This window comes from Mandrillus leucophaeus, unplaced genomic scaffold (genome assembly GCF_000951045.1).
Source record: "Mandrillus leucophaeus isolate KB7577 unplaced genomic scaffold, Mleu.le_1.0 Scaffold650, whole genome shotgun sequence".
Lineage (NCBI taxonomy): Eukaryota > Metazoa > Chordata > Mammalia > Primates > Cercopithecidae > Mandrillus > Mandrillus leucophaeus.
The window spans coordinates 49,643-166,859 of NW_012107031.1; the positions used below are offsets into that span (position 1 = coordinate 49,643).

The 117,217-nt window shown below is 40.0% G+C and overlaps 2 protein-coding genes across 3 annotated transcripts in view; one reads left to right on the forward strand and one right to left on the reverse strand.

The window, feature by feature from the left end:
• Nucleotides 1-30,310, reverse strand: part of ANXA13 (annexin A13) — a 58,427-nt gene extending 28,117 nt beyond the window's left edge. The window contains exons 1-3 of one of the 2 annotated variants that reach the window (XM_012001148.1): nt 30,203-30,302; nt 28,663-28,785; nt 5,362-5,437 (exon numbers count right to left, since the gene is read on the reverse strand). In XM_012001148.1, coding sequence (XP_011856538.1) covers nt 5,362-5,437; nt 28,663-28,785; nt 30,203-30,217 — 214 coding nt within the window. In that variant the 5' untranslated portion in view covers nt 30,218-30,302. Of the gene's footprint in view, nt 1-5,361; nt 5,438-28,662; nt 28,786-30,202 lie in introns of both variants that reach the window. The other variant, XM_012001149.1, reaches the window with a different exon arrangement.
• A 30,299-nt stretch (nt 30,311-60,609) lies between these two features.
• Nucleotides 60,610-109,776, forward strand: FAM91A1 (family with sequence similarity 91, member A1). Its single transcript, XM_012001150.1, has 24 exons — nt 60,610-60,946; nt 66,227-66,311; nt 67,300-67,451; nt 69,413-69,470; nt 70,157-70,224; nt 70,794-70,907; nt 72,095-72,185; nt 72,593-72,655; nt 78,190-78,296; nt 78,805-78,843; nt 79,345-79,457; nt 80,504-80,619; nt 81,268-81,380; nt 81,671-81,757; nt 83,631-83,763; nt 92,238-92,386; nt 93,674-93,808; nt 93,926-94,039; nt 99,331-99,403; nt 100,147-100,296; nt 102,303-102,407; nt 102,931-103,054; nt 104,621-104,690; nt 106,840-109,776. Exons 1-24 carry the CDS (start codon nt 60,875-60,877, stop codon nt 107,023-107,025), a joined length of 2,517 nt encoding a protein of 838 aa, XP_011856540.1. The 5' UTR covers nt 60,610-60,874; the 3' UTR covers nt 107,026-109,776.
• Nucleotides 109,777-117,217: the final 7,441 nt, after the last annotated feature.

Below are 117,217 nucleotides of genomic sequence, written 5' to 3' on the forward strand. Positions count from 1 at the left end.
CTTGAACCAGAGAGCTGGAGGCCTGGCAACAGAGTGAGATTCCATCTAAAAAAGGTTTAAAAAAAAAGACAGACCAACCCAAATGCCCATCAATGATAGACTGGATAAAGAAAATGTGGCACATATACACCATGAAATACTATGCAGCCATAAAAAAGAATGAGTTCATGTCCTTTGCAGGGACATAGATGAAGCTGGAAACCATCATTCTCAGAAAACTAACACATGAACAGAAAACCAAACACCGCATGTTCTCACTCATAAGTGGGAGTTGAACAATGAGAACACATGAACACCAGGAGGGGAACATCATACACCAGGGCCTGTCAGGGGGTCGGGGTCTAGGGGAGGGAGAGCATTAGGAGAAATACCTAATATAGATGATGGGTTGGTGGGTGCAGCAAACCACTATGGCACATGTATACCTACATAACAAACCTAAACGTTCTGCACATGTATCCCAGAACTTAAAGTATAATAATAATAAAAAAAACTAATAAAAGCCTATGAAATTTTAAAGTTAAAAAAAAAAAAAGGTGAGAAACCAGATTGCAAAACAGTCCTGAGATGGCCCAGCAACAACCTGGAGGTCGGGGAAGGCCATGAAAACAACACTGGATTTCCCCCAAGTCCTTTGAGTCCAGTCTCAGGTTGATCCGGGGGGTGTTTCTACTACCCAGTCACTGAGCGATGACCTCACTTTACATTTCACAATCTGTGTATCATATAAGCAGTGCTGCTGAATGATTTCCTGTAAATACTTACAATGGTTTGAGGCACCAGGGCCAGTCCCCAGTGGTTCTGGGAAAGGCTTTTTTAAAAATGAGAAAAGAAGGAGCCACACACTGGACACTGTAATTTCACAGCAGAGGTCAAAGCCGGGGCAATAATCAGCCTCAGGAAGTGCCTCCGGGCCTCCTTGGTTTTGCTTTTCCCAGAAATTTTCTGGGAAGATACCGAGTCACATTTCAGCAGGAAGGGGGCTCCAGACAGGGTGGGAAGGCCCCGGGCCCGTGTGGCAGAACAGTGATCAGGGCTGTGGTGGAGGCTCAGCTTTCCCTTTGGCTCCAGTGCCAGCCCAGCCTGCCTCGCTGGGCCCAGGAGGCTGCAGCCCCCACTCTGTTGCTGGAGGGTCACCCTCTTCTGCTAGCTCTGCTGGGCCGCGCCGTCCCTCATTTCTCCTTTGGAAATGGGAGTGCAGGGAAGACAGACGAAGTAATGAATGGGCACAGTCCTGCCTGCCTGAGCAAGTCACTGCTTCCCACTTGTCCACTGTCTCAGTGTCCGGAGGAGAGGCTGCTGATTCAATGACCACAAACTTGGTGGCTTAAAACAACAGCAGCCTATTCCCGCACAGCTCTGGAGGGGGGAAGTCTGAAATTCTGGCAGTGGCAGGCCCACAGTCCCTCCAGCAGCCCTGGGGCAGAGTCTGATTTTGCCCCTCCTGGCTTCTGCCGGGAACCCTTAGCATTCTCGGGTTTGTGGCCGTATCTCTCTAGTCTCTGTCTCCATCTGCCCATGGCCTTCTCTGTGTGTCTCCTCCTCTGTCTCTCCTAAGGACACTTGTCATTAGATTTAGGGCTCACCCAGGTAATTCAGGATAATCTCATCTCAGGATCCTTAACTTAATTCTATCTGCAAAGACCCTTTTTCCAAACAGTCATGTTTACAGGTTCTGGGGGCATATATTTTTGGGGAGCCCCCATTCAACCCAGTTCACCCTCGGTGATGGAGAACAAGGACGTGACTACTCAACGCTCATACTGATCTTACTGGCTTTGTGCAGATTTTGGATCCCAGCATATTGTTCCAAAGGAGGCTATCCACATACAACGAGGGCCAATGAGGTGCTGGGCTCTGCAATGCCTCCTTTATCCGTCTCCATGTGAGGAGACGTTGTTAGCCTCATTTTGTAGATGAGAACACAGGTTGCACGTTCACTCTCCCTCCCTCCCTCTCTTCCTCTCTCTTCTTTCTTCTTTCTCTCTCTTCCTCCTTCTCTTCTTTCTCTCCTTCACTCCCTCCCTCCCTCTCTCTTCTCTCTCTCTCCTCTCTCCCTATCTTCTTTCTTTTTCTCCCTCCTTCTTTCTCTTCCTCCCCCCATTCTCTAGCTCTGATTTATTCAAGAATTCTTAACCTATTTATGCCTGAGGTTGCAGTTTTTTGAATTTTTGCAATCAGACCTCGGCAATGACCTTGAGCAGTAGGATATAAATAACTCCCATATGCTTAGTGTTCCAATAATGGAACACTAGACATAATATGTAGGGTTTTAATAAGTAGCCATCCCTTGTACTACTTTCCTACCAGATCTTCCCAATCCCAACTCCTGCAGACTTCTCAACATTTCTTGGGCAAGGCAACTATTCTATGGCTAGATAAGTTTCATATATGTATGTGTGTGTGTATATACATATATATGTGTGTGTGTGTGTGTGTGTGTGTATATATATATTTGAGATTGTGTCTCACCTTGTCACCCAGGCTAGAGTACAGTGGTGCCATCTCAGCTCATTGCAATCTCCCCCTCCCAGGTTCAAGCGATTCTCCTGCTTCAGCCTCCCAAGTAGCTGGGACTACAGGTGTGCACCACCATACCTTGCCAATTTTTATATTTTTAGTAGAGACAGGGTTTCACCATGTTGGCCAGGCTGGTCTCAAACTCCTGATCTCAGGTGATCCGCCTACCTTGGCCTCCCAAAGTACTGAGATTACAGGTGTATAATTACAGGTGTGAGCCACTGCGCCCAGCCAAGTTTCTTATATTAAAGCAAAATATGTCTCCTTGGAACTTCTACCATAGATCCAAGTTTTATTCCTCTGGAGCCATACAATAAATTTGTGGCCATATTTATTCTACCATGACACCCATTCTAGGAAAGTAAATCTCTACTAATCTACTTCTACGTAAAAAACCTATCACTTGTTTTTGTAAAACATTATGCCAAGTAAAAGAAGCCACATAATGTATGATTCTATTTATGTGAAATGTCTAGAATAGGCAAATCAGTGGAGACAGGAAACCGATTAGTGATTGCCCGGAGCTGAAGAGAGGGAGGGGCTGCTAAGAGGTGTGAGGTTTCTTTCTCAGGGATGAAATGTTCTGGAATTAGTGGGGATGGTCACAAAATCCTGTGAATATACTAAAACTCTGAATTGCATGCTGCAAAAGGGTGCATTTTATGGTATTCAAATTATATCTCAATAAGCAAAAAATTAATTTAATCAAACATTCTGTGGACTGAGATGGTTCCTACCTGTTGTTAATGACACTGAGCAATGTCTTCTCAGTCTGTCCCCACCCCCTCCAGGACTGCAGCCATGTAGCTGAGGTGCCCTAGCCAGGATGTCTCTAAATTGGTGGCATTTGGAGTGAGTGACAAGAACAGGTTCAATCCCCGTGTTCCCCACTTAATGGCTTGGTGACTTTGTCTGTCTTACTTAAAATGTCAGGTCCTCAGTTTCCTCAGCTGGAGAATGGATTTTTGTAAGAATTTGATGAGATTTTGTATATAAAGTGATTAGCCCAATGCCTGAAAGTTTAATAGTTTCTCAATAAATGTAAAAAAGAAAATCTGGGAAATTAATTCACTTTGCCCCTTGACCCCTCTGTCCCCTTCAATGATTTCACTTGCTTGTTGTTCTGGAACTCCTGATCAGCAAACCTGGGGTCAATCAATTTCTCCAGTCCTACCTTCAAGGATACAGGGAAAAATCACACAACCATGTGGGCTGGAGCCATGAGAAACCATGATCTCCCTACTCAGTGCCCTCAGTGCATATCAGCAGTCTTCTCTTGGTTGTCTCCCCCTTCTCTACTACTCAAGGGCTATTCCAAGCCACCATGCAAGCCCCATATTCCATTGTCAAACCCTTCTCTTCAGCAGACAAACTCACCTCCCCCTCACTGAGCAATGTCAGGTTACCAGGCATGGGTGCCTTCAATTTCTGCCCTGACAACACCTATGAAGGCATCTACTCCAGCTGTCAGTCTCTGCGCCTTCCCTTCTTGTCCTGTTTAAGGGAAATCCTTCCATCTGTGCTTTGGATCTCACCCTCTTCCAGGCTTCTGGGACTAGATCTTGTGTCATGAGTGGCTTTCTTGGATCTCAGGGCCTCTCTTCATGGCCCTAGACCTAGATGCTCTCTCCCTCATCCCACTCAGGTCCCTGGTCTACCTTAGTTTTGACTTCTTGTGGAGTCCCCAACTCTGACCCTTAGGATGTAAACAGCTTCTCCATTTTCAACCCTTGATGGTTGATCTTGGCCAGTTACTTGATCTAATTCTTTTTTCTTTTTCTTTTTCTTTTTTTTTTTTTTTGAGGTGGAGTCTCTCTCTGTCTCCCAGGCTGGAGTGCAGTGGCGCAATCTCGGCTCACTGCAACCTCCGACTCCCTGGTTCAAGTGATTCTCCTGCCTCAGCCTCCCGAGTAGCTGGGGATTACCGGCACCTGCCACCACCCCCAGCTAATTTTTGTATTTTTAGTAGAGATGGGGTTTCACCATGTTGGTCAGGATGGTCTTGATCTCCTGACCTCATGATCTGCCCACCTCGGCCTCCCAAAGTACTGGGATTACAGGTGTGAGCCACCGCACCCGACCGATCTACTTTTACTTGTTGCTTCCAGGTCCCTTATCCAGCTCTCATCAGACTCAATTCCCCACCATCTCCTAGGGAAAGGATCAGAGGGGTTTAGATCATACCAGGTAATATGGTTTGGCTGTGTCCTCACCCAAATCTCATCTTGAATCATAGCTCCTATAATTCCCACATGTTGTGAAAGGGACCTGGTGGGAGATAATTGAATCATGGGGGCGGTTTCCCTCATGCTGTTCTCACAGTAGTAAGTCTCACGAGATCAGATGGTTTTATAAGGGGAAACTCCTTTCACTTGGGTCTAATCTTCTCTTTCCTGCTGCCATGTAAGAAGTCCCTCGCTCTTCCTTCATTTTCTGCCATGCTTGTGAGGCCTTCTCAGCCATGTGGAACTGGGAGTCCGTTAAACTCTTTTTCTTTATAAATTACCCCGTCTCAGGTAAGTCTTTATTAGCAGCATGAGAACAGACTAATACACCACGATTGCATGAACTGTGCTTCTCGTGAAGTTTCTCTCACCTCAAGGTCAAATTAAATGTCACAATATCCAACTCCTAGCTGTTATATAGAATCCTGAAAAGTCATAGGATCCCACTATAATTTTGCGAACCTTAATAAAGAGGTCAGTGGAAGTGATTGACTTGCGTTAGCTTGGAATACACAAGATAGTGAGATGTCAGCTTCCTAACATCATGGGAAAGTTGGACATGAGACCAAGTTTAATCAACTTCAGAAGTAAATTAGCAACAAAATGTCTCTCATACCCATTCCTTTGCAGGCTTTGTTCAGCTTTTTGGCATCTCGATCCACATCAAAACCCTGAGGACTGCTCGCTTTAGCCTGGAGAAAATAATTGAAAAGGTGAGATGACAATATAGACATTCCTTAATGATCTCTGGCTAAAATCAGTAGCAAACTGGAGGACCAAACAGTCATCCTAACCGGGGACCAGCTGTCACTTCACACATTGGTACATGCGGACATCAGCTGGGGAGACTCTGGCCCCAGAGAGGTGGCTGGTACTCCTTGGGGCCAGCTGGCCTTGGATGACCAGGAGAATGGGCCCCTCTGTCCTCAAGGACAATCATCCTGGCCAGCTCTGCAATGAGCGATTTTCATATCAACCCCACCTTTGTGTGTCTGCCTCTGAAACAAAGAATAATACTCTGGGCCAGTGTACTGGAGTGCTGGTTCTCCCCCTTTGCCGGGAGACACAGTTATGTCTAAGGAATAGGTCAGAAGCTGAGGGTTCTAGGACCTTATTACAGGTTCATTTGGTGACTTGGATCTTTGCCATCCATACAATGAGAGACATGTATTTGGTTTGTTGGAGACACTTATAGGAACCAGTAAAAGCACAGTTCTGGTTTTAGTCCTCCTTGGAAAGGTAAAGTCCTGTTTATATATTGTACTGAGCTGTTTCCCATACTTCAGTCATTGGCACAATACATGCAGTATTGCATCCACAGTTACCTACGTCTAAATAATAAGCAAATTACTATTTGCTTATAATTATTATTTGCTTATTTTCCTTTCAATTGACATTTGTTTTTACTTAAAGTTATCTTAAAAAGGAAATCTTTGTTAGCACAAAAAATGGAAACCCAGTATTGCTTGCATAAATGGAAGGTAACCACAAATATAAACACATAACTATTAAAAACTGCAATTAACCTGTGAGGTTCATTGTAGTTATGCAGCTGGTAGCTAGGAACACATCGAGTTTCCTGTCTTTGCCTTTTCTTACGGAGCTTCTCCTAAGTGATATGTGTCCATATATTCTCTTTTTTCTCTTTCTTTTTTTTTTGAGACAGAGTCTCACTGTGTCGCCCAGCCTGGAGTGAAGTGGTACGATCTCAGCTCACTGCAACCTTCACCTCCTGGGTTCAAGTGATTCTCATGCCTTAGCCTCCCCAGTAGCTGGGATTATAGGTGCACGCCACCACACTTGGCTAATTTTTTGTATTTTTAGTAGAGACGGGGTTTTGCCATGTTTCCTAGGCTGGTCTCGAACTCCTGAGCTCAGGCAATCTGCCTGCCTTGGCCTCCCAAAGTGCTGGGATTACAGGCGTGAGCCACCACGGCTGGCATGTCCATATATTTTCCATCCTTCAGTGAAGGCTGGTTTAAGTGCTACTGGCAGTACCACCACGGTTCAGTTCTCCCCGCTTTCATTTCCTTTGGCAGCCAGTGGAAGTGAACAGTAAACCACATGCAGTTCACTGGGTATGTTGCCTTTCTCTGCATGGCATCCTTATTTTCCTTATTTCCCCTTCCCCCATTGTGTGGCCTCATTGGGGTTGTTGGTCATGAGGCTCGAGCCCCTTTGTCCTGCCCTTGGTCACCAATGTGGGCACATGCCCTGTGACTCTGGCAATCAGGATTGGTTCAGGAGTGAAGATGTAATCCAAGCAGGATTAGAGTCAATTGGAGTCTTTCCCTTGGTTGCTACATAGATACTGAGAGAGATACACGTCTGCCTCCTACTGGGTCTGGTAGAGTGAAAGTGCGTGAGTCTAGGGCTCTTAGTGGCCATTTTGTCCACTACATAAAGGGAGAGAGAGAAAGAAACACATTGTACAAATCCTCAGACACAGCAGCGCCTGTGTCCTTGGGTTTCCCAGTTTCATTAACTAGCAAACTTCCTTGGTCTAAGTTAATATGAGTTGGGTTTCCATCCTTGCGACCCAAAGTGTCCTGGCTAATATCTGTGGACTGAAGGTGAGATGGCTTGAGGCTTTGATTAATGGAGAATAACAGACTCCTAGAGCTGAAAGGATCGTCGGGGCCACCTATCACCTCCCTGCCATTTGGAACGTGAGGGCATGCCCCAGCTTGCAGCATCTGTTCCTGAAACAAGCCAGGAAGAGGACTGATACTGTTGTACACCTGCTGTGTGCCAGGCAGTTTATAGACCTTTCTTTATTATGCATAGGGAAGAGTGGGCATTACTGCTCTGCCTTCCAGGTAAGGAAACCTGGGTTCAGGCAGGTTAGATCATTTATTTCAGGTCTGGCAGGATGCAGGACTGAACCCAGCTCAATTTGCCTCCTAAAACCTGTGCTCTGTGCAGCACACAATACTGCCTCACATTCTATGACTAGAGCTTCCATGATCCGACAGAGGGATCGGATGACGCTGGAGTTGTAGAATGATACCTCCTGTTTTCCTTATTTAAATATTTTGTGAGATATAAGAAAGCTATTTGGTGCTTTTGAAGGCTTGTTGGCAGGACCAGTTCCATAATTTGCTGGGCTTAGTACAAAATGAAAGTGCAGGGTTCCTTGCTCAAAAATTACCAAGAATTTCAATACGGTAACATCAGAGTATTAAGCCAAGCACAGGGCCCTTCTGAACATGGGGCCCTATGTAGTTGCAGAGGCCATACACTTATAAGGGCCACCCTACTTTTGATCAAGTTCTGAAGGAGTTGGTCCTCTGAGTGTGAAGTAGCAACTTCAAAATAGTAATGGCTTCTTTGCTTTTCATCCAAAGTATTATGGAGTGCCCAGGAAGTGAGGTAGAACTGAATCAGGGCAACAGAAATCTCTTATCACTTGGCTAATTCATAAGCTGTTCTCTATGTCCTGTTAGCCTCATCAGTGCAGAGAATTTTGTGGGACACATGATCTGTCCCACTTCACAACTAATGCGCTGAAACAGAGACGCAGGGCTCTGCGAACAGCTGTGTGTGTTATGCCCTGCCTGAGGCCCTGGTTGAGGGGCTGGGGCAGAACTGAGTTGGGGGCACGCTTGTCAAGCCTGGTGCTGGCAGGACTGCTTCCCCTCAACGGTCACCTTTTTCTCATTTGTACAAACAACCTGTAAGGGCTTGCGGAGACCGTATGGAGACTTGTCTAAGATCACCTGGCCAGGCAGTGGTTGAGTGGCAGCCAAGGCTAGAACCAGATTTTCTGATTCTGGCAGATCTAAATGACATGCCTGCCCCTGATCCCCTTCCTCTTTTAGGGAGGCCGTTCCATGATACAAATATCATAGAGTTGTAGGAGCTGAGGGGTAAGACAAAAGAATGTTCTCAACATGCCCAAGACCAAAAAACCCAAATAACTCTGATATCTGGGAGGTGCAGCAGGAGAGTGTTGAGTCATGTGTTATGACCGACGATAACATTGGGACTTAATTTTTCCTTTTTTCTTAAATTTTTTGAGACAGGGTCTCACTCTGTTGCCCAAGCTGCAGTGTAGTGTTGCAATTTCTGTTCCCTGCAGCTTCTGCCTCCCAGGTTCAGGCGATTCTCCTGCCTCAGCCACCCAAGCAGCTGGGATTACAGGCATGTGCCATCACACCTGGCTAATTTTTTATTTTTGGTAAAGATGGAGTTTCACCATGTTGCCCAGGCTGGTCTCAAACTCCTGAGCTCAAGCGATCCACCCACCTCGGCCTCCTCAGTGTGCTAGGATTACCGGCATGAGCCACTGCAACCAGCCTTCTTTTTTTTTTCTTAACAAATAATGTGGGGTAGGACTCTATGTCAGAGGTACCACCATCAGCAGGGCAGGTTGAGGTCCCAGTGCCCTGAATCCCTGCAGGAACCACTGTTAGCCATGTTGGTTATCTTTCTTAATCTGCTTGAGAAGATAATTCAGGCTCGTTCCTTGTAACAGCAGGATATTTGATGTCGAAGTGAAAGAATCATGTGATGTGATTTTAAAAGAAAGAGAGAGAAAAAGCAAACAGTCTGTTTGGCGTTGTCCCCTCACTGTGGTGGGGGCTGCCTCCACAATGGCTGTATTCATCAGCGAGGCTCAGTGCTGAAGGAACGGGTGTCCTATGGCTTGTTCCCAGGAGCCGGGTACCGAGCTTCTTCTCGGGAATGTATATGGAATGGACATTCCACGTCCATTGTTCATTGTTAATGGGATAGACAGCTGATGATGGGGCCTCAGGCCTGTTTGCTTATCCGTATCCGGAGATTTAGTTTTTGAAACCCGAAGCAACTAAGCAGAACCTCTGCATACAGCGAGAATGCAAGTCAGATCCAGAATGGGCTGCAGGGGACTCCAGGATGGGGTCAGACCTGCTTGTGAGGCTTTAGGAGACCACACGGATATTCCACTTGTTTTCAACGATGAGACATTGTAGAGCCAGGGCAACATTCCTTATTTTGTTTTCTTTCAATTTGTTCCTATTTTGACAGTGCTTGCACTGACACTCAGGAGACAGATAAAAACAGCAAAAGATACTAAACGTCAATAAAAATGATTTCAGAGGTCTGGGCTTTGAGCCCACAGGAAGCCTGGTTTGAATGCAGAGCTGCCTCTTAGCAGCTGTGTGAACTTGGGCCATTAACCTCTAAGCCACCATCTCCTCATCTGTAAAATGGGAGCAGTCTCTGCGTTGCAAGGCTTGAGGCTTATGTGAAATAACTTTTCAAATGCCAGAAAACAGGGAGCTAGAGAAATGTTAGCCCTTTCCCTGCCTCTTTGGGTCATTTCTTGGCTTTCTGCCTTGTGATATTTATAAGATCTCATAAAAGTGATATCCATGCAGATTTCAATTCTACATATTTAGATTGAACAGGTTTGGAAGATATGTATGTGAAGATATATACACACACGTACCATATGTAGATATATAGTTTTCTAATTCACATATGTTGATCTCAGATGGATGGATGTCTCCCAAACTTGTCAAATATTTATCTTATAATGCCCCAGCAACATCATATTTATAATAGGTGGCCATTGAAAATATAATAATAGTAAAGTTGAAGAATGTGGCTTTACTGTCAAGTAAATTTGAGACCCAGCACAACTGCTTATTAGCTGTGTGACTTTGGGCAAGTTATAGAACCTCTCTGTGCCGTACTTTCTTCATGGTTGTAAGGGAGATGGCTGCGCTCTAGTCGGCAGTAGGCCAAGGCGACTTTCCGACGCCGTGTGTCTCCGCGGGTTTGGAGTGCAGACGCACAACTCCGCACATTATGTAACCACGCCACGTGAGGCGCGTTAAGTAACCACCCACATGCGCTCGTGCTTGGCTCGGAGCCATTATTGTCTGTGAAAGGTACAATTACGCTGCTAACGCTGTACCTATGGCTTGGGGCTCACGCCCAGGCTCACACCCAGGCTCGCTTGCACCCAGTGAAAGAAGCCATGTTGAAACTCCCTGCGATTCCTCGAGTGTTTTTCCAGCTAACCGCCACCCCACTGACTTTTTTCGGATCTCAGTTAGAACCTAACAATGGTAAATGGGGATAATAATAGTGCCTACCACGTAAGGCTCCTGGAGGAATTAAAGTTATTCATGCCAAGCATCTAAAACAAGCCTGGCTGACAGCACGGTCTTAGTAAATGCAAACAATTGATATTTGTTGAAGACCAATCAGCAATAAACTTTCCAGAATATTTCAAACCCCTTTCCTGCTTGAGGAGTTTTCACCTTGTAAATGGCACTCTAAAGATCAGTTTCTCATTGGTCACCTGCAGCTTGGATCTGAAGTTCCAGACATATATTTTACACCAGGCAGTCACGCTGTGGAGTCCAGGTGGCCTGGCATGATGTCCCAGCATCACACCTTGTTAGCTGTCTCATTTGACGAGTGTGATAATTCACACCTCATCGGGTGTGAGACTCTCCGTGGGATACCACTCTGGTGAGGTGCTGGCCATCATGCCTGGACCTCAGGTCCACAATGGAAGCAAATGCTGTCAGCTCTATGAAAGGCACTGCCTGGTGCGTGAGTAAGGCTGGTGCTGGGCGGACTTCCTCTTTGGTTTTTTCTTCCTTCTAGTAGGTCTACATGTCCTTCTCTGTGTATCTACGTTCCTGTGTTCCCTCCTCTAAAACAAGGACATGAATGATCCATTTTTCTCAAAGGAGGAAGCATAGAAAATAAACTGAGATGCTCTGATCCTAGGAAGCGGTGTCACCTTGGCAGAAAGAATGCAGAAAACACCCACGCAGAGAAATGACTCAGGGATGTTCCTGCTGCAACACACCAGATTGCCCAGGAGGGAGGTCAGCTCTTCTGAATCAAGATTCTGGTACCCGCAGCCAGAAGAACCAGAATGGAAAAACAGACGCCTCATCAAATGCCTTCTGTCCCAGTCCAATTCAAGGAAGTCTTAACTCTTATAATAGAAATGGAACATTCTAGGAACATCTTCCAGGTTGCAGCAAACGCTGGGGATGGAATGTGTGAAGGAGTTTGCTGAGGGATATGATTTGCAAATTGGTTGCTCTGTGTATTATATAGTAACCAGCATCTTCCAGAACACAGCCAGAAATACACTCATTTAAGTACATTCATACTTGTCAGTCCTTGTGTCCTGATTTTCTACTTCAATAGCTTCAAGGCTGGACAGTAGGAATAGATTGTCTCATGAGAGGCATGTGAATTAATTAAGAAGAAATATGTTGCAGGCAAATTAGACTCTGAATTATTTTTCTCTCTCTTTTTCTTCTTCCTTCTTCTCCTCTTCTTTCCTCCCTTATCTTCCTTGAACAAACAAGCATTAAAATCTATTGTATGCTAAGCACTACCCCAGTTGAGGTGGACTCTATGATCTATGAAGCATAGTCCCTGTTCCAGGGAAATAAACGTGTAAATGACACATGACAATTGCATTATGATACAGTAAGCACTTCTGGGTGCAAATAGCTGAGAGGAGAAAGGAATTTTTATGGAGGAGTTGACATTAGTGCTGGTTCTCAAAGGGCAGTAGGGCAAGCAATTAAATAAAGACAGAGGTGGAGGTGGAAGGAAGACATGCCAGGGAGAGACGACAGCCTGATGCTTTGGGAGTCTGTGTACTTGTGTGCTTACTATGACCTATCAATGTGCTAACATGATTGCATCTAATCATGACATAATAGTCCACATAGTGTGGACTTGGGAGTCAGACCTACTCTGTTCAATTGCTGTTTTGCCCTTTGCTGGTTGTACCACCTTGGGTAAGCTGATTCACCTCTCTGAGCCTTAGTTGTCTCATCTTTAAAGTGGAGATGCGCCTGCCCATGGGGTGGTATGAGGTGTAGATGCATTCGTGTTTGGGATGTAGTAGCACAGTGCTGGATTACAGTAAGCACTCAGGTGGTAGCACGTAGGAGGTGGGATGGTGGGTGACATAGGATGTAAGGGTCATTTGTAAACTCTGAAAGTACTATCAAAATGCAATGGGAGTGGCATTTGGACTGTGTAATATTTCCAGTGCAGTTCCTCAGAAGCCTTGGCTGGCTGCACTCTGCTCAGTAAATATTTGACAATGGTTACTTGGTATCTGGGCTGTGAGCCAGGAGGGCCCCTGGGAAGAACCAGGGAGCAGAGGGCAGAGGGCTCGCTGTACACTGATCTACAGAGAGCTGCTGTTTGAGCTGGCATGAAATGAGATTAAATACCAGGGCCAAGATTAGAATCAGGTAGTGGCCTGGGCTTGTTAAGCACGAGCAAAATGGAGGTAGGTGAAGGGGGTGCTGGAGAGAGCACACCTGACTCTCCTCAGTTTAAGCTGTTACCATTGCCACTGTTGGTTAATGCCACCTTGCACCAATATTGGTGATTCTGATTAAGCTTGCCTTTAATTTTTTATTAGAATTTTAAAATTTTATTTTAATAAAATAAAAAATTTTATTAGAATTTTTAAATTCTGATTAAACTTGCCTATAGTTTTTCTTTTTTCAAAATCCCTGAAAAATATTTTAAACATCTTTACTGAGGTATAATTGCTGTAAAATATATTGTATATTTAATTATACAATTTGGTGAATTTGGACATAGGCATACACTCACAACACCATCACCACCATCAAGGTAATAAATATTTCATCAGCTATGAAAATTTCCTTCTGTCCCCTTGTGTGTGTGTGTTAAGAACATTTAACTTGACATCAACCCATTAAACAAATAATACTTTGTATCTAAAAACTTTTGTAGCAAGAGGGACTCACTATGTTGCCCTGTCTGAGTGTTATTTTTATTCCTTTCTTCCATCTTGACCTGATTCCTGTTGAGTGTTGAGTGAGTCCTTTGCATGGTGCTTTGTGTAGTTCCTTTAAAATTGGAAGTTTACTATAGGAAGCTCAACATGTCTGTTTACATAAGCTTGAACTCCTGACCTCAAGCAATCCTCCTGTCTCATGCAATCCTCAGTCTTGGCCTCCGTAAGTGTTAGGATTACAGGCATGAGCCACTGCACTTGACCTTAACAATTTTTTAAGTGCATAATAAAGTATAGGGTACAATTTGCTGTACCCCAGATCTCTAGAGTGAATTCATCTTGCATAACCAAAACTTTGTACCAGTTGAAGAGTGCTTCGTTTCCCCTCCCTCTGGCCCCTGGTAAGTACAGTTCTATTCTTTACTTCTATGAGTTTGACTATTTTAGGTACCTCATGTAAGTAGAATCATGCAGTATTTATTTTTCTGGCTTATTTCACGTAGCATAATGTTCTCCAGGTTTCTTCAAGTTGTCACAAATGGCAGAATTTCCTTCTTTTTTGAGGCCGAATAATATTTCGTTGTAAACTTGCCTTGTATAGATCTTAAGAACACTACAGAGTTAGGGAAACTGAGTCCAGTTTGGGGAAGGGTCTTCTTTGAGGTCACACAAGTGCTACCTCCTCTCTCACAGACATCTACCTTTGAACCAGGCATGAGGCTATTTTTCCCTCCATATCTTTTCCAAGGCTGTTTTCCCATCTGAAAGATGGTAATAATAGTACCCACCTCGTATGGGTTGTTAGGAGAATATGGATCAAAAGCATTTGGCAGGATATTCAACACGTGGCGAGTGCTGAGTGTTATTTTTATTCCTTTCTTCCATCTTGACCTGATTCCTGTTGAGTGTTGAGTGAGTCCTTTGCATGGTGCTTTGTGTAGTTCCTTTAAAATTGGAAGTTTACTATAGGAAGCTCAACATGTCTGTTTACATAAGCTTGTCCTAAATTAGAAATCACTTTGTACTCATAGATAAAGAGGAGCAGGGGCTAAAGGTCGAAGAGAGATGTATGGGAGGAAAACTCCAAATTGAGAATGACAGCAAAATATAGAGCACTTAATATGTGCCAGGCGTGGGTCCAGACAGTTTACAAATAACAACACATTTAATTCTCCCAGCAACCCTATGGGGTAGGTATTATTATCTCCTATTTTGCAGATGAGAAAAACCAAGGCACACAAGTATGATGAGATAGGGATTCAAACCCATGCGGTCTGGATTCAGAAACTCTACTATTGACTTCTCATTAATCGATTTTGGGGGTTATTGTCTAAATAATTATTTTTTAAAAAATTTAATAATAGAAAAGCTGGGCCAAGTAGGGTGGCTCATGCCCGTAATTCCAGCACTTTGGGAAGCCAAGATAGGAGGATTGCTTGAGACCAGGAGCTTAAGACCAGCCTGGGCAACATAATGAGACCCTGTCTTTACAAAAATTTTAAAAATTTAACTTGGCATGGTGGTATGTGCCTGTAGTCCCAGCTACTTGGGAGGCTGAGGCTGAAGCAGGAGAATAATTGAGGCCAGGAAGTGGAGGTTGCAGTGAGCCATGGTTGCACTACTGCACTCCAGCCTGGGTGACAGAGCGAGACCCTGTCTCAGAAAGAAAGAAAGAAAGAGAGAGAGAGAGAGGAAGGAAGGAAGGAAGGAAGGAAGGAAGGAAGGAAGGAAGGAAGGAAAGGGAAGGGAAGAATGGAAGGGAAGGGAAGAAGGGAAGGGAAGAAGGGAAGGGAAGGGAAGAAAGGAAGGGAAGGGAAAGGAAGGGAAGAAGGGAAGGGAAGGGAAGAAGGGAAGGGAAGGGAAGAAGGGAAGGGAAGGGGGAAGGGAGGAAGGGAGGGAGGAAGGAAGGAAGAAAGGAAGAAAGGAAGAAAGAGAAAGAAAAAAAGAAAAGCTCAGTTCAACTCTTAGAATGATAGTCTTTTACAGAAACACTAGTTGAGACCTGAGACTTGTCCAGTGACCAGGGAAGCCAAGAACCTCTTCCATGACTGTCAGATCAATAAATATTCTTGATGATGAGAAAATAGAAAGTAAAATGAAAACAAAGTCACAACTATTTGCAAGGCAAAACAGCCAGCCATCTCCCAGTGAGCAAAGTGTGTATGCAGGAGAGGTACTATTGTCAAATTCTGCTCCCAATATTCCTTCCTATGCTAATGGAATCATGTTTTCTGCCTCTCATTTGTAAACTGGGACTAATACCTGCCCACCCTGAAGAATCTCAGGAAGATTAAATAAGACAATGTCAGAGTGCTGGACAGGGAGGTTTCATTATGATGAGTCAGGGCTTGCAGGGGAGGAAGTGGCCCTTTTGCCCTTAGGAAGCTTCTTCCTTCTCCTCTCCTCCTCATTTCACACCCAATCTTCCAGTTCTCCCTTTCCTAAAGTATCTTTCCCTTCAAGTAGAGGAGGGATCATAGCTGAAGGACTACAGTGTGCCAGGGGGCTGAATTTTAGCAGACACATTTTGGAGACTGAAAAGACATGAAGCCAGTGAGATGGCCAAGGTTTCCAATATGCTTACTTCTTTTGGGTGCCTGCTTTCCGGCTGGATAAATTGCCAAATATATTTATAGGTAAAATATCACTTCTCCTTGCTTGACAGAATCTATGCAAAAGGATTGCTGAGTTGTTTGATTCCCAACAGGTCCATCAGTGTGAGGCAGGGGAGGAAAAAGGGGGGATGCTGCAAGTAGATTCCTCCCTGCAACTTCCCGAGTCCTCGGAGGACCAAAGAAACTTGAGATTGACAGCACAGAGCCTCATGACCCTCCTTTTTTATTAAACACTTGGTTTCCATTGATTCCATTGGCAACAGTGGAGAATGTTTCTACTTAAGCAAATAAGCTGGAGCCTCCGCTTTCTGAAACCATTCCTGATCCTCTGGGGAAGAATCGAATTCTTCCAGTGGTGTGCTGAAGCTAAACTGTTTGATTGCCCAGGACAGAGGGGTTCCCTGGAATGTGGGTCTTTAAGTGCTAAAACTGGGACAGTTCCAGGTAAACCAGGATGGTTGGCCACGCTAGCTGGAGCTGACTTTGCAAGCTGGCAAGAGCCAATAGTGTGATCGCTTCCCAACTCTGCTCAGTGAGATCATGCCAGTAACTTGAAATCAGTCACGGTGAAAGTATTTACACCATGGAAATTGGCAAGCACCACAAATTAGGTTTCTGCTTTCTCCTAGAGAGCTCGAGGTGAGACGTTTTCTAGCACACCACTGACTTTCTCTTTTGTGCTACACTCCGTTCTGGAGTCTTCAATCAGATCCTTTTACAGGTACATTATCATGCTTTTTTATTAGTCTATTTCCTTCCCTAGACTGTAAGCCTTTTGGAGGCTAGGTCTATGTCATGTTCATTCTCATATCCCCAGCACCTAGCACAATGCCTGACACATTGTAAGTACTTGGTAAATGTTCTCTTCCTTTCCATGGGAGGAGGAGTCTTCTTCCTTTGTATGTTACAGAATACACTGAATGCCTTTCCCTTTGCATCCTGGTCTTGCACCCAGTTTGTATTAATGTCAGAGTCAGTGGCAGTAGCAGGGACAGAAGAATGGAACAGGAAACTTATTTGGCTGGAAATCTTGAGCTGAGAATAGTGTCAAGCCTTCTAGGGTGATGAAGCAGAGAGAATGAAAAGAGGAATAGTAAATTTAACCAAGGTGTGTGGGAGGGCTCAATCATAACTCAGCTGGACAAATAACGGGAATCACAAATGAAAGTGAAGTCCTAAGACCTTCGGGTGTGAAACAGTTTGAGCTGAATAATGTTTGGGGCTCTTAGAATTCAATATCAAATGGAGGAAATAATGGACTCTGAGGAAGGTGACCTGGCCGAGATATGGATTAGTAGCCTTTCAACCCTGGTTGCACTCAAAATCATTTGGGCTCCCAGTCTGATCCTATGAAATCAGAACCTGAGGTATAGTGGTATATCAGGTATAAGTATTTCTAAAACTCCCCAGACAATTCTAACAAACAGCCAGGGTTGAGAACCATTAGTCTGAGAAAAATTAGAAACTTTCCCCATTGACATCCCAGTAAAGGAGGAAGACAACTTAGAAACGTGCTGAGGGTTTACACAAGTAAGAAATCCTTGACCTTATCCAAGATGCTAAAGATAAGGGGAAGAGGTTTAGGATGAAATCTTAAAGTGAAAATTCAACCCAGGTTTTTCCAAATGGGTGACGTGGAATGCTGAAAGCGTTAAAGCCATTGGACCTCCAAGTAGGAAAGGAACTCCTTTTAAAATTCTCTCCCAACTCTTCTGATTAAGTCTTTGCTTAGTGATAGTGGGTCTTCACACTCATCTAATCCAGGGGTTGGCAAACTGCAGACTGAGGGCCATATCTGGCCCATTACTTATTTTTGTAAGTAAAGTTTTATTGGAACACAGCCAACCCATTCATTTACATTTGGTCTATGGCTTCTTTGCACTACAATGGCAGAGTTACCTACTTGTACCAGAGGTTCTGTGGCCCACAAAGCCTCATTATTTACTTTGTGGACTCCCACTGTATCCCATGTAGACCATGTAGACAGGTCCTTTTTTAGTCAGAGAATAGGACCTTACCCTTCAACTGGCAATATCAAATTTAGTTAGAATTTAATACATTCCTTTTGCTTTCATTTAGTTATCTACATTTATGTCAATTGATATTAATTTTCCATTTATGGCACCAGTATAAAATTTCCTTTTAAGATCAATTAATTTATATTAAAAAGTGAGTATTTAAAATAACTGAGTAATTAGTAGAAGAGGTGACCCACGTATTTGGCAACAATCATGAAGTTTGTACTTAAATCTGAAGTTTGGGAGACATTTAATGTATCCAATCCCCTCATTTACAAATAAAGAAACTGAAGCCTGGTTGTTAAGTCACCTGCCCAGGGTCACCTTATGGAAACACCCATCTCCTCTCTCACTCAGAACAATGTTCTTTTACCTCTAACTGGTTACTCATTTGCACTTTGAAGCCAGTTAGTACGAATGCAAATTACTGTACTTTTAACGTTCATAAATTCAGAGCCAGAAAACATCCTGGTAACATTTCCACAGACATGGTTAGTAGAGATTGATGGGCAATTTGAAACAAAATAGAGGGGCCATTCACATCTGAAGCATGAATCTTGGGTGATCAGTGACATATTGGTTTCATTAAGTCAATTGCTTCTTGGGCATGATTTCCTTGGAACAATAAATTTGATTTTTAAAAAGCCTTGCTTTTTTTAAAAAAAAATTAAAATCCACTTAATTGCTTGCCAGAGCAAAAAGTAAAACTACCCAACAGAAAAATATATATTTGGCAGTATAACCTGTTGGGTATATTTAAGCACAGTTTGAATAAGAATATTTGATATTTCATCATGTAGTTATTGCTGTTTTCATTAGGATCCTCCATGATCTCACACCAACTAAAAGCAAGCTAATTCCTTCATGCCTAGAACCTCTTCCCACATTAGAGGTTTATTCGTCTGTGGGGGTTGATCAGAGAGCTGTTGGGAAAGTGTGTTAGGAAACTTGAGCTCTGCCCACCTTAGTAGGGTGCTAGAATGTTACAGAATTATTCACTGCTGTTGATACCTCCTTTTCAAGATGCAGTGTTACAGTGACATGCATGATGACTAAGTGTTTGGCTATCACTCTAAAGGGGCAGAAATACTTGTATCATTTGACAAATAAAACTCAAACTAGAAAAACATCCATTTGGATCACAGCTCAACATGATTTGCTTACATATGTTGACTGTATGTTCTGAAAAATGAGTGTAATTCTTTAGATTAAAATATGACCTTTCTCTTACATTTGGGGTTGCTTCCATGTTGGCACTTCAATGCTTTTTAACGAAAATTGGTATAGTTAGGTCATTTTACAGAAAGACAAGCTTCCTTAGGCTATGCCGTCTGGGTTACACGTGTTGATGTGATATTTACCTATCAAAGGTGACTGCCGGGCGGGGTAGGAGGTAGGAGACCTGACTTGAAGGCCCTTCAATATGTTGTGCCTTAAAGTGGTGGGCACCATTGTACCCGAAGGTACTGATGGTATACTCAGGAGTGTAAACAATGTGGTCATCCTGCCATGCACTGAGCTCTGGTATAAGGAGTCCAAGCGGGGTACTACACCCAACCAGAGGAGAGGTGAGCTAATCAGCTCCTGATGGTTCCAGCCCACGTCTTTCCACGGGAGCACTGCTCATCTAGACAGGAAATCCAGCAGCCCAGCAGCCTTGTTACTGAGGGCTTCTGCAGTGAAACCCTTCTCACTCTGGTATAAGAACTACTATTTGATCCAGCAATCTCACTACTGGTTATCTACCTAGAGGAAAAGGAGTCATTATACGAAAAAGATACTTGCACATACATATTAATAGCAGCACAATTTGCAATTGCAAAAATGCAGAGCCTACCCAAATGCCCATCAATCAATGAGTGGATAAAGAAGCTGTGGTATATATATATATATACAATAAAATACTACTTAGCCATAAAAAGGAATGAATTAATGGCATTTGCGGCAACCTGGATGGGATTGGAGAATACTATTTTAAGTGAAGTAACTCAGGAATGGAAAACCAAACATCATATGTTCTCACTCTTAAGTGGGAGCTAAGCTATGAAGATGCAAAGGCATAAGAATGGTACAGTGGATTTTTGGGACTTGGAGGAAAGGGTGGGAGAGGGTGAGGAATAAAAAACTACAAATAGGGTTCAGTATATACTGCTCGGGTGATGGGTGAACTGAAATCTCACAAATGACCACTGAAGAACTTACTCATGTAACCAAATACCACCTGCTGCCCCAAAACTTACTCATGTAACCAAATACCACTTGTTCCCCCAAAACCCACGGAAATAGAGAATCTTTTAAAAAGAAGAAGAAGAAGTTACTCATGGGCTAACAGTTTTGAGAAAACTGCTGCCTCTTGGCTGCTGCTGTCATCAACAGGAGGACAAGGGTCAATCTTCAAGAGAAGCTGACTTTTCCCTGTTGTAAGAGAAGAAATCAGTGTAGGGACATGCCTGGGCCAGAAGGGCAGGAATGGTGATTTCTGGTAGAGATCCAGAGACATAAAGACACTCTGAGGACATTTGCCCTGGAGCCTTGTTTTCCTATTTAAGCGGTGGTTCTCAATCAATCAGGAGCAATTTTTGTCTCCCAGGAGACAATTGGCAATGTCTGGAGACATTTTCAGTTGGCACGAGTAGGGGAGTATTACTGGAATATCTAGTGATAGAGGCCAGGATTCTGCTAAACATCCTACAATAATGCGCAGAACAGACAGCGCCGTCTCCCCTACCACCCCGCCACACACACACAAATAATTACCTGGGCCCAAATGTCAGCAGTGCCAAGGACTAATGTGCCAAGGGTCTACAACCCTGGCCAATGTCAACGGATCTCTTTAAAAAGTGTGGAGAAGGCCAAGCCTCTGGTGGTAAATGGCACACAGGTACTGACTAAAGCAAGGACTCCAGTCACCAAGGGCAAATTGCTGTGGTAACTTAAAGGGGAAGAATAGAAATGGACCATGATGTCTTACTTTCTTTAATTTTTCTGCAAAGTAACCCAGATGACAAATCTGAAAGATGAGTGCCGGGATAAGGTAACTAGGAGGAAGAGTGTGAGCTGAGATCAGTTCAAAGTGAGAAACCTGTTGTCACCTCCTGCTTCTTTGTCTGCATCAAGATTGTTGTGAACATTCCAGCCTACACTGGCAGGGTGATGTGGCCAAGTGACATCTCTCTGTTGACTCATTCTTAGGGGCCCTTGAGTGCTGTGTTGGGCTGGAGAACTTGGAGTTTCTAGTAGAAGCGGAATAACATTCATTATCTGGAAACAAGATGTTGTGTCCTGGGGAAAATGACTGTCTGCTTTGAGGTTGTCCACAGATTGTTTGGGGAGTTGGAGACCTCTGAAGAGTGCTAAACTTCCAGATATCCAATTACTGCTGTATTGCATCAACAAAAGAGAACTTGGAGGATAAAGTGGTTGTGGGGAGATGATGGCTATTTCTCAACCGTGAAAGGAAACATGCCTTCAGGAGTTATGAAAAATGAAGCACGTTTCTCATTAGAAAAGAATGATCCATTTCCTTCTTATATTGCCAAATTTCGTCTTTTGCCAATTCAGTGAGAGTATGAACTTGGGATTCATTACTTGCAGGAAAAAGGGTAGCAAGTATACTCTGGAATCCTCAAGAGTTAATGATAAGTGGGCAGATTGGAATTGAAAAGTGAGAATATTGGGGGCTGAGCGGGGCCTTCATGGCATCAAATGTGCTGTCTGGCAGGATGCAATCTGCAGTATGTGGACAAGTTCTGATTTGCTGAAAAGGAAACAAGGGGAAATAGCTAAATTTGCTGTGAGCAAATTTCTGTCTCAGTCAGTATCAAAACAATGAGTGTTATTCTTTCCCCTGGTAGAAGAGTTTATACATTGGATCAAAAAAAATTAATTCTTTTAGTTAATTAATTAATTTTTAATCTATTAATTCTTTCTTTAAAATTCTCTTAAACATTTGTATCTTCCTTTTCATTCCTACCACTACCATCCAAGTCCCCATTGTTTGGAAAGAGAATTATTTTTCTCCCTTTCTATCTGATCTTCAGGTTTGCATCCTCTTTCTATTTCAGTCCATCTAGTAGTATTAGTATTAGTAGTGGTAGTAGTAATAGCAGTAGTAATATTATTAAATATAATAGTTATAAGAAAGAGGTGATGATAAAGCAATATACCCCATCCCCAAGGATAGAGCCAACCTTACCAACTATGATTATTCATGGGGTAGGTACATGACCCAAGTCAACAAGAATTCTTCCCTGGCATCTTACAGATACTTAGAGGAAGAAGAGATTTTCCTTGAGGCTGCTAATCTGGAGCTATGTGAGGCCATGGAGCTCTCTTGGTGCCTGAACTATCTATGGCCATGCCTCCCTCTTACCAACCCCTTTTGCTTCCCACACCAGGAAAAGAAAAAAACTTATTTTCAGTAGGAGAGAAAGAAGCCAATGCATAGAGAGAAGAGAGAGAGAACTGAGAAGATGATTTGCTCAGCCTCAGGGATGAATTATGATTCAAGGGTCTCCTCTTCTTCTCTGCCAGTCTTGGGTTGGGCTTTTGACCAGTTCTGGCCCATGAGATAGAAAGGGATGTCTGCCGCTTGGAGCTTTGCAGAAACATTCTCCTCCCTGATAGGGGAGTGGTACATAAGGAAGAAGGTATTTTTTCCCTCTATCTGCTTCCTTCTTGCTTGTGACTATCTTGAGAGAGCATTAACTTGAACACATGACCGTTATCTTGCACCTAGGCAGGGAGACATTGCTAATACATCCAGAGTGGCAGGACAGAAAGGCAGACATAGCTTGGGTCCCTAATGATGTACTGAACTGCTGAACCAACACTGGAATCAGCTTAATTCAGAGCTCCTGTTAGAATTGACAATTAAATGTCTTTGTTATTTAAGTCACAGTGAGTCCTGTGCTGTGCTACTTTTGATCAAACACATACTAGTTGTCCAACAAACAAACAATAACAACTGTGAACTCATATTTCCCAAAGATATCTCAAACTCTGTAGATCCCCAAACCAAATTCAATCTGTCACTGCCTTACATCCCTGGGATGTGCCACCATCCACCTGTGCACACACACAAACCAGACAAGACACCTGGAGTCACTCTGTCATCTTCCTTTCCCTCACCTCCTGCATCCACTTAGCAAGTTTCCTTTGACTCTGATCTGCCTTCTTGTCCCCAATTCCATTGTTGCTATTTTAGCTGATGAGGGCGGAGGGCGGCAGAGGGTCTTCATTTCTCTCCAGGGCCACTGCTTCCCAAGTGCTTGACTTGCCTCTGGCCATGTTTCTCTCCAAGCCCTTCTCCACTAGCTTCCAGCATGGTCTAGCTAAAAGCAGCACTCAAGTTTTTACTCCCCTGCCTTATTCTGACTTGGGCTTCCCGATGCCTATACCTCCTCAACCCAACTCATGTCTACTCACAGCTGCAGAATTCACCTTATTTGGAAAGAGAGTCTTTGTAGATGTAATTAGTTAAGGATCTCAAAATGAAATCATCCTGAATTTAGAGTATTTCCTGAATCCAATGATTGCTGTCTGTATTAGCTCGTTTTCAAGCTGCTAATAAAGACATACCCCAGAGTGGGTAATTTATAAAGGAAAGAGGTTTAATGGATTCACAGTTCCACATGGTTGGGGAGGCTTCACAGTCATGGCAGAAGGTGAAGGAGGAGCAAAGTCACATCTTACATGGCAGCAGGGCGAGAGGGAAGCCTGGGTGGGGTGGGGAAAGGAGCAGAATGGGGGAGTTCTCCAGGCTGCATTCAGGGTGAGAAGCCTGGGGAGGAAGGCATGGTGCTAACCTGGGTTTCAATGCCATCATCTGGGCATCTCTACAGGTTGAATGGTGGGAGTTCCCCATAGTCAATGCCAAGGCATAGCCCCATCCTGGGCATGGGAAAGACTTATGCTTCAACTGTCATTCTCAAACTTGAGCATGCATCAGTTTCACGTGGAAGGCTTGTTCAGATGCAGATTGCTGGATCCCACCTCCAGAGTTTCTGATTCTGTAGATCTTGGATGAGGCTCCAGAATTTGCATTCCTAACAAGATCCTAGATTATACCAATGATGCAGGCCTGGGAGACCTCATTTGAAAACTACTGCACTAGAATACCTGACGTTAGACTCAATGGCTCTGAACTTTGGATACATTAGAATCATTTGGGGAGTTTAAAAATATATAGATGCCAGGGCCTTGCACATGAATTGGTCTGGGAATGCAAATAGATATAGGAATTTGAACTCCAACTGGGCAAAACACTCATTTGTTTAAGATTTATTTAGAAAATGTAATGAATGCATCGATGAATTTATCTAAATTTTGTTAAGCGTCTACCATGCTGCAGGCATTGTGTTGGTGATGGGGATATAAAGGTGAACAAAATACAGGTCTACCTTCAGGAAACCATCAGTCCAGTGTGAGGCAGGTGTACAAAACAGGTGGTTCTGTTGGGCGCAGTGACTCGCACCTGTAATCCCAGCACTTTGGGAGGTTGAGGTTGGAGGATTGCTTGAGCCTAGGAGTTGTAGACCAGCCTGAGCAACATAGGAAGACTCCCCTCCCATCTCTACAAAAAATTAAAAAGTAGCTGGGTGTTGTCATGCTCGCCTGTGGTCCCAACTACTTGGGGGTATGGAGGTGCTGAGGTAGGAGAACCCCGAGAGGCAGAGGCTGCAGTGAGCAGTGATTGTGCCACTACACTCCAGCCTGTGCAACAGAGTGAGACCTTGTCTCAAAACACAAAACAAAGACAAAAAACCACATGGGAGTGGAGTAATAGTTATGCAGACAGAACTATGAAAGCCTTAAGGAAGAGCATTCAATCCAGCTTGGGGGGCAAGGAATGCAGAAAGCTCAGGGAAGGGGGTGAAGAGATGACAAGGTGATGATTCAGTTCAACAGTTTCAGAAATCCCAATAGGTTAAGCTTCTATTTGGCATAAAAAGAAACTTTATTGAACTCAAGGCATAGTGTTAAAAATTTGTGCCTAAATCCAAATCCATGCTTGACCTCTTACTAGCAGTCCAACTAGGGACAATTTACCTAAACTCTTTTTGCCTTACTTTCCCCATATTTAAAAGGGGGACTAATGATAGTATCTCCCTGATAGGATTGTTATGAAGACCAGATGACATAACACATGTGAAGTGCTTGGTGGCATGAAGGACTCCAACTTCCAGGGTCACTGTTCACACCCTCAAAATAGCTCACAGTCTACTAAGCACTTTATAAATGTCAGTTATTATCATTAACATTTCAGAAGGTCTCATTTAAACCTCCAGTTACAACCATCACCACTGGGAGTTTTAGTTTTGGTTCTTGTTGCTGTGGCTGTAGCACTGGGAGGTGGGCTCACGCTGCTGGGACATGCAGGATTCTCTCCCCTGCACCAAGTGGCCCCAGACTCCCACGGCTCTAGAATTCTTGTGTTGAGGTTTCATTTTGCAGGTTCTTCCTTCTATCAGTGTATCTGTCCTCTGCCGACTTCTTACCACCTCCTTACAATGGCCGCTTTTTTTTTTTTTAATCCACCATAGACAAAATATCCAAAAGGCTAAGATTCCATAATCATACCTAAAATGTAGCTACCCTTCGGAGACTTGTCTTTAAATGAAGAAGGTATGCTTTGGTGCATGTCATGTTTTGACATCAGAGGCCCTTTCACTTCCTCCCACACTTTTGCAGTGATGTTCTGAAGGACTAACTTTCTGGGATAAAAGATTTCCTGAGGTCAGGTGCAGTGGCTCACACCTGTAATCCCAGAACTTTGGGAGGCTGAGGTGGGAGGATCACTTGAGCCCAGGAGTTTGGGACCAGCCTGGGCAACATAGGATGACTTATCTTTACAAAAAATTAGCTGGGCATGGTGGCACACACCTGTAGTCCCACCTACTTGGAGGTCTGAGGTGAAAGGATTGCTCGAGCCAGGGAGGTCGAGGCTGCAGTGAGCCATAATTGTGCCACCGCACTCCAGCCTGGGCAACAGAGCAAGACCCTGTTTCAAAAAAAAAGTAATATTTCCTGGATCTTATTTATTTTGAAGGAAGATCTTTTGAAATGATTTAGACTGCTTTCTGCTAGGGTTTGACTATGGGTCTTCTGGATTTGGGATCACAGTTTCATGCAAACCCTTGGTTAAGACCATACTTATTTTCATTTCAAATTCCCAGCCATATTTTACCTGCCTCCAGAGCCTCTCTTCTTTTCTCAGAAATCTGGACCTATTTCCCCACTTGTCATGCAGCTTTTGGGTGTTCTTGGTCCACCTTCATCTGAGCTCGCCTGGTGTTCACCTGCCACAAGTCCCAAACTGTTCCCCACTGGAGACAATGTTTATGTTGGCTAAACATTGGCACAAGCAAGTCATAAACTTGGCATGTTCACAAACAACGTGGCAGACCGCTGAACAGATGTTCTAACATTTTCAAATCGGTTTTCAGTTATGAGCATGTGCAGTGACCATCTGCCTTTGTCCCCAGTGTGCAGAGCTCTTCTTGTAAGATTAGTCATATTCTACACTTCAGTGTTTCTCAAACTCTGCTGCACATTAGAGCCACCTGGGAAGCACTTACAAACCCTGATGCCCAGGACAACCACCAGACCAATTAATTCAGACTCTAGGGCTGGGACCCACGCATCGGTGGCATTTAGAACTCCTCAGGTGATCTCAATGCAGGCAGGTTTGAGAACGCGTTCCAAAGTCCAGTGCTTCTAAGATTTTAATGTGCCTGAAAATCACTTGAAGAGTCTGTTAAAATGAACAGATCCAAGTGGGCTGAGCGTCTGCATTTCTAACAAGTGCCCAGGCAGTGTGGATGCTGCTACAAATCCAGGGACCATACTTTGAGTAGCAGGGCTGTAGTCCTTTCTAGTGCCTGCTCATTAGCCTTGCAAGTAATTTCCCAGAAATCATGAGTCCAGTTGAGTTTGTGATTATTTCCACATTTATCAATGGCTCTACGAGGTCTCCCTCCCTCTGTCGTCTGCCCATATCCTCTAGCCACACTCCCATGGTAAAGTAATCTTAATATTGATCTCACTTCTGTGTTTTTCTCTAGATAGTGATTCTTGTGAAAACAACCCAGACAATAGAAAAGTCATCTAGCTAAACCTAAGCAGATTTTTCCACTGATCTGATCTTTTTCTCTGTGTACACTCTATCTGTAAAGCTCACTGGACACAAGGACATGTCCTCCAGGATAAGGAAATTCTTTGAACATTGTGTGATTTGGCGAATGATAATGACCCAGTGTCTTGGTTGCTGCTGCTCCAAACAGGTTAGTTAGCAACACTAGGTCTTCAGTTCAAAAAAATCAGTAATAGTGGCAAAAGAACTGAGGATAGCACAAAAGTAATTTTCATTTAAGGATTGGTTAGGATTTCAGATGATAGTACCTTGAAAAATGCAATTTCCTGGCCAATATTCTACTGGCTCTGCAACAATAGATGTCAATTATCTATGGCCCCTGGTCTGTGGACATATTCTTGGGGGAATAAAACCTTTTCTAGGAGTCTTTTGTATTTCATGCTGATAATAACTTAAAAATTAACATAAAGCACACTAGATCATCAAGGTGACCAAGTTCTGGCTCATGATTTCAATGTCTGCATTTGTGTTTGTATTTATGATTGTTTATATGCCAAATAGTCATACTTCAATTATTGCAGGCTAATGAAGAAAGAAGAGTGAACAGAGGGAGATTTAATAGAAACACCATGTGTGTGAGCTGAGAGAAGGTCCCATGGCCTTACAAGGAGCCTTACAAATGAAAGTGTCTCAGTAAGTTCAATAGAGAAATATGATAAAAGAACTCAGAAGTCACATACCACACCATATTTAAGATTTGCTGACACTCAGAAAACGAACCAAAGCAAAACAAAAACCAAGTATAACTAAAAAAATCCCAGCATTATAGCCATTGGGACCATTTCATGTTGAGCACAGCCATTTAATCTCAACAAAATAACATTGTCTATTACACTATGTTGATAACATACATTTAAACAGCATTGATTTATAACATTATCATTTAATTTATGTATTTGTTTTGGTTATGTAGTTGTTTCAAAACCACCAGCATTCTAGTTTTATGTTTGTACATATTCAAGTAACTTTCCAATGCAAGTAAGTTAAGCCATTACTGGCATAATTTTTTGCTTTTTAAAAAGATTCTGTATTTACCTTTTTACATATATTCATTCCTTGTGCACACGTTAAGTTCCTTTACTATTTTCTGAAATGTCATAGTGGTCCTGGTGTAGTCTCATGCGCTTGATTTTAAGGGGTTGTTAATGAGACACTGTCGGGAACAGAAACTAAGCCCCTACAAGAGTTCGTTTTTACGTTACCTGTAAATACAGTAACAAACCTTTTGCAGGGAAAAATTTCCCTGCTTGGAAGTCACGCCTGATGATGGCTGGTGGCTGGTGGAGGGTCCAACATGACAGGTCACTGGGGGCTCATATTGGCCCCAAGAGACAGCAGGGGTCATACCTATGATTTGGAGGGAAAATAAAGTGCTTACAGGCTGTGGGACCTCTGGCTTTCCATTCCCTGATGGGTGGCTGAGAGGCTGCACGACAGTCGAGGGTTGGGTGTCCCCTTTGGGCAACTGTTGACTGCCTTCTGAGAGGGTGTACGACTGGCTCTAGGATTTAAAAGAAATACATAAAAATGCTGGTCCACTCCTAAAGGCCAGCTGCCCCCTGGGTTGACTTTCAAAAGACAAAATTCTCCTCCTAAGCTGTGAATGCAGGGTCCAGTGATTATTCCTGGGGTCCTCTGCATCTATCAGAAGTATTTGAAAAGTAGGCTTCAGTTTCTCTGAAAGATACACTGAATGAATGGATCGTTCATAATCTCTGCTGGTATGAAAATGCTATTTGTAGATGATATAAAAAACAATGCCTTTCCTAAGAATATATTTGTAAGTTTGTAAACATCTGAGTGCAGGTTTAATATATAGCGAAGTAAAAACCTTATAGACAAAGTAACAGGGTTCAGAAAGTATTGGAGTTTTATTCTCTGCTCATAGTGTGTATGAAATAGATCATTCTTGCTGTGGGAAGTTATAGCAGGTACATAAAACCTTATTAAGATTTGTATTGGAATAGCTTTAGATATACTTCCGTGTAAAAAATATTCAAGATTCAACTCTGATCTGTCTTGTGTGTAGTTGGTTCCAAAAGGTAGTGTTTTAGTCAGTTTTTAGTCATTAACAATTTACAGACACACTATTCAGGAGCCTAAACATTTCAAAAGAAATTTAAAGTATTAAGTCCCTTCCATATATCTGCATGTTTAGAAATAATACTGGAAGATTTTCACCTTTCAATCCAAGTTGTATGGACTTACAGGAGTATTTATCTTCGTCTATTAGTATTTGCAACATGAACCTATCTTTCCCACATAACTCTGAATGGGCTTAGTTTATGAAGTTTTATACAAATTTGCTACAAACTAACAGCTTTAGTTATACATTCTACAGATACATATTAACCATTTGCTCTCTGCAAGGCACTATTTACCACCTTATTTTACATACTTCCTTCTCTTTAGACCCTCTTAAGAGATTTTTGGCCAATGAGGGAAAAATATATTCCCAAAGCTTTTTTTTTGAGACGGAGTTTCGCTCTTGTAGTCCAGGCTGGAGTGCCGGGGCACAATCTCGGCTTATTGCAACCTCCGCCTCCCAGGTTCAAATGATTCTCCTGCCTCTGCCTCCTGAGTAACTGGGACTACAGGCACATGCCACCACGCCTAGCTAAATTTTTATTTAAAAAAATTTTTTTTAGTAGAGATAGTGTTTCACCATGTTGGCCAGGCTGGTCTCAAACTCCTGACCTCAAGTGATCCGCCGGCTTTGGCCTCCCAAAGTGCTGGGAGTACAAGCATGAGCCACCGCCTCAATACATTTTAAAAGCATGGTATGCTGTTGCTAAAACCAATATTAAAAGGTAATCACAGTGATAAAGTATACAAGTATCAGTCATGATTTTGTAGTTTAAATTCCTCTACATGCTAACCAAAATTAAAACCAATTCCCAAAGGCAATGAGTACTTACATGATGATTGCCCATTTTCCTTTTTCCGAGATGGTTTTTCTGTATTTCACTAAGAGATCAGTCCTCCTCCTACAGACAAAGTTTACAATGTTTTTCCTCCAGGCATAATATCTCTTGTGTTTAATAAGTAACTTTTGGCACTGAATTTGAATACATTGTTGGGGATGGGTAGGGAGTGGCTCTAGCTACAGATGAACTTAGACTGCCCAAGTTTCCTTGGTACCCATGTTTTTAAAACAATGTACTTCTTAATAAGTAAAGTTTAGGCTTTTAAAGTTGAGTAGCTTCTTCCCACCTAAAAGACTAAACCTACCTCACTTCTGAATCATTGAGTTATTCTTTCATATTCTGGGTGTTCATTTTAAATAGTATGCCTTTTAATAATGAAAGCATTAACCAAATAGAAAAATCTTACTATTTTTACTAACATTGTTATTATTATTACAGAGAATTTTTTGAAGGCCACATTGCATTACACTAGATCATTTTAAAAATTTTACTTAGTTTTGAATTTAAAAAGCAATATGTGCAGATGGTAAATTTGTTTTTAATAGTACAAAAAGGTCCCGTGAAAAGTCAGCCTACTGACCCTAGAGGTTTTCTGTGAGTCCTTGTGGAAGTGGTTCATGCATATTCAGCTATGTCCGTCTGTCAGCCTGTCTAGTTACCTACTTCTCTGTTTATCTTTATCCAACTTGTCTTTTCTCCCTCGCCAAATGGGTTTGTACAATGTATTCTGTTCCATGCCTTGCATGTTTCTTTTCTTTCCTTTTTTTTTCTGAGAAGGTTATTACATCATGTTTCTTTTTTCTTTTCTTTTTTTTTTTTTGAGATGGAGTCTTGCTCTGTCGCCCAGGCTGGAGTGCAGTGGTGCGATCTCAGCTCACTGCAATCTCTGCCTCCCGGGTTCACGCCATTCTCCTGCCTCAGCCTCCCGAGTAGCTGGGACTACAGGCGCCCACCACCATGCCCAGCTAGTTTTTTGTATTTTTAGTAGAGATGGGGTTTCACCGTGTTAGCCAGGATGGTCTCGATCTCCTGACCTCATGATCTACCTGCCTCAGTCTCCCAAAGTGCTGGGATTACAGGCGTGAGCCACCACACCCGGCAACATGTTTCTTTTATTACGTGTACAAATTTTTGGGGTACATAAGACATTTTGTTACATGTATATAATGAGTAGTGATCAAGTCAGGATATTGAGGGTGTTCGCCGGAGTACCATAGATTTCTGTTGAGTACAGGCACCGTACTCTACTATCCAACGTTGAATTTATTACTTCCATCTTAGTGTGTGCTTGTACCCTTTAACCCACTTCTCCTCTTTCTCCACACCCCCACAACTCACCCTTCCCAGTCTCTGTTCTCCATCTATCCACTCTGTACCTTCATGTGATCAAATTTTTTAGCTCCCACATACAAGGGAGAACATGTGATATTGGTCTCTCTGTGCCTGGCTTATTTCACTTAATAGAGTGGTCTCATGGGTTGTATATTTCATATACTAAAGAGATACATGACATTGGCACATTTCTTTTTAAGTGGCTATGTAGTAACCTGTTATGGATATGAACCAAACCTTATTTCATCAGTCCACCATTGAAGGTCGTTTAGATTGTTTTTGGTCTTTTGCATGAATATCTCATACACATCTTTGCTATGCTTTCTTATCTGTAGAATAAAATCTTAGAATAGAATTGCTGGCTAAAGACTATGCGCACTGAAGAGTCCAATAGCTGTTGCCAAGTGGTCCTCCACACTGACATAAAATGCTGGACCACTCTCAAAGACCAGCTGATCCATGAGGCTTACTTTCAAAAAAATGAAATTTTCACTCCCACTATATGAATATACCAGTGTGATTTTTCCTACATATTGGCTAACGCTAAATATTGTCAAACTGTTTCATTTCTGCCAACTGCAAAGATAAAAATATGGTGTTTTATTACATTTACATTTCTTTCATTTGATATCCTTGCAATTGTATATCCCATTTATTTAAAGCCATTTGCGTAATTTTTTTCTGTGGTTTGCTTGTTTGTGGTCTTTATTTTTCTTTTGAGTTATTAGTATCTTCATTATTTCTTTGTAAAACACTTTATAATAAAACCTAGGCCTTTGTGAAGTGTAACAATTATTTTTCCCCAGTTTGTTATCTTTTGTCTTTGTTTGTTTTGAGGGTATATATGTGAAGAAAGTATTAGCTCTGATGTATTCAAATATATCAATCTTTTATTCTTTGACTTGCTTAGAAAAACCATTTCTGCATTAAGTTGCTTAAATCTTCTTGTATACATGTTCCTCCAAGTTCTTTTAATGGCTTAATTTTTTAAGGCTTTTATCTTTGATTCATTTGGAATTGATTTTGATATAGATTAAGGAAGGAAGGGTGTGTTAGGCTGTTCTTTCATGGCTATAAAGAAAGAACCAGAGGCTGGGTAATTTATAAGGAAAAGGGGTTTTATTTTGTCATATGGTTCTGCAGGCTGTACAGGAAGCATGGTGCTGGCATCTCCTTCTGGAGGGCCTCAGGGAGCTTACAATTATGGTGGAAAGCAATGGAGAACCAGTATGTCACATGGCAAGAGCAGGAGCAAGAGAGGAAGTGCAGAGGTGACACACATTTCTCAACAAACAGATAATGTGGGAATGCAGAGCAAGAGCTCTCTTATCACCAAAGGGATGGCACCAAGCCATTCATGAGGGATCCACCCCTATGATTCAACACCTCCTGCCAGGCCCAACATCCAGTATTGAGAACTACATTTCAACAGGAAATAGGGAGGGGACAAACATCCAAACTATATCAAAGGGAGTCAGCTTAGTTTTTGTTATTCAGTCAATCCTAGACAGTTATTAGATAATGCACTTTTTCAGTGTTGGTCTAAGATGCCACTTTTATTTAAAGCTAATTTCCCATGTAACATAGAATTAAAATTTTGTATAGGTTTATTAAATTCTGATTTTATGTATTTATTATTTTGTTCTTTTAACTATTATCTGTTGAGTGCCTTGGAATCGCTAATTGTTGGAAAGAAAGACAGGATGGATATGGTTTTTCCCTTTCTAGAACTTGCAGTCAAGTTTCTGTACAAAAAAAACCCAAATAAATAATTATAAATTGTCATATGGTCTATGGAGAAGATAAGTAGGATGCTAGAATAAAGACTAACCCGTGTGTGTGCACACGTGTGTGTGTGTGTGTGTGTGTGTGTGTGTGTACTTTGCTTTAAATGGAGATAGGGCTCTTCAAGGAGCTCACATTGAAGCTGTGAATTAAAAGGAGTTCATCATTTAAAAAGAGAAAGTGCTCCAAGTGTGGGATGTTCTTAACTTGTGCTAAGGCTCAAAATAGGAAAGAGTGTTGTCAATTGGAGAAAATAAAAGATGTCGATGAGACTGGAGACTATTGGGTACCACACAGGGTGCTGGGTATGGAAATACAGTGGTGGGCAAGACAAACTCTCCTCCAGGAATTGACAGCAGAATGAGGGAGAAGACAAGAAGACATAGGTTAATGACCACTGCCTCGAACACTTACTATTATTTTTTCTTTAGTGTTGAGTTTTTGTTTTATTGTCCACTGTCTCCTTTTGCCAGCCCAGACTTCTCAGGGCCACTTCCTCTCTGCCCCAACTCTGTGTCACTAACCACATCCCCCAGGGACCCCTGATTAGTGATGTCTCAGAGGTCACGAGGGGCAGGGCAATTTGATGTGCAGTGCTGGTTGTAGAGATAAGCACTGTTGAAGAGTGCTGAGTTACTGAGCACAGGAAATGCCTAGTTAAGGAAGCAATGCAGTTTATGGCTCCAGGTGAAAGACAGACAGCTGAGAGGCAGAAGTGTCTTTTTACTTTTCGACATCACTACCAGCGTAGACACCTATTGATTATTTAGATTTGGCCATAGTCAGATTTTGATTTGACATAGATGGCGCTATCCCTAGTGTCCCTCCTTTTCTCCTTCCTCAGGTGGATGGGTACTTAGGGAGCTGGCTGGGATAATTACCAGCAACAGCAGCAGTGGGGAAGAAAGGAACTTCCTATGACCTCAGGCCATTTCTGGAAGGATGCGATGCTTGGAGGCCCAGAGGGGAGAAGGAGGGAAGCTATCTGGGAAGGAAGAGTGAGAAGACACGATCTGGGTGAAGAGAAGGCACAAGACAGGTGGGAGGGCTTTTTGTATCGTTGTAAATATTCAGTGATTATAAATTATAACAGGTGCTGTGTAATAGGTTCCTCTAGCCAACTGGGCTACATCTACTTTTTACATCTCTCAGATTTTGGTTCTCAAAGTCACGACGTTGCCCACTGACAGGGCAGTTGGCAATGTGTGTGGGAGTATTTGGGTGGCCATAGTGAGTGGTGGAGTGGGGACTGGAGCCCAGCCCAGGGATAATAAAAATCCTGCACTGCATGGGACAGTCCCACACAACAAAGAATTGTCCAGTCCTCAAGCCAATGGTGCCCCACTCCCCTTGAAAGGTGGGAGACCTTCTGCCTCTCCCACCTTCCTTCTTTGATGGGTTCTATCGGCAGACCAAGAGTTTACGAACTTTTGTGGTGCTCCCAGCTCTTAAAGTCTGTAAAATCTGAAGTTACAATGCTACAAGCTTAATTGCGGCAACTGGAAAAGTATGAAAGATGGAGAATGTGCAAATGGACAAGTGGGACCGAAGAGACAAATCACTTGGACCAACTCCTTCATTCTACAGATTAGAAAATTCTGGTCCTGGAAAGTGACCATATCTCAATCAACATCAGCCTGCTAGTTAGTAGAAAGAATGGTGGGATAAGATTCTATACTGCAGGATGCTCCTCAACTTACAATATAATGGGGTTACATCTGATAAACTCATCACAAATTGAAAATATCATTAAGTTGGAAATGCATTGAACATACCTAATTTACTGAACATCTTCACTTAGCCTAGCCTACCTTAAATGTGCTCAGAACACTTATATTAGTGTATAGATGGGCAAAATCATCTAACACAACGCCTATTTTATAATGAAGTGTTGAATATCTCATGCAATTTATTGAATACTGTACTGAAAGTGAAAAACAGAATGGTTGCATGGATGTCCTTAGAAGAAGGGAGAAATGCGATATGAAGACACAGGCACACAGGGAGAAGGCCATGTGGCAATGGAAGCAGAGATGGGCATGCTACAGCTGCAAGCCAGGGAATGCCAAGGACTGCCAGCAACCACAAGAAGCCAGGAAGAGGAGAGAAAGAATTTTCCCCTGCAGGTTGCAGAGGGAGCACAGTCCTGCCAACAGTTTGATTTTGGACTTTTTTTTTTTTTTTTTGAGACAGAGTCTCACGGTCATCCAGGCTGGAGTGCAGTGATACAGTCATAGCTCACTGCAGCCTTGAACTCTTGGGCTCAGGTGATCCTCCACCCTCCGCCACACAAGTAGCTGGGACTACAGGCGTGTATCACCACACCTGGCTAATTTTCCAAACCATTTTCTTTGTAGAGACTGGGGTCTTGGCTGGGCGTGGTGGCTCACACCTGTAATCCCAGCACTTTGGGAGGCTGAGGTGGGCAGATCATTGGAGGTCAGGAGTTCAAGACTGGGGTCTTGCTATGTTGCTCAGGCTGGTCCTTGATTTTCAACTTCTCTCCTCCAGAACTGTAAGACAATAAATTTCTGTTGTCTTAAGCCACCAGTTTGTGACACTTTGTTATGACAACCCTAGGAAACCAAAACACCTTAAACAGAAAGCAAAAAGCTCATTGATTGCTGTGAGAATCACAGCAACTGCATTATGCTGCATAACTTGCATTTAATAAAATTTCCATTTAGAAATACTTTGGGGAAAATAGTATATGATATTAAGACTACAAGTATTTCAGATTCCCTTATAGTCATACAATATTAATTAAAATAACAAAAGCACATAAATGTTTATTTTCTAAATGCTGAACACTTGCCTGATCTTTCTTTCTGCAGGGAGAATTCATAGTATTTTATTTACGTACTGTAATTTAGCTACAACCCCAAAATTATAGTTGATTTTTGGACAGATACTTTCTTCCACATAGAAAAAGCAAAAATGTTAGGATTTCTGTCATGTTTGTGCATAGTCTCCCCCCGCCCCATTAGTTAATACATTTCTAAGAGCAGAAACACGACTATTGCTTAACAAATTCCCACAATGTCTTCATATAATGCCTGCTTTATAAAAGTTGTTGCTTGACTAAGATGAAAAGACTGAAATCTGCAGGAAATGATTAGAGTTGGTGAAAGTATACTCCTATACTTTTCCAGTAGTAAAAACGCTGAAAGTCACACATTTCATCTTGCATGTATAAAAATAAAAATAACATAGAACAAAATGCCACCTGAAACTCATGGGTGTATTAGCAAATACTGACTGTATATTTCCCATGTACAAGACACTATGCAGAGTTACAGGGAATAGGAAAAATACAGGACACAACTCTCACCCCATCCTCTTAGATGCTACGCTCTAGTTGGGGAAATGAAACATCCATAGAAGCAAAACCACATCTTAATTTAATGTTGCGTTTTGTGGCAGAAAAACCACAGCCCTGGGAGAGCAAAGCCCCCTGGGTTTAGGGTGGTCTCTGCTACAACTTACGTGTGTGATCACATCAGAGTCACTCGCTCTGTCCAGTTCTTGGCTTTCTACTATGTAAACAGAGCAGCTGGGCTTCATCTCTACATTTACTATGAACGCTTTGGGTTTAGGAAGGTAGGTTGCAAGTGACTGAAATCTTGACTCACAACAACTTAAGCAAACAATTGAATTTCTGGCTCACATAACTGGAAAATGTGCTAGCTTCAGGCATAACTGGATCCAGTTACTCAAAATATATCCTAGAGACCCACTGTCTTTCTCCATCTCTCAGTGCTGTTTCTCCCCTCTCAAAGAGATTCCACATTTCAAAGGCAAGATGTTGGCCAGTGGATCAATGTATTCATCCTTAAAAATTCCAAAACTAGTGAAAAGGAATGAGAGCTTCTTTTCCCCATAAGTTTGAATACACAACCTGGTGTGATTCTCTGGCTCACGTTGGGATTCATTCCCATCTCTGAACTTGTCACTATAGCTGGGGTGGGGGCAGGTTGTGAGGACCAGATTTCATGTCCTCCTCTAGAACTGTGTGAGAAGCCAATCATACCCAAATCATGTGGACTGAGAGTAGGGGAAGGATTGTCACCAGAGAAAATTGGGGTGCTTTTAATAAAAGAAAGGTGAATGTAATTGTAGGCTGGCCAAAAAAGAGATGTCTACTACAGAAGGGCAAAAGAGAAAGAAAAGAGAGAGAGAAAGAGAGTTCATGAGGATGGGAGAAGAAGGTGAAAATGGTACCCCAGAGGCTAAGACCTGACATTAGAGATACTAAAAGGTGAGTAAAGTGTCCTTCCCTTCGGAGCTTCCACGTCCAGGGCAGCCTTCTGTGAATCTTCTTGGGCTGACCTGCCGGTACCCAACATTCAACATCTGCTCGCGCACTCACGCAATGTCCACTTCTGACTTGCTCCATCTGTGGACTTTGTCATCGTGAGCTTTGCTGGTTTGTGGAGCGGGTGGGCTCCACTGTCAATGCCTCTGGGGAGATGAACCACTGCTTAGGGCCCACACTGCAGAATTTCAGAACCCAGCACTCATTCATTAATACACAGGTATTGGTCGCTAAGTGTGGGATTATCTGGAGAACCCGCTCCCAATGGTTACGTGAGTTCTTTTCTATTTCCTAGGTGTCTCGGCTGGTTTGAGAAATAAAGAGAAAGAGCACAAGAGAGAGAAATTTAAAGCTGGGTGTCCGGGGGAGATATCACATGTCAGCAGGATCCGTGATGTTCCCCAAGCCATAAAACCAGCAAGTTTTTATTAGCAATTTTCAAAAGGGGAGGAAGTGCACAAATAGGGTGTGGGTCACAGAGATCACATACTTCACAAGGTAATAAAATATCATAAAGCAAATGGAGGCAGGGCGAGATCACAGGACCACAGGATGGGGTGAAATTAAAATTGCTAATGAAGTTTCGGCAGGCATTGTCATTGACAACATCTTATCGGGAAACAGGGTTTGAGAGCAGACAACCGGTCTGACCAAAATTTATTAGGAAGGAATTTCCTCGTCCTAGTAAGCCTGGGAGCACTACAGGACACCGGGGCTTGTTTCATCCCTTCGGCTTGGACCATAAAAGACTGCCATTCATAGGACTACCCTCAGGGCGCATTCTCTTTCTCAGGGATGTTCCTTGCTGAGAAAAAGAATTCAACGATATTTCTCCTATTTGCTTTTGAAAGAGGAGAAATATAGCTCTGTTCCACCCAGCTCACCGGCAGCCAGTTCAAAGTTACCTCCCTTGTTCCCTGAACATTGCTGTTATCCTGTCCTTTTTTTAAGATGCCCAGATTTCATATTGTTCAAACACACATGCTCCACAAACAATTTGTGCAGTTGACACAATCATCACAGGGTCCTGAGGCAACATTCATCCTCCTCAGCTGAAGATGATGGGATTAAGAGATTAAGAGATTAAAGACAGGTGTAGGAAATCACAAGGATATTGATTGGGGAAGTGGTAAGTGTCCATGAAATCTTCACAATTTATGTTCAGAGATTGCAGTAAATACAGGCGTAAGAAATTATAAAAGTATTAATTTGGGGAACTAGTAAACGTCCATGAAATCTTCACAATTTATGTTCTTCTGCTGCATCTTCAGCCAGTCCCTCGTTTGGGATCCCTGACTTCCCGCAACATGGGGTGTTACAGCACTGTGCTAGACACCATGAGACAGAAGACAGACAGGTAAAAAACAGAAAGCTTGCCCTCCAAGAACTTCAAGTTTATGTGTGAGGAGTAAGATATTAAAAAGTGCAATTGGAAGCCAAGATGTAGCTGAGTACCAAATGACTGTTATAAACAAGGTAATTCATAGAAGTTGTAAAAGAAGAAATGGTGGCCAAAAGGAATAAGGAAGGCTTCATAGGCGCATGGACTTTACCCTGGGTTGTATGGAGTAGCAAGAATTGGAAAGGGGGGCAGGGAAGGCATCACGGAGACAGCACAGGAAGTGGTGAATGCCCTAGGGGAATGATGAGGAGGTGATCAGGAGTGTGGAGTGTTTAGGGGACAAGGGGAGTCGAAGAGACTTGGAAATGAGGTTGAGAAGTTAATATTGATGAGAACGCCTGGACTAGGATGGTGGCCAAGGGGGAGCTGTCAAAGAGTGACTGGGATTTTTGTGTAGGCATCTTCAGGGACAGGAAAATCAGAGAAGGTGCTGCTCTAGGTGGGATACATGGAAGCTGAGGTGCCCAGAGAGCCCCAAAGGAAGAGTTGAGAGGCAGGTGGAGGAAGAGGGATGAGCCTTGGCTGAGAAGTTTGGGACAAGAGCCTGATTGGGGTCATCACACGGTGGGTGTCAGAGTCTTAAAGGGGTGGATGTGGTGGCATGGAACATTTTGAAAGAGAATAGAAGGCTGGGAGTGGGGCGTAGGAACGCGCATTTGGAGGTGATAAGAAGAAAGAGGCCTTCAAAGAAGTCAGAAAGTTCATCAGAGAAGGTGATGAAATAAACACAAGACGAAACAAAATCACCACCAAATACTAGCCTCGTGGGATACAAGCCGTCTCCCTCGCATCAGCCCTGACCTCTCTGTATTGCCTTTCTTGTTCTCCAGTTTACACATGTCCACACGGAGTGGATTCCCCAAGGGCAGTGACTATATCCTCCTCACCTTTCTCTCTCTGGAGCCTTGTATAGCACTTGTCACATGGAAATAATGGCCCCAGATGTGCAAGATGTCTTTGTTGAATGAGGGACTGGCAGGAACAAATTCTTTAAAAATCTGTCTGTTGTAGGCCAGATTTTGTTATGACAAACCCCAAGGGATATACAAGTTTCTCGGGCAGGAATTTGATTCATGCAAATATTCTATAAATAAATGGATAGTATGGCTGGAAAGCACATGTGTTTTTCTCATCAATGCAGAGCAGGAAGACTGAAATTGTCACACACACCCTCAAAGATGAATATGTGTGAGTGATTCCGTTATTCTTCAATTGTTTCCCATTAGCATTCTTTTAAAGGAGATTCATAAGTCATTCAAATCCACTACTTCATTAATTAAACAGTAATATCTTGAGGGCCTACTATGTGTCAGGAGCTCTGCTAGGCATTGGGGATTTGGTGGTGACAACATCTAGACCCTGGTGGAGCTTATATTCTGCAAGGGGAAATATAAAGGAGGACACAAAGGTACAAACAGCACAATTACAGGTCGTGGGACATGCAATGCTGTGACAGATATAAACAGGGTGATATGGCAGCAAGCAATTGGGGAGGCCAATAGCCAAGGCAGAAAAGAAAGGCCTGTGTGTGTGTGTGTGTGTGTGTGTGTGTGTGTGTGTGTGTGTGTGTGAGGGGAGTCAGACCTGAAGAACAAGAATGGCACAGTTATTTGAAGAATTAGGGGAATGATTTCAGGCAGGGAGAAATAGGTCCTGAGGCTGAAAGTCTTTGGAACATGTGCTGAACAGAAAAGATGTCAACGTGGTCAGAAGGTGAAGGAGAGTGACAGGAAAAAGACCAAGCCAGGCCTCATGTGTAGGTTATGGCGAGAGGGCTGGAGTTTATTTGTATAGAAAGAAGAACTCATCCAGGTGTTTTAGATAAGAGAGTGACATGATCTGAGTTAGTGTTTGAAAGGTTGCCCCAGCTATAAATAGGTGAGGATGTCAGTGGGGCAGAGCAGAAGAGACAGGTCAAGAGGCGTTCACTGCAGACCAGGTGAGAGGTGCAGGGGGCTTGGACTGCCGAGGTGGGGTTTAGAGATGGGGACAGGTTTGGAAGTGGGACCAAGAAGACTTGCTGATGGGTTGGACATAAGGATGGAGTGGAAAGAAAAGTCAAGAACATTTCTTCCAGATTTTGGGCCCAAGCACCTGGGTGGGTGGGGCTACTAATGGAGGCAAGGAAGACTTGGTGGAGGGAAGAAATGGTGGAGCAGGGCTTTGATCATGTTAAGTTTGAGACTTATTAGACACCCAGGTGGAGATGTCAAGCTGACAGTTTGGGATGAATGATGTGTGCGTTAGAGACATATTTGGGAGTCATTAGAGTGTGTGCAAGTCATGAGCCAGGTGGACATTACTGCTGGAAGGTGGGAAGAGAAAACAGGGGAGGGAAGGAGAGGGGAGGGAAATGGGGGGAAGGAGAGAGGAGGGAAAGGGGAAAGGAGAGGGGAGGGAATAGGAGGGGAAGAGAGGGGAGAGGAGTGGAGGGGAGGGAAAGGGGCCCTGGAGTGAGACTCAGGTGTGTCACACTTACTTGTTGCATAGAGGATGTGAAGAAGGCAGCAAAGGAGGCAGAGAAGGAGTGGTGAGTAAGAGCAGAGGAAAATAAGAAGAATGTGGTTTCTAGAAAGGTAAGATGAGTTTTTCGAGAAGGAAAGTCATTAGCTCTCTTCAGTAGTCCCAACAGTAATAGGAAGAGCGCAAAGTGTCCAAAATATATTTTATTTTAAAAAATTACCCTCACAGGTTTTCAGGAACAAAGTATTACATGAACAGTACAATATTTTCTCAGATAATTTTATTTATAATTAATTAATATGAATACCAATTTAATTAACTTAAACTTTAATTAAATATGTGCAAAGGGCTAGGCACCATGGCTCATGCCTGTAATCCCAGCACTTTGGGAGGTGGAGGTGGGTGTATCACCTGAGGTCAGGAATTCAAGACCAGCCTGGCCAACATGGCGAAACCCCGTCTCTACTAAAAAGACAAAAAATTAGCCAGGCATGATGACTGGCGCGTGCCTGTAATCCCAGTTACTTGGGAGGCTCAGGCATGAGAATCGCTTGAACCCGGGAGGTGGAGGTTGCAGTGAGCCAAGATCGCGCCACTGCACTCCAGCCTGGGTGACAGAGTGACTCTGTCTCAAAAGAAAAAAAAAAAATGTGTGCAAAGACATTCAATTAGAATAAGAGTCGGCCTAATTGGGATGAGGAAGAGCAGATGGCTGTCACTCAGGGACCTCTAGGCCTCCGTGGCCACCTCACCATATGACTCTGCTTCTCTGTAATTAGCTGGATGACTGTGGGCAAGCCCTTTCCTTTTTACAGGCTTCCATTTTTATGACTCTAAAGCAGAGGGGTAGATCAGACAGCTTGTAAATTCCCTTCCATCTTAAGGCTACTCTGATTCTATGATCCCAGCTAGAAGCATTTATCCAGTCTTTTCTTATTAAAATTTACTAACATTAATTTAAAAAAACTTGGTTTTGGTTCCAAAAATTTGCTTAAGATCAGTGTTCCCTGCCTTAATGTGCAAAAAAAGAAAAAAAGAAAAAAGAAAACAATTTCATTTCTGACTTTTCATGATTCCAAGCAAAGCAGTGTCAGTAGCAAGATGCAAGATCCCTATTTTCAGACTGCTATTTTTCCATGGCATCTTAAAGCCTGTTCTATGTTATAAATTAAGTTTTACTTTATGAGGGTACATTGTGACCAAGACGCCTAAGATAAGACTTCCTTGTCTTTTGAACTTCCCCATATTTTGGCTCTACGGTACTGGCGAACTCCAAGACCTGAACTTTCTATCAAGAAGGTACATGTTGAAAGTGATTTGTCACCAGGCCATGTGGGCCACACTCAGAAGTCTGACCAAACTTTGATGATCTACACATGGGAAAGCTAAAGACCGCGAAATGCAGTTCCAGAACAATCTTTTTTTCAGTCTGCTTCAGCCCTCATGAATACTTCCACACTATCTTTTAAATAGATAGTAAAAATTGTAGAAAACTGTATTAATAGCTTAAGTCATGTGTAGTCATACGAGATAAACGATTAATAGTACAGGAAGCTAATGAACGACCAGCTGACTATGCCCTGGGGAAATCTAGTTGCCGAAGGCAGAAGCGATAAAGGTCGCCATCACTTTTTAACAGATAACTAAGACTTCCTCACCTTTCCTGGTAGTCAAGACTATTTTAGGGATGGAATTCTTAAAGTAACAAATGGAATCAAGCATTACTAGAAAATAGAATTATTAGGTTGATGGAAAAGTAATTGTGATTTTTGTCTTTGAAAATAATGGCAAAGACTGCAATTACTTTCGCACAAACCAAGTAATTTAGATCCAGTGACTTAGTTTTTTTCCCTGAATTTATTTTTTGAAATTCTCCTTTTTTTTCATTCCAGTCATAGGCTTGTCAGCCCCCTGAGAAAAGAAAGTTAAAGACTTTCCAGCTTACCTTTGAGGCGCGTGTTAACTAGTTAGAAAACACGAAGCCTCTTAAACCATCAGTGAGTGAAGATACCTAACTGGTTGCCGTGTCCCAGTACGTGTTGAGTAGAAAACAAATGCACACACAAAGAGGAATCATGTGCTCAGTGGACGTAAAAAATGAACAGGGATAAAAATTGAAAAGGCCTGGTGTCTACAACTGGGTTAATAAAAAAAAATTGAAAAGGTACCGTTTTCCTCCTAGCAAATATAAAAATCCCCACATAAATGAGGGCTCCTTTTCTTTTTCTTTTTTTTGCGGGGGGCGGAGGGGCACGAAGTCTTCTCTGTTGCCTAGGTGGAGTACAGTGGCATGATCTTGGCTCACAGCAACCTCTGCCTCCCAGGTTCAAGCGATTCTCCTGCCTCAGCCTCCCAAGTAGCTGGGATTACAGGCATGCGCCCCCACATCTGGCTAATTTTTGCATTTTTGTAGAGACAGAGTTTCACCATATTAGCCAAGCTGGTTCCGAACTCCTGACCTCAAGTGATCCACCCACCTATGCCTACTAAAATGCTGGGATTACAGTCGTGAGCCACCATGCCTGGCCTCCTTTTCTTTTTTTAAAGTTTTTTAAATTGTATATATGTAAGGTACACAACATTATGTTTTGAATTGCATATACTGGCAACATGATTACTACAGTGATGATCATCTCATCTCACACAGTTACCTTTGTGTGTGTGTGTGTGAGGGGGGGAGTAAGAACACCTAAAATCTACTTTCTTAGCAAATTTCCAGTACATAAAATATTATTATTAATTGTGGCCTTTCTGTTGTACATTAGATCTCCAGACTTATTCATCCTACATGGCTGCAACTTTGTACAATTTGACCTCTGTCTCCTCATTCCCTTCACCTCCGGTAATCACGCTCTACTCTCTGTTTCTATGTATTTGACTTTTAAAAAGATTCTACACATAAGTGAGATCATGTAGTATTTTTCTGTCTCTGTCTGGCTTATTTCCCTTTGTGATATCTGCACTCCCATGTTCACTGCAGCACTATTCCCAATAGCCAGGGTATGGAAACAACTGAAGCGCCCATTGATGGATGTGTGGATAAAGAAATCATGGCATACATATACATATATAAAAAAATAGGACATTATTTAGCCTTAAAAAAGAAGGAGATCCTGCTATTTGTGACAATGTAGATAAACCTCGGGGACTCCTTTTCTACATAAATACATTCATGATATTAATTTATTGTTGGTTCAAAAACTCAAACAAATTTACAAGAAAAAAAAACCCCATCAAAAAGTGGGCAAAGAATATGAACAGACACTTCTCAAAAGAAGACATTTATACAGCCAACAGACACATGGAAAAATGCTCATCATCACTGGCCATCAGAGAAATGCAAATCAAAACCACAATGAGATACCATCTCACACCAGTTAGAATGGCAATCATTAAAAAGTCAGGAAATGACAGGTTCTGGAGAGGATGTGGAGAAACAGAAACACTTTTACACTGTTGGTGGGACTGTAAACTAGTTCAACCATTGTGGATGACAGTGTGGCGATTCCTCAAGGATCTAGAACTACAAATACCATTTGACCCAGCCATCCCATTACTGGGTATATACTCAAAGGATTACAAATCATGCTGCTATAAAGACACATGCACACATATGTTTACTGTGGCACTATTCACAATAGCAAAGACTTGGAATCAACCCAAATGTCCATCAGTGACAGACTGGATTAAGAAAATGTGGCACATTAAGAAATATACACCATGGAATACTGTGCAGCCATAAAAAAGGATGAGTTTGTGTCCTTTATAGGGACATGGATGCAGTTGGAAACCATCATACTCAGCAAACTATCGCAAGAACAGAAAACCAAACACTGCATGTTCTCACTCATAGGTGGGAATTGAACAATGAGAACACTTGGACACAGGAAGGGGAACATCACACACCGGGACCTGTTGTGGGGTGCAGGGAAGGGGGAGGCGGGAGGGATAGCATTAGGAGATATACCTAATGTAAATGATGAGCTAATGGGTGCAGCATACCAACACGGCACATGTATACATATGTAACAAACCTGCATGTTGTGCACATGCACCCTAGAACTTAAAGTATAATAATAATAATAGTAATATAATAAAAGAACAGCAGTTCTCAAACTTTGCTGTATGTTGGAATCCCCATGTTGAAAGATGCCCACGTGGATGAAGCATGAGTGCTCAATTCCATGCAGTCCCCACCACTCCCTGATCTGGCTCCTGTTACTCATTCACATTACATGACCTGCCTGGCCTCTCAAGCATCAGAGTTTGCAATTCTGGGAATTCACTCAATATTGGGTACTTTTGAAGAGCTACAGGAAACATGTCTACATATCCCAAAGACATACAATACAAAGATGAGGGTGGATACAATGATATCCCAAATATATACAATACAATACTGCAAACCACTGTATTCAGTTTACTTGGCCAATAAGACAATTTGTTCTCTACAATGAAAACTTATAAAACATTGATGAAAGAAATTGAAGAGGACACTAACAAATGGAAAGATATCCTGTGGTCATGAATATGTTAATTAATTATGTTAATATATTAAAATGTATATACTACCCAAAGTGACCTACAGCTTCAATGCAAATCCTATCAAACTACCAAATGACATTTTTCACAGAAATAGAAAAAACAATCCTGAAATTCATAAGGAACCACAAAATATCCTGAATAGCCAAAGCAATCTTGAACAAAAAGAACCAAGTTGGGAGCCCTCAAACTATCTGGCTTTAAAATATACTACAAAGCAATAGTAACCAAAATAGCATGGCATGGTATTACAGGATCTGTAGGGTGTCACTTTTCCACCTGGAAACCTCTGTGGCTGGTGGAACGTTTACCTGAGTTTTGCTTGGGCCCACTGGGCTCATTTTACCCACTAGGCCAGGCAGGCTACGCTCAGGAGTGCTGCTGGGCCAGATCCCATGCTTGCAAAGGGTGGGCCAGGTATGGAGTGGTAAGGGGTGTCTGAGTGAGTGCAGGGTCTGACCACTGCGTACAGCCAGGTGTGTTGGCTGCGGCAGAGCAGGCAGCTCCAGGTTCTGGCACAAGCACTGGCTTTCTGCTAGGCTGTGGCTAGACCAGGTGTACAGCAAAAGGGTTCCACTGTGGGCACCAGGAAATGTGGTGGTGCCCAGAAGGGAAGTTTGGAGATGCCAGGAACCGCAGAGCCCCAAGAGGGTTTCACAGCCCTGACTTGGAAGCCTCTAGGCCTGGGCTCCCCAAAGGGCTGCAGCTATTCTCTCCTTCTTGTTGCCCACAACGTGGCAAACCAGGGATCTGTTTCAGCCCTATTTGTGTTACAGCTCTTTCAGTCCCACCATTCAGTGGGTCCCGAATTGTTGTCCCATGTCCAGGAAGAATGAGGTATGCAAACAACTACAGGGTGAGCAAGGCAGAGAGGAGCTTCGTTGAGTGACAGAACAGCTCTCAGGAGATCCAACGTTGGTAGCTCCTTTCCACAGGCAGGTTGTCCCCATGAGTGTCCAGCTATCAGTGGAGAGGAGACCTGCAGTGGGTAGCTCCTTTCTGCAGGCAGGTTATCCCAATGTCTGTGTGAGTCTGACTGGTTCTGGGGTTTTTATGGGCTCAGAAGGGAGGAAGTGCATGCTTATTGGGCCTTGGGTGGACATGGGCAGGCCTGGAAAAAGCACCATAAGTTCTCACTCCAGGCCATGGACTCCACCTGGAACTGACAGCCTGGCACCCAGGCTGCAGGCTGGCCCTGGCTTGAAAGTGGAGCTTCACCAGGGACCCACTCCTTTCCACCTAGGAGCCTGTCTCCCTCCTGCTGCCATTGACAGGTTGTCCATGGCACCCAGGCTGTTTGTGCATAGGGGCACCTGTAGCCCCACGCCAAGCTGCCCTCAGCCCCCCTCAGTCTCTGTCCTGTGCTGGTCAGTGCCCAAAGTCCAGAGAGGGCTGAGGCAGCAAGAGGCTGGCGTGTCAGCACCACCCTGAGTGCATGCACACTTGGCCAGATTGTGACAGTGCCCAGGCTGGGCCACAACTTTGCTCTGAAATCAGAGTGGGTGCAGGAAGCCACGAGAGGCCAGGGAAAGGAAGCAGGCATTTCTAAGGCTGTGGGGGAAGCGGGGCTTACCAGGCCCCTGAGAGAGCAGGGATACCAAAGTCCGAAGCTGCACGTGGATGGCTTCAGCTGTGACAGGGAACATGGGATTTCCATCCCTTTAACTCATTAGGGGGTGGGCTCCCACCTGTTTTGCCCCTACTGGCTCCACAGAGCTCTGTGCACAGCCCCTGCCATGCCTCCCCTGCTGCAGCTGGCATCCTCACAGCTGCTGCTCCAGACAGGCCACTGCCACCATCACTGGCATAAAATCAGTCACATGGACCAATAGGACAGAACAGATAACCCAGAAGTAAATTCACACAAGAGAGGTTGGCTAATGGGTACAAAAATACAGTCAGATAATGGGAATAAGTTCATGTTAGGGTGACAATAGTTAACAATAATTCATTGTATACTTCAAAATAGCTGGAAGAGAAGATTTGAAATGTTTCCAACACAAAGAAGCGATAAATGTTTGAGGCAATGGATATCCCTTATTACTCTGATTTAATCATGACACAATAAATGTACGTATCAAAATATCACATGTACCTTATAAAGAGGTTCAGTTATTATCAATAAAAATTTAAAATTAAAATTAAACAGAAATAAATCCACATTTTTATAGCCAACACACACACTGCCAAGTGCACACATGGGGAAAGGACAGTCTCTTTAATAAACAGTGCTGGGAAGACTGAATTAGCCATATGCAGGAGAATGAAACTAGATTGCTATCTCTCACTGCTGAAAAAATCAACTTCAAATGGATTAAAGACCTAAATGTAAGACCAGAAACTAATAAACTATTAGAAGAAAACATAGGGGAAATGCTTTATGACATTGGTCTGGGGAAGAATTTTTTTGGGTAAGACCTCAAAAGCACAGGGAACAAAAGCAAAAACAGATGTATGAGATTACATCAAGCTAAGAAGCTTCTCCACAGCAAGGAAATAATCAACATAGTAAAGAGACAACCTACAGAATGGTTAATATCTAGAATACATAACAAGCTCAACTCAATAGCAAAACAAAAAACAAAAACAATCAGATTAAAAAATGGGCAAAAGATCTGACTAGACATATCTCAAAGGAAGATACACAAATGGCCAACAGGTATATGAAAAACTGCTCAACATAATTCATCATTGGGGAAATGCAAGTCAAAATCACAATAAGATACAACCTTATCCCAGTCAGAATAGCTATTACCAAAAGACAAAAAATAAATGCTGGCAAGGATGTGGAGAAAGGAGAAGTCTTATACACTGTTGGTGGGAATGTCAATTAGTACAGCTACTATAGAAAACAGCACGGAGGTTCATCAAAAAGTTAGAAATAGAACTGCCATATAATCCAACAATCCCACTAGTGGATACATATCCAAAGGAAATAAAATCAGTATGACAAAGAGCTAACTGCACTCTCATGCTTATTACAGCACTATTCATAATAGCCAAGATGTAAAATCAACCTAAGTGTCCATCAATGGATGTATTAGTCTGTTCTCACACTGCTAATAAAGACATACCCAGGACTGGGTAATTTATAAAGAAAAAGAGGTTTAATGGACTCATAGTTCCACGTGGCTGGGGAGGACTCACAATCATGGCAGAAGGTGAAAGGCACATCTTACACGGTGGCAGGCAAGAGAGCGCTTGTGCAGGGGAGCTCCTCTTTATAAAACCATCTGATCTTGTGAGACTTATTCACTATCACAAGAACAGCATGGGAAAGACTTGCCCTCATGATTCAATGACTTCCTACCAGGTCTCTCCCACAACACACGGGAATTATGGGAGCTACAATTTGAGATTTGGGTGGGGACATGGCCAAACCATATCAATGGAAAAATAAATCTTAAAAATATACACAATGGAACCCTATTCAGCCATAAAAAAGAATGAGATCCTGTCATTTGCAATAACATGAATGGACCTAGAGGACATTATGTTAAGTGAAATAAGCTATGAACAGAAGGACAAATACTGGATGACCTCAGACATATCCACATATGAATCTAAAGAAGTTCATCCTGTAGAGGTAAAGAGTAGAACAGTGGTTATCTGAGGCTGGAGAGAGGAGAGGGAGATGGGAGAGGTTGGTCCAGCTAGATAGAAGGAATAAGTTCTGCTGTTCTATTGCACACTATGGTGATTATAGCAAACAATGATGCATATTTCAAAATAGCTAGAAGAGGATTTCGAATATTCTTAACACAAAGAAATGACAAATGTTTGAGGTGATGGATATGCTAATTACCCTGATTTGATCATTACACAATATATACATGTATTGAAACATCACATTGTACCCTATAAATATGTACAATTATGTGTTAATTGAAAAAATTTTTTTGAAGAGCCAACTTTTTTTTCAGACTCAACTTTGTCAAGATTTGACCCAGCATAAATGAGCTAGAAATACAGTATGCTAAAGTCAAAAAGGCACTGGCCTGGGTTCTAATCTTGACCTAACCATGGCTGTGTTGTGCAGAACACAACTTTTGTGGGTCTCAGTTTCCTCATCTATAAAGTAAGAGTATATCTGCCAGGGTTTTATTTGTAAACAATAGGAACTGGTGCTGGCTGAATTAAGGATTTTTGGAAAAAGATTTATTAAGCAATATAGGATCTCTCAACAAACTTCTGAGAAGGCTATAGAACTAGGTCTGGAACTTCAGAGTCAGGAACACCACCAAAAACCATACACCAAAATTGGACAAGTGAGAAAATCACTGCCACCTCAGCTGCTCAGGGTTGGATGTCCCTGCAACTCCAGAAGCTCATCTTATTGAGACTGAGAAGATTCACATAGTCCCTGCTTCTTTTCAGCACCAGCTTCAGATTCAGACTCCAGCATGAGCATGTCTGATCAATGCAGCTGAGGTCACATGCTTAGGTGTAAGGTGCAAAAGCAGCTGGGAGTGAGAATATTTGGCATTTATAGGGCGGTGGGCTCAGCCAAATGAATGGCAAAAATCCAATAGAAAGGGGTTGGATATCTAGGTTCCTTTCTAAATCTGAGGCTGTGCATGCCACTGATTTTCAATAATTGCTGCATGTCTGCCAATGGATCACATGTGATGATTTTAGTTGGAACATACAAAAAACTTTACTTTGATAGCACTGCATTATTTCATGTATTTTAGGAAAATACAGTTAAGATATCAATTTGTGAATGACACAAAAGATTTGTACAAAGTGTGATAATTTAAAGAAGAGTCTTAATGATAGTTTAGATGATACTAAAAAAATCATATTATTCTTCAAATGACTGAAGTTTTGGAAACTGGTCTAGGTAAATGCGAATCTCTAAATTCCTTTTTGTGCCAAGTAATAGTAATACTGATGATGATAACAGTGATAACAAAAGTTTATACTTTTTAGCATTGTGGGCCAGATTTTCTTCTAAGCAGTTTACATGAGTTTTTTTTTTTTTTTTGGTTTTTTTTTTTTTTTTTTAAACATCACACCAATCTTATGAGATAGTTACTATTATTATCCCCACTTTACAAATGAGGAACCTGAGGCACAAAACAATTAACCAGAAGTTGCTCAGTACACAGTCAAATGGGGAGGTGAATTCAGGCCACTACTTTCTACCTGACGACGACATGAATAGATTGGACGTGGGTTCCTGCACAATTATTGCACCTAATATCTTCAGCACCAATTGGGATTAGGGCACAGAAGCATAAAGTGAATGCTTTTATGGTACATTTTCATGCCAAGTGGTTTGTCATCTAGAGTAGGACTCTCATCCTTAGCTCTATTGACATTTTGGGGACTGTCCTATGCACTGTAGCAGAGCATCCCTGACCCCTATCCATCAGATGCCAGTAGCACCTTCTCCAGTTTTAACAACCAAACATGTCTCTGGACATAGCCAAATGTCCCCTGGGGACAAAACTGCCCCAAGTTGAGAACTACTGGTTTAGGAAGTACTGAAGTGTCTGAGTGAAGAATCCACTAACGATCGTCAGCATGATGCAATGGTGTGACTAAGTTGCTCTGGTATGTTTGTGTATTCTCTCACAGTATCATGTCATTATCTGTTAACAGCAGGTGTGCTTAGCTTCTCATATCAGAAATAAATATATAGTACCAGCTTGTACCAACTATTGGTTTTCCATGCAATGTGTGGTGAATCTTTAACTTTATGGCTTGCTTACCAATGGAACAATAAGCTTCTTACTTCCCTTGAATACAGTGGCCACACACAGAGCAAGAAACTCTCTTTAAATATTTAAGCCAGTCCACATTTCTTTCCCTGACTTGGTGTTTTGTCATATTTGGAATTTTTTTTTGTTCTATGTAAACATAGGACAGATTATAAACTTGGTACACTCTCCATATTTAAATATGTTCATCAGGATTTTAAAGACAAAAATTAAAACAATGGTCATGATATAATAATATATCATAAAACACTGAAGAGCTAAAAAATAAAAGGATAAATTATCACATAGGTGGAGCTTTCTGGTCATTAACACCAGAGTCTAGCAAGAACATCACTTTATTCTTTTTATTTTAGTGTACATTTTTGTTCCCTTATACTGCCCATATAGTCTCTGGCAGCCAAAACACCTTTTCCTCCAGTCCCTTCAGATCTATCCCATGTTAAAAACCCAGCATAAAAGCCACCTCTTTCATAATTGCTTCCAGAATCCTTAATGAGAAGCTCCCTTTCCTTCTACTAGCATCTTGTACCAGTCATTACTTTCTACTTTATATTCCACTGGGTTATATACCTGGATTTTCAACCCTACTATACTGTACATTATTTAAGGGTAAAGATCATGCCTTGTTCATCTCTGTGTTCCCAAATGCTTAATGTAGCACCTTGAACATAGAAACCATTCAGTCCTGAAATAAGGTATCCTTTTGTTAAATTAATCCTTCTCAGATTGATTTCAGATTTCTAGAATCAGAAATCAATATTTGGCAGCAAGGCATAATCAGTTGCAAACACTATTTCTGTTGTTGGACTCTGAGAATCAGGGTTATGGGGGGATCTCAGTGTCAACCTCACCATCCTCTTCCCTTATTTATAGAGTAAGAGATTTTCCTCTGGGATTTTTCTTTAGCCCTAAATATTTATTGAACTGCTTTCTGTCTCCTTCACACTTGAGAATTAATCACAATCTTTGGTATTCATTTCAGTGGTGGAGTCCATGAAGCAATCTTTATCCCTATACTCTTTTTAGCCTGGGTCAGAATTATCTGCCTCAAATAATCCCACCAAAACTTTGATCCTTTAAAAGATTCACAGTTCCCATCAGAGATAGGCTCTTCAGTAAGTCACAGTTTTGGTCTTCTTGGCTCTTTATCTTTCTGAGTGATCCGTGAAAGCCTGCTTTCCTTCACCTCATGACAGGCTCTGCTGTGTGACAGCCAGGGATGATAATGTGTGGATACTGATGCTATCTTAGCAGGCAGATAGCGAGGGATTATCACTCCAATTCAGTCTTGCTCCTTATCTCCCATGTGCAGAAAATAGGTCTTGCTTCAGACTAAAGCTGGTAGTTGTTTTGCGTTGAAAATGTTCGTATGTGACTAATCGTATACACAAAGAACATGCAGTTGCTTTATTTCCTGAGGTGGACCTAATCATTCTTACACTCCCACTCCACTGGCTAGTGGTGGGAGTTGGGGGAAGCTTAAATCTATCAATTGAAAGACTCGTATTTGGCCTCTTTCTGTTTAAATATAGTCATCTCACTGGGACTATGGTTTCTACTGGGAGATGCTCTCTCGAAGATTTCAACTTCCTACCCTGTTTCTCCCCAAGATATGCCAGTGGGAGCTAAAAGAATTCAGAAAACCCTTTCTCAACAAAGCCTGGTTTTTAAGACTACTGTCTTGCTCAGACTCAAAAATCCTAGGTTGTATTTCAAAAGCTGAGCTTTGACTTTCTCTTGGGTTTTCTTTGTAATAAGCCTTATTTTCTCAAAGGCAAATAGATGTCTCTGGCTTCTTGATTAATCTTTTTCTGACTTTTGTTTTCCTGGGCTACTTTTACCAGGTACACAATTCAGCTAGCTTTCTATATCCCTAAAAAAAAAAAGAAAAGAGAAATAAAATATTGTCCATTAAGGCTATATCATTTCTAAAAACATGTGGTAATTAATAACTTTGTTAAATCTAAAAGAAAGAGAAGTCAACATTTCTGTTCTTCAGAGAGAACAAATGCTTACGTAGACCTGGCCAAGAAATAGCCAATTTATATTTTTCCAGGATTAGTTGTAGTTGTAGCCAAGAAAGTGTCCTATCTCTCACTCACATCTTGTTTATAGAGGCCACGAAACAATCCTACTCTACTTGAACTTAATCCCTAATCACAGTTTAAGCTAGTAGACAAATTTGTATTTCTTGTTAGACAGTTAAGAGATTACGTGTTACTAAAGGTGTAAAGTTTGAATGGTGTAATGTAGAGGGAAACAAAACCAATTTCATTTTAGCCAAGTTCCAAGGCATTGTAACAATATACCCAAATAAGCTAAAAAGATCCAAGGTGGCCCAGTGCCATCTGTGTAACACATACTCAGATAATTTCCATATTGGTCCAATAGTGTGTAATTCTTTATTTATCTCCCAGTTTTCCTGATTGTTATCAAGGGGTAGAGAAATTATGTCCTTGGTCTACATAAATGTTGAATAGATGGCTGCTTATTTCTCACACTAAAAGCTTAGACTGGGTAATTGTTTTGCATATGCAAAACTTATTATATACGATCATGGAATTACTGAGTCATAGAGTTAGGATTAGACATTAGAAGTTATCCTTGTTCAGTCTCCTCATTTTACGAATTCATTTTAGCAAATGCTTATTGAGTACCTGAGGCCCAAAGAGGCCTGATAAATGGTGGTCAACTTTTGTTGTACATTGGAATTACCTGGGGATATTTTTTTAAAATGCAGCACCCAGCTCATCCCTTGGAAAGGTTTCGCTCTGTCACCCGAACTGGAGCCCTTTGAGGCTCATTACAGTCTCAAACTCCTGAGCGCAAGTGAACCTCAGCCTCCCAGTGGTCTTTGTAGACAGCCTGATGGAGTCTCATGGCAGAGAAGACTAATTAAACAATGTCTTCCAATTTTAATAAATTTCTGCAATCCCCCCCCAGCAAAAAAATGCAGCACCTAGACTTTAACCCCAGAAACTCTGACATAGTTGATCTTCTCTGAGATCTAGACATTTGTAGTTTAAACAACTTTTCAGGCAATTCTTATGCTCCTAGTACTACCTTCACCCTTTAAAAAAACTGGCATTCAAGTTATTCATTCTGTATCTTATCCCTTCAAGATTACCCATATACTTACATTAACTAATTTGAGGAAGAAATGTAAAAAAATATGAGAACTCTCCAGAAGGCATTCACTTCCACTGGGCTTCATCATCTTATGCCTTTTGCTTCTGTTTTTCCAGCTAGTCCAACCTTTTCTAAAAAATGACGTGAGCCGGGTGCGGGGGCTCACTCCTGTAATTCTAGCACTTTGGGAGGCTGATGCGGGCAGATCACGAGGTCAGGAGTTTGAGACTAGCCTGGCCAACATGGTGAAACCCTGTATCTACTAAAAATACAAAATATTAGTCAGGCATGGTGGCAGGCGCCTGTAATCCCAGCTACTTGGGAGGCTGAGGCAGGAGAATCACTTGAACCTGGGAGGCGGAGGTTGCAGTGAGCCAAGATCGCGCCATTGCACTCCAGCGTGGGCTACGGGGTGAGGCTCCGTTTCAAAAATAAATAAATTGATAATAAAAATAAAATAAAACAGAGTACCAATGTGGAATACCTCCCTATTCACTAAAAATGTGATTTTACTCCTTGTCATGGATACTGTGACAATATTTTCAATTAAGGATAAATCATGCTTTGTAGTTGACCAACTTATCCCGTCTACCTGAGCTACGAAGGGGCACAAATGGTGACCTTGAGATTGTACAAACCTCAATTGGACCACTTCACAGTGGGCGGGCCTAAGTACAACAAGGATTATTAGATACTGTAGACAAATTAGAAAATGAATTTCATGGACTTTAAAGCCTGAGGGAATGGCTTGGGTTAAAGTCAACGGTTAGAATCGGGAAAGTGGAATTTGCAGATTTTAAATATAGAATTGTTGTGTGAGATCAACCCCTGGTGGTCACCTTAACTATTACAATTGTTCGGCATTTGTGTAGAGGTGGTGGGGCTCTTGATACTGGAGTGTTCATTTCCACCAACTCAGAGCACAAATGTCCTAAACACAAACTGATTTCAAATGGCAGAAATATAACGTTCTCTATAGTATACATGGATACAGAATGTTAATCTTTCAAAAGGCTCTGTGGCAGGGCATCTCTCTGATTCTTTAAAACAAGCTTGTAGTTTTTCAGTTGTTTTCCATCAATTGCAAAATAAAGTCCTAGAAACTCTTTAGTGTAAAGAAAAATGTCCCTGCATTTTCTTGCCCCTTCCCATCTCTGCGTCCTCACATCTCGATTCTTCAGAATTCTACTCAGTGTCCAGATGAAAAGTTTTCCAGGTAAAGAAGGAGGGATAAGCATTCCAGAAACTGGTATTCTATATGCAGAGATTCAAAGGGATTAAACTGTAGGGCATGTTTAGGGGGATTGCAAATGTCTTAGTCTTTCTGAAGTGTGTGAGTCAAGAGACAATGGATACCTGAACTTTCCAGCCTAGCTAAAAAGCTTTCTTTACTTTCCACGAAGACAAGGCTACAAAATTATTTTTCACTCCAAAATAAAGAAAGCATAACTGACAGCTTCCATGAAAGGGAGGCAGTAGGGAGTAGTGGGGAATATGGCCCTTGGGAAAGCCTGGGTCCTAAGCGAGGCAGCCTCTTCTCAGCTTCACTGTCTGGTATGAAGGAGGGCGATGCTGCAGGACTTTCTAAAGTTTCAAGAGAATTCCCAAATCTGGACTTTTATGAAAATCTGCTCCTATGCAACATTTATTGTTTATTTGATATTACTGAGTGCCTACTATGTGCTGACCTAAGCCTGAGGACACAGCAGAGAACAAAACAGGCAAAAGCCCCTATCGTTTGGAAGCTTCCTGTCTGATGGGAGAGACAATTTTAAAGATTAAGTCATTTACTGATTATATTAGATGGTAATAAGTGCCATCTCCATTTTATGAAGAAAAATAACGCAGGGGAGGAGGATGCAGAGGGTTGGAGATATGTTACGATTTTGAATAAGGTGGTCAGGAAAGGCTTAACTGAGAAGTAGCACTTCGGAGCTCAGATATCACATAACTAGTTCATTCATTCAATACAATCAATGGTATTTATTGAGCACTTATTATATACGATGCATGATTCTAGGTCCTAGAGATATACTGATGAACAAGAAAAAGTCCTTCCTTTCATGCAGAGACAGACAACAGGCAAGGAACCAAACAGGATAATGTTGGACAGTAATTCCTTGCAATGAAGGACATTAACAAGGTAATGACAGCGGTAATGAGGTTAGAGGGAGGTTGGGGGGAGAACTGGCTAGGGTGGACAAGGTAGTTGGAGAAGGCCACTCTAAGTGACAGTGGGTGGACTGAAAGGAACGTGCTGTGCAAAGGTCTGGGGAAAGGCATTCAAGGTGGAGGGGATTAGAAGGGTAAAAACTGGGAGGTGGGAACAAGCGAGGCTAAGGCATCTGGCATGGAGATAAAATGGTTCATGGAACAGAGCAAAGCATATATGGTATGGAAACCCACGACTAAGGTTGGACTCAGGCAAAATTGTGAAATAGAAAAATGTTACAGTGACTCCCTTTCCTTTCTTTTTTCTGGACACCATTTCCTCCCCTACAGGTGCTTCCCTAGCCTCATTTCATCCCTGAGCTCTATCTCTTTCAAACTTGCTCTCAGAAAAGGATGTGACAGCTCATGTATACTTAAAAAATAATAAGGCTTAAAAGGAATTATTCCTCGTAAGAGCATTTACATTTGAATCACAATGACTTTAATTATAACATTTGATGCACCAGGTATTTGAGTGTTGGAATATTTTATTGTTGGGGAGTATATTAATTTCCTATTGCTGATGTAACAAATTACTACAAATTTAGTGCCTTAAAATCACACACAGTTATTATCTTACATTTCAGGAGATCAGAAGCTCAAAATGGCTCAGCAGGGCTGTGCTCCTTTTGGAGAATCCATTTCTTCTTCCAGCTCCTAGAAGCTGTTCACATTCCTTGGCCTGTGGCCCTGCATCACTCTGATTTCTGCTTCTGCTGTCACATTACCTTCTCTAACTCTGACCCCCTACCTCCCCCTAATAAGGACCTTGTGATTACCTTGAACCCACTTGGATAATTCAGGATTATCTTCCCATGTCACGATCCTTAACTGCATCTGCAAAGTCCTTTTTACCATATAAGGGGCAAATTCACAAGTTCTAGGAATTAGGATGTGAACATCTTTGGGGGCTGTTATTATTCCTACCACACATTCTTGAGTCTATGAGTGGGGTCACTAGATGGCTCTCTATTTTCAGGTAGTTTCTGCTCATTATTTCTGTTGGAATTTGGGGAATGAAATAGTTTTATAGTCTTTCTAAAGGGCCAATTGCCTAAGTTAGTTGGACAGTTTTCCTCAATCTGACCTGGTAAAGCCAGATAACACTGAATTTCATTGTACTTGTTTGTGCTTTTGAACACTTTTTTTTTCCTTTAACCCACAGTGTTAATTCAAATGGCAGCTTCTGGGATGGAGCTTCTAACACTCTGCAGTTTCTGAACTCTGCGGAATTTGAAAAGCCAAAGGTCTAGTAAAGTAAACATTAGTAGGAGCCTCAGTCAAGGACGTAAGGGAAGGACATTATTGCTAAATGAAAAGATGAGGTGCTGTAATGAGTGTTACACGTAGAGTCAGTCCAGTGAGCTGCTGTTTTCAGCTTTCTGGTGCTTGGGGAAGCAGTCTTGTTTCTGAACTTCCCAGCAGAGGGGGTCATGGAGCCCTGTGGGTTAACTTACCGTCTTTGAACTGCTATCCTCTCAAAGACTGTTCCTTGGTGGGAAATGAGGCAGATCAGTATTTTAATAAGACTGTGTATTAAGCCAAAGTCCATTACTGGTTCCTACTCATAAAGGCTTGTTATTTGAATTCTTCCCATCCACATAGCTTTGACTCATTCCCATTTCCTCCTTCATGTGTCTGCTTTTCTCAGCTACTTGCTGAGTGAGAACCTTTTCTAGTTACAGGGTCGCATTTTCAAAGGTCTGTTTGCCTTATTAATTTAATGGGTGTAGGTTCACCTCTGCTTATCCCGTGTCCACTTTTATAGTTTTTAATGCATCCATTAAACTCAATATAGTGAGTTTATCAGGCATTCACCTGCTGAACTGCTATCATTAGCTAAAATAATAGTTTACAGGGATTTTTTAAACTAAGTTGACTTTAATTTTCATTGTTACTTATATTGCATTAGATCTAAGTTAGACTTCGGAAGAATATGGGTTCTTCCATACTTAGAACTGTAAAGCGTTATTTTAGAGGACGTTTATGTTGTTGACTTTGAATGAACATTGTCTAAATTGGAACTGGAGGTAGAAGAGTTCAGGGAGTGAGAGCCTGAGTTGGGGAACTGAAAGGATGGCTCTGGAGTAAGGATAGCCTTGGGCTCCAGTTTGGCTCTGTCAGTACTACCCGTGTGATCTTGCGAGCAAGTCACGAAGCCCTGCCAAGCCTCAGTCTCCTCCTCTATCAAACTGGGATAGTAACAGTGGTTACTGTTGTAGGAATATCAGGGTTGTGAGGAATAACAATCCATTGCCAAGTCAAGGGCTTAATACATGGTGGGCAGGTAATCAATATTTGTTGAATAAATGTCTCGTGGTTAGAGTTCAGTTAACTTTAGCTATGCTGATGAGGGTCTGTAAACATGAGATTCAAAGCACTTATCTTTGGGCTATTATAGTTGGATAATAGGAGACCAAAACATCTAAACAACGGCAGTGTGTACTTGTCACCTTTGTTTCATCAGACATAATGGGGTTTCTGCTAAGCATCAGACTTGCTAGCTGTTGAGGTGTGAGCTAGGTATCTTACAAAAAGGTCTAAGTATACATCTCCTAGTGTATAATAAAACATTATTTAAAACCATTGTTAAAAACTGAAAAACAGTTGCAGAAACACTGAACTTGTCTCTGGTTGCTACCAGGAATAATGGTCATGGGTTTGCTAAGGCAGCGTAACAACTTCTGGAAGAAATTACTCCCAAAGACCTTATCACTACATCTGAAATTAAGACATGCTGGATTTCTGCTTTTAAAAAGTGACTGGAGGCATTTGTGTGGAGCAGAAGAAAGCAGACACCGACAGGCTGCATGACAAAGGTTGGCAAGGGTCTCTCTCTGTCTCCTTGGTTGCCTGTGGGCTGCCTCCACCTGTCAGCACCACTGTTTAAAGCTTCAGCTCCCTGAATCTCTGCATTGTAAGAATTTGTATCTTCTTGGGAAGTGGAGCCCTGTGGCGCGCAGCACACCGTGGAAGGGAAGAGGGCTTACCAGACCTTTGCTCTCCCACTGCCCATGCTTCTCGCTCAACCCGGTGCAAGATCTGACTTAGAGATTCTTTCTTTCCCCCAGGGCCCTGGACCGGTCCCCTGCACCCCCACGCCTCGTCTCACTGGCTCGGGTTCGGGGCTGGCCTGTGGAGAACCCCCGCGAGCTCACGGCACTCCAATGTAAAGCCAGCCATTGCCGGCCCGCTTCCCAGGTCGCTTTTCTCTGAAAACCGACCCCAGTGCCTCCGGCTTCACAATTTGAGGAAACTGGGTCATCAGCAACGGCAACGCAAACCCAAGCGACTATCTCCGTTCATTCAGAGACTGAAACCGCGAGACGAAGCGCGCGGGCGTGACGCGAGGCGCTCACCCGCGCACCTCCGGGTACCTCATCGTCGCCCCGCCCCGCAGCCTGTAGAGGGCGTAGATGGAGGGCGTGGCTAGAGGCCAGTCCGCGACCCGCCCCTCCGGCCGCGCGCCAGCGGACGGAAGTGACGTGTGCCCAGAGCCATTTCCGGCGGGCCGAAACTAGGAAGAAACTTGTAGCTGTTCAAGCGACCCAGCCTCCCCATCGCTGCTGCTGTTGTGTTCTGTTGGCCCGGGCCGCACAGAACGGTCAGGAGCCTAGGCCATGGGGCAGCCTGGGCCTTCTGCAGTGTGAGGCGCGGGGCCTTCCGCGGCGCTCCGCTGACAGGCTGCGGGCGGGCAGGCGGGAGGCGTAGTGTGGGTCGCGGTCGCGGCCCCCGCCGCCGGCCCTGGCCGCGGCATCATGAACATAGACGTGGAGTTCCACATCCGGCACAACTACCCCTGGAACAAGTTGCCGGCCAACGTGAGACAGGTACGGCCGGAACCTGGGACTGGGCCCCTGACTGGTTCGGCCCGCCCAGCGGTCACCTGCTTGCCTTGCTCGTGGGGCCCGAGCGGGCTGCTCCCGGCTGACTCCCTTCCTTTACCCCTCCGTGGTCTTGGGGAGACAGACCCTCAGCCCAGGGCGAGGAGGGGACGGCTGTGGGACCACAGGGCCAGGACTGGGCCGTTGCTAAATGGGATAGCATGGTATCCATAGGACTCGACTGGCGCCTTTGCCAGCAGCCTCCATTCAGCCGGGCACCTACGATAGTGATTTTAAACACGGTCCTTGACCTCCAGAATTTCAGGATGGTGGAAAAGGGATGGGAAACAAACGAATACGATACAGGGTGATAGCAGCTCATACACACCTCCGTTGTAGTATATGTGAGAGCAAAGGGAGGGAGAAATTATCCTGGGAGAGTTGGAAGGATTTGTAAGGCAGACACTTAAATTGGGCCTTGGAGGACAAATAAGAGTTAAATAAGAGGGAATAAAGATTTTTCCAGTGGGGAGGGAAAGTCATTTTACAAAGTTTGGATGAGTGAAAGAACATGTCTCATGAGTAGCAAGTGACTGTATCACCAGAGTTTGGATTGATATGTTTGGAGTTGAAGTTTTTTGAGTGCGCGGGGTTGGTAGCAGATGAGCCTGGGAAAGTGGTCAGGGCCAGATTTTAAAGGGGCTCGTGTGCGTTGTTTTGTTGGACTTTATCCTCCAGACAAGATGGGTTTATCAGAGATGTTTCAACAAGAGTAACACGAGGTTTTTGAAAGTTAATGCTCTTATTTTTTTAGTCTATTTTACTCAGTTGTTTAATAGATATTTGTTGAGCACCTACTAGGTGCTGTGTGTTGCTCTAGGTGCAGGCAATTTGCAACAGTCAACAAGACAAAGACTGCCTTCATGGAGCTTACATTTTACTAAAGAAAGATAGACGTAAACAAATAAATGAATAAATACGTAACATAGCAGATGGTTTTAAGTCTTACAAAAGTAGTGATATGGGCTACAGATAAGGCACTGCTGCTCTGGTCATAGATTGACCTTCACATTATACGTGGTCGAGAGTGAAATTCAGTTTTCTGTTGGCGCTCGGCAGTGGCATTTTTGGGAAGTTTGGAATGGTGGTGGTGATGGTATATAAAGATTATTTATTTATTTATATTTATTATTATTATTTTTTTGAGACAGAGTCTCCTTCTGTTGCCCAGGCTGCAGTGCAGTGGTGTGATCTCCGCTCACTGCAAACTCTGCATCTCCGGTTCAAGCGATTCTCCTGCCTCAGCCTCCCGAGTAGCTGGTACTACAGGTGCGCGCCACCACGCCCAGCTAATTTTTGTATTTTTAGTGGAGACGGGGTTTCACCATGTTGGCCAGGCTGGTCTCAATATCTTGACCTCATGATCCGCCACGGCCTTCCAAAGTGCTGGGATTACAGGCGTGAGCCACGGTGCCAAGCTGGTATAAGGATTATTATAGTTTAGTTTACTTTGCTCCCTTCCTCCCTTGGGGGTTTAGTGCCAGGAAGTGAATATTAAGGTTCTGGTCATGCATCATGTGGCCAAGAAAATGCTTTCACTTTAATATAGCAAAAAGCAAGAAAGATAAATTTAAAGAACTTGAATTCTTGGGTGTCAGTGGCTGCCCGTGTGGCTTTTATCTTTAACTGGGAGAACAAAGCTCTAAACCTGAAGGAATAAATATCTTTTGTTAATCTTGAATAAAGGCTTTAAAGGACACTTTTGTACTTTAGGGTTTTGTGGCAAATCCAAAGACACAAGAAGAACAAACAATTCTTCTTTTCTTTGTTTCTGTTTTTTCTGTACTCTTTTCATCAGAATAAATGTAGCATACTGGAAGAAAGGTGAGTGATGAGGTTATATCCAACATGAATATTTGACTTTAATTAGTATTGGCAAAAGAGTTCTAAAACGTAGTCATGACTATTTAAAAATAATCACAGGACAGTTAAAATTAGGTCTAAATGTGAAATTAAGTATTTTTTGTTTTTAAGGTCACTTGAAACAGTGGCTATTTTAGCTTAGGATAAGATTGGCTGTTTGTAGGTGTTGCAAAACCCGTCTGTACAAGTTTACTTCCAAGGACCTTCTCTAGCCTAATCACTGTTTCCCTAGGCTGAGCTCCATCTGAGATTACTTTATCAGCCTTCTCTTTGGTCTCTTGCTCTTAGAATAGGACTTTCTTCTGCATTCTTCATGCTGTTCTGGGGTTGAGGCTTCTGAAATGCAAACCCAACCTTATTACTGCCTGTCTCCTTTATATTGCTTGTATTAATAGCTTATTTTGATTCTCACTCAGATACTGCTCCTGGGAGGTTTCCCTGACCTAAATCTGTGGTGGTTGCCCCTCGGCTATCTTACCATTGCATTGTATTCCTCACCCATCATAGAGCTTACCCCACTGTGGTGCATTTTGTGGTTACAATACTGGCTTTGCTTTTGTACCTTGGGCACCTCTCACATACTTGGCTTTTAGTAAGTATTTGTGGCTGAGCACCTAAAGCTCAGTCTGTTTAAACTTGGGCAATATTCCTTGTATGGAAAGAATTTGTCTTTTGGCATTACAGATTTTTAGATACTTTGATGTCGTTTCCAGTAAGTTTTGATGGGTTTACTTTGGAAATGACTCATTTTCCAGTTCTGTAAGCTGGGGACAGGTGATTTAGATTTTTAAAAAATGTATTTTAAGCTAATTCATTTTTGTGTGGATGAGAGGACATTTAAAAAAATGTGGTATGGGTCATGATAGACTTTTAAAAAATATATTAAAAATTGTGGATGGGGCCATTATATCAGGATTTTTCTGTAGTTTACCAATGTCTTGTATTCTTTATTCAAAATAATTAATAGTCCTTTTATTTTAAGGGAAATCTTGTGATAAGATTCTGTATCATCCAAGAAGGGTCAGTTTAAAAAATTTTTTGATAGGGCTCGGGGGTGTACTTGGGGATGTATATGCTGGGATTGGAGTCTGTAGGAGCACAGGTTTCAGAAAATCTTTGTGCTTTTAGCATAATCTGTGATGGGCGCTTTAGAGCTAGTGTCTTATTCTTACATCGCAGTTTCATCTGATGTAGTTCCTTTTATATGCAGCCCAGCTTCATTTGTCAGACCTGGTCAGTATTTCTGCAGGGCTAGAGTTGTCTCGGGGTAAGATGACTTTTTTTTTTTCCTTCCTTTTAAAGAGTTACCTTCTCTAGTGGCAACAGTGTTTTAAAATTTGAATGGGGGGAGTTGTGGGGTAGGAGTAGGAGGGGAGCCCAAGAATCTCAGAATAAAGCAATTTATATTACATACTTGGCTAGTGAAGAATAAAGCCAACTTTTAATGTGGGTTTTAGAAATTTGTGTTCACTCGTGTATTAATTGATACGTTCAGGATCAGTCATTGCTTAATGCTGAGAGCCAAAGCTTACAAATTTGATAGGTAGTGTATTAAGAGACTTATTTTGAAACAGAAGAGCAAAACCTCCAGTTAGATTTTAGCAAAATTGTGTGCTTGTGTGAGTATGCATGTGTATTTGTGCTCCCTGAGAAAGAGATTTTCATTTAGCAGTAGAGACGGAGAAAATCTTTAAAAGTGTGCTATTTTGAATCCTCTAAATATTGTCAGTACAACGATCCTGGCATTGATGCTACAAAGAGGATGGTAGAGTGGTTTCTCTACAATGAGATCTACTCTTAACCCCTTATAATGTTAAGACAGATGAAAATAAGATAAGCACATACATTCTGGTTCTACTGTGAGTTCTGGCTTAGCCTGTGATAAACTAAGCTAGATGCAGGAAGAAAGCTCACCCTTGAACAACATGGGGTTAGGGGTGCTGCACCCCTGTGCAGTTGAAAATCCATGTATAACTTTTGACTTTCCCAAAACTTAACTACTAATAGCCTATACTGTTGACTGGAAGCCTCAGCCATAACACAGTTGATGAACACATATTTTGTATGTTGTATATATTGTTAATATATGCTCTATTGTAATAAAATAAGCTAGAGAAAAGAAAAGGCTGTTATGAAAATCATAATATTTTCTAGTCATTAAGAGGAGATGGCTCATCATGGAGGTCTTCATCCTTGTCTTCACATCAAGTAGGCTGAGGAGGAGGAAATACAGGAAGTATTGGTCTTGCTGTTCAGGGTGGCAGAGGAGGAAGAAAATCCCAGTGTAAGTGGACCTATGCAGTTCAAACCCATGTTGTCCAAGGGCCAACCGCACATAATTGTACAGTTAAAATGTGACACATCATGTTCCATTTTTCTTAAAATATTACCTACAAGTGGGTCCAGTTATGGGTCAGTTTACTTAGATGTGAATTTCATCTGTCTTATTGTGAAGATTGCCTTAAGTGAAAGATGTAGGGACCTTTCTTTGGTTTTGGCTTACCTATGAGTAAGAAATATGACGAACTAAATCCTCTGATCTTTCTGTCATTAGTTTTCTAAGATGTCTAATTTCACTTTATAGCATGTTGGAAAGACCATACCTAGAAATTAGAAGGGGGATAGCAGTCATATATTAAATTAAGTTTATGGTCTTACAATGAATAGTATGTATACACAGTGAATAATACACAGTGAATAATAATGTTAACTATAATCAGGCAAACTTGTTTGCTTCCATGAACACTGCAACAAAACACTAAGTGCATAACTGGAAAGACTTTAGCTTATTAAAAATAGATCAGAATTCTAAAATTGTCTGAATGCTTTCTAATGAGGCCAGAGGACATTGCATTTTTAAGAAACAATCTTACGTACATTTAAATGTAAATTCTCCAGAAATCCTGATCTTTAATAATTATAACCCTCAGTTACAAACAGTTAGCAAAGAGAGATGTATCTGTCCTTAGTTGCCATTCTTAAATTTAAATAAATGTAGGGGCAGGAAACCATCTATCTGTCCACTTAACATAGCAGTCCGGAAGGAAATCTTTATAAGCAGAATTTAGCTCTGTGTTAACTAAAGTGAAGTTATACTCACCTACTGGTTTTTATTTGATATTAAATGCTTAGGATAATTTTAGTAAACTCTTGAAGGCAGACTGAAAATACGTTAAATTTTTGCTCTGAATACTGTAGCAGGAAAGGTAGTATAATAATATTTAAGAAAATATTTTTTATTTAATTCTGGAAATTAGAGATGCCAGGATAAAACTAGGGGTCGTGGTTTTAAAGTGCTATGGGAAAAATAGTACTATTGTTCAGTTTGGAAGTTGTTTAAAATCTTTTTGAAATTTCTTCTAGAGTCTTGGAAATTCACAGAGAGAATATGAAAAGCAGGTTGTCCTGTACAGTATCCGCAATCAGTTACGATATAGAAATAACTTAGGTAAGTAGAGGCATGTTTATATTGGGATGGAATTGACCATTGCTTTATCACATTCGTAAATCTTTCTTTTCAATACACATTTTGTAATACTGAAATTATTCCATGTACGGACTTTAAGAAACTCTACACTGATCCATTCCACCTAACAACAATTTGTATTAGCAAGTAGATTTTTCATTCTAATTCTGATAAAAATTATTTTTAGAGTACTGTTTAAAGACTCATTTTATCTATAAAATAATCCTAATTCAAATGTCCTCTTTTTGCCTGAGGCAAGAAAATATGCCATAAAAGAAAAAGTATACTAGTTCTTAGTAATTTTTGATTTAAATTAGTAATTTTTGGCATAAAATTTCCAAATAATGTGAAAAACTCCATAATAATTGGGACACATTTTAAACATAGTTCATTCCATGGGTTTTTTTTCTTCTTTCTAAAAAAAAATTGTTTATCAGATTATTTTGGTTAGTCTATTCTGTTGCCCTGGTAGTCTTTCACTCCTGTTTGTTACTCTTATTTTAAGCATAATATTTCTGACATTGTTTTTTTTCCTGAACATTTTCCATGAAAGTCAAAGGGCTTTTTACATTTAAAAGCTAAAAAAACAGCACATAATTTTAAAAAATAGATTTGACTTCATTGAAAACTAGCATTCAGTTTGGCTGTCTTGTAAAGTAATAGAATATAATTCAATAAACCTCTGTTTTGTACCCTTTGGGGGAGCATGCTGGTAGTTCCCTGCTTGTTTTCTCGTTTGGCAAGAATTATTCTCTACTAATCTGCCCTATTATACATTTGACTTCTATACTCTAAAATCTATTTCATGTGGTATAATTGTTTCTTTGTTCCAACTTAGAATGTTTTGTTTGTTCTCTTGTAACTTACATACTTTTCTTTTAAATTACTGTTGATTTGTAAAGTATTTATAGTTAATATATAACTGTAAGAAACCTGAAAAAAAACTGGACAATTTCCCTCTTTTGTGCAGTTAAACATGTCAAGAAAGATGAACGCAGGTACTATGAGGAACTGCTAAAGTACAGCCGAGATCATCTCATGCTGTACCCTTACCATCTATCGGATATTATGGTGAAGGGCTTGAGGATAACACCATTTTCCTATTATACTGGGATTATGGAGGTGAGTTTATAGTGTGGGTGAGCCATTGGGAATGGGATGGGACTACATGTCTGGGACTTTTTCAGGTGTTCATCAACTCTTCAGCTGTCATCTGCGGTGGACACTCTTTCTGAACTATAAGTGTAAAAAGGACTATTGGTGGCAAGTTAACTGTTTGAGCCACACTGTACAAGTACTTATCCTTATTGATGTTTTTACATTGGGAAGGTGTCTATTTCTATTCTGGTTCTTGAAGGTGCTGTTGACCCTTTGTGCTGTTGTAGCACTGATCAGTCATTTATATTAGCAGAATCTGTAAATTTTACTGCTTTTTAAAACATGATTAAGGTTGAAAATGTGGGTGACAGAATTGAACATTAGGCTCTGAGAAAATTAATGTATTTAGGCCGGGTGCAGTGGCTCAAGCCTGTAATCCCAGCACTTTGGGAGGCCAAGGTGGGTGGATCACAAGGTCAGGAGATCAAGACCACCTGGCCAACATGGTGAAACCTCATCTCTACTAAAAGTACAAAAATTAGCCAGCCGTGGTGGTGTGGACCTGTAATCCCAGCTACTTGGGAGGCTGAGGTGGGAGAATCGCTTGAACCTAGGACTAGATGGAGGTTGCAGTGAGCCGAGATAGCACCACTGCACTCCATCCTGGGCGACAGAGCGAGACTCTGTCTCAAAAAAAAAAAAAGAAAATTAACATATTTACATATTCACTAACTGTCTAACAAATAAATGATGACATAGATCCAACATTATATAATACAGGTACCAGAAAAGAGAAATATGTTAGTAGTCTTGGCTGTTAATCTCTTTCTATAATTATTAACTTTTAGTTTTTAGCCTTTTTCCAAAGACAGCTTTTAGGCTTGTATTGGATAACTTTAATACTAGTTGTATACTGTTTTCAAGTGAGCTGTATGAAAGATTGGCAATATTTATTTAGTATTCTTTTGCTCTTTATTTATGTTTGAGTGCTCCTGTTTGGGGCTCACTAGCCACTTGAAGAGCAGAGAGGAGCCTAGAACTAAAGGAGTTGGGAACCTATGGTAACATGAGGTTAGCCCCGCTTATGATGTGTCCTTTGCTGTTCGCTCCCTTCGCTTATCTACAAAAGCCCCTCCTTTGTGGGCTTCTTCTGCAGTCCCATGCATCCCTTGTTCCTCTTTTGGAGGAAATACCAGAGGAAAGCGAGAGGCCCGATAGCGCAGGTACCTTAGTGAAGAACCAGGGTAGCACAATGAAGGTGGCAGCTACTCAGGAAGTAGAATAGTTACTGCCGTCTCTGTATTTTTCTAGTGTAGTCCACACATTTGGGAGCTAAAATAGGTGGAGTTTTTGTTTCATTTACCAGCTTTCATTTCAGTTACATCCACATGGTTGCTGCATTCTGGTTTCTGTTCTTACATCATTGGGTATAGTTCCTGGGTTGAAAATGGGCCTTGTGCCCCCAGGAAGCAGTGGGTTTGTTATTGGAGAAACAGATTGGGGTAGAAAAAGCTGGGTACGAAGTTTAAGTCTTCTACGAATTGGGACTTATAGGATCAAAGGCCACTAAGTGGTTACAGTCTTTATTGGTAGTGCATGTTGACGGAGCTGTGGCACATTATTTGTTTCTCTCTCATGGTGTGGATCTAGGATCAGGTATGAAATATGGAGAGGCTGGAACCCTGAGCTCTAGTAGAGGCATTACTTACATAGCTTCCACAGGGCAGAAGTTATGGGGCAGCTGTCTGGGATTCGTAGAGAGCCTCATAAGAAACCCAGACCTGAAAATCTGCCCTTTAATTACCAGGTTGGGAACATGTGTGAGAAGTGCCACAGGGTGGCATGTATGCTCTAGGTAGCCAAACTATGATCTCACTGCTTCCTGTAATAATCATTGTTATTGGCTGTAATAATATAGTAGTCATACACATTTTTATTTAAGGACATTTTAGATTTCAAATTAAAAATTTTTTTCTTTTTAAAAGGATATTATGAACAGTGAGAAAAGTTATGATTCATTGCCCAATTTTACTGCTGCTGACTGTAAGTATTTAATTGTGCTGAAGAAGGTAATGTTTAGGTTGTGTCTGTGCATCCTGTCATCTGTTAATATTGTAATGTGTGTTTTTAACCTGAAATATGTGAAAAATGAAAACAGTAAGCAACATAAGTAGTGGGAATTTTATCAGATGATACCAGACGCATGTATAAGATTTACTCTAAATGTCTAAGAGAGGAATATTTGAGAGGGGTAGTATCAGAAAAATAGGACTAATCTATATATTTCCAGAGAATGAAGTTCTTTCTGATACTTGGGCTGTGTGTGTATTAAATGTGGGAGGAAAACTTGTACACAGTATTTTTGCAGGTCAGTTTTTAGTAACTTGCTGCTGTTTTATTATGCTTACATTGGCAAAGTGTGTATTTTGAATGTGTCATAATTCTGTTGTTTCAGAAGCTTTCGCTGAGAATTACATTTTGACTTCCTAAAATTGGCAGGAGTTCTGCTTTTTAAAAATGTTTTTATTTGTTAGAAGTGTCAGCTTGATTTCATCTCTCCCAAAGTTTAGCTTTTATGTTTTGTTTGAAGACTTCCTTTTAATTTGATATTGATATTTGATTAGTAATTGAAAGATGAACATAAACTCAGGCTTTTCCTACAATCACTTGTGAGTGTATTGAGATTTCAAGATATATTAAATGTTTTTAAAGGAAAGACTTTTTTTCAGGTCTAAGGCTTCTTGGCATAGGAAGAAACCAGTATATTGATCTTATGAATCAATGTAGATCATCAAAAGTAAGTTAGTACTTTCCCTTTCTTTTTCATTGTTTTGGCCTCATCACACAGTTTGATTAGTTTTTTTAAGCGGTAGAAATAATGAATTGTTTGTCTGACCAAATAAAATGTACTTAACACAGAAACAATACAAAAAGAACTCCTCGGTATTCTCTAGGTTATAGCTTAAATGATTATTTAAAATGTTTAATGCATAAAACATTTATTTTTAAAAATTATTTTTGTCCTCTTAGTCTTTTTATTTGCTCATTCTACTGGTAGAGTTCACTTAATGGGTGAAATAAGTGTTCGCATTTTCAAATACAGTTTTTACTGCTTGGGTTTCACTTGAGTTTCTGGAAATAAATCTGGATTTAACAATTAGTGTTTTGAAATAATTTATTTTGAAACAATTTAAGAATGACTTTCTTCATACAATATGTTAATATCTAGAATTATTAAGATTTTAAAACATGAAGGTTTAAGAAGATACTTATTTAGTCCGTTACAAACAATCTTATGATATGATTGATGAAAGAAGAAAGTAATAATTTTAGATTGCAAATTCTCAAGTGTTTGTACCATTGCAGAAATTCTTCAGAAGGAAAACAGCCCGTGATCTTCTACCAATAAAGCCGGTGGAAATTGCCATAGAGGCGTGGTGGGTGGTGCAGGCTGGATATATCACAGAAGATGACATCAAGGTAGAAATCTTTAAAAGTGAAACATATAATTTTTATTTTTTAGTTTATTTTACAATTTTTAATTATAGCTTATACTTTTTAAAAAAGTAACATTATTTTGTTTTCCTGAAGAAAATGAAACTTAAACTTAAATTTTAAAATGATCTTAGTAGACTAGAATATTGGTGAGTTTCAGAGATACTTTTTAATGGTGAGGGAGACCTGACTTGGTTCAAGTACAGTTATCTGGGGATGTTAATTAGGTAGAAACTTCATGTAAAGTAACATATGATGCCACAGCTACCACTGACAATAATATTGGCTAACACTTTTGAACATCTGCTGTGTGCTAGATGTGCCAGGCTCTATTGCGAGTGCTTTTTATATTGTCTTACTTAATATGTATTATTTGCACCCCCATTTCACAGATGAGGAAAGTGAGCCCAGAACAATTAAGTAACACCTCAAATCTTAGCAGTAGTAAAGGTCCAGAATTTTTTGGCAGTTTGCCATGAAACTTGTACTCTTAATCACCGTGAAGAACTGTTGTACTGAGGCAGTAGGTGCTTTTATGGGGCGATAGTGTCAAGATCAAGAGAGTTGATATTCCCAGTGGTCAGACCACATCTTGGAAGAGATATTGATTTAGAGGAAAGGGGTGGAGTAATGAGGGCACCTAGAGACCAGGTTGTATTTATGTGTAGCTGAAGCAATGTAAATGAGTATGTAGGCTTCTTTTTAGTCTGCATTTAATTTTCTCCAGAGTACGTACTAAATCCAATGAGCGGAAGGCGTAGAAATTTTACTTCAGTCTAAAGTACCTCCTAATGGAGCTCTCAAATAAGCTAGTGAACTTTCCTTTTACTGACAATATTCATGTGCAGTTTAACTAAACTTCTGATTAGAAAGATTCTGAGTTGGCAGATGGATCTAATTCCAATTCAATGACAAGGAACAAATATTACTCACCAGCAAATGTTGGTACTTACAGTAAGTTTGTTCTCTACATTCTGTTGGCATGTTGCATATTTTGGCACCTTAATTGATGGCTATGTGCATAGTTTTTTGTTTGAATTATAGAGTGATAAATATGTAGTTCATTGAGCTAATGACATGTAATCACTGGTTTCAACATAAATAAATTTCAGGAGACTTGTAAATTAGTTAATTTGGACAGAACTTAATTAAAAATATTTTGCTTTTCTTAGATATGCACTTTGCCTGAGAAATGCGCTATTGATAAGATCATCGATTCAGGCCCTCAACTCTCTGGATCACTAGATTACAATGTAGTACATAGTAAGTGGTTAGTAGAAATGGTCTTTTGTCAACATAAAAACTTGTTTTAAACCATCAATAATTACTAGCAATTACTTATCAAGTAGGTACAAATAGTGCTATTTTCTAAGGCATGTTATTGTTTGAAATGTGACCTTAGTCTTTTGTTTTCCAGTGTGGCTATAATTAGTCACATACACTAGAAATTTATGCAACTGAATGGTAAGAAAAATTTTGTACTTCTAAGCATATGCAGGAAACCGAGATTTAAAAACTTTAATTCTTTTTCTCTTCTATTTTACTTCTTCCTTCGTCACATAGCATTCATTTGTTAGAATCTTTACAGAAAGCCAGGAATCAGTTTTTTTAAAAGAAAAATCACTGTTGTGTAGTGTTCCATCTAAAACAAGGTGCTTTTGTTTCTTTAGGTTTATATAACAAAGGATTTATTTATCTGGATGTACCAATATCTGATGACAGTTGTATAGCAGGTAAGTCTGTGCTAACATTTTTCACTGTGTTTTGAATGGATATCAGGTACTAAGCACTGCATATCATCCATTCTAGGATCTTAGATGTTAGGATATTTCAAGAAAAATATTTCTTCTTTATTACATTTTAACACAGTACGATGGTTTTACTTAAATTCCTTATTCTCATTTTTGTATTTGGTGTACACACTGTACTAAAGTAATAGAAACCCAAGGTAAATTTCTAACAATCCCAAATCAAATCAATGTTTTTATAAATTTGTGTTACCTTTTAATCCTTGTTCACTGTGTAGCTGTTTTTACATGTGTTCGGTAATCTCATAGAATTGTATGTTCTCACTTTCCCTTAACGTACTAGTGCATTATTTTTTCATGTTACTGTAGTCTTTTTGTCTATTTCCTTTTCCCTTCTCCTTCACCTGCTTCTCCGAGTTAAACCAATATTAAGAGCCTTGTATATTTGTCATACACTTTATGGATGTATCAGTTTATTAAACCATTTTGTATTTCTGGTAATTTAGAAATATTTAATTACCAGTTTTTTGCCACTACAATACTGATATGTTCAATATCCTTGAACACAGAGTGGTGCTTTTTTTTCTATAGGTTATATTTCTCACTAATTTATAGAAGCACTTACTGTGTTCAGGTTAGATGTTACAAGTATGTCTTGTGGCATATCTTTTAACTATTGTTCTTGTGTTTTATCATACTTAGATGTTGAATATTTGTGTAATCAAATATAAAGTGTCAAAAAAATTTCAGAGAATGACCCTAATATTAACAAAGTAGTGGTGATAGGGTTTATTGCAGAAATACTTCTTTATATCAGTGTTGAATCTTGACAAGATATCATGCTGTAGCATGTCCAGACCTTTGGGTTGGCATATGTTTGTGATTCTTTAATAACACATTTTAAACCTTGTACATATGTGAATTCTTTTTTCTTTTTCTTTTTTTTTTTTTTTTTGAGATGGAGTATAACTCTATTACCCAGGCTGGAGTGCAGTGGCATGATTTTGGCTCACTGCAACCTCTGCCTCCTGGGTTCAAGCGATTCTCCTGCCTCAGTCTCCTGAGTAGCTGGGATTATAGGCACCCACCACCGCACCTGGCTAATTTACTCTACAGGTAAAACCCATAGAGACAGGGTTTCACCATTTTGGCCAGGCCAGTCTTGAACTCCTGACCTCCAGCAATCTGCCCACCTTGGCCTCCCAAAGTGCTGGGATTACAGGCGTGACCCACCATGCCCGGCCTGCATCCTATTTTAAGCTTGGAAAGACTCCTTAAAAAGTAAAGGAAATACTAATTTGGGTTTGTATAGTTGATGCTATAACAAAATACTAGTTTTAAAATGAGAAAGATTTTGACAAGGAAATGATTTCTGAAGACAGAGGTGGTCGTGGTTTCCTGTCACAGTTGGAAAATATGAAAGTCTTACTCTAGTGCCTACTCTGATCAGATAAGCTGACGTTGATTCATTTGAGATCCACCTTTTAATAAAAAGCTTAGTCTTTGACTAGTTCGTTTTAGTCCAGTTTGACTGTCAGTTTGAACACTGACTCACATTAGAGTAACTTTTAATATTACTTATGGCTAAACTAAATTCATTTGAAGAAAGCAGTCAGAGAAGGGCCAGATGGATGGTTCCCCATTACGTTGATGTGTTCTACCGTACTTCACTTAGTAGCTGCTGGCATTTGGTGGTACACACAGACCCATGGGATGCTAATTGCTAAACTTACCCTTGTCACCATGTTACCTCTTTGGCTGTTCTGCACATTAGAATAAACACATAAAAGCAGTTTGACAGTGTGGAAGGCATCAAATCCAGTACAAATAATACCTCAAGGTGATTTCAAAAGAGGCATTTCAGATACGTTTCAACGACAAAAGAAACAAGCACTATGGTTGGTGATACAAATATAAATGGAGGTTAGAAATACTTAATCATGAAAGGCTCTCTTATTAAATAAATTTATTCCATTATTCATCACATTTTCTAACTGTATTTTGTGTGTCTTTTATAGCTTCCTGATTTCTGTTATGTTTGAATGGAATACCCGTAGAGTATAGAAATAGTCTGAAAATCTTGAGAACTTTCGTTGTATATATTTAAATTTGTAGTTTGTTTGGAACTTATTTTCGTATTTGATGTGGAGTAAGGGTTCAACTTATTTTTCTTCTCTTTGAATAATCAATAGCATTTGGACAAATGCTAGCACTGTTTTTTCGATAACTCATTACTGCTGAATGGAGGCATAACTTTTGTTGTATACTGAATTCCAGTGTATATTGGATCTAATTTTGGTACCCATTTTTCTTCTGCTGATACAATATTGTTTTTTGTTTGTTTGTTTTTTCCTCTGAGACTGTGTCCTGCTTTGTCGCCCAAGCTGGAGTGCAGTGGTGCGATCTCGGCTCACTGCAGCCTCCGCCTCCCGGGTTCAAGCGATTCTCCAGCCTCACCCTCCCGAGTAGCTGGGACTACAGGTGCCTGCCACTGCGCCTGGCTAATTTTTGTATTTTTTGTAGAGACAGGGTTTCTCCATGTTGGCTGGGTTGGTCTCGAACTCCTCACCTCAGGTGATCTGCCCACCTTGGCCTCCCAAAGTGCTGGGATTAACAGGTGTGAGCCACTGTGCCCGGCCTACAATATTGTTTTGATTATTGTAACTTAGAGTAACTTTTAATATTAGTTATGGCTAAACTTTCCTTGTAAGTCTTTTTTTAGTAACTTTCTTGGCTATTCCAAGACATTTTTATATGTGTGTGTGTGTATGTGTGTGTATATATATACATATATATATATTATTTATATTATATATATTATAGTTGTGTGCATTTATGGGGTACAATGTGATATTTTGATGTATGTGTATAATGTGACATGATTAAATCAAACTAATTGACATATTCATCACCTCACCTGTCTTTTTTTTAATGGTGAGACAACTGAAATTTACTCTTATTCTGAAATACTTAATACATTTTTATTGACTGTAGTCACTGTGGTGTGCAATAAATCTCAAAACTGATTCCATCTGTCTGAAACTTAATATGCTTAACAGCTGCCCATTCCTCTGTCTGAAACTGTACCCTTTTATCAATAACTCCCCATTCCCTCCTTCTCTACTCCCCCAGCCTCTGGTAGTCATCTTCCTACTCTGCTTCTGTGAGTTCAGCTTTATTAGGTTCCACATATAAGGGAGATAATGCAGTATTTGCCTTTCTGTGCCTGGCTTATTTCACTTAGCATAATTTCCTCCAGTATTATTCATGTCGTTGCAAATGACAGGATTTCTCTTTTTTTATGGCTGAATAGTATTCCATTGTGTATATATACCACATTTTAATCTGTTTGTCTGTTGATGGACACTTAGGTTGTTTCCATGTCTTGGCTGTTGTGACTTATGCTGCAGTGAATGTGGAAATGCACATATCCCTTTGAGACACTGATTTCAGTTCCTTTGGATATATACTCAGAAGTGGGATTACTGGGTCATACGATAGTTCTATTTTTAGTTTTTTTAGGAACCTTCAAACCATTTTTTTATAATTAAAGAAAAATTTATTAATATATTTTTCAGTAGGCAATAATTATGATGCAAAATTCTAAATTTACAAAGGGGTATAAAAAAGTCTGCCTTCCACTTCTGTGCTTAGCCACCCAATTCTCTTTCAGCAGCCACTGTGAAGTTTCTTCTGTTTCCTTCTAGAAGTATCATATATGTATATATTCTTTTTTGTGTGTGGTTGTATTTTACACAGATGGTGTACTCTAGACTTTTAAAATAAATTTAATATGAATTAGAGACTATTTCAAATTTCTTCATGTAAAGTCACCTTACTCTTTTTGCTTAGATATAAATTTTGACCTAGGAAAATTTCTAATTGCATAGTGCCTTGGTTTCTTTATCTCTCAAAATGGGGTAACTGGCCAAGCACAGTGGCTCACACCTGTAATCCCAGTACTTTGGGAAGCCAAGGCATGGGATCGCTTGAGCCCTGGAATTGGAGACCAGCCTGGGCAATATAAAGGGACTCCTTCTCTACAAAAATAAAAATAAAAATAATTAGTCATAGAGGTGTGTGCCTGTAGTCCCAGCTACTTGGGGGATTGGGGCAAGAGGATTGCTTGAGCCTGGGAGGTTGAAGCTGCAGTAAACCACGATCCCCCCACTGCACTCCAGCCTGGGTGACAGAGTGAGACCCTGTCTCAATAAATAAATAAATAAATGAGCAAATAAATGAATGAATAAATACATTTAGAAATAGGGGTAATTATACTACCGTATAACTCATGGAGTTAGGAGGATTAAATGAAAATGTTTATATAAAGTACTTGGTAATAGCCTAGCACTTAGTAAGCATTCAAGAAATGCTAGTATTATTTACATAGCTGATAGTGTAGGGAAATAATTAATGTTGTCAAATATGGACTTTCTAAAATATTTCTAAAAAGAAACCATTGATCATTAAAAGTACCTAGATGACTAGAAATATAGGTAGTACTAAATTAGAAAATGACATGAGCCAGATCTGTAAAGTGAATAACCTATCCTCAAATGTATGTACATTGTAGTTTTTCAGTGTCTTAATTTTGACCTTTTGAATTTTGTCTTATTTTTCACTGTTAGGAATAATTTAAGTTTTCGGGTACAATTAGATGATATTAGGGCCAGGGGACATAAGGATACCCAAATGCTACTGTGGCCAAGACATTCCTCCTTCTCAGGATATTTTCAGGGTAAATGTATGCACAGGGGAGAATGGCAAAGGAAAGCATAGAGCTTGTTTTTTATTGGCTGGGCAGAACACTTTGGTAAATCAGATTAGAACATTTGGACCAAAGAGATAGAAGTGAGTATGAATGAACATTCGGGTGGAGAGTGATGGTTGGGCTGCCCACTGTGCTCGAGGGGATCTTGACCCTGTTCCCACTGAGGCCCACTGGGGAGGATACCAGAATAGAAAGCCCCAAAGAACAAGGTAGCCCAGTGACTCCTGGTAAACGTGACGGTCATGCAGATGAATTTCCCTTTTTAGGATGGAGGAGGGATGATGGGCAGACAGAGCCAACACTTTGCATCCATCTGGTTTTTGTATAGCATAGCAACTCTTTCTTGCAGTCATTTGCTTTTCAGCTTTGGTCCAGTCACCCCTGCTGCCTATGAGGCATCAAAAACAATGTATCAGAAACCCTTTGCAGGCTCCCCCTTTCTGAAGCAGCCCCTGTTCCCTTGCCCTTCTACCAAGTCCATGTCATCCAGCATTTCTGAGTTACCTGTCTCAGTAACTCTGAGAGTTTCGTGGTGAATTAAATGAACTCTGTGGATTTTGTGTCTACCTTCAGAGTCTTCTCTGTGTAAGTATTGTAGAGTTTCAGAAAACTTGCTGTGGAGTGGATAAATAAATCAAAAGCTGCATTCAGTCCCTAAGTTAGAGGTTTCTTTTTTTAATTAGATGTGTAAATTATACTTTCTTGTTTTATAAAATTGTATCACTGAGAAGAATCTCTTCTATTTTAGTTCCACCTCTTGAAGGTTTTGTAATGAATCGAGTGCAAGGTGATTATTTTGAAACTCTACTCTATAAGATCTTTGTTTCAATAGATGAGCACACAAATGTTGCAGAGGTAAGTTTGACAACGTCTCATGAAAATATAATCTCAAGATTGTAAGTTTGTGTAAAGCAAGTAAAATTATTTAATATGGTAATATGTTTTTAGAATCTCCAAGTGGGGAGATTATACCATTATTACACTTAAATGTCATTATTCTTATGTTAATTCTTATAAATGTATATTAAAATTTAAGTTAATAATTTATAATTTGGTTAACTTTCTATATGACTTTTTATACTTAAGTATTGTAGATTATATTCATCTATCCAGGAATTTTATTTTAAATGAGACAAAATTAAAGAGTAAGGAATCTTAAATTGTTGTGGTCACTGCCTGAATTTGTACTATAAGGATCTTAGAAATAGGGAAAGAAGAAAGTTCTGAATTCAAAATTTATTCAGTCTTCTAATTATTCATAATTTTAAAATTTTGCTAATTATGATTATATTGGTCTATTACAACTGTGTAATGTGGTGTTGATTCTAATAATGTAAAAATAAATTTTAATTTTATCTTCCAGCTTGCAAATGTCCTTGAGATTGATTTATCTCTGGTTAAGGTATGTTATTTTTGTGCTGATTTATTTGTGATGTGATAACTGAGTGGATTTTACTAGTAGATTTTTATCTTGATAAGCTACTGAGAAACGAAGGCATTGAGATTGTTGTTAGCTGTCTGAGAGAGTGTGCACAGTAAAGGGGCACTTGTAAAGAGCAGGATAAGGGGCCCTGAATTGGGATTCAAACACATGGACTGAAAAGAGAGCACTCATGCAAGCAGCAGCCCAAACAGTATCTTGTAGTGAGGTCCGTTAAAGCAACAACTCCTGCTTCATTAGGGGTAGATGTAGGGAGGGCAAGGCCAGAGAGGTGGAAACATTTCCTCCTATACATTTATGAAGACCTTAAGGGAGGAGCAGGTCTACTGAAAATAGTTTCTAGTTACGGGCTGAAAATGTTTGAGAATCACTATTAGTCTATTACACTATTTTTTTCTCTACAAATATTCTGATGTCTAGTTTATTTTAAATGCTAATTAGTTTCCTTTATATTCCTTTCAGAATGCTGTTTCAATGTATTGCCGATTGGGCTTTGCCCATAAGAAGGGACAAGTAATAAATTTGGATCAACTTCATTCATCATGGAAGAATGTTCCATCCGTAAACAGATTAAAGTAACTTATTTATTCAGTATGAGATATTAGAGTTTCCTTTTGAAAAGACATTTAATTTTACATACAGAAATTTATTTATTTGTTTATTTATTTATTGAGAGAAAGTCTCGCTGTGTCGCCCAGACTGGAGTGCAGTGGCACGATCTTGGCTTACTTCAACTTGCACCTTCCTGTTTCAAGCGATTTTTTTTTTTTTGAGACGGAGTCTCCCTCTGTCACCCAGGCTGTAGTGCAGTGGCCAGATCTCAGCTCACTGCAAGCTCCACCTCCGGGGTTTACGCCATTCTCCTGCCTCAGCCTCCCGAGTAGCTGGGACTACAGGTACCCGCCACCTCGCCCGGCTAGTTTTTTGTATTTTTTAGTAGAGACGGGGTTTCACCGTGTTAGCCAGGATGGTCTCGATCTCCTGACCTTGTGATCCGCCCATCTCCGCCTCCCAAAGTGCTGGGATTACAGGTTTGAGCCACCGCGCCCGGCCTCAAGCGATTTTCATGCCTCAGCCTCCTGAGTAGTTGGGACTATAGGCGTGCACCACCATGCCCATCTGATTTTTGTATTTCTGGTAGAGGTGGGGTTTCACCATGTTGGCCGGGCTGGTCTCGAACTCCTGGCCCCAACAGATCCACCCGCCTTGGCCTCCCAAAGTGTTGGGATTACAGGTGTGAGCCGCTGCGCCTGGCCCAGAAATTTTATTTATTCAACCTGTCAGTTGAGGTGAGCCCTATATATTAGTGATTTTTGATCTTGTGTGTGTTATGGATCTTTTTTGGAATCTTATGAAAACTAAGAAGCCTTTTCCCAGAAAAAAAAAAATACATATTTTACATAAAATCTTGAAGGGTTCTTGAATTTTTCGAAGCCTATCTGTGGATCTTAGTTAGGAACACTTGTATGTAGGCAGAGCATTTTTGGGCTGCGTCTTAATTTTGGCCTTGAATATAAGACTGGATTTTGATGGATTGTTCATCATTTAAGTCTTCAGTAGATATTTTAATGTAAGGTCATTTATATGATTTTTAAAAAGCAAATGCATTCTCCATTAATAGGAGTACCTTAGATCCACAGAAGATGCTCTTGTCATGGGATGGAGGGGAAAGTAGGAGTCCTGTACAAGAAGCTTCATCGGCAACTGACACCGATACAAATAGTCAAGAAGATCCAGGTTAGCAGTAACTCAGTTTAACATAGAGCCTGTCTGTAGGTACGGCACATGTCCAGGCATGTACTCTTATAGTTGTCTTCTAGTTTTGTTTTAGATTTTATTCAATACGCAGTCTTCGAGTGTTTCAGTGTGTTTTGGGCACTGTGCTAAGTCCTAGGTGTCTACAATTGACAAGAATATGGTACCTTTCTTCTAAGCATTAAATCTAAGGAGAGAGAAGAGAGTGTGACCAAACAAATTACAACAACACGGGCACCAATTATGATGCTTGTAGGGTGCAAAGAGGAAGAGACCCTTAATTGGCTAGAGAGGTTTGGGAAGCCTTCACAGAGAAGATATTATTTGAGCTAAGAATGAAGAAGAGCCTGCCAGCTGGTCAGGGAAGGAAAGCCATTTCAGCCCGAGGGAATAGTGAGGCTAAGCCCAAGGGGAAACAGCATAGTGGACAAGGCCTAGGGTTAAATGCTTTTTAATATTCTTTGCACTTCAAAATAGGTATGGCTGGAACCTCTTATGACTATGCTAGTGCCTTTTTAAAATTATGTACTTTCTGGTTATGAAATAAAGCTGAAATTAAATACTTTCACCCCAAATGGTAAGCAAAGAGTAATTTCCATTTACTTGATTTTAAATTACGGTGTTTTTCAGCTGACACAGCCAGTGTAAGCAGCCTGAGTCTGTCTACAGGACACACGAAGCGCATCGCATTCCTGTTTGACTCCACTCTTACTGCCTTCTTAATGATGGGAAATCTTTCACCAGTAAGCCCAATTCTTGTTTAAATATGAAGGTGTTTAAAGTAAATATTAGATATAAAATAATTTAATGCTTTTATATCTTTTTTAAAGTACTACATTTATTCCTGAAGCACAACTGACTTAGAGGAGTATGATAACTTTCAGGAGGGTCCTTTTGTAATTGGAAGAATTAGCCCCTCACCCCACTGATCGTTAAGTTTAAATATATTTGAAAGGATAATATAAATATTAGATATTATGATTAGCATAAAAATGGAGAGGTAAAGCTTTAATATTTTGTTTCTTTTTTTCAGAACTTGAAAAGTCATGCAGTCACAATGTTTGAAGTAGGCAAACTCTCAGATGAGTCTCTGGACAGCTTTCTCATAGAACTAGAGAAGGTAAATCTAGGTTGCATGTTAGGGGATGTTAGGGCATTTGGAATCTTTCCTTGCTTGACAGAATGCCAGTTATGCAGTCTATTGATTTGAATGGGCTTTTGGTGTATTCTTGCTCGTTCCTACCTCATTCCCCAACTTAGTACTCTGACAGTCATTTAGACTTAAACATACTGAGTGGGTGAATTGATTTTGTGATTTTTAAAGTGATATGTCTACCTCATCTAATTCTTAACATAATTTGATATAATGAAGAAATGGGGTATGGAAATTTTAGTCTGTAATTTTTTAAGTTGAATTTTTTCTAAAATAGCTTTTCAATTTTTTTTCTGGTATGACTCTCTAAGATCACCTCTTAAGCAGTTTGATTTGAAGTTTTTGTTCCATTTACCTTGAATCTGGAACAATGTCCCTGGGTATCATATTTATGTCCGCTCTCACTATCCCTTTTAGCATCTTGAAGACTTCAGCCATATTTGCTCTTAACCACCTTTTTCCCCGTGAGTACAGCCCTAGTTTTCCTTAGCTCTAAATAAATCTGATTGCCCTTTATTGGTGTTTTTCATTCTTTGGATATTTTATTCTGTCCTCTTTGTATTCAGATAGTTTGTGTGCCTAATCTGTTCCTTGACTAATAATTTTGGTGCCTTTTGTGCTTTAGTGATGAACTTTGTATATTAAATGTGCTGTTTAGAGAATTTGTGATGATTCTGTAACTCCTTTATATCTTACAAAAAAAAAAGACGGTAACATTTTTCACTGCTCCTCCTCTGTAGGATTTTTACTTTTATAAGTGTAGAAATATGTGTGAGATAATCCTTTCCTATTAATTGGTCTCTTTTACTTTTACCTTTATACTGCCATTTATTTCTTCATGCTTCTTTATTTGTTAATCCCATTTCTTATTGTATATTATCTTTTACTAATAAATTTCTTAGTATGTTACTGCACATTTCAAGTCCTGGTTTCCTGATTTTTATCTTTTTTTCACCTCAGCTAGTCTTTTATCAAATGTAGCAAATTGTAAGATCACTTCTGCTCTTATACTCACTCATAAATCTATGTTCTTTTTCATCACAAAGTCATTCTTGAGAAAGCCTTTCAGTCTGAGGCTTAGTTTTTAAAGTGGATTCTTGGCTATTTTTTAAGTAGTCTGATCTTGATTAAGATTGATTTTTTTAAATTTATGCAAATCTAATTTAGTTATTTTCCCATTGGTAGACCTATCATTCCATTTTCTGTGTTGTTTCTGGGATATATGTGTCTCTACATATTAAAAGGTGACTTACTCAGAAGAGCATGCATTGAACTATAAGGCCAGCGAAGGCAGGGGTTTTGTCCATTACTCTATCCTTATCTCCTAGGGAGGTCATCGTCCATAGGAGGCACTAAGTAAATCTTTGTTGAGTGAATTTAAGCTGTGTGTTCAGCAATGGTGAACAGCTTTGTTGAATCACGGACTCCAGTGTCCCTAGTAACTGGTAATGCAGAATTGTGAACAAAGTGATGAGAATTATAGGTAAAACTGGTGACCTTGGATTGGGGTACTTTCCTAGATGGAGTAGAATATGGGTTTTAGAGTTGTTCAAGCACTCTATTTGAATCCTACATGGAACACGTAACATATAATGCTATAACTTAGCATTATTCAATTGCTAAAATTGTTAGTCTTAATTGAAGTAATTTCTATCTTCATAGATGCAGTAAAATTGGGAACTCAACCAAAACTGAGGTTAATAACTTGTTTCAGTATTGCCTGGGCAAATTTTTGATATACTGCTTTTGAATAATGTCTTATATCTCTATTATATGATTATTAGAGTGAATGGCATAAAAGTGGTATTTTTGTTGCAGAATCTGTTTTCTCTTGGTTTAGGTTCAGAGCACTGGTGAAGGAGAAGCACAGAGATATTTTGATCATGCACTTACTCTGAGAAACACAATACTGTTTCTGCGTCATAACAAAGACCTAGTTGCGCAAACTGCACAGCCAGACCAACCCAATTATGGTATGATAAATATATTTAATTTTGAAGACATGATCATATGAAACCTTTTTCTAAGAAATTAAACAGATCATGCTCACTTATATAATCATCACTTATATATTTTGTATAGATAACATATTGAATTTAAAACTAGAGACCTGTTTTGTGAATTTCTTGCTTGTTAACTATTTCTTAACCTTATTTTAGTTTTTCTCTTCTCATGTGCCACTAACATTTGTAGTATTTAAATCTGTTCAATACCTACAAAAGTGTTAGAATGTTAATTTATGTAAGTAGCTGGATGGAATTTAGAACAGGCATCAGCTCTGAGGGGTGAACAAGGGCACACATTTAGTTAATGTAGGAAGCATAAAATTTCAAGAATGAAAGATTCCATCATAATGAAAAGAATAAAGAGGAGCCTTCTGCTCAAATGCTACTACAATACTTACCGAAAGATTTTACTTTTAAAAAGGAAATAGATAATTCTTTTTAAAGAGTAAAAGAAGTAGTGGCAATTTTAAGGTGTTGATGAACTTTAATGGAGCTGTTGCCTTACTGGGCACTCTCAGTTTTGTGATAGTTGGGGGTTCCCAAGCTTTACTTGAATTGATGGTGTCAGAATTTCCACCCAGATGGGGATTTGGATTCAGTCGGTTTTGAGATGTGGCGTGGCCCCCAGGAATTTGTGTTTTTGAAAGATGATTCCAGTGCTCAGCTAGGCTTGGGCACCACCGCATGAGCACTTGGCCCAAGTTCTTAGGAGTTCACAAGAGTTGTTGTGTCTTGGGGCTTCATGGGTCCTCAATACCACTGTAACATTTAATTTTGCTTAGTTTCATTTACCTAAAGACTATTTTTCCAGCCAAGAACATCAGTTTCTTAATCATCTCCATTTTCATTTATTCTCTCACTAGCATCCGGCTTTCTTTTCAGTTCAGTTTTTAATATTGAGGGAGGATTCAGCTGTTACTTCACAAGCTGTCACATAGTTTTTGATTTACTACTTTTGAATAATGTCTTATATCTCTTATATGATTATTAGAGTGAATGGCATAAAAGTGGTATTTTTGTTGCAAAGTCTATTTTCTCTTGGTTTAGGTTCAGAGCACTGCTGAAGGAGAAGCACATGCTGAGTAGTTTACTTGAGTGAGGCTAGACTCACTTAGTATCAAGTGATACACTTCTGCAGCCTTAATATGCCTTATCTGAAGAATTACAAATTGTTGCATACTGGGGCTCTTTTTGAGATCATTCATAAATAGTTTAAACTGAGAATATTAAATCACCAAATGCCAAGAGTCTGAAGCACTTACGGGTGGGCATTTGTTGGTGGATAACCATTTTTGTGTTAATAAATACTAAATCATGTGATGAAGCAGTGGTGAGTGGCACAGTCTTGAAGATGTCTTTGGATATAAAACTCCTGGAATTTCTGGGACTTTTTAGTGCTTTATGGAGGTAATGCGTTAGATGACTTGAAATATTCTGTTAAAGCTGTCTTGAAATACATTGTCCTTTCCTGCCTATCCCAGAATCTGAGAATGTTAGAGAGTACTGGTGAGCCGTGAAGTGTAACTCCTATTATAGATAAAGAAATTGGAGTTTATATTAGCTAAATCTTCTGCTTGTTTTTAGTCATCAAAGCCCATATTATTAGTAAATGGAAGAGCCAGGAATGGAAGACTTGAATCCATGTCTGTTGAATTTTTTTCCATTGCCCTGTCCCTTGTATTACCTTCTCTTGAACGCTAAGCTTTGTATTGATTTACTCATAAACATTTGTTGCTTGGTAATCTGGGCTAAACTTTTTCCCCATGAATAGTCAGTGTACCATGAAGTAAGTTAAATGGTAAATCTAAACCTATTCTCTATGAAAATAGTCCTGTGCAATCCTAACCTTTAAGGTGGGTTTAATGTTAGACTGTTCCTGACACTAGTTGGAGATTTAATTGCTTAGAATAATTGCTGGGTCTCCAAAGTTAAATTTGATGAATGCCTCCCCTTAAGACCAAACCTGCAATTATTTATGAAATTTCATTTTTGCTACTAGCACTTCTTAACTGAGCTCCTCATCTGAATTGCAGAACATGGAAACTGATTGGCATGACTGTTTCTCAGTTTTTCTCATGATGGTGTACATTAGTACCGTTCTCAATGCATGAGAAAGGTCATTCGTTCGATATAGAGGTTATCTTAGGGCATTAAGGCTTCATGCTTGCCCTATTGAGAAATGTTGCTTTCTGCAGGTACTGGGCTTGGTAACTGAACCTTACTCTTTTTTTAGAAAAGAAATTCTCTGCCGGGCGTGGTGGTTCATGCCTGTAATACCAGCACTTTGGGAGCTCGAGGTGGGCAGATCACTTGAGGTTAGGAGTTTGAGACCAGACTGACCAACATGGTGAAACCCCTCTTTACTAAAGATATAAAAATTAGCCAAGTGTGGTGGCAGGCACCTGTAATCCCAGCTATTCGGGAGGCTGAGGCAGGAGAATTGCTTGAACCTGGGAGGCTGAGGTTGCAGTGAGCTGAGATGGCACCACTGCACTCCAGCCTGGGCAACAGACTGAGACTCCGTCTCAGAAGAAAAAAAAGAAATCCTCTAGTGTTGGTGTTTTAAGCATCTTGTTTGAGTAAAAGAATTGTATTTTTATGTTACTAATAATTTATACTTTGAGTATATCATGTAGTACTTGTTATCCATTATAAAACAAAAGCGTTGTGATATTATACAAGCAAACTCTGTTATACGTGAAACTAGTTTCCTAGTCCTAAGAGTCCTTAATCCTTTGATTTCAAATAGCATGGGACACTGCTTGTACATAAAAGTGATGTTTGGTCTATTTTTTTCTCATTTTATAAGCATGATTTTCCCCCCAGGTATCTTTGTCTTTAAAAAGACATTGTTTAACTGTGATTAGTATAAGTCAGACATAAAAACCACTGTTTATAATTTGGCAGCCTAGTACTGTGGAAATGTTTAGGAATTAAACCACGTTTTGTAGGAAAGCAATCACAGTTGTAAAGCTATTAGAAATGTGTTCTAACCACGATGAAATCTTTGGACTTCTTACTTTCCCTGTTTTAGTGTATATTAAGTATTATCTATACTTGACATTGATAATGTTGAATTTTGCCTGAAGGTTAAGACATCCCCTCACCCTTCTGTGTTTTGGGAAGGGGCTTAGTGCAAGGACACACTTTTTCCCCATATGACTTAGATGAGATTCAAAGGTGAATTCCCCGCTCCTTTCTGTTCACCTGTGACAAGGTCAGAAACAGATCCTCCACATTCCCATGCTTTGCCTCATAAGCAGTGGGCCGAACTGCCTGTTCTGAATTATCAGTCAGAACAAAATGCTTGTTAGCCAAAGCTTGTTTAAGCTTCTGTCCTTCTAGCTCCGTGAACTTTGTCTCACCCTCAACCTGAGCAAGGTGTATCCCTTGCTTTAGGACCCCTCCCAGAAATACGCTGACCTTATGGTTAAACATTCTGTGATCTGCTGTCCAGTACCTCACCCTGTCATCCCCCTTCCTCACACCCAATGCTTTCCATCTACCCTTCATTGGTGATGTTAATTTTGATCACCCAGTTAATGGATTGTCTGATTTTTCCACTGTATAGTCAACTATTTTTTTTCCCTCACAACTGATAAGCAATCTGTGGGGAGATACTTTGAGGCCATGCAGATATCCCACTCCTCATCAGTGTTTCCTCCTAGATTTAGAATCCATTGGTGGTTCTTGCCTGAACCATTCTGTATTTTGATGGTTGGAGATTGGTAATTTTTCCCCCACTTTAGCACTTCTGCCGTATTTAACAGTTGTGACCAGGCATTCTCTCGTATTCTCTGTATGAATTTAGGAATTCTTATTTTTTCAGTAGTCTGTGATTAGTCATTGTTGCCTCTCAATTATTTTTGTGCCCCAGTTTTCTCAGATTTTGCCATGAGAATTTCCTTTAAGCTTGCTCCTGTCTCCTTTCTCCTTATGACATGCCTCCAGTTTTCTCCCCTAAGCAATTCTTTACTTTCTGGCCAAGCAGTAAGATCTTATTGTGTGTTTATTCTGCCTCAGTCCTGGAATCAGCCGTTTTTCCTAGAAGCCTAATTTCTTTTACTGGGGATTGCTATTAGAGACCAAGATACTGGTGTTAGTTGTGCTCATGGCTTCTAGGCATTTTCAGGAGGCCATTATACATATATATATATATATATATATATATATATATATATCTGTATTTTTAGATATATTCTTGCTTGAAGGAGGAGATAGCTACCTTGATCTTCGGAAGTTTCTTTTAACGTTAAATATCTCTTTTTAGAGAGCAATAGAATTTGGTATTTTTCAAAAGGATTAAGAATAAGAATGCTGAAAATCTGTTGTATGTTGAGTGAGTTCATGCTTTATGGACCGGAAATCTAGGATACACATTTCCAAATGAGGAGCTCTTGCCCCTATACTAAAATGAGGACTTGGCCATGATTCTCTTTGTAGAGATCGGAAACTGGAGGAGAGAAGCACATAGATTCTCCTGGAACTTAGGCTTTCGTAATACAGTTGACAAGTGAACAACATGGCTGTGAATTGCACACATCCACTTATGGGCTGATTTTTATGAGTAAACGTGTTAGAACATTTTTTGGAAATTTGTGATGATTTGAAAAAACTTGCAGGCAAACTAGATGTCGAAGAAGTTAAGGAAAAGTTACATGTGTCGTGTATGTATAAAATACATCTAGATACTAGTCTATTTTGTCATTTGTTACCATAAAATATATGCAGATCCATTATAAAACATTCAAACATATCAGAACTTAATGCACACATTTACAGATTGCACAGCGACATTGCAGTTGAGAGAAATGTAAATAAATGGAAACATATAGTATTAAGCCATAACTGCATAAAATTACCTGTAGTACATATTATACTACTGTAATAATTTTGTAGATATATCTTGTTGCTCTTGTGATGAGCTCAAGTGTTGTATCTACTTGAGTACCTGCTTAAAATACTCTGTGACACTGATCATCTTTGGGTGAGCAATGTGTCTTTACGTTAAATTGCTCATTACAGTTAAAAGTGATCTCTGGTGGTTCTCTCATATTTTTCATTGATTTAGTGCAGTACCATAAACCTTGAATAACACTAGGGGAGCCATACAGAGAGCCACTAGTGATGCTGGAAATTCTCCCAAGAAGCAGAGAAAAGTCGTAACATTACAAGAAAAAGTTGAATTGCATGGTATGTACTGCAGATTGAGCTCTGCAGCTGCAGTTGCCCATAATTTCAGGGTAGGTAAATCAGTGTAAAACACGATTGTTAAATAAGAGAAGGAAATTTATGAAGCTGTTTGTACCTCTATGCCAACAGGCATGAAAACATTGCACTTTTTGCAAAATACTTTCTTTTTCTCATATTGAAAATGCAGCTTTTATGTCAGTGCAGGATTGCTGTAAGAAAGGCATACCTATAGACTCTAATATGATTTGAGAAAAAGCAAAGTCATTATGACAAAGCAAATGAAAGATAATATTCTCTTAAGCTGGAGAATTTAATGCTAGCAAAGGATGGTTTAATAATTTTAAGAGGTTTGGCTTAAAAACTGTGAAGATAGCAGGAGAAGAAATTTCTGTTGACCAAGAGGCAGCAGATGAGTTCCCAGATGCTAGTATGTTTTGATCTGTGTCCCCACCCAAATCTCATGTCTAATTGTAATCCCCAGTGTTGGAGGTGGGGCTTGGTGGGAGGTTATTGGATCATGGGGACAGTTTCTCATGGTTTAACACCCCCTCCTCCCCCCCACCCACCAAAGCTGTCATCACGATAGTGAGTTCTCACGAGATCTGGTTGTTTAAAACTGTGTGCACCTTCCCCATCTCTCTCTTCCTCCTGCTCCGGCCATGTTAAGATGTGCCTGCTTCCCTTTCACCTTCTGCCATGATTGTCAGCTTCCTAAGGCCTCCTCAGAAGCAGAGGCCATTCCGCTTCCTGTACAGCCTGCAGAACCATGAACCAATTAAACCTATTTTCTTCATAAATTACCCAGTCTGAGGTATTTCTTTATAGCAATGCAAGAACGGAGTAATACAGATACCATTAAGAAAATCATTGAGGAGAAAGGGATATCTGCCTGAAGAGGTCTTTAATGCATGCAGAAGTGTCCTGTTCTGGAAGAAAATGGCATAAAGGACATTTATTAATAAGGAAGAGAAATGAGCACCAGGATTTAAGGCAGGAAGGGACAGGCTTACTACTGTTTTGTGCAAATGTAGTCAGGTTTCTGGTCAGGACTGCCCTTATCTATAAAGCTGCTGAGCCTTGAAGGGAAAAGATAAATGCCAGCTGCCAGTCTTTTGGCTGTACAGCAGAAGGGCCTGGGCAATAAGAACCCCTTTTCTGGACTAGTTCCTTTGATGTTTTGTCCCTGAAGTCAGGAAGTACCTTGCCAGTAAGGGACTGCCTTTAAAGTTCTTTTGGTACTGGACAGTGGTCCTGGTGAACCCACGCAGAACCCGCATAAGTTCAACATTGAAGTGATCTACTTGCCCCAAACACAGTCTCTGATTCAGCCTCTAAATCAGGGGGTCATAGTGACCTTTAAGGCTCTTTACCCACAGTACTCTAGAAAGGATTGTCTGCACTATGGAAGAGAACTCTAATAGAACCTCATGAAAGTCTGGAAGAATTACACCCCTGAAGATGCCATCATTGTTTTAGAAAAAGCTGTGAAGGCCATCAAGCCTAAAATAATAAACTTCTGCTAGAGAAAACTGTCTAGATGTTGTACCTGACTTCACAGGGTTTACAACAGAGCTAATCTAGGAAATAATGAAAGATTTTGGATATGGCTAAAAGGTGGGGAGTGAAGGACTTTTTAAATTTTTTTTTGGAGATGGAGTCTCGCTCTGTTATCCAGGTTGGAGTGCAGTGGCACAATCTCAGCTCATTGCGACCTCTGCCTCCCGGGTCAACCTGCCTCAGCCTCCCGAGTAGCTGGGACAACGGGTATGTGCTACCACACCCAGCTAATTTTTTGTATTTTAGTAGAGACAGGGTTTCATCATGTTGACCAGGATGGTCTCGATCTCCTGACCTCATGATGCGCCCACCTCAGCCTCCCAGAGTGCTGGGATTACAGGCATGAGTCACTGCGCCCAGCCTGAAGCGTTTTAAGATACCGGTCTTGGCTGGGCGTGGTGGCTCATGCCTGTAATCCCAACACTTTGGGAGGCCGAGGCGGGCAGATGATGAGGTCAGGAGATAGAGACCATCCTGGCCAACATAGTAAAACCTTGTCTTTACTAAAAATACAAAAATTACCTGGGCGTGGTGGTGGCGCCTGTAGTCCCAGCTACTCGGGAGACTGAGGCAGGAGAATCACTTGAACTTGGGAGACAGAGGTTGCAGTGAGCTGAAATGGTGCCACTGCACTCCAGCCTGGCGTCAGAGAGACTCCGTCTCAAAAAAAAAAAAAAAAAGATATGGGTCTTGAAATTCAAGAGCTAATAGATAGACACCTTGATGGAGATGGGTGCTTCCAAATGAGTGCCAGACAGTGAGGAAGACATAGAAAAAGCAGTGCCAGAAAACAAATCGACCTTACAGCATCTGGCAGGGTTCTGATTATTCAAGACTGCTTTTGACTTCTGTGCACTCTTCTATGATACAGACACTGAAACTAAAGCAGATGGCAGAAGAAGAATTGGTACTGTATAGAGACATTTTTAGATACGTTAAGAAACAAGAAAGTTAGAGGGAACTTACACTGTGTTTCCGTAAAGTTACGCCGAGCATGCCTGCCTCTCCTGCCTCCCCTTCCAGCTCTTCTGCCTCTGTTACCTCGGAGACAACAAGCCCAGCCCTTCCTCTTCTTCCTCCTCTTCAACCTATTTCCTGTGAAGACGAGGATAAAGACCTTTATGATGATCCACTTCCACTTAATAGTAATAGAGTAACTCTATTAAGAAGCACCAAATTTCCTAGGAGACCACCAAGATACTTTAAGATGCAAAGCTAAAATGTTTTATTCTTTGGTCTAGACAGACTATCATCTACTTCAGGTTACTTTTTACTGCAACAAGATGTACTTGTTTTACCGTACTTCCTCTCTCCATCCGGAGCCACTCTACAACAGTGGCATACCACTGACCCTCGAACAGAGGAGTTACAGATGCTGACCCCTGGCACAGTCAAAAATCTGTATATAACTTCAGACTTCCCAATCACTTAACTACTAATAGCCTACTGCTGACTGGAAGCCTTACCAATAACATGAACAGTTGATTAATACATATTTTATACGTTATATGTACTATGTGCTATATTCTTACAATAAAGCTAGAAAAAAATCATAAGGAAGAAAAAATAGAATTACTCTACCTTAAAAAGAAAATTTAAAATCTTAAGTCAGTTATCAATATTGCATCTTCAATATTTTTGTTTCACACTGTCAGTCTTTTATTCTCTGTGTGTGCTTGATCATAACTCAGGTTTTCCTCTGGATCTCTTACGCTGTGAAAGCCTTCTTGGTCTGGACCCTGCAACTTGCAGCAGAGTTCTAAACAAAAATTACACGCTGCTTGTTTCCATGGCTCCCCTCACCAATGAAATCCGGCCTGTCAGCAGCTGCACCCCTCAGGTAAAGACCTACTTGGAGGATCCACTTGGTAGTGTCATGAGTCCCGTCAGTTTTGTTTTCTTCTCTATCTGCAGATACCAACTATTAAAATCACTGAATCATAGAAAGCAACTTTGTATTTTATGCCTTTGTAAGATGATATGTTCAATTTGTGGAGTGTAATTGGTATATTTTATGTGTGTATCACCTAGTGACTTGTGACACATTAGATTAAAATTTATTCATTTACAGAATATTTTAAAGAGAATGTTTTAGGATGCTCCAAAAAGGAAGCTGGCATCATTTTGAGGGATCAGATAAATTTAATTAGGAAAAGTTAAATGTCTTCAAAGTGGGGCTGTGATTCTGAATAAGCTGAAAAGAAAAGATGGTGCTTGAAAGCTAGAACTCTGGTTGACTGTATAATTTATATGTGAAAATTCCTTCTGGACTTTTACTTAAGAAAAAAATATATATATATCAGTTGCATTCATTTGTATACTTAACAAGGAAGTTGTGGCCTGTGCCATTTTCAGAGTGGAGATTATGTTGCTGTTCTTCAGTGCTACATCTTACCTGGTTTCCTAGATAATGCAGAATTTAATGATGTAGCAGAAAGGAAGGGATTCTTGTACACAGTTAATTTGCCTACGTTCTAGCTGCCTCAGTGAGGATCCTGTCTTCACACCAATTTTGTCTTTAATATTCAACAAGAGATTTGCATCTAACTAACCTTTTTAAAATAATTCTTTGTGCACACCCCCCAACCTCCTCTTATTCTTTAACACAACCTCCAGACGTGGTAGGAATCCATGAACTGCCGAATAAATGGTAAAATGGATGGAAGGGTAGGTGATTTCTTTTGTGAAAATTGTATGTGATTAATGATAATAATAGCTAACACTTTAATATCAAGTTTATTATATTCCAGGTACTATTTTAAGCTTTTTCAACAACCTTACAACATCCTCTTGAGGTAGATTCTTTATTGCTATTTTATAGATTGAGCAAAATGAGGCACAGAGAGCTTAAGTAATCTTCTTAAGGTGATACGGCTGGATGGATAAAACCAAAATTCTAAACTAGGCAGTCTTCTCCAGAGTCCATTCTCTTAATTGAAATGACAAGACATAATTTCTTAATTCCAGTATAAAATTGAAACTATTTTAATGAAACATTTAAAATTTATTTTCATGAGGATAATTACAGTTAACATTTATGTGAAGGGATTTGCTGTTTGTAAGACTGTTCTCGGTCACTTATGTAACACTTTATTATAACTTTATCTTAACTGTTCTATGATTGTAGCATATTGGACCAGCTATCCCAGAAGTCAGCTCTGTCTGGTTTAAACTGTACATTTATCATATCACTGGACAAGGACCACCATCCCTTTTATTGTCCAAAGGTACAAGACTTCGAAAACTGCCAGATATATTTCAGGTATGTGTGTGAGGTTTGGATGGTTTTTTTGTGTGTGTGTGAGCAGTACGCTAGATAACTTCTTAATATTTTCCTTATTTCTGAATGCCATTTTACCTGTTAATTTCTTTTCAATAGAGTTATGATCGATTGCTAATAACATCTTGGGGTCATGATCCTGGAGTAGTTCCTACCTCAAATGTGCTTACGATGTTGAATGATGCTTTAACACATTCTGCAGTTTTAATTCAGGTACATTTATCTTATTTGAAATAATCAATTTTGACTTTTGATTGTAAAGATGATGATTTTTCTAGCTTTCTATATTGAGTTGTAATAAAATATCAGTCATTTGAAATTTATAAAGTTGAATGTAAAAAATCCGAGATGTGGATTTTAGTCCTGGCCCTTTGGCAGTGTGGGAGTGGCAGAAATAACATGAACTTTAAGGTTAGACCCAGGTTTGCATTGCAGCCTACCTTCTGCTAGCTGCGTGACAACAATTTTTTTTTTTAATAATAGCTTTACAGTAGTTTCCCCATCTGTGGGGGATATGTTCCAGAACCCCCAGGGGATGCCTGAAACCACCAATAGTAACCCTATATATAGTATGCGTTTTCCTATACATACATATGATAAAGTTTCATTTATAAATCAGACACAGTAAGAGATTAATAATTACTAATAAAATAGCATACTGTAATACAAGTTATATGAATGTGGTCTCTCTCAAAATATCTTGTTATACTATACTCAGCTATTTTCAGACCTTGGTTGACCACAGATAATAACTAAAACCATGGAAAGCAAAACCTCAGATAAAAGGAGACTACTGTATTGAGTATATAATTCACATACTGTACAACTCACCAATTTAAATTGTGCATTTAGTGGGTTTTAGTGTGTTCACAGATATGTACAGCCATCACCACACTCAATTTTAGCACATTTCATTACCTTAAAAAGAAACCCTGCATCCTTTCGTGATCACTCTTCTATTTTCTCCCCGCTACTCCCCTCCTTCCCCCTAGTCTTAAACAATACTAATCTACTTGTTGTCTCTACAGATTTTCCTAATCTGGGCATTTATATGCATGGAATCATATATAACGTGGTCTTTTGTGACTGGCTTCCTTCATTTAATACAATGTTTTCAAGGTTCATCATGTTGTTGTATCAATACTTCATTCCTTTTTATGGCCAAATAATGTTCCATTGTATGGATATGCCACATTTTGTCTATTCCTCCATCAGTTGGTGGACATGTGGGTTGTTTTCACCTTTTGGCCATTATGAAGAATGCTGTCATAAACATTTGTGTACAAGTTTTTCTGTGGACGTATGTTTTCATTTCTCTTGGCTATATATATATAGGGATGGAATTACTGGGTCATATGGTAATTCTATGTTTAAGCATTTAAGGAACTGCCAGACTGTCTTGCAAAGTGGCCGTGTCATTTTACATTCCCACAGACACTTGATATTATGTGGCTTTTGGATGATAACCACCCTAGGGGGTGTGGAGTGGTATCTCATTATAGTTTTGATTTACATTTTCCCTATGGCTAATGATGTTGAGCCTCTTTGCGTGTGCTTATTGGGCTGTGTGGCATTTTTGTGATAAACCTTACACTTTATTTCCCACCTATAACATGGAGATGCCAATATCTGTTGTATAATAACAAACACTTATAATAATAGCCGCTAATGGTAAGGTAGGCAGTTTATGTTCATAGAATTGAGAGAATGAAATGAAAATGTACGTATTAAATGTGTAGCACACTTTTCTGGCACATAATAGGTTCTCTGTAAAGATGTTGTCAGTTCATCCATCTTAACAATTGAATGTGCTTATTTTGTGCTAATTAATGTGAATATGCAAATAACACAAGACCCACCATCTTCAAGGAATTTAAGGATGGTGGGAAAAGGCGCATAAGCACTCAGTTTCAGTTTATCGAATAGAATTACATATAGTGGAAGACTTAAAAAGAAGTATCCAGTCCAGCCTTGGGGCAAGGAGAAGGGCTTAGGGGAGGTTCCTTAGAGAAAGTGAGACCCAGGCTGAATACAAAAGGAGGGGTCAGGATGATTAAATCTCTGGGCAAGGAATTTTTTTTTTTTTTTAATTTGCTGCTATTTTTCTAGTGCCCAGCACAGTGCTCAGGTCATAGTAGTTGTCCAGTTAGTGTTTGTGGAATAAATAAATAAGAATATGAAGTGACATAGCATGCCAGGGCCAATAGCTGTTGGGTGTTTTTGAGGTGTGAGTTGGAGTGTGAGGGAGTTGTGGTCAGAGATGAGTCTGAAGAAGTAGGTGAGCCCTGCAGTGCCACGTACCTTGAGTGTTCTGCTGTGGAGCTGAGACGTTGACCTGTAGATTCATGGTAGCAATTACAGGGGGGTAACTGGGATTAACGTGGTCAAATGTGTTTTAGGAATCAACCTTGGGATGATATTGAGAATGGAAGGGAGTGGGGAGACACCTGCAACAAGAAGACCAGTTAGGACTGTGTGTAGTAGTTTAGATAAGAGATAAAGATAGCCTGGATCAAGGACATGGTAATAAGAATTGAAAGGAAAAATGGATTTAAGAACTACTACAGATATACAATTAATAGAATTGATCAGATATCTGAGATAGAGATGGGAAGAGGGAAGAAAGATTCTGAGGTATTTGGCTTATGAAGGTAGAAGGGTGGTGATACCACTACTCTAGCAAACGCGGGAGGTGGTGATACCACTACTCTAGGGAACACGGGAGGAAGTGATATCGCGGGAGGTGGTGATACCACTACTCTAGGGAACACAGGAGGAGGAGCACATTTATGGGGCAGTTGATGCATTGTGTTTATGTGGTGCCTGTGGTAACTGGAAATATTCTGAAATTCAGATGAGAGGTTAGACAAGAGTGATTAAATGTGTCAGCATCAGCTGGTAGATGGTAGTTGAAACCATGAGAGGATGAAATTAGCCAGGGAAAATATGTAGTATGGGGTAGTCACGGGAGATAGCATCATAGAATGGGCTAGACATGGACTTAAGTCAGACTGCCTAAACTCAGATCTTGGTTCCATCATTTGCTAGTAATCTTGGGCAAAATACCTTTGTGTCTTTACCTATAAACTGGAGATAAAGTTCCTATCTTTTTAAGGTTTTTGAAAAGAATGACTTGAGCACTGTGTTTAGCACATGGGAAGATCTCAGAAAATGTTACTGTGTTGGTAGTGGCAGTAGAAGTGGAGTGAAGGAACAATGGGTGATTCTATGAGCTTCAGTTTTCCTTACCTTTAAAATGAAGAGTGGCTGGGTGCAGTGGCTCACACCTGTAATTCCAGCACTTCGGAAGGCTGAGGTGAATTGCTTGAGTCCAAAAGTTGGAGACTAACTTGGTTAACATAGTGAAACCCTGTCTTAATTTATAGTAACAAATCTTTTTTGAATAAAGTAAAATGAGAGTGGTGGTTGCCACGGTCATTTCTGTAGGTGGTACTCTGTAGGTCAAGCTAAATTAGGTTTTTTTTTTTTTTTTTTTTTTGGGTGGGGGCTAATGCAAAATATGGATAGAAAAACAACCAAATCAGCAGACAGTACCTGTTTTTATTTTTTTGAGACACGGTCTCACTTTGTCACCCAGGCTGAAGTCAGTGGCATGATCACAGCTCAGTGCAGCCTTGACTTCCCCAGGCTCAAGAGATCCTCCTGCCTTAGCCTCTATAGTAGCCGGGACTGCAATCTCACGCCACCATGCCTGGCTAATTTTTTATAGAGACAGGGTTTCACCATGTTGCCCAGGCTGGTCTCGAGCTACTGGGCTCAAGTGATCCACCTGCCTTGACCTCCAAAAGTGCTGGGCTTACAGGTGTGAGCCACCACACCAGGCTGACAGTACTGTTTTTAAAGTGTTTATTAAGGAGTTTTGCTTTTGCTAGAGAAAAATGCCTTTTTAATTAAATTTGATGGAAATAAATTTACCTTATTGGAATTTTAAACGTGTTACAAATTAAGATTTTTAGTTAAAACCATAATTTATTGCAGCCATCTGGTTTAGGGAATCAAAAGAGAGCTCTGAGAAATATATTTAAATTGTTATATGAAACAATGGAAAGAGTATGCTTTCCTTCGGATATATCAGGGTTTCTTGAAGTTGAATAATGTATGGGTCTCTCTTAAAGGGAAAAATTTACAGATCCTCAGTATTATATTTCTATTATAATAGTTCTAAATACATGTAGACATTAAGTTAAATTCTTCATGCTTGTTGTTATTACACAACTACAAATTCAAATCAAATTTTAGAATTAAATATAAGCAAAGCTTTAAAACAAAACTCAAATGAACAATATTAATTGAACGTGATACATGAAACTGAATTACCATTTGCAACATGAGAGTGAAGTGGGTAGACTCAGATTTTTTAAATTTAATTTTTGAACTAATAGTACATTCACATGATTCAAAAATAAAATATTATTAAAGGTATAGAGCCCAGGTGCAGTGGTTCACACCTGTAATCCCAGTACTTTGGGAGGCTGAGGCAGGTGGATCACCTGAAGTCAGGAGTTTGATATCAGCCTGGTCAACATGGACAAACCCAGTCTCTACTAAAAATACAAAAAAAAAGTTAGCCGGGTGTGGTGGCGGGTGCCTGTAATCTTAGCTACTCAGGAGGCCGAGGCAGGATGATTGCTTGAACCTGGTGGGTGGAGGTTGCAGTGAGCCAAAATTGTGCCGTTGCGCTCCAGCCTGGGTAGCAGAGCAAGACTCTGTCTTAAAAAAACAAACAAACAAAAAAAAGCGTATAGAGAGAAAAGTATTACTCCCCTGCTAACCCTGTCTACCAAGTTTCCACTCCCCATCTCTCTTCCAAATCAGATAATTTCATCTGTTCATTTCTCCTGTATCCTTCCAGAGTGTCTTTATGCATATGCAAGTATCTGCACACAGATATGCTCCTTACCTTTTCCATTTAGCAACTGGAGATCTTTCCATTGCAGGTCATAGCTTTCTTTCATTTATGCACCTCCACTGAAGTTATGTCTCCTAATTTAATTAACCAGTCCCCTGTTGGTGGACATTTTGGTTGTTTCCAATTATATGTAATTATAATATTATAGCAAGTAATTCTGAATATATTTTATTTCAGGGCAGGTTTTTGAGTTTTGCACTCTTAACCTGTGGTATGCTATGTGATTATGGGGATTCTTCTGCCGCTTTTCCTTCTCAGAACTCTAGCTAACCTTTGTGTGAATAAACTTGACCTCATTCACTCTTCACTTGGCTAACACCTGATTTACCTGTTAAATTAGCCTCCTTTTTTTGCATTGGCCTATACATTCAATTTGAGAAACATTGCCTTATAGGTTATTACACACATAAGATTATCACTGCTTGCTGTAGAAAAATAGAAAGTTGTTGAAAGAATTTTGATGAGGTATTAATATGGAATATACTATTATGCGACACAATCTTATCTACTTTTGAATATCAGTGATTGGAAGTGAAGGTTTCTTGTATACCTTTTAACTTTTGTTTATGTTTAGGGGCATGGTTTGCATGGGATAGGAGAAACTGTCCATGTCCCATTTCCATTTGATGAAACAGAACTACAAGGAGGTACCTTTTGAATTGTATCTATTGACTTTTTTTTTTTTTTTTTTTAAATTATTACTCATGTCAACAGTTTGGTGGAAAACATGGCAGGAAATCTTAAAATTTTTAGGTTCTAGGTTCTTTGCTATTAAAGAGTGTTGGCAAAAGGTAGTTTTTTGTTGTGTGCTTTGCCATCCACAAAGAACTGTTAGAATAAGATCCATTTAGGATTTTTGAAAGACTACTAGTCTGTCTTGGGAATAAAGAGAGTAAGTAGGTATCTGCCTAGACGGAAGACTTTTCTCTATTTCTCCTTTTTTATCATTCACACAACTGGCTAATACTTCATAAAGTCTAAGGAAAAAACATAATTGTTTACCTGGAGATGCAGATAGTGACAACAGGATCTGAAAATGTATAAAATCTCAAAAACTGCTTAGTAGATCCTTTGCCATGGGGGATTATTGTGTGAATTATAAAAAAGAGGTTTCTTTATATTTGAATATAGAGCATTTTTCTTTTTTGTAAGTTCACATATTTATGAGAACTTGAGTTAAGATATAAGTAATTTAGGCATGTGATTTCAAGTACATTGTTAGCTTTAGTTTCAGTAAGAATAACAACTTTATATACTTCTTTATTGGAATCAATTATGATGTATTAAAGTGTAAAAGTAGTTCTAAGAGTTGTTTAATAAAGTATGTTTAAGCTGTTGGCGTTGTGTTATTAGAAACTGTTCACTAATGTGATGTCCATTCTGTTCGTAGAGTTCACTCATGTCAATATGGGTGTTCATAAAGCATTGCAGATACTAAGGAACAGAGTGGACTTACAGCATCTCTGTGGATATGTCACCATGTTGAATGCTTCCAGCCAACTTGCAAATAGAAAACTCAGTGATGCTTCTGATGAGAGAGGTTAGCCAATAGTTGGATTCTTTGAATTAAGATAATTGGTTTTGAGTTTAACCCAGTGTTATATGAAAAGCTGCAGACCTTTGTGGGGATGCTGAGTTATTGAATACTCAATATTCTTTCACTGAAGCATGAGGAAACATTTTAGAACATCATTTGGACAAATATCAGTTGTTCAAATGAAGAAAATAGGATTGGGGTACAGAATGGTTTGGGGTTTTTGGGCGCTTTACTGTCATATCTGTGTTTATAAGGCTTTGCATTAAGTTAGCTTTATAGGGTGATGGTTTCAAAACTCTAGTGTCTTTATACAAATGTTTCCAAAATTGACTTAATAGTTTTTCCCTTTCAACTTTTTCTGTCAAAAGGCACCATTGTCTTAATTATCTAGGTCTAAAATCTTACCTTTGTCTCATTCTTTCCTTTTTTCCACTATGTTCAGTTAGTTTCCAAGTTCTGTGGATTAGGCTTTAGATAAGTCTGTCATGTCCATTTCTTCCCCTTTCTCTTCATTTTAAATTCTCTGTGACTGCTCTTATTGTCTGGGTCTTGAAGTTTAAACCTTAAACGTTTGCTGTTGCAACCGTTCCCTGCTTAGCCTTTCTGGCCTCTCCTTTCTATCTCCAATCTGTCCTACATATTGACAATAGCTAATTTTTCTTAGATACCACTTACTTTTTTTTTTTTTTTTTTAATTTGAAAATCCATTTTCAAGTCACCTTCTCATGCTTACTGGTTGTTTCTGCTCTGGCATAATATTGGCATATATGTGGTTTGGGTTGCCATGGTGCCAGTTCTTGTCCATTGACTTTGGGAGATCTTTCATTATCTCCCATTGATTGACAGTATTTCATGAGCCTCTTAGTTTGGAATTCTGAGGAAATGTGATGGATTACTTGCCATCCAGTAGATTGGATTGGCTCCCATCGAGATAGGTACTTACCCCTATCTCACTTGTCTTTGGCCAAATAGTTGACTGCCAAATATTATAGGGGCATTTTCTAGAGAAGAGGGCTATTAATCAGTGATTTCAAAGTATGTCTACTACAGTTGTCCTTTTTTATGTCATTCATTCCACAAACATTTATGGAATACCTGCTTAGGTGCTGGAGCAATTTAATAAGACCAGGCCAGGTACGGCCAGGTACAGGCTCACGCCTGTAATCCCAGTCCTCTGGGAGGGCCAAAGCAGGAGTATTGCTTGAGTCTAGGAGTTTGAGACCAGCCCGAGCAATATAGCAAGACCCTGCCTCTACAAACACACACAAAAAAAGAAATAAAAAAGACAATGTTGTTCCAAGGATTAAAACCCTGGAGAGGAGATGCATGAGTGACTATGATGGGGTCTGCATAAAGCGCTAACACAGCACAGAGGAGGCCTCTTAGAGAAGGTGAAGTTTGAGTTTTGAAAATTGAAGAGTTAGGTAGACAAAAGATAATGTGTTTTTAGAGGATGGCAGCCTTTCAGGCAGAGGGAATTAGGAAACAGTAGTTCATTGTGGCCAAAAGAAAGAATTTGTTGGACAGTAGTAGAAGATCAGAGTAGAGAAATAGGTAAGGTCTGAGGGGTCTTGGAGAATCTTCTGTGCTAAAGATAATGAGTCAGAAAAGAACTTTGAAGAGTAATAACATAATCAGGCTGTGTATTTCCACAGGGGTGCAAATGGCTTCAGTAACTTGTGTCCTTCTTTTGAATTTGGTTTCTTTAGGCTGGGGTTTCTCAACCTCAGCACTATGTGCAGTTTGAGCTGGATAATTTTTTGTGGAGGATTGTCCTGTATATGGTCAGATGTTTAGTGTTCATTGAATAGCATCCGTGTCTTCATTCATGTCCCTTGGGGATCAAAATTGCTCCCCTGTTTAAAACCACTTCTTTAAGCCAAGGATTATGCATTTTCTTTCTGTCATCATTACTATTGTCTGAAGTCTTTTCCATGTTAGGACTGATTTATTGGCAGCTTCTGCTAACTGCTAGAATCCTAATAGTGTGTGTGTACTTTAATTATAAGGAGAACCTGATTTGGCTTCTGGCTCAGATGTAAATGGGAGTACAGAGTCATTTGAAATGGTCATTGAGGAAGCAACTATAGAGTCAACAACAAAGCAAACCTCTGGTATGGTGCTAAAACTTTTTGCAATTTTATTAGACTAATTTCTGAGGTTTAACTTTTATGTTAAGATATTTGCATGCCATTTGTCTGTTCTTATTATTCATAACAGACTTTTAAATAAGAATTTTCTAGGAAGCCTTTTTACATCCTTAGAAAAATAATTCAAGTATTATAAAATTATGACTTGAAAATAACTTATTAATAACCTTATTCCTGTGGTAAATGTTTTGATTCATTCTCTCATCTTACAGATGTCTTGCAATACTCTTTTTTTGGGCAAATGACTACTTTGAACATTGGATGAAAGCTGTGTACCTTCTCAGACACGTTTATACCCAAAATATGCCTGTCCTGTTTAGAGATTAACTGGCCCCCTCCAATTTCTTCCTCCCCTGTCAAGCCCACTGGTGGATATCAGTGGCACAGGAGTAATCTATGAACCTCAGGTTAAGAAACCCTTGTCAGTTATATATAATATATATAAGTAGATATATATGATAAAGTAAATTTATGTATCCTTTCTTAGGTGCCACAACAGAAGCAGATTGGGTTCCTCTTGAGCTGTGCTTTGGAATTCCACTGTTCAGTTCTGAATTAAACCAGAAAGTTTGTAGGAAAATTGCTACACATGGCCTTTGCAGAAAAGAGAGGTGAGGGTTTATATTCACTGTCATATTTTCATATCGATTTTTAAGTTGTCAGGGAATAGTTACTATATCTTACTTTCTTTTATTCCACACATGAACACAGTAATTGTTCTGTATATATTTGTTGATTGAATAGAGATCGCTAGTTTAAGGGTTTTGCTGTATTTTTCAAAATTAAATTTCACTAGATCAGAAATTAGTCACAGGCAAACATTTTGGGCACATGTTTTGATTGTATTTATTTAGTAATCTAGGTGAGGTGAGGGTGTGGTGGAATGGGCATGCCAATATGGAATATGAACCTAGGTTTTAAAAAATGTATGTCTGCAGAAAATGTCTTTGCATTTGTCTCACTCCTAACATACACACACTCATGTTATATTCTGTTAATAGTGATTGGTTTTTGTGGTGGAATTATGGTAACTTTACAAAATTTGCTTCACTTTCTACATTTTCTAAAATGAATATGTATTCTTCCTTAAAGATGACATGTAGGTGTTATCTTACGTGCCAGCACAGATCCGTTGTGAGTAGCTGCTAAGAGGCAATGTTGTAAAAGTTCTGAGGCAAACTGGGTTAGCAGGAAAGAATATAATTGAATCTAATTGTCACGATAGGTGGCTTGGAGAGGTGAAATCCACAAGTCAAGATCTTCTTGACTTATTTCAGAAAATGAAGTTGGACAATAATTCATTTAAGTGGCGTAATGTAGCTTTTACCAGAAAATGAAGAATACTCAGTTGACAATTTCAACATCTATTCTCTGAAAACAAAATAATATACATAAATAAAAAATGGAAATACTATAGAACTTTAAAGATTACCACTATAGTTTTTACTGACTTACATATTTGAAAAAAGGTGGGTTGGTATGTGTTTAATCTGTTATCAGGTTGTCTTTTGCAATTACTTTGGTTGTTTGAAGGTTATGTCGTAGTTGTCATTCCTCAGAGTGCCTAAGTCTTCATTTGAAAAGTTTTCTTTCATTTAGTAGTTAGGTTTACTAATAGTTGAATTTTTTTGAAACGATAACTTTGATTTTAGTTGCATTATATATTTTATTTCAAATGGACTTTTTTTTTTTGAGTCGGAGTCTCGCTGTCACCCAGGCTGGAGCGCAGTGGTGCAATCTCGGCTCACCGCAACCTCCGCCTCCCAGGTTCAAGCGATTCTGCTGCCTCAGCCTCCTGAGTAGCTGGGATTACAGGCATGCACCCCCACACCCGGCTAATTTTTATATTTTTTTTAGTAGAGACGGGGTTTCACCATGTTGGTCAGGCTGGTCTTGAACTCCTGACCTCGTGATTCACCCACCTTGACCTCCCAGAGTGCTGGGATTAAAGGCGTGAGCCACTGTGCCCGGCTCAAAATGGACTTTTAATGCATGACTACTCCCTATTGTTAAAACAAGCAAAAATTTCATTGATAAGAAACATTGAAATTGTTTTTTAAAATGTTTTGTGATTGGCCCCGATGTATAGATGCATTTAAATTGCTAAAAATTAAACTCTTATGAGAAACTCATTCTTGCCTTTATGTTTAAACTTTTTCTTGTCTTTTTTTTTCCAGCCTTCAAAACCTCTTACATTCCAGTAGAAAACTCTCTCTGCAAGTCCTTAACTTTGTTCACTCATTCCAGGTAACAAAAACCAAAAAGTCCAAATGGTACTTGTACAGAGCTTTAAGTATGCACAACACTTCTGTTTGTTTTTGATCACCACAGCAGCAAGATATGAAATAAACATTAATTTTATTGTACAAATGAAGACATTGAGATTCAAGAAGTTAATCTACTTGCACATTTCACTGGCCAGGTCTTTGGAGACCAAAGCTTGATCTCTTTGTTCTGTGCTGGTGCTTTATTCAACAGAAATGTGTTAAGTGTCTGTTATGGGCCGTGTACCGTGCTAGGTGCCAGTTTTTGGTTATAGTGCACTTCCCAATAACTAAAGCGATTCTCCGCTGCCAGGATGGGCTGTCTGTTGTGGCAGCAAAGGCCAGTGCTCTGGACTTTTTGTCTTCCCCCGGCCCCAAGGAAAGAAAGAATATTCTAGATTTGATTTATAGGTAAACTTTTAGAATAGAATGTTTCTATTCAGAATATCTAATTCAACATTATGAAATCAATATTTTGGAGTTTTACTTCATTCATTCAGTTGCTAAATGCTTGACCCTGACCTATGCCAGACTCTTTGCTGAGTGCTGTGGAAACAGTGATGTGTAAAATACTAATGGAACTTAGAGTGTTGTGGAAGACAGTAATCAGATAAATATTAAGATACGTAAGTTCTAAAAGATTTTAATAAGTACTTTGAAGGAGCCAACTAAGATGAAATCTGCAGGTAGAACTAATTTCAGTAGGTGCAGGATAATATATAAGCTGAATGCAAAAAGTTGGAAAAGAATATTCCGGCAGAACTTAGGTCTGTATGTCCTGTGTCTGGGAAATGTCCAGTGAACAATGAAACAAATGAAGGCCAGTGTGGCAGAAACCTCATGAAAGAGGGGTAGAAGCAAGAGGTGAAGTTGAAGAAGAGGGCCAGGGCACGGTGTGCAGGGCCTTCTGGCATATGTTAGAGAACTTGTATTTTACACTGAGTGCAAAGAGAAGTGATTGAAGACTTCTAAACAGGGGAGAGATGTTATTTCTGATGGACTATTTTATAAAAATAGGCAAAAATGGAAATTTTATAAGGATGCAATAAATTGAAAAATTTCAAAATTCTGTCAATACTGGGCTGTCTGTTGTGGCAGTGAAGGCCTTGGCCATAGTGAATTAATAAAGTAAACTAATTTGGATATATTTTGGAGACAGGTTGATAAAACTTGATGATGAATTAAATGTGAGGAAAAGATGAGGGCTGTGAAGGGAAGGAAGGGGAGGGATCATGAATGATTCTTGTGTTTCTTGATTAGCTGGGTATGTGAATAGAGAAGACTGGGGAGGAAGAGGTGAGGGAAAATTTGAGAGTTCAATGATGGGCATGCTAAGTATAGAGTGCATGGGGAAGCATCTGAAACGAAATGTCAGATAGGTGGATGTTTGAGCCTGGAGTCCTAGGGAGAGATCTGTGCAGAGTATATGAATCTGAGAAGCGTGGAGTAGATGGATTATTCTGGTGCTTAGTGTCTTGTAAGGTTTTTTTGTTTGTTTGTTTTATTTTTTCCCCGAGATGAAGTCTGACAGTGTTGCCCAGGCTAGAGTGCAGTGGCACGATCTCGGCTCACTGCAACCTTTGCTTCCTGGGTTCAAGCCATTCTCCTGCCTTAGCCTCTCGAGTAACTGGTATCACAGGCATCTGCCACCACGCCCAGCTATTTTTTTTGTATTTTTAGTAGGAAGGGGTTCACTATGTTGGCCAGGCTGGTCTTGAACTCCTGACCTCAAGTGATTCACCCGCCTCAGCCTCCCAAAGTGCTGGGATTACAGGCACACAAGCCACTGCACCTGGCCTTTGTAATTTTTTTTTTTTTTTTAAAGATTTTTCTCCTGTTAGGTAATACTTTGGGGTAGGTCAGGTCTTCTAAAAATGAACTTTTGCTTTTTCCACAGTCTCATAGCCTCTTATTTCTATTTAAAAAGACTTACTACAGTTTTACTTTGCTAGTCATTTTTACACATATTCATACCCATCATTGATTGCTTTGGGCTCACAGTGTAGATCTTTGCATCTCCTGGACTGCTTTGCAATCCATTAACACTTCTCAAGTAATCAAGGTCTCTCTCATGAGTTAAGTGGTTTTGGTAAAGTATTAAATATCATTTCTCTTGTTTCTTGATCTTTTAGGAAGGTGCTTCAACACTGGATATTCACACAGAGCCCGGTTTTTCAAGTTTGCTTTCGCAGTCATCGTATGCTGACATGGGTGTTCCACTTCCTGCGAAAAACTTAATATTTAAAGATGGTGTCTTATCAGAATGGAGTGGACGGTCACCTTCCTCACTTCTTATTGCTAATCTCCATTTGCAATAATTTGGTTACACCATTTGTTGCTCACACTTTCTGCCTTTTTTCTTTCTAACGTTAGCTTTATAGTGTCAGCCACTAAAAAGCATCCTGCTGCTGCAGTGCAATTCTTGCTTAACTAATATTAAAAAGTTTGGGGGACATATTCATGTTTTCTGAAGTTTTGCTCATTATTGCACATCTTATTGCAACAAAGTGCTTTTTAGCAGCCAGCACTATGTTTTTTACCTTGAGACAATCTGCATTTCTTTTATAAAACTAAGTATATTCTTTATAGGCTTTATGATGACTGTTATGTTTATAAGCAGTCACTATGAAAATTGCAATGGTAATTTTATATGTTAGTTTATCAAACATAAATCTTGTTTAATTTTATATTTTGTTACCTATACTTTGGGGGATCAAGGGAAGAGATGGAACTCTTCCTCTGAAAAGGCTTCTTAGTACTTAAAGTAGTAAAACTATAAAACAAACATCCAGTATTGAGAGATGATATGATAGGGCATTATGAATTCCTGTGGGTGTCTGTAAATTATGTATGTCAGTTGGACATTGTAGAAGGTATGTAAATCAGCATAGTTATGTATAACTTCACCTTGATTTTTAAGGTCTTAACTCAGATTATGACTATTCATTGACATCTCATGAGACGCTTTAGAAAACTTTCTATTTTTAAACACCATTTATATGTGGGCTTCTGTTGTCACTGACTTTGGGCTTTATATTTTCATAGAGTCTTTATGGAAAAAATAGAGTTTATTTTCCACTCTTGTAGCTATAGCTGCTGCACATTTTCACCCTGATTTATTTTTTCGTTTCTTAGCTTCGATGTTTTCAAACCAAGGATTGTGATTTTAGGTTAGAATGACATATTGGAAGCATTAAGGCTATGTCTTTGGATCAGAATGCTTTAGTGATAAACCTACTTTGAAGACATACTCTTAAGCAATCTGGATCTTAAATTTATGTGAGTACTTTTTTAGAAAATGATAAAGAAAAATGGAATTATTTCAAAGTGTTTCTTGAGTCATTGATTCTTTTAGCATCTCAAATGTTAGTTAGAATAATTGGAATCACTTTTTAGACTTTTCAAGTTACCTTCCTTGGGAAGTTTGTGCAGTGTTATAGTTTAGTTTAGCTCCTCTTATAGGGTAATGGTTTGCTAGTTTAAAACTGTAACCAAACGAACTGGTCAGACAACATATATCTAAAACACTTAAAATGTTAGGAAGTTTGGGAATGTTATAACCTAAACATTTTTGCTGATAACTTTTTGTTATTTATAGATATTTGTGTATTTAACATACTTACTTCTGGAAATATATGCCTTTCCTAAAACTTAACCATGCATTCAATACCATGGCCTATCTATAGAATTGAATATTTTGGACCATGTTATCTGTGGCACAGTCAGTGCTGTGTTTGAGGTAAATGCAGTAACGGTTTTTCTACTTTGTCTTATAGAAGGTAGAAACCATGTGTATGTTATGTTTGTCTATAAAAGAAAAAATACTAATATTAAATAATTTCTTATGACTCTGAGTCACTCACTTATTTTTCCAATAATTGATATTGTACATTCCTAGTGCCATTAGGTATGTATGTATGTAACTTTTACAGTTTTTCAGCTGAAAGTTGTAAGTATTTTTTTTTTTTTTGATCAGGGCTCTTTAATCTCATTTTAATTTCCTTTGTTTGAATGAACTGTAGTTATTTTATTTATTCCTATATTAACCATCTAAACCAACTGTAATGACATGTACACTAATAAACAATTGAACATTTGTAGTTGTTGGCAGTGAACCCAGTTGTTTGTGAATTTAAAGCTTAAAATATGGGACTGTTTTGCTGCTATATTTCCTTTGAGAGATAAAGGAGGAAGAAATAGAACCTAATAGTGATCATGAATTTTAGGGAAAGTACTGAAAAACCATGGGGTCCCGTCTGGTTTCTTGTGCTGAATGAGGCAAGAGCAGTCATCTGATTCCGAGCTGAAGACCTGTCGTACTCTTAAGGAGGGAGAGTGCATTTTTAGAGCTTTTAGCAAAATGTGAAAAACTGAAGTTTGCGCTTTGCTTTGTGAATTTGGCTTTGTTTTACTTATACATTAACTCATGTAATCTCTTAAATCTTACAAGTGTTGATCCATTTCAACAAAAAGGTAAATTGAAAATGCAGATTTTGTTATTTACCAAAGAAATTTCATGAAAAATTTATATCCAATTATTTTGCAAATAGTTAATTTCATTTGACTTTTTATCACATTCCTTCCTTTCTTTCCCCACTTCTTTAATGTAATTCAAACCCTGGCAAACATTCTTTAGAAACCAAGAGAAAAAAAAGAACAAATATAAAAAAAGACATAGAATTTAATATAGTACAATTTCACGTCTAAAATGGGTTTGAAGAAATGCAACTTTATATTATTAAAAAATATCTGATTTCCTTTTATTTCTTTTTTAAATTGTGTAATCAGATGATTTTATATTTTTTGCGGGGGGACGGAATCTTGGTTTCTTTTACTTGATGTTTTCAGTTTTCTCTGCCATTCATGTTTCTTTTTTGTGTTCAGTGTTTCAAATACAATTTGTATTTAAGGATTTTAAAATACCAAACTGTAACTTGAGTACAGTGGATCGTTTTCTGTTAGGATGTTAATATTATACAATGAAATCTATAAAGTGTTGTCAATTTGATTATTGACACATATAACATGTTTACAAATAAACTGTGGTGTTGATCAAGTTACTATGAAAATGTGTTTAATTTTCTGAAAGTTCCTGTCTTAATTTTAAATACAACCATGGTTTGGTACTGTGGCTTTCCTGTACTTAAAAAAAACCAAAACAAACAACCCACAAAAAACTTAATTATTTTGTAGTAATTTCAGATTTACAGAAAGTGGTAAAGATAGATGTTCCCTGTACCCATCACTGAGCTTCCCCTAATGGGGACACCTTCTGTAAACTGTGGCAGGTCTGTGAAAACTCGGAAATTAACACTGGTACTAGTATTTTTCTAAACTGTATATTTGATTTGGCTTTTACTAGTTTTCCCGCTGATGTCTTTTTGTTGTCAAGACCCAGTCCAGGATACCACATCGCATGAATTTAGTCATCAGTGCCTCATTAATCTTCTCCAATATACGTAACAGTTTCTCAGTCTTTCATGACCTTGACGTTAGAAAGGGTACTGGTCAGTTATTTTGTAAGATGTCCTTCAGTGTGGGTTTGTCTGATGTTTCTGTGTGATCAGATTGAGGCTATGTTTTATCAGAAAGGATACTACAAAGGTGATGTGCCCTTCCCACCAGTACAACATATCATAGGGTACATGATGTCAATATCACTGATGATGTTTCTTTATTGGGTAAGATGGTGTTTGCTAGGTTTTTCCACTGTAAGATCCTCCCATTTCTATTGCTGAGCCTGTGTATTGCGGCTGTGGAGAATACCTGGAGAGGCAGCACCATTTGCCGGTCACTGATTCAAAGCATATACCATATAATAGCTCTAAGATAGATCCCCAGATATACACATGTGTGAGACTCGGAGCTGAGAGAGCTATAAGTTGTTATTGCTGGTGAGTTATAAGTTGGTTCAAGCTCTGTAGAAAACAGTTTGGCACAATCTTGTAAAGTTGAGCATTTGCATATCATGAGGTCCAGCAGTTCTAATCCTAAGAAAGTCTTAAGAGGCAAGTAGCAGCATCATGTGTAATTGTAGCAAAACGTTGGAAACAATACAAAAGTCAATAGGAGACCGGGTATGATGGCGTGCACCTGTAGTCCCAGCTACTCAGGAGGCTGAAGATAGAACTCCTTTGTGCCCAGGAGTTTGAGGCTACCCTGGGCAATATAGCGAGACCTCAGCTCTAAAAAATCAATTAAAAATTTAGAACATAAAATAGAAGAATGAACAAATGATTGTGTTACATTTATATGTAGATATTTAGATACACTTCAGAAGTGAAAACATTGAAGCTATACCTGTGTTCTTTTTAAATTATAACATCAATTTAATGGATGGTTACAATATTTTCTAGTTTCCGGTGCTCCCAGCTGTTATGATCTGCAGGTGTTACATGGGTCCAGGCAATGTCCGTAATAACAGTATAATGCGGGATATTTGTGCTGTTCCTAGGCTAAGGGAGACATCAAGGAGGGAGCCTTTGGCTTCCTTTTCCAGGCATTCTAAGTACAGCTACAAAATTCTGGGATCCGGGGAGGGAAATGAAGTCTCCGCAGTCTGTACCCAAGCCTACATGTCAGTAAGGAGCACTCCCAGCACAGCTGGGAGCACTAGAAACTAGAAAATACTGTAACCATCCATTAAATGGATGTTATAATTTAAATTTAACACGTTATATTTTAATTATGTATATATTTTAAACATTATATATATATGTATATATATAAAACATGTTACAATTTAAAAAGAACACAGGTATAGCTTCAGTGTTTTCACTTTCCAGTCCTGTGCCTCACTCCATTTCAGCCTCCCTGGTTCAGCTTTCCCTTAGTATCCTAGCTGGATGAGGAAGAGGTGGGATTTAGGGAATTAAATGCTCTTAATAATGAACTCTTGTTTTCTGCTAAATTCCTCTTCCTCTGCTCTGCAAAGCCATCTTCCAGTTCCAGGTATCTGCTTTCCGTCTTCATGTCCTGTGGTTTGGGTTACAAACGCCTCGTAGTTTTATCAGTGATTGTTTCTGTTTATCATTCTCCTTTTGATTTTAGTGGGTGGTTGCCAAGAGAAGAGCAGAAAGTTCTGAAACATTTTCAAAGCAGAAATCCTCCCAGCCTCATTATGTTTTTATTTCCTTTTATTAAGGAACAAAAGAAGGGAGAATAGTGAAGCTTCATGCATCCATCACGCAGTTTCCACAATGATTCATGTTTAGCCCCTCATTTCATATATACAAAACAGAGACTACTTATATGTGTATCTATGTTTGTGTATAAACATACACACAAACAATACTATTTCCCCAACCACTAGATTATTTTAAGGCAAAATTTGGATACCACATAGTTTATTCTATAAACAATTCAGAATCATTTAAAACTCTGAATTTCTGGAAGCAGTAGTCTCCCAGGACATAAAAGCACAAGTATCCCCACCAAACCATTACTAGGCATGTAACATTGGAATTACTAGCTGATGAAATTAGGCAAAAGAATAAAATAAGAGGTAGTCACATTTAAAAGGTTGGGGAAAAATTACAAATTTTCAGATACCTGTATACTAGGAAGATGCAAAAGTTATCTGAAACATTAGAAACAGAGACTTCAGTAAGTAGCTTTCTTATCTGTAATCCACAACCAGTTATATTGTTGATATAATGAAAGAAAAGAGCTACCTTAATAGCAAAAATTATGTATTTAAAGAAAGAAAAAGATCTTAATAGTAAGAACAAAAATCTCAATAAATATGTACCCATGCATAAATATAAAATAAAGTGAAATACTGGATGTCTTAGTTTGTTCAGTTTAGTTCAGGTAGACAGAAGTCCACAGTTGCTTAGAAGCAACAAACATTTCTCTCTCACAGTTCTGGAGGCTAGGAAGTCCCTGGTCAAGGCTCTGGCAGAGTCAGGGTCTGGTGAGGGTCCTCTTTCCCAGTTCATAGATGGCCATCTCCTCAATGTGTCCTCACACGGTGGAAGGGTCAAATGAGCTCCCTCAAGCCTCTTTCATAAGAGCACCAATCTCACTCATTAGAGCTCTGCCCTCATGACCTAATCACCTTCTGAAGGCCCCACCTCGTAATACCATCAAGTTGAGGGTTATGATTTCAATGTATGAATTTTGGGGGGACACATTCAGATCACAGCACCTGACGAGAAGCTTAGTGAGAAATTTGCAAGATATCCTTGAGGAACACTTTAAAGCACTCCTGAAGGACAAAAAAGAAAACCTGAATGTGTAGAAAATCATAACTGTTCTTGGACAGGCAGCCTCAATATTGTCAAGTTATCAATGCCCCCTAAATGTATTATGAATTAAGCACAATTTCCTTCAGAATACCAGTGGGTAGTTTTTTTGTTTGTTTGTTTGTTTATTTTTGTCTTTCAACTTTGGAACTTGGCAAAGTGATTCTAAAGCTCAACCTGGAAGAAGAAACAGTGGAGACTTAAAGGTAAAAGAAAAATCTAAAAGTATCTATCCCAGTAGGTGTAATCAAATGTATTATAAGCCTAAAGTGATTAAACGGTATGGTACTAATTCAGATACAGACAGATTATTCAGATACAGGCAGAAAACTAAAAAACAGAACTAAATACACAAGAATCCGAATGTGGCATTTCAGATTAGTATCCAGGAATGTCTGTGGATCATTTAGTAACTGATTTGGGGATAACTGGCAGATATTTGGAGAAAATATAGGGGGAATTCTGCCTCAATCCTTACACCAAAAACTTCAGAGGGATCAAGGTTTAAATATTTTAAAATGTTAACATAAAAGTGGAAACAGGTGTTTTTTTTTTCATACATTTGGCATACAAAAAGACTTTTTAAAGGATGACACCAACCCCAAGAAGATTTAAAAAGAAAACTGGTAATGACTACTAAATAAAAATGAAACCTCCTGCCTGCCAGAACTCTATAAATTGAGTCAGAAGAAAATCTTCAACCTGAGATAAAATATTTTCTGGATACGACATGGACTAATTTTCTTCCTGTCACAGGTCGAGTTCTCCAGGAAGCAGATGTTGAGACAGAGTTAAGAGTGAGGAAGGTTTGCTGGGGAGTAGCGCCTGGGAAGGGAGAGGGAAGGAGCAGAGTCTGCATGGAGAGCCGTGGGACCAGGATGTGGACCTCCCACACCAATAAACTTCCTACTAGGATGGCCTGTGAGGGCAGTCCTGTCCTGGACACTCAGGGCTCCCTAAGGAAAGCACAGGCTTGCCACCTTCCCTCTTTCCTCGGAGGACAGCAGTTCCACTCTCAGAGGAAGCCACTGGCACTGGGGTGGTGGATGTGCTGGATGGAGCCTCGGGAATCAGAGGGTTGGCATGCCTGTGGGCTGTCTCTACCTTCCACTTGGCCATCTCTGCCTTCTGCTTGGACGTAGAGTGCCCATCTCATTCCTACTCTCTTTGGATCCTTTTTCCTCTGGCTCAGTCACTGGCTGGGAACTACACTGAGAAGACTGGCCCAGGCTGGAAAGCTGAGGCCAATCCTGAAGGAATGAACAGTGGGAGGTTGCCAGATAACCACCCTTGTTGCTGCTGGATGGTGAATCTGGTCTTGAATAGAGTAAGTACTGAGAGATTTCATGAACACTAGCGTTGTTATCTCTGGGGAGGGTGTTTGATTCAGTTGGGAGGGCAAAGGATGTGCCTTTAATTTTATCAGATCACTTCGGTTTGGGTACCTTTTCCAACAATTAATTGTTATATATATGTATATACACATATATAATTATGAAAATTCGTTTGAAACACAGCTGTGATGGCCATTAGGACTAGTTGCCAACTATTTCCAGTGTTGCCCTTCCTGAGCCATGGCAGGAGGTCCAGTCTTGTGTAGTTAGATGTGGCCAAGTGACTCCTGTGGTCATTGGTGAGTAGAAGTAATGGTGTCATTTCTGGACAAAATATTTAATTACCAATATGAGATCCTCTAGAACTCTCCTCTCCCTCTAGGGAGGTGACTGGCAACATTTAAGATGATGGGTGCCTCATCAGCCTGGGTGCCCTGTGACTGCAGTGAGTAGACTTCCCTTCCACCCCACCTTTGGCCTGGGACAGACATGAATGTGTAGTGAACCTACAGTGGTGTAGTAAAAAAAGAATATCCGGCTGGGCGTGGTGGCTCACGCCTGTAATCTCAACACTTTGGGAGGCCAAGGTGGGTGGATCACCTGAGGCCATGAGTTCGAGACCACCCTGGCCAACGTGGTGAAACCCTGTCTCTACTAAAAATACAAAATTACTGAGAATGATGGTTTCCAGCTTCATCCATGTCCCTGCAAAGGACATGAACTCATTCTTTTTCATGACTGTATAGTATACCATGTTGTACACATGCCACATTTTCTTTATCCAGCAAACTAACACAAGAACAGAAACCCAAACACCGCATGTTCAACTCATAAGTGGGAGTTGAACAATGAGGACACATGGACACAGGGAGGGGAACATCACACACCAGGACCTGTTGGAGGGTAGGTGACTCGGGGAGGGAGAGCATTAGGAGAAATACCTAATGTGGGTGACAGGTTGATGGGTGCAGCAAACCACCGTGGCATGTGTATACCTATGTAACAAAACTGCATGTTCTGCACATGTACCCCAGAACTTAAAGTATAATTTAAAAAAATTCCAAAATTAGCTGGATGTGGTGGCACATGCCTGTAATCCCAGCTACTTGGGAGGCTGAGGCAGGGGAATCGCTGTAACCCAGGAGGCAGAGGTTGCAGTGAGCCGGGATTGCACCATTGCACTGCAGCCTGGGCAACAGGAGCAAAACTCAGAAAAAAAAAAAGAGAGAGAGAGAAAGGAAAGAAAGAAAAAGGAAGGAAGGAAGGAAGGAAGGAAGGAAGGAAGGAAGGAAGGAAGGAAAGAAGGAGATCCAGAGTTATCTGAAAGGGTTACTGAATTATTCCTCCCTTTTCCAAATACATATGTGTTATGAAGTCAGGTATTCTTCATATATGTCAATCAAAATCACATATCCCAACAGATGAAATGCAGAAGTGGATGAGAATCCCCCGTCTTCTAGTAAACCAAACATTAAAGAGATTTGCAAAGATGTAGAACAACGCTGTTCTTCTCATGAAGTTACTTTTGCTTTGGAAAATATGGTTATTTTTCATAAAATATGTTGTTTAGGTAACGTGATGTAATGGGTTTATTGTAATTTTTAACTAAATTAAATATTTTAACACATTTTCTCAGTTTTAATTTCTAGTGCAGTAAATAACAATGGTTATAACTCACTCAAACAGAAGCTCTTTGGGATAATCAATAATTCGGAAGCTGGTAAAGGAATCCTGAGACCAAAATGTTTGAGAACTGCTTACCTTCAATTCTGGCTGTTTCAGCAATTAGGATTGTGCAAATATTTTAAAATTGCCATCAGCCATGGCCTATACAATTTAAGTTTTTTATTTTTAGAAAGCTTGTTAAGTTACAGAGTTCTTTTGACTGTGAAATAATTAGCATTCAGTATAGACAAACTGCAAAATGAAAAAAAGGAAGAAAATATCAACCATAATTTTGCTACTCAGAGATAAACATTTTGGTACATTTCTATGCAGCACTTTTCACCCAATGATCCCTACCCACACACAAAAACAGAAATGCACAGGCACATGTCAACACCTGAAACAATTTAGAATACTCTATGTGAAGCTTGATCTCTGGCCTTTTCCACTTTACAGAAATAAAGTTAGAATTTAGTCAGGAAAATTAAGTTAGTTTTTAAAAATGTATCAAGTATTTTGTACTTTAAATGTTGGCAAAATTTTTTTTATTAATATACCTTGTATTCTATGAGCTCCAGCCAAGTAAATTGTCTTAAAAGATCTTGAAGATTAGTGGCATCCTAATCCCAACAGAATAAAATAAAAGTTGTTCTATTTTAAAATAAAGTCTATGAATGAGTCACTCATTTTCTTAATACAAAAGTCTCCAGATTAAAGTATAATGAACTTTGGTCTGGATAAATCTTACGAGGCTCATTGTTTAGGCCTAAATCATCAAATGTGTGATTTTTCTTAGTGTCTGAGAAAAGGGACAAAGCTTTGTAAATTCTAAGTCTCTTTAAAGTGTTTTGTTGTTTTTGTCTGTTTTACCTAAGAGATAAACCAATGCACAGTTTTAGTTTTCCAAGCAGGCATCCACTTAATTCTAGGCAGAAATTTGAAATAGAAATGTATCTTTACATTATTGCTGCTCTCTGTTCTTCAAGCAACACCATTGATTTACAATGGTGGTGTTAATCAACCAAGAGAAGTACCAAGACAGCACAATTACCCAATTAAACTTTTTAAAAAAATTTTATCTCTTATCTCTGGTTTAAAACATGTCACCGTCCAACTCCCTGGCCTGTTGGGGTGAGGACTCTGGCAAGGTGCCAATGTTTCTGTGGACAGCTTAGGATCTGGGGGTTATAGCAGCTTGGAAAGCCCTCATCTCTGTCCCTCCTTCTGTTTGCAGCCTTTTCTCTTCCAGTGGGTGGCAGTATGTC

Bases quoted from the DNA above. Each gene is read 5' to 3' on its own strand.
- FAM91A1 (XM_012001150.1), top strand. From the start codon at position 60,875: ATGAACATAGACGTGGAGTTCCACATCCGGCACAACTACCCCTGGAAC. The intron at 70,225-70,793 runs GTAAGTTAGTAC...GTACCATTGCAG, and splicing joins ATCAATGTAGATCATCAAAA to AAATTCTTCAGAAGGAAAAC. The intron at 103,055-104,620 runs GTGAGGGTTTAT...TTTTTTTTCCAG, and splicing joins GGCCTTTGCAGAAAAGAGAG to CCTTCAAAACCTCTTACATT.